Source organism: Plecotus auritus, assembly GCF_963455305.1.
Source record: "Plecotus auritus genome assembly, chromosome: 2".
In the NCBI taxonomy this organism is placed as follows: Eukaryota; Metazoa; Chordata; class Mammalia; order Chiroptera; family Vespertilionidae; genus Plecotus; species Plecotus auritus.
The window spans coordinates 175,618,624-175,762,802 of record NC_137771.1 but is presented as its reverse complement, the minus strand read 5'-3'; the positions used below and the strand labels follow the sequence as shown (position 1 = coordinate 175,762,802).

The 144,179-nt window shown below is 40.9% G+C and overlaps 2 protein-coding genes and 1 pseudogene across 7 annotated transcripts; all 3 read right to left on the bottom strand.

The window, feature by feature from the left end:
* Positions 1-30,454: 30,454 nt before the first annotated feature.
* GP5 (glycoprotein V platelet) lies at positions 30,455-33,510 on the bottom strand. The gene is made up of 2 exons (XM_080655558.1): positions 33,466-33,510; positions 30,455-32,489 (listed from the first exon to the last, which is right to left on the bottom strand). Exons 1-2 carry the CDS (start codon positions 33,490-33,492, stop codon positions 30,858-30,860), a joined length of 1,659 nt encoding a protein of 552 aa, XP_080511684.1. The 5' UTR covers positions 33,493-33,510; the 3' UTR covers positions 30,455-30,857.
* Positions 33,511-37,499: 3,989 nt separating this feature from the next.
* On the bottom strand, positions 37,500-140,825 carry ATP13A3 (ATPase 13A3). 5 transcript variants are annotated; one of them, XM_080652292.1, is made up of 35 exons: positions 140,685-140,825; positions 139,891-139,934; positions 118,185-118,245; positions 111,058-111,156; positions 108,381-108,554; positions 107,112-107,291; positions 106,502-106,572; positions 104,823-104,903; positions 102,367-102,436; positions 97,577-97,711; positions 97,079-97,151; positions 95,082-95,213; positions 93,802-93,981; positions 93,020-93,177; positions 91,699-91,887; positions 89,580-89,641; positions 84,316-84,466; positions 79,550-79,666; positions 78,963-78,980; positions 78,717-78,870; positions 78,502-78,622; positions 71,619-71,743; positions 69,366-69,541; positions 68,711-68,833; positions 68,551-68,630; positions 67,877-67,919; positions 67,468-67,577; positions 67,062-67,158; positions 66,088-66,160; positions 62,849-63,026; positions 60,618-60,805; positions 57,092-57,180; positions 51,773-51,853; positions 50,083-50,172; positions 37,500-40,936 (listed from the first exon to the last, which is right to left on the bottom strand). In XM_080652292.1, the coding sequence occupies exons 4-35, from the start codon at positions 111,106-111,108 to the stop codon at positions 40,739-40,741; spliced, it is 3,768 nt and encodes a 1,255-aa protein (XP_080508418.1). In that variant the 5' UTR covers positions 111,109-111,156; positions 118,185-118,245; positions 139,891-139,934; positions 140,685-140,825; the 3' UTR covers positions 37,500-40,738. The 5 variants fall into 5 exon arrangements, with proteins under 5 accessions (XP_080508418.1, XP_080508421.1, XP_080508417.1 ...); XM_080652295.1 differs by lacking the exon at positions 50,083-50,172; XM_080652291.1 differs by lacking the exon at positions 118,185-118,245.
* On the bottom strand, positions 74,147-74,786 carry LOC308239529 (large ribosomal subunit protein eL13-like; annotated as a pseudogene). The gene has a single exon. The product of its transcript is annotated as a large ribosomal subunit protein eL13-like (transcript).
* Positions 140,826-144,179: the final 3,354 nt, after the last annotated feature.

The following is a 144,179-nucleotide window of genomic DNA, read 5'->3' as shown; positions in this document are numbered from 1 at the left end:
GTTCCTTGGCCCCACCCCTGCCTCTGGATTTGAGCAGAGATGCTGGTAGAGGTACAGCTGTCACCATTTTAAGTGTCTACCACTCTCATCCCAAATCCATCTCCAGCCCTGACTCTCCCTGCTCAAAGCCAGCAGCCTCCGCCAGGGGGACACTGGCTGGCAAGAGGGGAGAGCTGCCAGAATGCGGACGCCTAAGCTGCACACAGACTTAGAACCCCGAGTGATTCCGAGCCCACAGCTGAAGTTCAAACTGGAAAACCTGCACCAGCACATCTGCTGAAGCCGCTTTTGTAGCAGCTGAGAGTAAGAAGAGAGGAGGACCGATCCCGGCCCGGGAACCCCCTGAAGCAGGGTCTCAGTGGTCCCATACAGACCCAAATGTGGGGCAGGCCACGGGTGACCTCCGGGTAAGTGAGGACCTGGGTTCAATAACCTGAGTCTTAAGAAGAGAAACCCTTGGCCAGTGGAGCTAGTATCCAAAGGAGGTAACTCATTGGGTAACTGGTGTGATAATTCGGTCAACTTTCAATGTGTCTCCCGTCCTCAACCGTCCTCTCAGCACCCCGGGTTGACACCATGGGACAGTAAGGGCAAGTGAAGGCTGGTGGTGGGTCCGCAGAGGGGGCTGGCGGCCCCAGGCGCGCTGGGCAAGGGGTGGACCGGCTCCCTCCGGCGCAGGCTCCGTTGGGGGCGCCTTCTGGGAGCATCCCAGGCGCCACGCCAGCCCGGCCCCTTCTGCAGCCTCTCCCCAGGGGAGCGGGGTCGGCAGGAAAAGGGGATGGGGTGTGATCCCGCCTACTTACCAGCAGCTTCGCGCCTGCCCGCCCGCCTTCGACCAGAGTGAGCCCGAGAGGAGGACGTGGGAGGCTCAAGGCTGCAGCATGAGTGAGGCTCGCTGGGCGCTCCCGGTATTTAAACGGTCCCGGCGTGAGTCACCGGAGGGGGCAGTGTCTGCGCGGTGGCGGGGAGGGGCGGCGTGCAGGGACAGCAGCATCCCCAAGGGGGCCTGCGAGCTCAAGGGAAGGGGTTTCCACTTTTTTTTTTTTTAGCAACACATTTTTGTCCTTTCTCTTTTCCTCCAGTTTCTTTTGGACTCACTCGCTGCATTGGCATTGTGGTTCTGCAAAAGGCATTCATTCTTTCCTTTTCCTTTTCAGCTATACTGAGAGTCATTTCAAATGTACAGAAAACGTGCAAGAACAATACAGGAAACGCTCTTATTCACTTAACCCAATTCATCTATGTCAACAATTTGGAAAAATCGTTTAATTCCAAAGAAAAGGTTAGACCTGTGGTGTCCCTCCTCAAGACAGTGTTTCAATTCCCTTCTGTCATCATCCAACGTCCCCTCACCGTCCCCTCCTACACACAGCAGCCAGGGCACATTGGAGATGAGGGGCTCCCTAGGCCCTTCACCTCCGTGTGGGAGCCCACGCCCAGCCACCCCTGGAGGGGACAAGAAACCATTTCTATTGTGTATCACCAAGAGGGCGGGGGAGGAGAAGGAAGTCACAGTCGGAGGCACAGGAGGCTGCCATACCCCTGCTTCTACTCCAAGAAGGAGCCTCCACTAGGTCTGACTGCATTTGACTAAGCACCCGCCCTCCCTCCGGTGGCTCAGTTTACCCTCTCAGCCACGGGGGGAGAGTGATATTTACACACCGTGCCCCATGGAATGCCAAGAGCCTTAATTAATGTTTGCACGGTGCTTTGAGATCTTTGATGAAAGGAAAACATAAAAGTGCATAGTGTTATTACTGAAATAGTCATTTGGGTGGCTTGCCATGGTCAAGCCCTACCGCCTAAATCATGACACATGCCTCCTCACTGTGGCACCATGATTCAGAGCCAGAAACAAAAAGTGCCCTGTCCATGAGCCCAAGTGGCACGTGCCCAAGAGGGGCAAGCACTGCTGCGAGGAGGTTTCCACTCAGCTCCCAGCCCAAGCTCTTTAACCCAGTCTCCCTTCCAAATAATATTCCACTTGGAGAACTCCTTCCCTCTTACTACCCTGGTACCTCCACATCCCCAAATGGGGGTCTTCACCTGCATTTATATAGAACCTGCAAGAATAAGAATGTGCTCTCTTTACCTTCTTTCCTGTCTTTCGAATCCTAACATTCAGCCACTCTATGCCACACCCTGTGCTGGGAGCTGTGGACAACACAGGGATGAATCAGATACATTTCTTGCCCATAAAGAGCTGACTCTCAGTGGGGAGGGAGGAAGAATTTACATTGATGAAGCACCTACTGTGAACCGAGAGCTCACTGGTCCCTTATTTCATCTACACCAAGTTTCTCAATCTCAGCACTATTGACACTTGAGGTCAGAGAAGTTTTTGTTGTGAGGAGCTGTCCTGTGTATTGTAAGATGCTTAGAGTACCCCTGGTCTCTACCCCCCAGATACCAGTAGCATCCCTCCCAAGTTGTAACAACCGAAAATGTCTACACATTGCCAAATGTCCCCTGGGGGATCAACACACACACACACACACACACACACACACACACACACACACACACACAGTTAGGACCACTGGTCTACCAGATAACACTGTGTCCTGTGAGTGGGAGTAATTGCCCCTAATTTACACATAGGAAAACTGAGGCTTAGGGCAGTTAACTGCTATAGATAGAAATGAGGCTGTGCTGATTAAGGATTGTGAGATAACTCCAGGAATGAGGTTACTGGTAGAACCTTCCTTGGGGTCAGGTTGATAAATGTTGATGCATTTGAAGGGATGGGGCTTGAGTTTCATGTACAAGGTGGCCTCAAAAGATGAGTGGGACCTGGAAATGTGGGGGTGTGAGCTAAGAAACATCATCAAATCAGAGCAAGGAGAGAGAGCTCTGGACCAAAGACTGAGTTTGGCTGGAGCCCAGGTGTGTGGCAGGCTTCACTGGGGAGGTCTGAGATATCTCCCTAAGGAGTGCAATATCCCTGTGCAAGCAATAGGGAGCCAGCGAAGGTTTTAGAGGAAGGGACATGCACAATGAGAGCCACACTGCAGGAAGTGTAGTATGGCAGGGTTTCCAGGTCTCCTGGGATGGATCACCCTTGGGCATGCAGTTTTCAAAGCACTCCTATCATCCTCTTTTTTTCTCATGATAGGACATGGGGTTCAATACCATAACCAGGCCTTGCAGGAAGAACCATTTTCCAAGATTGAGAGTGGCTGTAGGGTTCCAGCTATAGGACCTCTGTGTTTTAGTCCACTGAGACCCCCCCTTTCATAAAGAAAGATTTTCTCTCCTACAGAGCAAACAAAATGGCCCCAACCAGCCCCCAGAAGTGTGGGTCTATTATTGGTGAAAGTAAAAGTCTGATTCACCACCCGCAGGCCCTGAAAACCTCAGGGCTCACTTCCCATTCCCCCTGGGAGAACCAGAAGGGCCAGGGTTGCCTCAGGGCTTCAGAGAACTCCAATCCCTCCAACCCACACATGCTTCTCTCATCTAGTTAATAAGCATCGAATCCAGGGAATCGGAGGTCATGTGATCTAGCCTCCCCATGAGGGAGGAAATCCCTCCATGGCACCCTGAAGAGATGGAGTTATGACCCTGCTAGGCCCACTTTAGGGATGAGGTGGACAGTACCACACAATGAGGTCCCCCTGGTATATTGGCAGAATAAAAAAGATGGGGAACACCCAGGGTTGACAAGGATGGGGGTGATCTTATTGATGGAAACATAAATTACTAGAGCCATAGTTGTCAAAATTCAAGATGTGTAAACCCATTCACCTGGGTCAATGCCAATAGCCAGCCAGGATCACATGGTTTACAAAGCTGTATGTTCAAGAAAGCTCAGTACAACATTGTTTGCAATAATAGATGATTGCAAATAATGCAAATGTTCATCCATAAGACGATGAGTCCATACATTGGGAAAATCCATACCTAGTAGCCAATTTGAAAAGAAAGCATACATCTTTATTTGCTGAGGAAGAAAATATATCCACTGTATTAAGCAAGTTAATATACAGAGTGGGGCAAATGTAGGTTTACAGTTGTGAGTGAGTGAAACACAGTTTATGCTTGTATTTAGAATTTATTAATTGCTGTATTATTTTTCATATGAACAACTGTAATCTACTTTTGCCCCACCCTGTATATATAACATAATTGCACTTATTGGTTGGTTTTAGGGGAAAAAAAATTTGTAACTTCTCAGTTATATTTCAACATATGGGAAACACAATGAAGAAAAAAATCTCACTCTTTATTGATCATAATCACATAAAAAGCCAGAAGATGGTACAAAACATCAGTTTTCCCATCAAATGACCCTTCGGTGCCCAAGGAGTTGGCTGCAGATGGGCATCTAGGGCTCTTCTGTCTGCCTGTGCCCCCTCTTCTCTCCTTCCTCAGGTCACCTGCTCTGCTCTCACCTGTTGCTCGCCTCACAGTGGCCGGCCATCCTGGACAGAGAGAAGGCCATGGGGCCCCCAAGCTACCAATGGGTAGCCGTGGTCCCAGCTCACTCCCACTGTCTGGCTGTTCTCTGAAGGAGGAATTGTAGGTTGTTCCTCAGAGCAGTGACTCTCAAGACCAACAGGCATCTCTTGTGCTCAAGTGGACAGCCTCTCATAGCAGAACTGAAGGAGTACACCATCCAGGCCTCTGTCAAAACCTTTCCCAACACAGGTGAGGAGGAACAAAACAGAACTATGCAGGTGGGGGAAATTTTATCCAGCTATACATATTTGTGCAAAGAATGTGTTCACACACACATGACAAACGTATCTTGGTATTCATACACATATGTATGTATATATAAGCATATGTGCATGTGTAGACACATACATATGTATATACACAAAGGTATGTATATATGCATACACATATATACACACATACATATCTTTGTCTATATCTGCATAGTAATATTTAGAAAAGAGTGTGAAAGGATACACTCAAAACTGCTGTAACAGTGGGGGGAGAGAACAGTGATGAATATTTTTTATAACTATGTGTTGTTTATGTTCCATTTAAATAAAAATTAGATGTATTCCTGCATCTAACTGACAATTAGAACAACCATTTCAAAAGACAAAAAACAAAGTTCTACTTTTTTAAATGTTTCCTTTTCTGACACTAAAACTGCCTCCCTGGAGCCTACACCCTCTGCAGGCCCCATGGTACCTCACCCCAGCCCTTCAGACATTTGGGACCCACAAACAGGCTCACCCCATTCCAAAGGCTCCTCCTCTCCCACACCATCAGACACACTAAACTGTCCCTTCCCCCGACCATCCTGGTTGCTCACTATGGAGCCCAGCATCCACTCAGAAAACTGATTGCCCATTAAGTGGCAGGCCCTTAATTCACAGAAGTGAACTCATTCTGAGGGGGATTCAAACCATGAACCGTTGTGTTCAACTGTAAGGCACATATGGAATGGAGCCACACAAGGGAGCCACCAAGCCTGCCTGGGCTGTGAGAAGAAGGGCTTCTCCAAGGAGGTAACCCTCAGACTAAGCCTGGTAAGATGAGCAGGTGTTTGGAAACCTGGAAGAACAAATGACATTTGCAAAGGTTCAAAGGCACAAAAGATCATGGCACATTCAGCATGTGGCAAATAGATCAAGGTAACCAGAGAGCAGAGTGCACGCAAGAACTCGGTAGAAACATTATCCTAGAGAGAAAGCAAGAGGCGATGTAGAAAAGGTAGCACCAATTGGGACCCATTCTGTAAGCTGGGGGGAGTGGGGGGCACCGAAGGATTTAGCTGTGGACAGATGTGGTCAGATTGGTGCAGGGCAGTGGATTTCAAATAGTGATTATTTTGCCTCGCTCCTGGGGAAATTTGACAATGTCTGGAGACATTTTTGGTTGTAACAACTTGGAGAATGCAAGTGGCATCGAGTGAGTATAGGCCAGAGCTGCTGCTGAACACCCTCCAGCATATAGGACAACTGCTCACAGCCAAGAGTCATCAGGGCTGAGATGTCAATAGTGTTGAGGCCGAGAAATGCTGGTATAGAGAAGATGGGTAATGTGGGCAGCACTATAGAGGATGGATTCAGGGCAGGGGGAAGGGGAAGACTGGGAAGGGGAGTGATGGGGACAGGAAGACCTAATAAAAAATTCTAGTGACATCTCAGATGGAGATGCTGAAAACCCGAGCTAAGACAGGGCAGTGAGAATGGAGAGAGGGGACTAATAAAGAGGTAATATAAAAAGTGAAATTTGTAAAACATGGTGATGGATTGGTTATGGTGGTAAGTGGGGTAATACGTAATACAGTAGGGCTGTTATGATATGGATTAGGCCACCTTAACAAAGTGAGCCAAAAATAGCAAGAGCTTAAAGATGTTTGTTCTCATCTAGGGACGGGATGGTGCCCTGACTGTATCAGGGACTAACACCCCATCGCTCTACTCACTCTGACATCCTAAATCCATGGTTGCCATCTCATGGCCAAATGGCTTCTTCAGCTTCTGCCTTTATATTCCTATTCCAGCCCAAGGAAAAGAAGGAAACAGGAACCTCAGTTCTTCCACTGAGAGACATGACCCAGAAGCTATCACATCACTTCTGTGCACATTCCATTGGCCAGGACTTAGTCATGTGGCTGCTCCTACTAGTACCTGCAAAGGAAATGCAGTCTTGAGCTGAGCTCCACGTACAACATTAAAAGTCTTATAACTATGGGAGTAGGGCAAGTAGCCATTGGGGGAGGCGCGGGGTGGGACTATTAAGAGTCCAGTAATGCCCTGATCGGTTTGGCTCAGTGGATAGAGCATCGGACTGCGGGCTGAAGGGTCCCAGGTTCGATTCCAGTCAAGGGCATGTACCTTGGTTGCGGGTACATCCCCAGTGGGGGGTGTGCAGGAGGCAGCTGATCAATGTTTCTCTCTCGTCGATGTTTCTAACTGTCTATTCCTCTCCCTTCCTCTCTGTAAAAAAATCAATAAAATATATTTTTAAAAATATTTTTTAAAAAAAGAGTCCAGTAATGAAAGAGGGAAATAGCCAGTTTTTTGGCATGATTACCAAGTGGATGGTGGATACGATTAAGAGGGCTAGAGAACAAGGTGGCAGACTCGTTTTGAACCGGCTGCAGTTAAGCCAGGTGAAACTACAATGCAGAATTCAGACTGAGTCTGAGATTAGATCTGAGCTCAGGGGAAGGTTCTGGGTGGAGGTAGGGGGTCTAAGCAGCCATAGATAAGAGGAGATCGTCCAGAAATGGGGCTTAATCTGGGGTCGACAAACTGCAGCTGTTAAAGCAGGCTCTCTACACCTAAAGGACTGAGAGAGAGATCAGCCTATGAATGTCCCGAAGTTGCATGTCAAAATGTGCTGAGTGGAAATGTGCTGTGCGTGTGCCCTTGTCTGGGGAGGCAGCTCAAGACTGTTACCAGATTCTCTGGGTGTGTAGTGAAGTAAGAAGAGGGCCCCCCAATGTTACTGAGACAGGCAGAGCAAGAGGAGTCAACTGAAGGAACCAAGAAAGAGCAATGAGGAGGGATAGGAGCAGCAGGATGGGGACTTTGTAGAGGTGGGAGGGCAGAGATTTGAGAAGAATGTGGTGGCCTGTGGATGAGGCTCATAGGGCATTGGAAAACCCATGGCAAAGGCAAGGTCAGTGATGTGACGGGTGATGGTGGGGGGAGTAGAAGGAGCAGGTGCAGAAGGTAACCTGGAACGGCCTGGGGCTTTTAGGGTGATAGGATTAAATATGCTTATAAGTTGAGTGGAATTGTTCAGTGGAGATGGAGGGATTGAGATGAGCAGAGATAGATCAAAAGGGCTTAGGCTTCTGGAGTGGTTTCCAAATCCCAGCTCTGCCTGTCGCTGGCTGAGACTTCAGAAAATTAATCCACCTGTCTGCGCCTCCTTATCCCCATGTGTGAACTCAGATAATAACCTGCCTTGTGTGGATGATGAAAGGCATAGAAGAAAATCATGTGTGACATGCCCACCTCAGGTCCTGACCACCGCAGATGCTCACAGTAAGTGGGAGTGCCCTTCTTCCCCACCACCCCCCTTCCCTTCTTACAGGATGGTTTCTTGCAGGAAAAGAACAGTCTTAGAGGAAATGACTTTATAATCCTCCTACTTATTGAGCAGAATTTGGTCTATTTAAAGTAGTGCATACCATCCTCACATGGTAAGAATGAAGCCAGAAACACTAAAAATATATAAAATAATAATCATGGGACAAACAAGCAGATAGTCACCTTCTTAAAATTCCCAGGGACAGCTCCCAGACTCATGTCCATTCATAGCTGGTTATTAGTGGTGTTTCTCCTAAGACAGGTGTCATGGGATTGCTCTTCGTCCCCAGCGTTCTGTGCCTGATGATGGTGTGTTTAGAGTCAGGAGTGTTCCAAGGAAGCTGTTTGGTCAGAGGTTGTCAAGCCTGGGAGCGGTGGGTGGAGGAGAGAGGATTTCACAGGTGGAAAAGCAATCCTCAAACAAACAACTCTATTAAAACATAGGCAAAAGACTTGAGTAGACATTTCTCCAAGGAAGATATACAAATGGCCAATAAGCATATAAAAAGATGCCTAACATCACTAGTCATCAGATAAATGCAAATAAAAAAACACTATAAGATACCCCTTCATACCCATTAAGATAGCTCCTATTCAAAAAGTAGAAAATAATAAGTGTTGAAAAGAATGTGGGGAAATTGGAGTCCTTTGTGCTGGCGTGAGCATAAAATAGCACGGCTGCTGTAAAAACCAGCATGGTGTTTCCTCCAAAAAATTAAATGCAGAGATCAACCAAAGGACTTGTATGCATGCATATAAGCATAACCAATGGATACAGACACCAGGGGGGGGGGGTGAGAGCAGGAGTGGGGGATGGGGGGATAAAGACACATATGTAATATCTTAATCAATAAAGAAAAAAATAAAAATTAAATGCAGAATTACCATATGATCCAGCAATTCTACTTCTGGATACATACTCAAAAGAATTGGAAGCAAGTTCTCAAAGAGATATCTGTATGCCCATATTCACAGCAGCATTATTCACAATAGCCAAAGCAACCCAAGTTTCTATTGACAGATGAACGGGTAAACAAAATGAGGTACGTACATACAATGGAATGTTATTCAGCCTTAAAAAGAAAGGAAGTTCTGACACATGCTGCAGTGTGGATGAACCTTGAAGACAATATGATAAATAAGCCAGTCACAAAAGGACTAATACTGCATGACTCCACAGCTATGAGATACCGAAAGTATTCAAATGCTGGAGGCTGTGGGGAAGATGAATGGGAGGTTAATTCTTAATGTCTGGGACAATGAAAAAGTTCTGGAGATGGGTCTGGATGATGGTTGCACAACAATAAAAAAATACTTAATACCAGGGAACTTTACATTTTAAAACAGTTAAAATGGTCAATTTTATATTATGTATATTTTCCCACAAAAAAAAGCAATCCTCGCATTATGTTATAATGGAGAATTGAGGACCATTATTTAACTGGTGAAATGTTGTTCTATGAAATTAGAAATTAGGCCTTTCTGAAAAGATTATAAAAAAATAAAGAACACAGGAACCCATTCTGAGTGAGCTGGTCCCAGTCCACCTGGGTGTGGACAGGCCGTTGAGCCCATCGGCACCCCAAACACCACCCCCCTACCCCGTTCTGGGCTGAACTCAGCTCACCCTTGGTCCGCAGGCGTGCCTAAGCTTTGAAGGAAGTCTGGCCTGTCTGGTTGACAGAAATATGAGCCATTTTCCCCTCCTCTATAATTTTGTCTTTTATATAGTTTCCACCTTTTCTGTAATTGACTTGATGAGTTTATAATGAAGAAAACATTTCTTAAGTTCTCTATATTTTAAAGACCTCATCCTCCACTCTGGGCCCTGTGAGCCGGAGCTCAGTTTCTCAAGAGAGACCTCCACTGCCCAGGATTGTCCCCCAGTGAGAACTCTTTCTCAGGTGAGTCATGCTGGTGGATCAGATGGATGGGCTAGGGCAGTGGTCGGCAAACTTATTAGTCAACAGAGCCAAATATCAACAGTACAACGATGGAAATTTATTTTGAGAGCCAAATTTTTTTAACTTAAACTTCTTCTAATGCCACTTCTTCAAAATAGACTCGCCCAGGCCGTGGTATTTTGTGGAAGAGCCACACTCAAGGGGCCAAAGAGCCGCATGTGGCTTGCGAGCCGCAGTTTGCCAACCACGGGGCTAGGGTCACAGTCTACAAACCTCCCAGCACACCCTGGCCATGTGCTGAGCGCCAGGAAGACACTCTGCTGGGAGTCTGCAGAGACAACTTGAGATGACCTTCAGCCCCCACCCTCAGGGTTCAGTCTTAGGGGACTGAGATGAATAAACAACTAACTTAAAGCACCCCACAGTCTTGACCTCATGCAAGCAATGTGTCCTAAAGGGACAGAGGAGGGAAAGGGAGAGATCACAAGAAGCAAGGTGGGATGGATGCAGGGCTTTGGGGGATGAATGGGATTGTGAAAGGTTTTAAAGGGGTGGGTGAGTGCTCCCAGCCAAGGCCATGGGTGAGCAAAGACTCACGGGCAAGAATGGGTGCTGTGTTAGGGGAAGTGAACTATGAAGCTCTTGTCTGCCAGGCTTAGAAATTTGGACTTTTTTTCCATAAGTGACTGGGAACCAAGAATGGCGGTCATTTTTTCCCCCATTTATTTTATCAAGAGACCAGTCTGCCTGGATCTAATGGCTTCAGGTCTACCTTCTTCTTCCACCAGCCTTGAGGACAGCCTGAGACTAATTCAGGTAAGCTTGACCAATGTCTATTTAAAAATCTTTCTTCAAAGACTCCATCCATCTCTTTCCCTCAAAGGGATTTCGTTTTTGCAAATAGACAGTTAACAACTGGGGGTGGGTAAGGAGACAGGGCGGGTTTCAGGAAGAGGAAGGGAAAAGTTCTCTTTGGCCTAAAGCAATTTATTCGAGTTACATTTACTTGTACATTTTAATATGAGACTTCCAAATTTTATGCCGCAATAAAACAGAGCAACCTTTGAAATGATTAAACTAGCAACGTCGTAGTCCTCATGGCCAGAGCAGCTTCCAGAGCGTCACCACACCTAATAAAGGTCAGAGATGGGTGCTGTAAGAGCTGCTGTGTTTTTCTTAATTATTACATGAATGAACAGGTCTGTTTTGAATGCCCTACTTGACTGAAGGTTGCAAAGGACTCTACACAGGGGCACGTGGGCTCCATCCAGGGAGCGCTATGCCTCCCCTGCTCCCCATGTTGAGAAACCTGTCTTGCACATCACTCTGTCTATAAACTCCTCTCAGTCTGCAACCCCAAAAGGAACAGGCAGATGCTGTTATCTAGGTAAATAGGTTCAAGAACACATGGAAGGCTCGGAGCACAGAAAATGGACCTTCGCCAGTCATTTCCTCCTTTGGGTATCAGTTTTTCATCCATAAAGTGGGGACATTACATGAGATAACTTTTCACCTTATGTCATCTGATAAAGGAGAAGAAAGGAAGGCAGGGGTAGAGGGAGGGAGACAGATGGGCAAAACTTGTTCCAGCTTCATATTTGCATCCACCTTGACTAGTTCCAGACTGTCTTCCTTCTTGCATTGCCCAACATACGCGTCAGTGCCCAGACCAAATGGCTGTCTAATAAAGGCTAAATCAGGCCTTCTTTCAAGCCTTCTACCACTGCGCAGAGGCATAAAGTGAACCAAATGGCCGCCCCCCGGGGATTGGGAGTTGGAGAAGGTACAAGGGTCTTGAGCATGCAGAAGCTTCTCTCAGGAAGCAGGGGGACTGTGGACAGAAATTTTGGATGGGGCTGTAGTCCTGTGGAAGAGATGAGACTCCAGGAATGGTCTCCGCCGGCTGGGCTGGGTCCCGGTAAGTGTGCAGCGGTTGCTGGCCTGTCCCCTCCCTCCGACCTCCAGAGCCCTTCTTGTTGTGCTGAGAGCCTTCAGGGACTCAGTTCCATAGTACGACCTGAGAAGTGCGTTTCCCATTGGAGCCCCTTCAGACTGCTTGCCTGAACTGAGGCATCTGTAGTTCTGCCTCCTCACTTGCTTTGAAACACTCCAAGTCCAACCTGTACTTTTAGGCCATTTATTGGAGCTCATGTCTTGAAAAGTCACAGTATGTACAGTTCAGAAAGTCAGACATTCTCATACAATGTTCATTTCTGGTCTTTAGCCCCCACATCCTTTTTGAAGGACATGTCAAAAAAAAAAAAAAGTGCAGTAAAGTTTTTCAAATAAAATCAGTATCAGAAAAAAATTGGGTTTTACCCTTTGTTCAAATAATTGCTTATAAATGTGTTACTACTCAGAAACATTTTTGCCACCTAAAGGTGATTAGCATTCTCATACCACTACCAACCCCAAACCATATGCTAGTGGGGGAGGGGTGTGAGAAGGACAGGAATGGGAAAGGACCCAAGACCTCATCTAGTTTAAATCTATCCTTTTCTTGAAAAGGAAACTGAATTCCAGAAAATTCTCAGTCAGAAGTTGGGACTCGTCTCAGTATTCTCTTAGTTTATGCTCTTCAGAAGAGCAAAGCATTACTTCTTAAGACTGCCTTCTTGTCAACCTTTGCATAAGAAATAAGGCAGATGAAATAGTTGTTGTTCCTAATAAATGAAGCTGTTTGTTATTGCTTTGAGGAGAGGTGAAGGGAGGGGAGGGCTAAATGATAGTAATACACCCAGGTTCCACTGTCACAGCATCTCCTGAATCCTTGGAGGACAGACCAGCCTCTCTGGCATTGTCCATTGCCCTATTGGCATCTTCAGGGAAATGACTGAGCCATGGGACTTTGAAGGCAGGAATGCCATGAAAGTACTTGTTACAACTGGGAACTAGGGTGAAGGTGGGAATGAACAAGTGGTTAACAGTGCGGGTGGAGATCCAGACAATTGATGATGAGGAGAAAGCTGGAGTCAAGGTCCAATAAGGATGAGCTGGGCTCCCTCCCCCCACTCCCCTGCTCTGGTCCACCCACCCCACCCCTTCTGCACCGTGTTTCCTCACTGAGACCATTGTGGCCTCAGAACTGGTGACTCTGGGTAGATCAGCTTCCTGGCATGTCGGAGTGAGACAAGCTGAGCCTCTCTTTGATGGATGGGAATGTCCTTCAGTTACTTTTCGAACCTCTCCTAGGTAATTAAAGTTTCTCTTCAGGCACTCCCCAAACCTATGCGTCTTCGCCTGCACCGGTCAATGCCAGCCCAGGGCAGGAACCTGGAGAATAAAGAAATACAGTCTGCACCTGCACCAATCAAACCTGAAGAATAAAGAAATCGCCTGGTCAGCGTGGCTCAGTGGTTGAGCGTCAACCTATGAACCAAGAGGTCACTGTTTGATTCCCAGTCCGGGCACATGCCTGGGGTGTGGGCTCGATCCCCAGTGTGGAGCGTGTGGGAGGCAGCCTATCGGTTCTCTCTCATCATTGATGTTTCTATCTCTCTCTCCCTCTCCCTTCCTCTCTGAAATCAATTTAAAAAAAGAAAGAAAGACATCTACTCCATGCTGCGTGAAGAAACCCAGTGCTATATAAGCCAGACCCTGGCTGCAGTTCAGGGAACCGTGCTCTGTTAATGTGCTCCCTGGCATCAAGCTCTCTCTCTCTCATTTCCCTTCTTCTTGTTTCAGTAAATGTCCTTTGAATCTGTTTCTCTTCCTCTCTTGGTTTCCATCATGAGTAGGAGCAAGAACCCCCTTGCCAGTGACAAAACTGTGTTTCCATCCATCCACCTCCATCTATCTGTGTATTTATTTTTTAATATATTTTTATTTATTTCAGAGAGGAAGAGAGAAATAGAAACATCAATGATCAGAGAGAATCATTGATGGGCTGCCTCCTTCACACCCCTACTGGGGATCAAGCCCACAACCCATGCATGTGCCCTTGACCGGAATCGAACCCAGGACCCTTCAGTCCACAGTCCACTGCTCTATCCACTGAGCCAAACCAGCTAGGGCTGTGTATTTATTTTTACCACTCCTTGTTCCAGAAAGGATTTGAGGTAGGTCAAATAAAATGTAACAAAATAACGTAAGTTAAAAGTAAGAAGGAAAGAAGAAAGAAAAACAAAAGTAAAAGACGAAGAAATCCAGGAGTGAAACTAAAAGTGAACACCCCAAAATTCATTTTGTGATAATTCATTCAGCTGCACACATAGGATTTGTGTACTTTTCTGTATGGGTATATGGATGGCAATTTAAACCTCCTTTTTGTTGTTGTTGTTGTTAAACAAACAGGGGGTAGACTAGACTGGCATGCAGTTTTACCCTACTCTTCTCCCTTCTCTCCACCTATGGCCATGGGCCCACGGCCACAGGCCACAGGCCGCAGATGATGGAGTGGAAGAGGGGACAGACCAGAGACATTGCTGATGCTATGGAGTCACTGAACGGCCCCTGGATGGTCCGCCCCTGCGCTCACGGGCATGTGAGCTGAGCCATCCCCTATTGGCTAGACCAGGGTTGTCAGTGATTCTGTTACATGTGTCAACTGCAATCCTGATGCAGAAGGCCACTGAAGCCAAGGCCTTCATGAAATCCTAGGCAGCAAGCAGTGACTGAGAAGGGAGAGGCCTTGGTCTTGGGGAGGGCGGTGTCTCTCAGCATGTAATGGCTGAGGAGAGGAGGCTTGGGAAGGTCAGTCACATGACATGGGACAACCAGAGAGGTAGGAAGGGGGGTGGGGAGGGGGCTTGCCAAAGTGGGCCTTACATTTGCCTCGAAACTTTCCTGCAGGCCATGAGAAAAAGGAAACCAAGTCTGCTTATACCACCAGATATGAAGACCAGTGACTGAGGAGGGGTTTAATAACCCTGAGACATGGACCAGACGAGCATGTCTTCCAAGGGTCTTTGCACAGTGGACACTTTGACCCTTGGTCCAAACAAGTATCAAGCATCCTACCAGCAGTGGGAGCCAGGAGCTCTGAGGGCTTGTTTCTCACCACATCCCTCCGTGTGAGGCTACAGGGAGCAGCGCATGCGCCACAGGTCTCTCTGCGGCACCTCTCCCTAGGTGTTGTCCACTCACCTGAGCTTTTCAACAACATCAGTGGCCATGAGGCCAATCCTGCTCTCTCCACCCAGTCTCTCCAGAAAATACAGACCCAGCCATGCTGGAGTTGGCCTCTTATGCAATCAAGTTGCCTAAAAAGGGAGAGTCTCTCGATGCCCAACAAAAGAACCACCTGGTCATCTAAGCAGAAATAGGAATTCCTCAGGGAGAAAGGAAGATGCAGAAATTGGTTTTCAGCTGGGCATTTAAGTGACATCCTATAACTCAATCTATAAACCAAGCCCAAAAGGCTGGGCTCTGATTAAGAAGCTAGCACTGCAGACCTGTCGGGAAGATGACATGCTTGGGAAGCTGTGTCACCCATGATGGAATGGGTCCCTGTGAATCAGCCCCACTTCCACCGCAGGCACCTTCTCAACAAGGGAGGTCCTGGGGAGAGCTAGGCCAAGCAAGGATCTCCATTGCCCCACTGCCTCCCTCATCCAATCACTGAGCTGCCCAAAACTCTGGTCTTCCTGCTGCCTTAGCCTTGGTAACAACTCTAGGGCTGTGTGGTCCAGGAGTCCCAGCAAGGTGGAAAAGATCCTTGAGTTCACAGGATGTCTGTGGCATTGAAAGAAACCTTCAGTTTCCTTCAGACTTGACAGTTGAGGGAACTGAGTCCAGAGAAGAGGAGAACTTGCCCAAGGTCTTGGAGTGAGGGGCACAGCCAAGTCAGGAGTCCACATTCTCCCCCTCCCTCATCGCTTCCTCTTTCTCTGTCTCTTCTCTCCCTCTCTCTCCCCCTCTCTCTCCTTCTCTTGTCATAAAGCACCTGAACTCAACACATCTGACCCCAGGTACAATAGCACCTGCTGACTTGATATGCCTCCGAGATGCTCTGAGGGAGAGACCATTGGTGGACCTTCTGGATATAGTAATTCCTTCTATAAAGCTCTGCAAGTCACAGAGCACTTTCTCGCCCATGTCTCACCATGGTTGTTGCAATAACACTTTTTTGCAGCCATCTGGGGGTTAGAGCAGGGCCAAATAACCCAGGGACTTCTTGCTGTTGCACTAGGAATAGTGAGATTCCATGCTTGGTGCCAGAAGGTGGGCTTTCTCTCTGTGGGCAGGGACTGGGCAACAGGTAGCTGCTGAGGAGCAAGAGGCAGTGTTCCCAGTTAGCCAGGAGCCTTGGACCCAGCCAGAGCATGGACTGAACCAGGGGCTCAGACCTCACCAGGATTCCCTCCAACCAGGAGTCATGAGAACAGCCAACCAAAATGCGTTTCTGCAAAGCATGGTGCAGGCAGTAAGCACACACACTGAAAGCAGCAAGCTGCAAAAGAGCTGTTGTTGGAATGGCTTGTTTTACCGGTGTGTGTGTTTGGGATGTAGACTGACCCAGGGCAGGGTCGATTAATCACAGACTGTGTGAGGGAGGCTGGATCTTAAAGGGTATGTAAAAGCTTCACACCTGTTGCCATCAGACACTGGAATTCCTTCCCTCTTGGGGTTGCTGGCCGCAGCCGGAACACCTGCAGAGACAGCTCATGGCCCCACATGGCTGACCACTCCAACCCTGGATGGCACCAACCAAGTTCTTCCCTGGACTGAACCAAAATCTCCTTCCCTGCTCACCCTGTGTTTCCTACCTGTTGGTCTTCATTCTGTCCTTCAAAAACCACAGGAAACACATCCCTTCCTCTTCACCATATCAACCCTGCTTCAACATAGTGACCAACACCCCCAAATCCCATCTGTTCCTGGCTGAGCACCCCTGACTCTCAGCCAGGTGCATGTGACTTTACCCAGCTCCCCTCCCACCTCCCTTCTAGTTATTTTCTACTACACTCTCTCCACTTGATTAATCATGGCTCCCCAGAATTGAACATAACATTCGAGTTGAAAGCCAACATCTCAAATCCCTTCCTAGAGACCTGAGGACGCGTTTTATCCACATGCCCCTTCTCTCCTGTTAGCCAGTGATTGGACTCATGGATCCAAGCTTCAGATGGGAAGGTCAGTCACATTCATTCAGAGAGAGCAAAGTTATGGGTCCCTGTGCCCATAATTACATATGTGTGGTAAATGCTGACATTCCAAAGCCTTAATAAGGAAGAGCAGTCCAGCCCGCATGGCTCAGTGGTTGAGCGTCAATCCCTATGAACCAGGAGATCAGGATTCGATTCCCAGTCAGGCCCATGCCTGGGTTGCTGGCTTGATCCCCAGTGGGGTGGAGGTGATGGCATGCAAGAGGCAGCCAATCAATGGTTCTCTCTCATCATTGATATTTCTATCTCTCTCCCCCTCTCCCTTCCTCTCTGAAATCAATAAAAATATACTTTAAAAAAATAAGAGCATTTAAGGGCAATGGGGTCACAGGTGAAATTTCCCAATAGTGCAGCATGTGTTGAAGTTGGGTCTCATTCTGAAGGCCCGCTTGTATGTTATATATCCATTCAAGTGAGCACTAACTCTGTCTACTGTGCCCTGCAATGCCATGCTAGAAAAACTACTTAATACATAGCTTTTACCCCAAGAAGCCCGGTACATATAGAATTACAGTACAATGTGCTAGATGCTATAACTGAGGCATGAAAATGGGACAGAGAAAAACAAAAATAAAAACAAAGAACAACAAAATGAACAACAAAAAAGAAATGGGACAGGTTAGTTTCCTACTGCTGCTGTAACAAGTTACCACAAACCGAAATGGGTCTCTCTAACTAAAATCCATGTCAGCAGGGGTGGGTTCCTTCTGGAGGCTCCAGGAGAGGATGCCTTGCCTTGCCTTTCCAGCTTCTAGAGTTAGCCTACATCCCTTGGCCACCATCAACTCTGGTGCATCTTCAGATCTCTCTCATCTCCTGCCTCCTTCTCTCACTTTGGAGGACTCTGGTGATTACATTGGGTTTGCCGGGATAATCCAGGATAATGTTCCCATCTCAAGGTTCTTAACCTAATCGCTTCTGCAAAATTCCTCTTGCCCTGAAAGATAACATATTTACATATTCACAGTTCTGGGGATAAGACAGGAATGGTTTTTGGTGGCCATTATTCTGCCTGCCACAGGGAACAACTAACTGCCTGAGGGAAGAGGCAATCCCATGGGAATCCTTTAAGGCTTTGCACGACTTTTATGCAGCAACATCCTGGCAAGAAAGCAAAGAGATAATTTACCAGAGGAATTTACAAGGCAAGGAGACAAAAAAAGCATGGCTAGTTTTTGTTCTTTATTATTATTTGCTTTCTTTTCTTTTCCAGAAAGAGCCAGTCTCTGCTTGATTGCCCCTAGGGTTGTGAGGCTCACTACCTATGAAGGCTGCTTTCTTTCTGTTGACAGATATGAACAGAGAAGAACCTTCCTTAAATTGAACCCTGATGTTCTCATCATCACTGGAAATGTTCTAGATCTCATAGTGCCCAGGAGTTTCTTTCGTTGAACCAGAAAGGAGTGCTGGGCTGTGGCAGGATTGTGGCCCATAGGGGTCTGATCCATCCAGGAGGTTCTCTGATGCTGGCCCTCAGGTAGACTGTGAATGCCCCTGGGCAGATGTCCAGGCCTATAACTTATTAGAGCAATATACTCAGAAGACTGGACAGTCTGAAGAACTTCATTGATGCCATCCCCTCTACTTCTGTCCTACAAATCAACTGAAAAGGACTTGAATGAGGCTGAATTTGAACTTGAGCTTTGAGGGGCAAAAACTCAGCAATACTGATATTTTCCATTTCTCTTTTGATGTCACTGTGAACATAAATTGCTGGGGGTTTGGAGCCAGGGCACAGGCCCAACTCTCTGCCCCTTGCCCGAGGCGAGCTGGGGCGTAGCAGGCCTCAGCCGGGGTGCCTGCTGTGGCATCGGGGAGAACATGGGGGCTCTGGGCTGTGGGGCGGTGCAGGGAGGACAGTGCCGGGAAAGGCTTGCAGAGAAGACACGCCCTGCATCCCTGTATCCCCTGCATCCTCTGTTGACGCCCTTTGTTCCTGGGTCTCCTCTGTGCCAGGTGGCACTGCTCAAGGTTACACTCTGGGATGTGGAGGCAATGGGGTGGATACCGTCCTGCCCTTGTGGTATGCCAACAAGGGCACCCTCACTGCTGACCAGGGCTTCAGTTCACAGCACACTTTTACAGGCATTATCACCTTGGATTCTTATAATCCAAGTGGTGAAGGTTAGGAAAATTGAATGCATGGTGCCAGCCACAGCCAGATGTGTAGTGAGGGTTGGTTGAATGGAGTAGCAGCTGGAACACAGAACCCTGCCAAGGGTTGGACTCGGAAAGAGCAGTATCGGTGCCGGGGTGATAAAAGCACCTGGAAGCATGGGCGGAGGGGTGGACGGGGTGGAGGAAGGTGTCACTGGGCAGAGGCTGCTCATTGTTCCCCCCGCCCAACCCCCCCAACCTCTCTCCCACCCCCTGCCCAACCCTCCCCCCTCGCCCCCGGGCATCTCAGGCTCCAGGACTCTGAATCCAGCCACTGGAATGAATTAATGCTTGTCTCTTCATGATGTTGATGAGATCACCTTTATAACATCCCAGATGCCTAATGAGGGCGTGTACAGCAACTAGGCACCGAGTCCCAGAATCTCCCTGCCTTCGGCACGCCCTGGTAGTAATAGTGATCTTTAAAGCTGGGAAGCCCAGAGTGACTTGTCCCCAAAACCTCCTTAGTCATTTCCAGTCTCAACTGAAATTCAGAGATTCAGAGCCCAACCTGCAATGGTTTCAGAAAAATAAGCTAATTGCAACCTGAAGTGAGGTGGGGGGTGGGGAGGGTGGAGAAACCCAAAGTGCAGGAGGAACCCAGGACCCAGGACAAGGTAGCCCCAATTTTGCCCGGAGGAAGTCAAAGAGAGAATAGAAAGGAATGGACTTTCAGTTATACATGCAAATCATTTGTACCCAGTCTCTTCCTCCCTGAATCCCACTTAGATGGTAGTAAAGGAATTGAAATGGTATAAACCCAGAACATCACAGGGAGGGGGAAGGAATTAGCAATGGACTGGAGATTTCAGCAAGTCTGTGGAACAGAACAATGGCAGGTAGGTTAAGAGGAGGAAGCCACAGGAGCAGACATCTCATTGTTTTAAATAAAACCCCAAAGAGGCTTGAAAATTCATTACACTAGACACAGTGTAGGACAGGTCTGAGATCCCGGAGTAAAAAACCAGGTATACGGAACAATTGTCTCTGCTTTGTTTCCCTAGGAAAACAAATAAACAAACAAGCAAGTTATTTAAAGAAATTCCAAGGTCCTGGGAAAAACAACCCTCCATACACATTCCGGCACGTGGAGGTTCCCAGGAAATACTCAGCTTGCTGCCCTGGCATCTTAACATGAAACCGGCCAGTCAACAACTACTGCCCATGAGCACAAAGCTCTCAGAGTTGGTTATTTTTACTGCCTCGCTTTTAAAATATGAACCAACAACCAAGGATTTAAGAGAAGCAAGCAAGCAACAATAACAAAATCCCAGAGAAAAACAGATACATAGCTCAGAAAGTCAGAGGGAGCAAAAAATCTTAAACTCTACTATTCTAAGAAAAATCCAAAAGACTGCAACTATAAAACAAGAATAAGAGTCTATAAAAAAAGAACAATCAAAGAACAGGGATCACCGAATTTTAAAATACAATTGCAGAAATTAGACATTTAATTAAATTGTTGGAAGATAGAGTTGAGAAGTCTCCAGGAAGGAGAAAAGAGAGACTAAAAAGACAATAGAAAAGAGAAGATAAAAAGGATTACAGGAGAGGAAAAAAAAATATCAAGGGAATAGTGTAAGAGAATTTCATACAACTTAAGGACACAGATCTCCAGAGGACTCTGGTGTCTCCAGCAGTGTGACTGAAATAGAGCAATACATGGCCTATCACATTGAAACCAGGACACCAAGGACACGGGAGAGATCTGAAACGCTTTTCCCCAAACCCCCAAAAAGAGTCAACTATAAGTAATAACAAATTCTCAACAGCGGTCTTGGTCTGAGAAGATAATCTGAATGTAGAATTTATTCCCAGCTAAACTAGCAATCAAGTTTGGGAGAAAAAAGAATAAAGAAATTTTCAGGCAAAGACTCAGAAATGAGGGTGCCCTCTGTATTCCTTCTTAGAAGATGTAAAATGAGGGTGTAAACTAGGAATTTAGGAAACAATGGAAGCAACTAAGAAAAGCGGTGAAGAGAAGCTTTAGGAAAAAACAGGCCCAGAGTGGTTTCTAGAAATTCTAGAAAAATGGAAGAAGGAAGTGCTTGAAAGGAGTTGTAATCACAGTGTAATCACTTGACACTATAGTAAATAATATTTACAAAGGCACCAACTCCTTTTTATTATTTACAAGATTTTTCAACAATCACCAAAATTTTAATTATGGTAAGAGAATATAAAAGTCATCAATCTTGACAGAAATTGGGAGGTGGAAGGGAAAAGGAGAGATTGAGACAAATAGGAGCTCTGATGTCTACTTACAGAGCAAGGTGTTAATAGAAATCATCAATAGTTAATGGAACAAGGCATAAAGGTGAAATTTAAAGTTACAAATGTAATCATTAGAAGAACTACATATGGCACTAGAACTTTAAGGTTGAATCACATGAAACTGTTGGGTTTTTTTGTGTAAAAAATGGTTGAATATTAGAAATGTCATATGATTCAACCATCTATACTAATAAAAGAAAATATGCTAATTAGACCTGGAGACCTTCCAGACTTCCTTCCAGACAAAGCCATGGTGGCAGGGCCGAGGCAGAAGTGGTTAGGGGCGATCAGGCCAGGAGGGGAGGGCAATTGGGGGTGATCAGGCCAGCAGCGGGGGTTAGTTGGGGGCGAGCAGGCCAGCAGGCAGAGTGGTTAGGGGCAATCAGGCAGGGAGGCAGGTGAGTGGTTAGGAACCAGTGGTACCAGATTGCAAGAGGGATGTCTGACTGCCGGTTTAAACCGGCAATCGGACATCCCCCGAGGGGTCCCAGATTGGAGAGGGTGCAGGCTGAGCTGAGGGACACCCCGTGCATGAATTTCGTGTACCAGGCCGTGTGTGTGAATGGTTGCCAGTTTGATTCCTGGTCAGGGCGCATGCCCAGGTTGTGGGCTCCATCCCCAGTGGAGTGGGGGGGGCTTACAGGAGTCAGCCAATTGATATTGCACTCTTACATTAATATTTCTCTCTCTCCCTCTCCAAGATACAAAGATGGTTGTTTGTGTTCACTGGGCAGTTAAAATAGTGAAATCCATCCCATGTTTAGAAATAGAAAAGAAAGATTGTATACTTAAAAATTGGTTAGAAAAAATTATAATTAAGTATGCATATTTTAAAAAGATAACCACTGAAAGAATATCAACAACAACAATAAAATCCAGCATATATGAGAGAGTAATGCAAACTTATCAATCCACCAGAGGGCATGAAAGAAAGGGGGGCATGGAAGCAAAGAAAGAAAATGAGAAATAGAAAATAAAAAAATGCCCTAGCTGGTTTGGCTCAGTGGATAGACTGTCGGCCTGCAGACTGAAGGGTTCCAAGTTCGATTCTGGTCAAGGGCACATGCCCAGGTTGCAGACTCACTCCCCAATGTGGGGTGTGCAGGAGGCAGTCAATCAATGATTCTCTCTCATCATTGATGTTTCTATCTCTCTCTCTCTCCCTCTCCCTTCCTCTCTGAAATCAATTTAAAAATATCCAAAAAAAAAACTTTGTAGTAACAATACATCAGTAACCACTAAAATAAATATAAGCAGATCAATTTCAGTTATTAATAGAAAGATGCTATCTAAATAAAATTTTGAAAAACCCAATTTCATGCTGCCTGCAAAAGACACACCTAAAATACAACTAAAGAAAAAAAGGTGACAATAAAGAATGGAAAAATATATACTATATAGATACTAACCAAAAGAAAGCTGGTGTGGTTTCAAAATAAACACATAAAATAGACTTGAAAAAGAAAATATTATAGGATTAAAGACATACTTAAAATAAAAAACTTACATAACTACATAAAAAAACTTTTTAAAACTACATAAATAACTTTATAAAAGATCAACCAGAAATTTAAAATTTCTATGTGGCTTATTAGAGATAGATATAGATAGATAGATATAGATATAGATATAGATATAGATATAGATATAGATATATATAAATTGATAGAAACTTAACAAATTCACAATCAAATTTTTTTCTGTAATTAATCAACAAACCAAAAACTTAGTAAGTTTACAGAAGTCTTGAACAGCACAATTAACAAGCTTTATCTGGTGGAGATATAATATCCTGAACCCAATTTAAAAGAATTTTTTTTTCCTCAGGCACATGGAGAACATTTCCCCAAATTGACTATGTACTAGGTCATAAAACAAGTTTTAAAAGTGTTCAAAGAATTGGGATCATACAAACCACAATTGAGTTAGAAATCAATAATAAAAAGATTAAAAACTTGGAATAAAAAGCACACTTCTAAGTACTCAGCTCAAAGAAAAAATCATAATGGAAATGAGAAAATACAGAATTGGGCAATAACAGAGAATTAACATTAACAATAATATCACAATTTAAAACTGGAACTGCTGTTCAAGCAGTACTTAGGGGAGATTTATATTCTGAAAATGAAGAAAGAATGAAAATTAATGGGCTAAGTATCCGACTTAAGGAGTCATGAGGAAATAACAACTAAATAGATTCAAAGAAAATAGAGGAAGGAAATAAAGATAAAAGGTGACAATAAATGAAATCAAGCACAATAGAGAGGTGAAACAAAGCCCAAAGTTTGTTCTTAGTAAACGCTAATAAAATTAAAAATATATATTGCAGGAGTGATCGAGGAAAAAAGAAAATGGACATAAATAATATTAGAGATGAAAAAAAGGGGGACAATTATAGATACAGCAGAGATTTTAAAGCAAAATAGAAATAAAAATATGAGAAATGCTAGGCTAAGAAATTTGAAAACTTAGAGATAAAAGTGAACAACTTCCTAAAATATACATACATAATGGAACAACAGTGAGGAAATAGAAAATTAAATAGATCTACAACCACTGAAACAGTGAAATCAGTAGCTAAAAATAAACCACATGGCTTACACACACTGTGGTAGCCAGGCTCCCCTGTGGCTCCCCGAGATCGGCCTCCTGGGATTCCCCTTCTCCCACAGTGAGTAGGGCTGACCTCAATCAACCAGTAGGAAACTGGAAATGATGAAATATGACTTCCGAGGCTACGTTGTAAAAGGCTCTGTGACTGCTGCCCCGATCTCGCTCTCTCAATCCTGGGGGTGCCAGCTGTCATGTCATGAGGACATTCACGCACCCCTATGAAGAGGTTCATTTGGCAAGGCTCTGAGGCCTCCTACCATTAGCCTGTTAAGAACTGACAACAATGATGTGAGATATTTTGGAAGCATATCCTCCAGCCCCTGTGAAGATTACTATAGTCTCAGCCAACATTTTAATGATAACCCATGAAAGACACTAAGCCAGAACCACCCAATTAAGCTGCTCCCAAATTCCTGACCCTCAGAAACTGTGAGATAATATATGTTATTGTTTTAAGCCACTGAGATTTGTGTCATGTGCTATGCAGCAATAAGTAATACAATAAAACCAAGCCGTGGTGGTTTTAGAAAATAGTTCTATAATACATTCAAGGAACAGATAATCCCATGTTTTACAAACTGTCCAGAGCAATTGTCCCCATCTGCTTTATGAGGCTGCATAATTTGGATGATACAGTCAGAATCAGTCAAATGTATTATTTTTGAAAGATTCACAAGAGAATCTCACCAATGAATGGATAATAAGAGTTCTAAACAAAATATTAGTAAACTGAATCCAACAATGCATTTTTTTTAATGCATAACTAGGCTCAGTTTGCTTCAGGAATGCAATAATGAATTTTTTTTTCAAAATCTATAAGTTTTATTAACCACTTTAACACATTGAAGGAGAAAAACTATATAAGCATCTTAATAGATGAAAAAATATTGATAAAATTTAACATCTACCCATGACTTAAAAAAATACTTAACTAACTAGAGTTAGAAATGTCACATTTGCCTGGCCAGTGTGGCTCAGCGGTTGAGCATCAAACCAAGAACCAAGTTGATCCTTAGTCAGGGCACATGCCTGGGATTGTGGGCTCGATTCCCAGTAGGGGGCGTGCAGGAGGCAGCCAATCTATGATGTTCCTCTCTCATCAATGTTTCTATCTCTCTATTTCTCTCTATGTGCTTCCAATTAAAAAATTACCTGTATATAAAAAAGAAATGTCACATTTATTGATGAAACCTTAGAGGCATTTTATTTGCAATCAGATGCTTTTAAGGACGCTCGTTATCACCATTTCTGTTCAACATTATACTAGAAGTTTTAGCCAGTGCAGATAAGTTTTTTTTTAATATAGAAAGATAAATAAATAAAAGATATAAGCTTTCATTAGGAAGGAACAAATTATTAGAATTATTGTTAGATATAAGATAATTATGTAAAAATAATTCCATTTCCATATACCTCTAATAAGCAATCAGAAAATGTAATTAAAAAAAATGATAACATCTACAATAGCAACAAGAATTCACAATAGGGGAGCAGACCTAGGAATAAACCTAACAACATTTGTGCAAGATTTTATGGAAGAATTCTGAAACCTCACTGAAAAACTAGCAAAGACCTAAAAAATTGGAAAGATGAACCATGTTTACAGTTTGTAGGTCTACAGGCCTTGTGGATGTCTTGGGAAAACTGTTTATCTCTGATGTCAGCGGTTTCTTATCCTCAAGAAGCTTTTGATCTCTGCTGTAGGAGGAGGCAAATGTCACAGACAGGTGCAGGTGTCTATTCGCGGTTATGCACCTGATAAGATCCCTTCCACTGATGTTGAAGAAAGTCTTAAATTTTCCAATGGACAAAATCTCCTGGTTGTAAGCCACGGTCCTCGAAGTCTTATCTGCTGAGAGTGCACTGTGAAATGAATGTCACTAATGTATCCATTTATTAACCAGTCCCAGTAAGCTGGTTAATAAGTTCCTGATAATAATGCAGAATGTCTTCTTTTAGTAAGATTGATTCATAGGTCCTTTCATCCAGATGCATAGGGTGACCAGTGACTATTTAATGAGGAGATAAGCTATGTGTTTACCAAAAGAAGTCGATTTCAGGTTGAGGAGCACATAAGGAGAGCTTTTGGCCAAGGGAAATTAAAAGCTTCTGAAAACTTAACCAGTTGAGCTTTAATTGTACCATTTGCATGTTCTACCAACCCAGAGAACTGGGGTGACAGGCACAATGAAAATACTGTAGAATAGGCCAATACTACGAATGGATTGCATTATTTGCCCAGTGAATGAATCCCTCAGTTACTGTAACTCAGAGGGAATTCCCAATTGGGAGTTAATTTTTCCCAATAATAATTTACCTACTGTTAAGGCTGTTTGCTTTCCTGCAAGGAAATGCCTCCACTCAGTGGAAAAAAACAAACATGCAAATCATAACTAGCACGTATTCGTATCTTTGCGATGGAGGCATTTGGATCAAATCCAATTACTATACCTCAAATGGATCTAAAGCAGTGGTAAACCTTTCTAATGCCGCGACCCTTTAATACAGTTCCTCATGTTGTGGTGACACCCAACCATAAAATTATTTTCGTTGCTACTTCATAACTGTAATTTTGCTACTGTTATGAATAGTAATGTAAATATCTGTGTTTTCCGATGGTCTTAGGCGACCCCGCTAGCGGTTCTCAGTCGCTGCTGTAGAACCTAAGACCATCGGAAAACACAGATATTTACATTAAGATTCATAACAGTAGCAAAATTACAGTTATGAAGTAGCAACGAAAATAATTTTATGGTTGGGGGTCACCACAACATGAGGACCTGTACTAAAGGGTCGCGGCATTAGAAAGGTTGTGAACCACTGAAAAGGAAGTGGGAAATGCCATTGGGACCCATGAAATGAATTTTCAGAGTTACTGGTATATTTGGACAGACAGAACATCTGCTATACACTTTGTGAGCTACAGTAGGAGGTTTCCAGTAAATCATATTTTTAGGACCCCAATGTATTAGCTCATGCACATGATAAAGTATAGGTAATTGAGTCCCTAGATAAGATTGGTTTCTGACTGGATCCAAGCCATATCTGTTTGCCTGGATCAAAAGTTACCCCGTTTTTGTTGCCATATCCCCGTAGTCGGCAAACTGTGGCTTGCGAGCCATATGCGGCTCTTTGGCCCCTTGAGTGTGGCTCTTCCACAAAATACCACGGCCTGGGCGAGTCTATTTTGAAGAAGTGGCGTTAGAAGAAGTTTAAGTTTAAAACATTTGGCTCTCAAAAGAAATTTCAATCGTTGTACTGTTGATATTTGGCTCTGTTGACTAATGAGTTTGCCGACCACTGCCATATCCTCTTTTCTTCTTCCGCAGCTGTCCACTGCAACTTAAAACAGGAGGTCCAGAATTTCGAGAAAAACTTCCCCAAGCTCACCCAGTGCAAAGCAAGGAGGCAGTGGGGCACAATAGGAAGAATTTCTTAAGACTTTTTAAAAGCCCAACTATAAAGTTATATTGCTAAATTTGACTACATTAAAATGAAAGCTTCTGTTCCACAAAAGACAGTATGAGTAAAGTGAAATAAGAAGCTACAAACTGCCCTAACCGGTTTGGCTCAGTGGATAGAGCATCGGCCTGCGGTTCGATTCCAGTCAAGGGCATGTACCTTGGTTGCAGGGACATCCCCAATAAAAGGTGTGCAGGAGGCAGCTGATCGATGTCTCTAACTCTCTATCCTTCTCCCTTCCTCTCTGTAAAAAAGCAATAAAATATATATTTTTTTAAAAAGAAGCTACAAACTGAAACAGGATAGTTGTAAGATATACCATTTACAGAGGATTTGTGTCCAGGATATGTAAAAAGTCCTACAAATCAAAAAAAAAAAAGACCAAATGCCCCATTATAAATTGATCAACGTATATGCACAGATAATTCTTGAAAGAAGAAATCTGAATGTTCAACAAACATTGAAAAAATAAATTTAACTTCACTAGTTATCAGGGGGAAATGAAAGATAAAGCAATAATGAGTTACCATTTCATACCTATCAGATTGACAGAAATTAAAAATTCTGACATTATTAAGAGTTGGGGAGGATGTAGAGTAATGGGGAATAAAAAGAAAAGAAAAACACTGGGAATAATTGTCCATCAACAAGAGAACAGATAAATTATGGTATGTTCATTCAACAGACTATTATGCAGCTATTAAAATGAATGACCTAGTGTCAAATGCTTCATATGGGTAAATCTCAAAGGTGTGTTAGCCCAGAAAAAAAAAAAAAAAAAAAACAGTTGAAGAATGCTATATGCAGAGTAGCATCATTTATATAAAATTTGAAAACAGGCAATCTTACTTCAGCTTGTTCAGAGTTGTAGACACATGTGGTAAGAATATAAAAACATGCTTGAGGATGGGAAACGCCAAATTTATTAAGCAGGTTACTTGTAAGGAGAGAAGGAGAACAATGAGAACAGGGAAGCAATATACAGGAGCCTTCAACTTTACCTGTCATATTTTATTCTGTTAAAAAAATATCTGAAGCAAATAGAGCAAAGAATAAAGATTGTATAAAGTAGGTTCAGGTGTCCAAAGTTATTCTCTTAATTTTTCTGAATGTTTAAAGGTAATGGCCAGGGGAGATGTTTTCATTGGAGGGGACACCAAAATGTAAGCCCAATGGAAGTGTGTACTTTGTTTTAGCCACTGCTCCATCCTCCACTTAGAAGAGGGCCGGGTACAGAGGAGGTATTCAACAAATATTTGCTGAATGAATGAACATCTGCAAAGGCAATAAGATATGTTAAAACACAGCGTGTTCAAAAGAGCTATCATAGTAATAGCCTACTTCTATTGAGTCCACATGCACCAGCCACCAATGACTTAACTATTTGGCCTGAGTTATTTCATTCTGTCCTTGAAACCATGTAAGAACCATTACTATCCTCATTGTACAGGTGAGGAAATGGAGGCTTAGAGAGGGAGGCAGCTTGCCGGAGAGCATAGTGGTTAGGGCTAGAGTCCATAATGCATCAAAGAAGTCTGGGTTTTATGCTATAGGTGGTTGCAAAATTTGGAACAGTAGAAATAAATGATACAAGGAGGCACATGAACATATACACACACCAGAGTGAAGGGTGACCAGGAGCAGACAGGGTGGGGAGGGTGCCTAGTGCCCGACAGCCTGCGAGGGGGGCACACAGCGGGAACACTGCAGTCTGCCTGGGCAGTCCGGAAATGCTTTACCAGGAGGAGACATTTGAACTTGGCCTTGAAGGAGAAGTGCGCCTACAAATGCCAGGAACCCAGCAATCCCTGCCCTGTGTCCCGTGGGTGTTGTTCCGAGGATCCATTGCTCTGGACTGGGAGCACAGAGCCTGACTGCACAGGGCTGAGACCACACACACACACGTGAAGACAAACTGGGGTAAAGGTAACCTTCAGTTTGAGAAAGTTTGCTCTCACCTTTACACACGCAGAGAAGAAAAAGCAACCAGAGCTCTTCTTTAGAGGTCAGGATGGCAGTACCACCGGTAATTGCCTGGCCTTTATAAGAGCTACCATTTGAGCAGTTACTGTTCGCCGGGCACTGAGCTGCTATCACGTGCTTTAATGCCTCTAATTCTCACAACTCTATGAAGCAGGTACTCGTTATCCCTTTCCAGGGACAAGGAAACCCAGGCTTCGACAACTTAAGTTTCTTGCCCGTCGTCCTATGCAGTTAGTACGTGGTGGAGCTGGGATCTGAACCCACGGTTGTCAACGCTCCACCCGTGTTTTAACCACTGCTGCTCACAGGCATCCATTGAAAGCAACAAGGTTTTTACTGCTTTCCATCGGAAGAATAAATGAGAATGTGATCAAGCATAATAAACTAGAAACCAAGCTTGCCATTGCATTCACGAACTCCTGTCACATGTTAGGTGCTCCATAAAGGCTTGTGAAATGAGGTAGCATTTAGTTCAGGAAATGAAAACCAACCCAGTGTCAATGATATACCTCTCTCGTAGCAGTTTCATAAGTCTTTGCAGGCACACACTCAGGGACTCTCTGAATCAATGCCCCACCCTCACCCTGTGGGACACACACACACCCACACACACACACTTAGAGCTCCTGGTGAGCTCCCACTTCTCTCAACTCTCTGCTCTGCCCACCCTCCCCGGGACCCCTCCTCCTGCTCCTTGGCACTCAGGCCTGACTTCTGTCACTGGCGCTGCCACGCCTGGAGGGAAGGCCCTGTGCTCTTTTCTCTCTCAGCCTGTGCTGAGTGAAGGAGTCCCACACTCTCCCAAATAGCCCACAGAGGTACAAACAGTGAGAGGAAAAAAAAAAATAGGACAAGGGAAAGAACCGGAAGAGTTCTGCTTTTCAAACAAAAGTAAATAAAGAGAACAATCCCCCCTTTCCCCAGGAAAAGCCACTACCACTTGGATCGTGTGTGTATTCATTTTATTCATTTATTGCACATTTGCCAGACAGGAGCCAGACCCTGGCCTGGAGGTGGCTGGCTCACCCGCACCCTTCCTCAGTAAACTCTGAAGGTAGCCCTCTCTCCACCGGGCACAGAGGCACAGAGATGAGGTGAACACAACCCACATTCCCAGGACCCCACGGTGAAGGATGAAGCAAAGCAAGCAGTCACAATTTACAAATGTAAAGGCAATTCTAGGAAAGGGGGAGGAGGAGGAGGAGACAGAGAGGTGGGTTTGAGGGCAGAGGGGAGGGCAGTAGGGACAAGAGAAAGGAAGATGGCGGCAACCTGTCTGGATTCTCCCAGAGTCACATCTAACAATACTCTGGTCGCCTTTTCATTCATTACAAGGTTTTCTCGTTGGCTCAAACCAGAGCTCTCTCTCTGATTAATTTTCGGAAGAGCCGACCGAGTTTAATCATAGCAAACACAATGACCCCGGTTATTACGGCCTGAGTGGCTAAAAGCAGAATATAAAGACCCCAGAACAGGCTATGGTCCTGACGCTGGCCCTCGGCCACCGGCTGGGCCCGCGCCCAGGGCTCTGAGCTGGTAGGTACCCAGGCTGGGCGATCGCGGGCCACGGGCAGGGCCAGCCTGGTGGGGGCGAGAGAGTGGGGAGGCGGGCCCCCAGTGCTCGGGCACCCCAGGTCACCGTCCGACAGGGCCTGCAGCAGCAGGCCAGGGGGCTGCCCTTGGCACCGCGGGGACTCCTCCGCGTGGCCCGTGAGGCCGGGGTGCTGTCTCAGCCACGCCAGGAACGGCCGCAGGTCGCAGTCGCAGCGCCAGGGATTGTGCCCCAGCAGGACCTCCGACAGCCAGGGCAGATCTTCAAACACGTCGCCCGGCAGGGTCTGCAGCAGGTTGTGCTCAAGCTGCACCCGCTCCAGGCTGTGGAGGTCGCGGAAGAGGCCGCGGGGCAGGCCCCGCAGCGCGTTGTGGCTCAGCGCCAGCTGGCGCAGCTGGCCAAGGCCCCGGAAGGCGCCCTCGGGGAGCGCTCCCAGGCGCGGGTTCAGGGTCAGCCCCAAGGCTCGCAGGCCGCTCAGGTTTCGGAAGGCCCCGTCGGGCAGGGTGCGCAGCTGGGTGCCGTTCAGCCACAGCCCCTGCAGGCCCGCCATCTCCCCGAAGAGCACGCCTGGGAGCTCCTCCAGCGGGTTCTCATGCAGCGCCAAGAAGGTCAGATTGTGCAAATGGAGAAAGAGTGCAGAGGGCAGGGACCGGAGCTGGTTTCTGGAAAGAGTTAAAATACTCAGGTCGCGGAGCTGGTCGAAGGCCCCGGGCGCGAGGGAGTGGAGGCGGTTTCTGTCCAGCCGCAGCTCGGCCAGGGCGCGCAGGCTGCTCAGTAGCCCCGAGTCCAGAGAGACGAGCTGGTTGGAATGGAGCACAAGTTTCTCCAGTTTAGCCTGTGCTCCGAGCAATCCCTGGGGCAAGTGAGTCAAATTATTTCCCGATAAATCCAACACCCTCAGGTTCCCCAGGTGCGTAAAGAGGCTGGTGGGGAGGGAAACGAGTTGATTATTGTTCAGAAGGAGTAGCTGCAGGTTAACCAGGTTCCGAAACATGTTTTGGTCAATGCGCGTTAGTTCATTGTGGCTCAGAAACAACTGTTCCAGGAGCACCAGCTTGTCGAAGAGTGAGCCTGGAAGATCCGGGATTTGGTTGTGCGACAACCTGAGGGTTTTCAGGTTTATCAGGTCATTGAAGGTGCCGGGGGCGACGGCAGAAATGTGGCTGTTGGCCAGTAAGAGGCGCTGCAGAACCGTCATGCCACTAAAGCTGTCACTCTGCAGGGTGCCGCGGTTCATGCGGTACAGCATGATGACCGTGAGGTTGGTGGGCAGGCGGAGCGCCGCGATGCGCTCCACGTCGACCCCCAAGCACTGCACCGCGTCCCGGACCAAACAGCTGCAGGCGGGCGGGCAGGGGAAGGGCACTGGCTGGGCGCGCAGGAGCGTGAGCGCTGCGCACAGCAGGGCGCCCCTCAGCATGTCGGACGCCTGTGGAGAAGACACAAGGGCAAACATTCGCGTGCGCTCATGTAACCCTGGGCATTTAATTTTGCAGAGGCAGGATTCTTTCGCCAGGATTATCACTGCCTCTGTAATCCATAGACAAGTAAGTCTCCCGCTTTGCTTAGGGGTGCAGATTTTCCTGGGTGGTAAAAAGACATTCATTCGTTCTACACTCCGGACGTCTCGTGCTTTTGTTTTACTGATTTTCCACTCTCGGTACAAAGCATTGAAAGGAAAGTGTTTGCAGCTAGAGAAAAGCCAATACTTTAAATTCTTTACATAGAACTCATTAAATAATTACTCCCACATTCGAGCTCCAGCTATCGCAGAGCAGTGCCCATTGTGAACTAGCTCTGCTCTTGACTTAATACTTACCCAGGGGTGGCTGTAACCAAGTCACGAAGGGAACAGCAAAGTGTTCAAACGACGGCCACCACCTGATTCCTTTGGTCACAACTATGTTATATCTGCAATACCAACTCCTCTGCTAAAACAATGGACACCCCCAAATAGTGAACACCCTCAGCCACACTGGAAAACGCCGGTAATAACACGTACCACTCTATGCCAGGTGTTCTTCCCAGCACTTTATTTGAATCAATTCATTTCCTCTTTGTCTAACCCTATGAGGTACATACCATTATTATCCCCAAAGAATGAAGAAACGAAGGCATGGGAAGATTGAGGAACTTAACTAGGGTCACAGAGCTAGAATTGGAGAGTAGTATATCTGATTGAACCATAAATAAGAAGCTATCATTTCTATGATGTTTAAAAATTAATACTTCTGGCATTGAATCATCTGTGAAATGCACACAGTAATACCAATCTGCCAAAACAATGTTTCCCAAGTATAATTTTACACAAATCGTTTCTTGTAGCTACATTTTATTTCTTATGCACGCATGAACTCACCAAGCCCTCCAGTTGCCCACACTAATTTTAAAATATTTGGCCTTACCTGAAATGGCACTGCACCCCAAAGCATCTGAAAGGCTTAGAGCCTCGCCTGTGATGCAGCACTTTCCAAAGGAAAAGGGCGGTACCCCTGCATCCTCAGGATAAAGACTTCGACAGAATAAAAGTCATGGAAAGGGCCCTATCTCAGAGGCATACTCGGGATTTTTTAATGACAAATATTTTCAAACTGAAAGCAACTATATATAACCTAGATCCTACTGTCAAGGCTGAATTACAGGAGCAGGAGAGAGAGAAGTTTCTCCATAAATGGCACAACATAACTGTGGTGCTAGAAAAGCTCAGTGATGCATTGCAGCAGCCACACCCCTAGATGGGCCAGGCTTCCTCCGGGCTTCCTTTTCATGCCACACTACCCCGGTTCTCTAATCCCGTTCCCCTCCTCCTTGGATGAATAATAAGGCTAAGACTAGCCTCCAATGCTCCACTCAATTTCTTTTTAGAAATAGTAAGGCTGAAAACATTCTCAAAGATTTCAATTATGCATCACTGGGTGAGCTGAAGGGTGTTCACATGTTCAGTTTCACTTAGGACTGTCAAACTGCCTCCCACAGCAGTTGGACCAATAGGTGATGCCACCTGCAGTGTAGGACAGTCCCTGTGCTTCACAGCTGTGCCCATACTTGGAATTGATTTTTTAAATGTACTTTTTGCAATTAATGAGAAATGATTGTCAGCGTGATTTTTAATGGACTAGGGCCTCTTTTCATATTTTAAGGGCCACTTCATCTTCTGAGAAATTCAGTTTTCTTTTGCCTATTTGTCTATATGCAAAATATGTATGCTATGTCTTTAAAAATATGAATTATAGGCATTTTAATATATTCTGGATTTGAATCCTTTGTTGGTTATAGGTGTTATAAATATCTTCAACTAGTTTGTGATTTGCCTTTTCACCTTCTGTATGAGGTCTTTTGACATGAGTCTTGTGGTAGGCAGTTATCAATCTTTTCTAATTTGTGATATTGTGTCTATTAAAATAAACCCCCCCTTTCCTCCAAAATCAGAAAACTATTTCCCTATAATGCCTTAAGTTTATAGCTTTGTCCTTCACTTTTAGGTCTATTTAATCCATCTATTTTTGTGTATGATGTGAGTCGAGCCCAGTTTATTTTTCCCATTAGGATAACCAGCTGTCCTAGCCCTGTTTATGTAAATCCCTTCTTCCCTCATGAACCAGCACCTCATCAATGTCTGGGTCTGTGGGTCTGTTTCTGAGCTGTTTGAAAATCCTGCACCGTACCCCACACTGAAATAACTTTTAATGTTCAAAGCCTGAAAATATACAGTGTTTTATAAAGGGTGAACTAGACATTTTCATACTACATTGGTGGGCATAAAAATTGGGGCAAACTTTTCAGAGAAAAATTTAGTAGTATCAACCAAATTTAAAATACAGTATACATATTCTGTATACATAGCCATTCCACTGATAAAAATACACTTCATGGATATGCTCATTTAGATATGTGCACAAAAACACTTATTGTGGAATTGTAACAGAAAAAGGAACCAAAACCTAAATGACCATCACCAGGGAACAAGTTGTTTAAATTATGGTAGGTCCATGAAGTGGGATGCCTTGCAGACTTTAAAGTGTATAAGGTGGAGCTCCAAGTGTTGACATACTTTCAAAGATACTCTAAATGACAGAAAGCAAGGGCAGCGGAGCATATGAAATGGGATTACACTTGTGTAGCATTTTAAAAAACATATATTTACATGAGGATATATACATATTTTTTTCCTGGAATGATACACCAAGAAACTTTAGTATTCATCTTTTGGGGGAGAAGCCAGGGAATAGGTGGACTTCCTTACATACCTTTCTGTGAGGTTTAAATTTTTACTAAACATGCTTATATCACAATTGTATCTTTTAAATTTTAATGCAAAAATAAAGTGATTTGGAAGGGAAAATGGCATCATTAAGGAAAAAAACACAAGGATAAAGGTATTAAAACATACTAGAAAAAGTCAAGGCTTGAATTGTGAAAGAATAAACATTAATTAACCTCTGGAATCACTGAGTGGAGTGGTACAGAAGTGATCCTTAAATTATTTCATCCTGGTTGAGAAAAATTCCCTGATCCATGACATTTGTAGATGTAGAAAAAGCACTGAAATCCAAGCAGGGTTTGATGGAGCCAAATGTAGTTAAAGCCCAGTAAATGCTGTACTGACTGAAATTACCTCTAAGTCGTGAAGTCCTAAAGCACAACAGGGGAAGCCACTCCCTCTGCCAGGGATCATGGGCCATCTTTCAGCTCCAGTCAAGAAAAGGAACTTAGCCCAGAACACATGCCGTGGTGGCGTAGTGAGTCAGACATGCATAGGCACACCAAGTGAAAGGCCCTTTGCCCAGGAAAATGCCAGGGAGCCAATGTGACAGAGATTGGGAAGAAGTACTGTGGACTAATCAGTGACTTGGAGTCAAATTCCAGGGAAACTTCTTCAGCCTATTTCCCCAGGAATCTCCAAGTTTTGTTCTTTGAAGAGAGCAGGGCATTTTGATTGCCCAAGAAGGGAGAACTGGGTCCAGAAGTTGCAGACAATGGAGCAACACTGTGAGTCGATCCACTGAACAAATAGACACAGTGCTGAGAATCATTGAGTCATGAAGTTGATGGCTCTAGTGTTCAAGTCTTTGGAGCTGGGATCTATGCAACAGGTCAGAAATCTGCTGTCCCAAATAGCTTCTGTATAAGTCACAGAGCCCTGGCCTATGGGGTTTGGCCATTCAAAAGCAGGAGTCTGCCTGGATGAGACATGCTTTTCTGCCCCCATAGGGGACACAGAGGCCGGGGCACAGCAGGAGTAACACCTGCGGAGTAACCACAACCTCAACTATGAACAGGGACAGTCTCATTCAAACTCATACAATTCCTTCTGTCCTCCCCTGCAATATACGCTAAGAATAAAGCAACTGGCAGTAAGGGGGGAAGAGGAAGGAAAGAGGAACTGTGCCCACATCAGCAGGCTGTGGGGACATGATCATTTGCTATACAAACCATAGTGCATGGGAGAACTTGAGCTCAAACTGGTGTTCATACCACCCAAATCCATCACAGCCAGCCACACAGCCCATAGCAGAGGAGGCATGTGTCCTGCAGGACCTGCCATACTAGGAAACACCTTCCCAAGCACAAATCTGCCTTCCTCTGGGATTTCTATGGCCAGCGGTTAGCTCCACAGCTTCTCTCCCCTTGGAGGGCTCTTTTGGCACCCACAAATACCACTTCACTTCAAACGCACCGTGTCTTATTAAACGTGGCATTAGCTTTTGGTTTGATCTTCCCAACTATTTAATAGACTCCCTAATTTTATAGTTCACCATTTCCCTCAGACCTCCTGACACTTAACATTTGGCTCTACATTGTATGTGACTGATAGGTTTCCGCGTATGGTCACAGGCATAAATGTGGAATGCTGTATTTACTTCCTTCAAAAACCCAGTTAGCCCGGCTGGGGCGCTCAGTGGTTGAGCGTCAACCTAGGAACCAAGAGGTCACAGTTTGATTCCCAGTCAGGGCATGTGTCTGAGTTGCAGGCTCAATCCCTGATTGTGTAGGAGGCAGCCAATCAATGATTCTCTCTCATCATTGGTTTTTTTTTTTAATTGTTAAAAATATATTTTTATTTCAGAGAGGAAGGAAGAGGGAGATAGAAATGAGAATCATTAATTGGCTGCCTCCTGCATACCCCTCTCTGGGATCGAGTCTACAATCCAAGCATGTGCCCTGATCGGAAATGAACCATGACCTCCTGGTTCTTGGGTTGATGCTCAACCACTGAGCCACGGTGGCCGGGCGCCATCATTAATGTTTCTCTCTCTCTCTTCCTTCCTCTCTGAAATAAATAAAAACATCTTTTAAAAAACAACAACAAAAAACCCCAATGTTAAAAAAGGAAATGTGAAAGTATTAAGCAGGAAAATAAACCCATTTAACTAAAAAGCAAACATGTATAAAGACACAGAAGAAAAAGTGCTATTTTATTCATTTAGGTTTTTATTTTGAATGCTTCAATCAAAAAAAATTTCATACAGTTATTTACAGTGCTGAATGTACAAGTATGAATGTATGCCTTTTTGACATCAGGGTACCATTCTTGAGCAGCAATATAATTTCAAAAATATAAAGATGCAATATCATTTCTGATATAAAGTTTCTTAAAAAAATTCCAAAGTCTTAGGGAATTAACAAATCATAACAGGAAGTTAACTATTTTATTAATTTAATGTGCACATAATTACCAAATTTTAATACATTAAAAAATATGTGTAAATACCCACAGACTGTACAAAAATTAACGTCCCATATTTTGTTAAAAGTTCCCAACCACCTCCCACCATAAATATACAAAATATGTCAAAATTACATGCAAGAAATCTTAGAACATTTTCTAACGCTTGAATTTTGCTCTTCTCTGAACAGTGTAGGTATAGCTGTTTTGGAAACAGAATATATAAACACTGATATTTTTACCATGCCTTTGAAACTGTGCAGTATTTTCATAAACAGGGGTAACAAAATAAATACAGTAAAAACTGCAACAGTTCTGTTTAAATGCGAGTGCAATTTGGAAAGCTCTCAAATGCAAGGATTATAAAACTAATATAAAAGTATTCATTTTGTTGTTGGCTTAGCCACTTTCATTCAAGCATTATTTGCAGCAATGCCTTACAGCAGTTGGTGCTAGAAGATACAAAACATAGTCACCACTATTTATATTTGAGGGAGAAAAAAAACTTTAAACAACCCTGAGGGAGACACACATTAAAAATCTTGTTATTTATTTAAAAAGTTAAAAAGTTACATATCATTATTTAACAATTATTTTCCCAGACATTTCTGTCCTTAAGTATGTGCATAAATAAAATTTAAAGCGGCAATATTTATTAATCTTAATAAACCAAAATAATATATGTACAGATTTTAAAATTTAGGTCTGTATACACTCAAATAATTTAATGTGAGATTAAGAATCAAAATTACTACGTAATGATGACCTACAGAGAGAGAACTCTATCTATGACACTGAGTAGGACCACACCTATATTCACAAACATTCCTCAAATAATATTCTGGAAGCCATCAATTACAACTTGAACAACCCACTTAGTCTATGTTCAAATCTAACTTCCTACAAATGCTTTTCCACCTACCTAAAAACCTTATTCCTTTGAAAGCAATATAGACAGATGAGATATAAAACCCTTATAATATCTAAATGTTAAAAAAAGGGAGGGTATAAAAAATATAGCTCTTTATGATCATGCTCTTAAAGATGTTAAATACAATCTGATAATTGGGTTTTTTAAGCTGCTACTTAGCAATTACCTTAATTATATGCTTCAGTATTTAAATCAAAGAATAAGATTTACAATTCTGGGAAATCACTGAAGAATAACACTTATACATGTTGAAAATAAATGTGGAAATTATAAAACAATCAAGAGAATAAGTAACTATAGAAAACAGTGCTAATTCACAGCTCAAGAGGTCTAAGATGCATAGCTTCATAGAATCATTCATGGAACAATTGTTCTTATCATCTAATGTGTAGTAATAGCGTATTATGTTTTTTGATGGAAACTTTTTTTGTGTGTGTGAGAATCATCAGTGGCAATAGCAATAACAGTGATCCTGAGTGTAACTTACATTTTTCTATAGTTACCAAACATCATTCATATCTCTGCACCACAAAAAATGAGAATCATTTGATTCTACAGTTCTGGGTAACATTTGGTAAATTGGTAAGTACAGATCAGGAAAATAATGACCAGCTATAAGTGAACAGTACACCCATGCTACTGGTTAAGGAAGAACACAGGATAGTATCACATACTTTTACAAGTTTAGTGTCCATTTTACAGCAGTGTCAGTTTCCTTGTTTATCCATAACTGTGGGCTTTGTCAAACTACTGGATCTTACCTATAAAGGCATTTTTAAAGTTACTTTTATTTTGTTTAGAATTTAAACATTAACTAGGCAAAACAGAAAGGTGAAAAATATTATTCACATTTCTTTTGATTCAATTAATGTCTATTCTTTAACTTTATTTCCATTTTTCTTTTCTCCCAGAAAATGCCACCACCAAAATATGTTCATTTGTAAACATCCAATCCAAAATAGGTAAACTCTGACCTCTGGCGCCACCTAATGTCATAAAACAAACTCTCGCCAAGTTCATACTGCGTTGAACAAATTCAGCAGTTGTTCAAAACCGCTCATTTTTTAAGCCTTATTATTGATAGGATAGACATACATCAAATCTTTAAAACTTTAGAAGGCAAAAATCTAACTCAAAAAAATAAAAAATAGCAAAAAACAAACAAAAAGCTAGCTCACTACTATACAATGTCTTTAGAAAATTAAAAAAGCAGAAAATAAAAGACATTTAAAATAATATAAAACCTGAGAGGGGAAAAAAACAGGTAAGGAGAGATATTAGGAAGATAGAGCCACATCTATTACCAAAAGAAATAATATTTTTCCTAATGAAAAAGGTTTACAACATTTAACTAAAGCAAATTACACTACTGACCCCAGACAGCACAAACACATTAACAGTTTTGAGGGACATCTCCAAAAGATAGTGAAGCACCTTGCTGATTAGAAAAATAAAACCCAGGTAGTTTGTACAGAAAATATAAAATTATAAGTGGAAATTACCTGAGTTATTCTATAAGCAACACCATAAAACTCACTCCTAACTCTAGACTATCAAAGGAATCTGGTGTATGTATATCTAATTCTTTGGAAGAAATGTTGGAATCAAATGAAAACAACAGGCTTTTTAACTATTTTCACTAGAGGCTAATCATAAATTTAGGGCCTTTAAACAAGGCCCTAAATGAGGGCCTTTTCTAAGAGGAGTTGTGAAAATAAATTTAAAGATGTAAACTAAGTCTCAAAGGCTAATGTCTAAAACCCTACCAAATACCAACTTTCTTCTATACCCTATATATTAGTAAAGAGTATTACTGAGGGTAACAATCAAGAAAATTGTGGAAATATAATATTCAGAGTTACTGAAGAAAGAGGACTTCACAGATTGCTTATTAATTTAGCTGGCATGCCAATCTTTTATTTTTGTTTCTTTTGTTTTTTAAAAAAAAAGCTCTGAAATCAGCTACTATATCAGAAGGAACACAGACTGAAATGATGCCATCTGACACACAGGATCAGAAAGTCCTAAATTACATTCTGTTCAATACTGCTACTAACATCCCACTGAGACTGATGCGCTGCTATGTTATGGTGATGATTTGACATGATCCATTTTCTTTAACTAAAGCTTTAGCTTCTGTTGTCGTCTGAGGTTTTGGTGGCCATTCCGGGTCAACCAAGAGCTCCTGAGCCAGATACATGTACTTTGCTTTCGGTATCTTTTTTCTACAGTCCAGGGCACAGGACAAGCAGCATTTCCCCCAATAATCCACTGACTCCTAAGGAAATAAGGAAAAAGAACACCCCAGTAGATTAAATGCTGCTTGTTTTTAATAAGTTTGTTAAAGCAGAGTAAGTCAACACAAAAAAATAAGAGGAAATGACTTTTGAGAATAACAAATGAAAAAAAAAATCCATGTAAAAAAGTACGCTTTCAATTATTTAGGAACATTTTTAAAGGTTAGATGTTTTAGTTATCAATGTAATATACTTTATTTTATTTAGATTTATAGACCTAACAACCTCTTGTGTATATATACATTTTTTCCCATTTCTTTTTGTATAGATACATTTTTAAAATAACTTGCAGATCTGGATAACACAAAACATCTATTGCATCAAGAATTATTTTAAACTATTCAGAAAGACAAAGTATTTTTAATATTCAATATGGAAACTCTCATCTTCTATCCCAAACTATCCTTTGGTACTAAATCATTTTTGGAAGAAAGCAGTGTAAAAAATATCATTGTTACTATTAATATTACCTTTCAAAACATAAAACATTATGAAAATATTGTTAGATCAAAATTAGAACTTAGATCATGTTTGATGTCATTCACTTCTTTTAAAGCCACATTTTCATTCATACAAAAACAATTTTATTTTATAATGATTGTTACCCTTGGTGCTCTACCTTTAAAAAGAGGTACATACAAAGCTATAAAGCAAGTACAATTTCTTAGTATTATTTCAGTATAAAAAGCTCTGCTGTCATTGAAATCCTTCTGATTAATCCTGATGTTTTTAATGACTGTGATCTTAGATAAATAATTCTCAAAGAACAAGAAAGCAGAGTCCCTTGTTATTGCAAAGAAATATAAATGCAGTAAAGGCCCTCAGAATTTATCTTAACTGAAATTTTTGGTAAAGAAATGAAATAAACCCAGTTGGTTGGGTGTTGTCCCATGCACCGAAAGGTTGTGGGTTCCATTCCCAGTCAGAGCACATGCCCAGGTTGTGGTCTCAATCCCCAGTAGGGGGCGTGTAGTAGCCAGCAGATCGATGTTTCTCTGTCACATCGATCTTCTATCTTTTTCTCCTTCTCCCTTCCTCTCTCTCTAAAATCAATACAAAATCTTTTTTAAAAATGAAATAAAAGTAAACTATACCAAGAACTAATTATATTCACCTCTAAAGAATGATCAATTTTTAATTATTTTGGCTTTTGTTTCTCCAAAGCAAAATTAAATCCCAGGTTGTTTTATTCTGCCATTAATACATAACCCAGTCTACAACTAGGTCTAATCTCAATTAAAACAATCTCACCAAATGGAAGCATAACGTAACTGAGAGGAGCATTCTAATGTTAACATCCAAAATATTTTCATGATCAAGAAAGGCAGATTTGTTATAACATATGTGTTCTGAAACATGTTTCTACATTTGCCAAAGGAGAACAGCAAAATACTTTACTATGAAAACTCTTAAACTTTTCTACATTTGGACTTGGTAGGTCCTTTTATTTTACTGAGACAACCACCAGGAACCTACTACTCTTTTCTTCTCCAAAACTGTGGGCATGTGGCAGCACTGAGACCACTATCAATAATAACTGGGTGCTTTTAAAGGTCTGCTTACTTTGTCAACAAAACACAGTAAGCTGCACTGCTATAGAGAATTTATAGGCAAAAACTGTGGTAACAAGTAAGGTATACTTTACAATTCTGGGGGGAGAGAGGAGGTACAGATTTTTGATTAGCCATCTAGCTAAAAAGAGCTATTACCATCACCTTAAAAGAAGCCCACAAGATGATACAGGATTCTTCAGGTGACCCAAAGAACCAACAATTCCTTTCCAGGGTAGGCCCGTACACAACAAACCTTAACATTTAATCTGAGGTGAGGGCTCACTACTTGGATCTTTTTTCCAAGATGTTTAAAGTCTTCAATATAGTTGCAGAAAAGACCATTGTTCCTAAATCAATCTGAAAGCTGTCACTTTTTATTTTATGGCATGTAGCACTTTTAAAGGATCACAGGAAGAGATTAATGGTGAATGGTGATTGTAAGAAAACAGACAAAACAAAACAAAACAAAAAACCAGAAACATATAGGCCTTGTCTGTCCAGATGAGCCTGCAGGGTTGAAGGACAATGCAGAGCAGGCTGAGTTAAGGAAAGGCACAGCCAAGTGTATTCAAATGGAAGACACACACACACATCTCTAAATCCACTGTTCCCTACCTGCAGAAAGGGAGGCAAGCAATAAAATTAAAGCCAATTTCATTGCAAACAGAATCACAATTGAATAGTATTCTTTCTTTTTTAAATCCTCACCAGAGGATATGTTTATTGACTTTTTTTTCTTGAGAGTGAGAGCGAGAGCGAGAGAGTGAGAGCGAGAGAGAGATACAGATGTGAGAGAGAAACATCAATCGGTGCCACCCCAATTGGGGGAGTGAACTTGCAACTGTTTGGTGTACGGGACAACACTTCAACCAACTGAGCCACCCAGCCAGAGCTGAATAGTATTCTTTTTACATTAACATGTTATGTTTTAAAAAATCCTCATGTCCCTATTAAAAGCAAGGCACACTTGTTATAATTCAGAAAAAATAAATGAAGTCACAAGAAACACTAGGGATATCCCCTCCACTGTAATTAGACACGTATTTTGTTCCTGTGTCTTCACCTCCCCCAAACATCATACACAAAAAAATATACTATAAGCAAGAATAAGATTTGTTAGTTTGCAAGCACAAACATACCACACACATTCTCAAAGACAATATAATACACCGGTAGAGAACATAAAAGGTGTTACAGGCATGCTGGAATGAAAAATAAATCCAGAGAGAAGATGGTGGCAAGAGGAGAAAAGCAAGCACTGTGCAACCAGAAAGCGAAGAGGGGGAGCATCACAGGACTCAGAATGAGCACTCGGGTCTCCCTGAACACCTAGGGATAGGTCTCAGAAGCAGGAGAACACATGAGCCATAGCAACTGGAGCTTTTGTTTGGCTCCTGAAAGGAAACCCTGACTAAACAACCATGTGTATCCCTCGGAAGAGGGAAAGAGGATACCACAGACCAACAGAGAAACCACAAAGAATTTCCAAAAAGATCTACAGCTAAAATTCTCCTGCTTCTTAGACCATTGCAAACTGTTCATTCTAGAACCCCAATGCCAGTTTAATCTTTGCAGTGTCTTTTAGGAAATGTTTTCGTGGGTAGCATGTAAAATATAAAGCCAGGCTTGCAGGACATGTTATAATGGTACTATGGTTTTCATAAAAGTCTTCTTCCATACCAATCCTGAATATAAAACAAATAAGGACAATTAGAATTAGCATTACATCTACATAAGCTCGAACAATATTCTAAGTGGCATAAAGACTATAGCTAACACTTGGATTTTCCCCCAAAAAAGGAAAATATAATCAGGCACAAATCCTCAGGCAGGATCAAACTACAACAATTCTAGTTCCACATCTACCACTAAGCAGCCACCAAGGCACCAAGAGGCCATTCAGCACAGATCTTCTCAAACAGGGTAAAGCTGTACAGAGATGATGGGACACTCCACTGAAAATTTTTCTTTCAGTAGATCAAGGATGAAGTTCAAAGGCATTTATTGAAGAACTAGAGGCCTGGTGCACGGATTCGTGCACCAGTGGGGTCCCTCGGCCTGGCCTGTGGGATCCGGCCGAAACCGGCTCTTCGACATCCCCTCAGGAGTCCCGGGTTGTGAGAAGGTGGTTCTCGGGTGACACACCCCGGAATCAGGCTCCCTCCTCTCTGGTCCTGGGTGCATCACCTGAGAACAGCAGCTGCCAAGCCTCCGCAGCTCGGCAGCTCCTGTGTTGAGTGTCTGCCCCCTGGTGGCCAGTGCATGTCATAGCTACCAGTTGGAGTGCCTGCCCCCTAGTGGGCAATGCGCATCATAGCTACCAGTCTGACAGTCTAATGCAGGGGTCCTCAAACTTTTTAAACAGGGGGCCAGTTCATTGTCCCTCAGACCGTTGAGGGCCAGACTATAGTTTAAAAAAAACTATGAACAAATTCCTATGCGCACTGCAGGCCCGGGACAAGTTGGCTGCTAAGCAGGACAGGCAGCGGCACCCGGCGGGCCGGATAAATGTCCTCGGTGGGCTGCATGTGGCCCGCGGGCCATAGTTTGAGGACCCCTGGATGGTTGGATGGTTGCTTAGGCTTTTATATATATAGATATATATATAGATACTTTTGCTTGAAAATCACGATATATCAAGATTTTTGTTTTTTGGTCAGAGAATAAGTCTTAACATCTGAGAAATATTTAGCTACATAAAAGTTTTAACTTTGATTATTTGCATGTGATTTACTTAACCTGTTTTCAATTTCATTCAGGCCACCTAGCATCCAGAAGTAAAACAATCACTATAGGAAATAAATTAGTATTATGTAAAAATCCTTCCTGTATCTAAATTAGGTTAGCTGCAGGAATGTTCAGTAGGCCAAGTAGAACACAGTATCTATTAAATAAAAAGTGATACTTATTTTGTCTTTAAAGAATACATAAGAGCTTTTTGGCCTAAAAATATTATGGGCCTGGGTCCAAATAAATCTGAATCTGAATTCCAGTTCTAACACTGTTTCCTCATCTGTAAGAATTGGGAGAAACTAAAGACATTCCTATATCTCGAGATTGTCATAACAATTAGAGAGAATTTATACAAAATGCCTCATATGGTGTCTACCATAAAAAGTAGGTATTGACAATAGTAGCTATGGTTTGTCTCCATTTTGTCATGTGATTGTTAATATTAATTTACACCTATATAGCCCCATATATGAGGCAATGTGGCATAGTGGGAAAACACTCCTCCTGAAATCAAAAACCATGGCTTCCACTCCCAACTCTGCCATTTCATTAGATGCAAAATCTTGGCAAGTGGACTAAATGCTATTTCTCTATGTATAAAATGAAGTTAGAAATGCCTTAAAATTGGAAGGATCCTATAAGTGTATAGTATCTTGTAGATCACCAGATTTTTTTGACATGATTACTAGAGATTTCCAGGTGAAGTTCTGACTTCGCAATTCAAGTGTCTAAGACCTGAAGCCTAGTTGAGGTACTCTAGCTTTCAGGCCAACTCAATGGTCCCTGGGTACAGATGGTAAGGAAGGAAAAGAAGAAAGAGAAATGTTCTTCCCTTGACATTAGTATAGAAGGTTGGGAGTTGCAGTTTGAGAAGACCTCAAGGGATTCTCGGTAGAAAGTGCACATACAGAATGGGCAAATGTGGAACAAGAGTTTGTGGTGAGGGACAATTATGGCAGCCACAGAAATCCTAGGTGTAGCTGGCACCCTCATCTTTACTTTCTTTTTCACTTATGGCAGGTACTACTGACATCTTGGACTAGACATTCTGGGTTGTCCTGCATACTACTATAGGATGTTTATTTAGCAGCATCCCTGGCGTCCACCCAACTACATGCCAGTAGTAGCACCCCCCAGCCCCAAACCGTGACAACCAAATGTGTCTCTAGGTACTGCCAAATGACCCGGGGGGAAGAAGTGCCCCTGATTGAGAACCACAGCCTTACAGTAATATGACTAACTAGGGGCCCAGTGCATGAATTCGTGCACAGGTGGGGTCCGGCCGGCCTGCCCTGATCGGGGACAGGGCTGGTCAAGGGGAGGGGCCACAGGCGGTTAGCCAGCCAGTCTCACCTCTGGTCAAACTCCCGGTTGAGGGTACAATTTGCATATTAGGCTTTTATTATATAGGATTGGCTCTTGAAGAGTCATAATATGAAGTGACACCACATTACACACACAAATGTCAGAAGACGAAAGTGTATCATTCTGTGTTAAGAGGTTATAAAAACTCTTTTTAGAGCCAATAATTTCTTAATCATAACCATAGAAAATGAAGACTAAAATTCTTGTCTAGTCAATGATTCTCAGAACTGGTAAGCACACAGGACATGCTAGAACTACCTGCTCTTGACCACTCACTCTCTCTATCTTCACTCTTCCCTAAATGCTTCAGAGGTAGGACTGCATGTGAGAGGCACAAACTCTTAAAAATAAGGGCAGATACTTATTAACAAATGTTTAAAAAATAGAGATGTAGCAAATTATAGAATTTTCTACCATTTAATTTTGGGTGAACAATGAAGCGGGATTTCCAATTCAAATGGTTTACAGCTTTATGATACCAAATTTTGACTAAGTCAGGGTATAACTCCTCTTCAGAACCTGCATTTACTTCCTGTCAGTTGTAGATCTCTCTGGAGAAGCTGATAACTCACGGTAAATGTTTTCCTTGTCTTGAGCCTTACCAATACAAGTATCTCATATGAGGACTGATGATATGAGCCAAAGTTAACCTCTGAAATAATGTAGTGAGGTAATCAAAAGGAAAGAAATATAAACACAGGAGATTTAGCTAAAGGAATTGAGTCCCTAATGCCCACTACTAAGGCATTACACTGCTTTGAGAAAAAGAAACTGAAGCTGATTCCAAACTCATCCCATCATTATAAAACTACTAGAGGCCATGTGCATGGGTAGGGTCCTAAGGCTTGGCCGGTGATCAGGACCAATGGGGGCCTTTCTTCGTTCCGTGCCACCCCCTGGTGGTCAGCGTACATCATAACGAGTGATAGAATTCCTGGTCTCCCGGTCGAACTCCCAAGGGGACACTGTGCATATTAGCCTTTTATATATATACTAGAGGCTCGGTGCACGAAATTCGTGCACGGGGGAGGGAGGTGTCCCTCAGCCCAGCCTGCACACTCTCCAATCTGGGACCCCTCGAGGGATGTCCGACTGCCCGTTTAGGCCCGATACCGGTGGGATCGGGCCTAAACGGGCAGTCGGACATCCCTCTCACAATCCAGGACTACTGGCTCCCAACTGCTCACCTGCCTGCCTTCCTGATTGCCCCTAACCGCTTCTGCCTGCCAGCCTGATCACCCCCTAACCACTCCCCTGCTGGCCTGATTGATGCCTAACTGCTCCCCTGCCAGCCTGATTGCCCCTAACTGCCCTTCCCTGCAGGCCTGGTCCCTCCCAACTGCCCTCCCCTGCTGGCCATCTTGTGGTGGCCATCTTGTGTCCACATGGGGGCAGGATCTTTGACCACATGGGGGCAGCCATCTTGTGTGTTGGAGTGATGGTCAATCTGCATATTACTCTTTTATTAGATAGGATAGAGGCCTGGTGTATGGGTGGGGGCCAGCTGGTTTGCCCTGAAGGGTGTCCCAGATCAGGGTGGGGGTTCCCTTGGGGCGTGGGGCGGCCTGGGCGAGGGGCCTATGGTGGTTTGCAGGCCGGCCATGCCCCCCGGCAACCCAAGTGGAGGCCCTGGTATCTGGGGTTTATTTATTTTCTACAATTGAAACTTTGTAGCCTGGAGCAGAGCTAAGCCTTCTGCTTGCTCTGTGGTGGCAGCCATTTTTGGGGGGATTTATGATTCTTCTATAATTGAAACTTTGTAGCCTTAAGCGGAGGCCTGGGCGGGCCAGGGTGTGCGGAAAGCTTGGCTTCCTCCATCACCGGGGGCAACCCTAGCCTCCTGCTCTTTCCAGCTCCGTGGCTGCCGCCATTTCTGTTTGGGTTTATGTATCTTCTGTCATTGAAACTTTGTAGCCTTGAGTGGAGGCCTAGGCCGGCAAGGGCAGGCGGAAAGCTTGGTTTCCTCCATTGCCGGGGAAACCCAAGCCTCCCTCCTGCTCTCTGTGGCTGTAACCATCTTGGTTGTGTTTATTTGCATATTCGTTCCTGATTGGCTGGTGGGCGTGGCTGGTGGGCATGGCTTGTGGGTGTAGCGGAGTGATGGCTGATTTGCATATTACTCTTTTATTAGATAGGATATACATAGATCACTACTCATCATGAAACTTTAGAAAAATAAATAGCACTCTCCAGGACCTCTTATTAAAGGATCATGTGGTATTACACTGGGCATCAAGCCTGCAAAATTACCAAATAAAACTCAGGAAGTTGCTACCTAGGTCAAAAAAAAAAAGCTAAAAATAAGTGAATAGCCCAATTCAGCAATGCCAAGAAATCGTTTTGAACTCTACAAGTTTCCTTGCATGGCTCATGATGAGTAAAAGATTTAGATACAGAAATCTTTAGTAAAATATTTAGAATACCTCATCCACCTACCAACAAAGGGGTAAGATAATGAGGAGGTGAGACATTGCATCATTAAGTTCTCTATACCCAAAAAGCTGTAGAGCCCTGGCCGGTGTTACTCAGAAGTTAGAGCATCAACCCCAGGTCTGAAGGGTCTCACGTACCTGGTCAAAAACATGTACCTGGGTTACAGGTTCCCTCCCTGCCCCCAGTGGGACACGTGCAAGGCAGCCAGTTGATGTGTCTCTCACATCAATGTTTCTTTATCTCCCTCCCTGCCTCCCTTCCACTCTCTCTGAAAAGCAATGGAAAAAATATCCTCAGGAGGAAATTAACCAAATAAACAAACAAACTGCAGAGCTGTATGTAATTCAATGGCATAAGTTTAAAAAATAAGACTAACTTATATTTTCTATGAAAAAACTATAGGTCAAAACCTTAACACCAGGAAATGGGTTTATATCTCATTCTCTTTTTATCACAGTGCTTGCATATCTTTCAAGCAGTAAGTTGTATAATGGGTCCAAAAGAATAAAAAATCCTAAGCCATGGTTTGTATAAAAATGAGCACTGCCTGAAAATTTTCTGAATGATGAGAGACATTTGCTGAGAAAAGCCTAAAAGCCACCCAAAATTAAGATACAGTAACAATAAATCAGAAATAATTGCTGAAAGTTTTGACCTTTGGACTCTGATCCATTTAGAAATAATTCCCATTTCATAACTTTGTTTACATAAATCTCATTCAGCTTCTAATGGGACTCATGAAAACATTTAAGCCAGACAGAAATGGAAAAATTAACTCTCACCACTGAGGACAAGACCTTTACATAAACACAAGATAAGGATTGGAATGGAAAAAAGACTTATGAAATTTCTGAAGTCCTGAGAAGCCTGTAACAAAGGTTTGCCAAGAATTTTCTAAGACTCCTTACAAGAAATGAAATGCCAGGCATAGGGAAAAAGGTTGAAGCAACACACAACAGAACATCAGTCTACAGAATGCAGAGAATACAACTGAAAGAGTCTGGGTATACATGAAGAATTGAGAGCAAGTGCTGAGTCCCAACCTGTGCTGGCTGTGTGGTGGTGAAGCGATACTCTCCTTGTCTGTCTCGATTGAACACAACTTTCCAAAGGACCATGTCAAGGCAGAAGTTCTGAGAGATATTCCAGTGAGTTAAGAATTAAAAATGACTAAGTCATTCTTTATTAATGTGCACATTTAAAAAGGATCACACAATGCTGAATCATTAGTAAAAAACATGATTTGTTATATAGAGAATTTCAGTTAATATTGCAGACAAAAAAAATAACATGGCTTTTATGACAAATGCAAATCATCTTAAAATTCTTGATAAAATGGGACTTCTAAATTTTCCACAAAACATGACTTTTATATGAATAGTCAGACTCCCCATATTAAAATAATGCTTATTATAATCCAGTATTTTTCTTAACAGTGAGTTATTTCCGATAAATATTCACAATTAATTCTATATGTATCTATATCTATAAATGAATATGATTTTCAGAATCCAACACAAATAATTCTTTGATAGTGAGCAAGAGTAAAACATTATGAGGGATTATGAAAGGATTCCCTAAAAAAAAAATCTGTTTTAAAAAAGTATATATATCTTAAACATTTGAGTGAAAAGTTGCTTACCTATAGAAAAAGAAAAGCTTTTAAAATCAATGTCTTGGTTGTGCTTTCTATTGTCCATACAATAGCAAACACACATTCCACTGGGCACTTTAAAAAGATCAGTACCAGTACCATAAAATCCATGCTGCCAGCTATGGTCCAAATTTAAATACCAAGTCATCTTTTAGAAAGATAAATTAAGCATAATTTCCAAGTCTAGAAATATTATCATTAAAGTATATATTTCCAAATTACCTAATTTTAATTCAAAATCATGTCCTATGAAACCCTTAACTTAAAAATCACACCTGTTATCTCTTTCCATTTCATATGTTGCTACTGTAGAAGAGAATAATAATTGTTTGGAGAACAGACAAAATTATATTAATAAACAGCAAATGAGAACTCAGCAGTTTCTTTTATAGAAATGGATCTAAAGGCAATCCTAATAGGAGAATAATTGTACTATGTACAATGAATTAAAGAGTCCTTAAGACCTCTAGAGGGAACTTGAAAGCAAATATCAAAAAGGAAGTTCCACTAATCAATGCTGAGACTGGGTAAATTCATAACGGTCATTATTTTATACTCTCAATAAACTCTCTTATTATTAATATTTATGACTTTTCATGGAGAAAGTCCCCCTTCTTCCTTTTCTTCCTTAAATGGGAAATTTTACCATATATCACAGGACTCAGTGGTACCAGCCCACTCTGATTTCTTGGCCACCAGTTTATGGGCTGCCTGATCACCAATCTCCACCCCCACCCCCACCCCACAACCCCTCCAGTTTGGTGGTTTCCTCTTTATTGATGTGCCTCCTAACTTTCCCCGACAATTCGGAGCACCAATTTTCTCCCCTTTCTATCAATCACTAATTTTTGCTAGCTCACTGCTTATTTTCTATCTGTATGAGTACAGCTAAGTAATATCCCTTAATATGACTACTATCAGTTAATGGAAATGTCAGAAGGCTAAAAAAAAACTTAACTAAAATGAAACTGAAACTTTGTAGGCTTCCATAATGCTACCTGTTCTCTTCCCCCATTACCATTAAATCGCCAAGAATCCCAAAGCAGCAAGGTAGCCATTTGATTATCTGAAGTGCTTACCTCCACCATGATAGATACAAGGGCATTTACAAGAACAATGATGAGCATAGTTATACGCCATTGATATGGTACACACACAATCTGTAAGACAAAAATTTTTAAGTTAAAATTGCAGTATATAGTTTATATTTATGGCATTACATCATAACTTTAAGATTAATTTAATTCCTATTATGTACCAAGCACCTTCACATAGAATAACCTACTCAATCCTCAACAGCGCCACAAGGTAGATATTATATCCACTTTTCAGATGATAAAACTCAGAGTGTAAATAACTTAAGGTTAAAAAAAAATATTAAAGTGGCTGAGCTTAGTCAGATCTTCATCACTCAGATTGAATAGCTTAAGCCTTACTAGACCATAAATTTCTATTAAGTCCCTATTTTTAAAAAATTTTATTGATTTCAGAGAGGAACGGAGAGAGAGATAGAAACATCAATGATGAGAGAGAATCACTGATTGGCTGCCTCTTGCACCTCCCCCCCATTGTGTGTGTGTGGGGGGGGGGACCAAGCCTGCAACCTAGGCATGTGCCCTTGACCGGAATCGAACCTGGGGCCCTTCAGTCCGCAGGCCAACGCTCTATCCACTGAGCCAAACCAGCTAGGGCTAATAAGTCCCTATTTTTTAAATAAAATCTTGTCTTTAAACAATGAAGCAGATATTGATCTAATAATAAAATATAATTTTATACCTATACTGATATAAAGACAAGTGAATAAAAGAACTATACAGATCAATTTAAGAAATACAATCTAAATTTTCACTTTAAAATCTGTAATTAATTTCTAAGGCCTAAAAAAGAAAAGAAAAAACCCATTTACACATTCATCCTTTAGTCAGCAAATACTCATTGAGTGAATATCCAAGATACTGTGCTAGGTGCCAAGGAGTGATATAATCTAATATTTTATAAAAACATTTAAGACTCCAGCAAGAAGGATTTGAGGGGTGAAGACTGCTATAGTGATCCAGACAAAAGGTGACAGTAGCTTGAATTAAAGAAGTGGTGGGCATGATAAGAAATATATATTTGGTCTCTGTCCCTGGTTCATGACACTCAGCTCTTAAAACTCTTATAATTTCCTGAGTGATGGAGGTGATAGGGAGTGTCTTATACAGAACTTCTAAATCCCCTGGAATGCTTTTTGTTCTAATGAGGCTACTCTGGGTGGGCTCCTGAATAGCTTCAGGATGGGAGTGGCCCACCAGAAAGACTAAGCCATGATTAGAAGCTTGGAACTTTCAGCTCCACTTCCTCATCCTCCAGGAAGGAAAGAGGAGCTGGAGATTGAATTAATAACTGATCATGGCTAGTGATGAAGCCTCCTTTAAAAATTAAAAGAAACCTAAACTAGAGGTTTTAGAGACATCCATGTGCTGGAGAGTGGTACATCCCAGCTCCACAGGGACAGCAGCTCTGTACTCTGGGTCCTTCCAGAAGACCTCGGCCTACATAACTCTTCATCTGGCTGATCATTTGTACCTTTATTATATTCTTTATAATAAACTAGTAAACATAAGTGTTCCCTTAAGTTCTTTGAGCTGATAAAGCAAATTATCAAACCTGAAAAAGGGTTTGCAGGAACCAATTTATAGCTGTTTGGTCAGAAGTACAGGTGGACAAGCTGGGACTTACAACTGGTTGAAGTTGTAGTATAGTCTTGTGCGACTGAGCCCTTAACCTGCACTATCTCCAGGTGGTTAGTGTCAGAACTGAAATGCAAGATATCCAGTTGGTGTCCAGAGAGTTGGAGAATTGGTTGGTGTGGAACTATCCCCAAACATTTGGTGTCAAAAGTGTTGTGAATAGAGGAAACAATAGTTTCCTTTTAGGTGACAAATGGGGTTGGAATGAAAAAAGAAAGATTCAGAATAAGAAAACTGAGAGAATCTATCAACAGACTGGCTATAAAAAGAAAAGAAATAGATAAGGATACAAATACACACTTCTGACTTGGGTAAACAGTGGTACCAAGAAACGGAGACAAAGCAGAGCTGAGGAAGAAAATGATGAGCTTAGTTTAAAAATGTTGATGGGTGAACCATGCAGATAATATTCAGTATGTCAATGGAGTAGATTCAGGTCTAAAGCTCAGTTGTGAGCACTATGCTAAGGGTATAAAGTCGGGAATCTTCATTACACAGACAGCAGCTATGGGTGAAGCCATGGCTACAGATGAGATCACCTGAATGTAGGGATAACTACAGAAATGTGTGGAACACAAAACATGTAAAGAGCAGGCAGAGGATTTGGAACCACAATGAAGAATGAGGATGAGGAGTTACAGAAGTAGGGAGGAACCATCACAAGAGAGCAAAACATCACAAAATTCCAGAGGAAATATCTCAAGGATGTTGGCACAGCTAACTTGTCAAGTACTGCTGAGGAATCAAGTAAGAATAAAAATTAAAAAAAAAATAAAAGAAAGAAAAAAAAGAAATTAATGGGACAAGTTCATTGGACTTAAGAAGGTTGTTAACTGCCTTGGCAAGGTAGCTTCAGTAGACTGGCAGGTGTAGAATACAGACTAGTTGATGAGTATGCGGGAAATGAAGTGAATTTTCACAGCACTCTTTCAAGAAATAATTGTTTTTAATCTTTATTGTTGAAAGTACTACATGTGTCCCCCTTTTTCTCAATTTGACTGTGAAGCAGAAGACACATGTGGCAGGAAAGAAATGTGTGTTCTGTTTTGCTTTCTTCTTTTGCTTAAAGTGCTTATCTAAATCCCTCAATGAAGTGGCCGGGAAACAGTCATACTAGTACACTGCTGGTAAGATGATAAACTGTCAATTTCTTCTAAGACAAGTAACACAATATTTATAAAAATTAAAATTCGAGATGCCCTTTGACCAAGCAATTCCATTTCTGCACATTTAACCTCTAAGTATGCATTTGTCCTTCTTAATGAAGTGCGTAAGGATTTGCAATACAGCATTTCTTATAATAGCAAAACACTGGAAACAACCTAAATACCCATTTAAAGGGGATTAGTTAAATTTTGGAAAAGTCCACAAAATGGAATACCATTCCATAAAGCTCATATAACTTTGATGTAAATCTCTCAATAACATACAACAAAGAAAAATTAAGTCTGATCTCACTCATGCAATCAGAAGCAAGAATTCTAAACAAAATCATAGCAAACCAAATCCAGAGAGTATAAAAAAGAATGCATCATGACCAAATTGGGTTTACTGAAGGCAGTGTTAGTTCAACATTTGAATACCAGTCAACTAACTACAATTTACTACATTCTCTACGGAGAAAAACTGTGTGATCATTTCAGTAGCTGTAGAAAAAGCATTAGGTAAAATTAATCATCTATTTATGGTAACAACACTATAGAAGGAAGCTTCTGCAACCTGCTAAGACAGTATATACCAGAAACCCAGCCCACAATATATCCAATGATAAAATACTAAGAGCACTCCTTTTAGAGTCAGGGACATTACAGCATATCAGTACCATTACAAGCAACATTAATAAGGTTAATGGACATGAAAAATACATACAAAGCTAAGTACTGAAATGTCAGAAACAAAACAATTGTCATTATTTATAATGATGACTATCTAAAACAGAAAAGCCCAGAGAATCTAAAAATTTTTAGAATAAACTTTGACAAGGCTGCTGGATATGAGATGAATATATAAGACAATTATACTGTTTATACCAGCATAAAAGAATTAGAAAATGTAATTTTAAACATTTATCAAAGGAACAAAAATGAAAATACCCCAGAAGTAAATCTAACAAAAACTTGTATTAAAACCTTTAGGAAGGCCCTAGCCAGTTTGGCTCAGTGGATAGAGTGTTGGCCTGCAGACTGAAGGGTCCTGGGTTTGATTCCAGTCAAGGGCACATGCCGAAGTTACTTAGCACATATATAGCCAAGCACATTAGGAATTTCTAAAAATAAGAAAAAGACAACATCCTAATAGAAAAAAATGGGTAAAAACGTGAGTAGGCATTTCACAAAGGAAATAAAAAGGGCCAACAAACATATGAAAAATGCTCAACCTCATTAGTAATTTAAAATTAATAATTTGCAAATTAAAACCATCATGATATAACACTTTTACATCCACTAGACAAGTGTTGGTTGGCAATGATGTGTAACAATGGATTCTCATACACTGATGAAAGTATAAACTGGTACAATCACTTTGGAAAACAACTTGGCATAACTGAAAAAGCTAAATAGTAAGTGCTCACAGAAAAAGAAAATTACCCAATTATGTACTGATGAACAATGGATAAATGAATTATAGTATAATCCTATAGTGGAATACTATATAGCAGTGAAAATGAAATGCATGAATCTCAGAAATGATGCTAACGGGAAAAATCAAGTCACAGAAAAATGCAGATAGCAAGATACCATTTTCATAAAGTTCAAAAGCAAGCAAAACTATCTTTTATGACCTCATGCTTATATGACAAGTGTATAATAAAAAGCAACACAATGAAGTAAAAAATTAGAATAGTGGTTCTCTCAGGGTGTTTAGACAAACTTACTGTCTTGATGATGCTACTTTTAGGTTTGATAATGGACTCATGGGTGTTATTTTGTTACATTATGTTTAACAAATTAAATGTGTGCATATTCTTTTGTATAAAACAAAGTATTTCCTCATACATAAAGTTTTTAATAAAAAAAGTATGGAGAGCCCTAGCTGGTTTGACTCAGAGGATAGAGCGTTGGCCTGTGGACTGAAGGGTTCCGGGTTCGATTCCAGTCAAGGGCACATGCCCTAGTAGGGGGCGTGCATGAAGCAGCTGATCAATGATTCTCTCTCACCATTGATATTTCTATCTCTCTTTCCCTCTCCGTTTATCTCTGAAGTCAATAAAAATATATTTTTTTAAAAAGCATGGAGAACTCAATAGTGAAGCAGCAGCAGTGTGCAGACTATTCAATAAGTACGTTGGTAAGGGACATCTGTTTGTAGAAATGGAATGCAAAGTGAAGAAACAGGAAAGAAAAATAAAATAGCAAATAGAGTCAATAAAAGCTGCTGTTTTAATTATGTTTTTATTCTTTATAGGTTATCTTTGGGCTAATAAAACTGTATCTTAGAAAATTCAGAAAAAAGAAGTCCTGGAAAAAAGAAATGTAGACAGTTCAGTCTCTTTCCCCTATAACATAAGAGTAGAGGGATAGATTTTAAGCCATAGCAAACATCCAGAAGTCTCATTTGGCTGTGTAAATTTCATGTAATACTAATATGTCCTTTTCTGATACTGTCCCAGATACTATCACTCCTCAGGCAACCAGTAATAACTGATGTGCTTAAATTAAGCCTTACCTGAAGAGCCTGGTCAATAGGGGCAACTGGATGCAACATGATGAATAATATGAAAACATACAAAATAATCACAGACAAAACAAAAAGATCTGAAAAAGAAAGTAAAACAATTAAATTAGAAAGTTCCTTTATATAAAAAGACATATAATAACTGGTACATTGTCAATCCTGTTAATTCTAAATTTGGTTGTGAATACTGAATGTTGCTATTTAGGTGGATTAAGTATATAAAGTATGCTCTATATTACTTCCTAGAGTATAATACATTATTTAGGACCAAAGTATTCATTTATGTGATGTAAAAATAAACAGCATTTAAAAAACTAAGACACAGACCTTTATGAAAATTTATATTTCTCCCAGATAAACAGCTACTTTGTAAGATAATCAAGCCAGTCATAACTCACAAATAAGAGACTAGACTATTTATGGCAAAACGAGATCATCATTTAAACATGTATGCAATGGCAATTATTGTTGATTGTACTAGTAAAAATGCTGAATAACATTTATTCTCAGTATTAGGTATGTTACAATCCTAAATAGAGGCATTCTAAGTTGAATGTAAGTATATTTCTGCTAGGTGAGTACCATTATTTCATTGACTTCTGTGAAAATATTTTCACAGAAAATGATAGTTAAAACAAAAAAAGTGAGCTGATTTATTATTTTAAATGTGGGTTACCTCTATGGCTTGCTGTGATAGCTAGGAATAGTAAATCCCACCCAGTACTTTGAATCACATTTCCAACTTCAAAAATAAAACTTTCTGCTCATGGCCCTCTTGTTAAGTGTGTGCTTACATAATGAGCCATGAGAGAGGCTCAGAAATTTCCCAACTACATTGATAGCCCTCAACCTTTTATCCCTTTTTTCTTTGGTCTGAATATTTATTTACAAGTTCCTACTTGAGGTCAGCTTCAAACTCAAACTTTACTAGGACCATATATAACCAAAATTTTACCATGAAGCTTTCAAAATATTCTGTTTTATATATACATATATACTCTTTTTTAATACTCTAGAGGCCCAGTGCATGAAATTCGTGCACAGGGGGGTAGGGGGGAAGGCCCTCAGCCCAGCCTTCACCCTCTCCAATCCGGGACCCCTTGGGAGATGTCCAACTACCAGTTTAGGCCTGATCCGCCAGTCAGACATCCATATCACAATCTGGGACTGCTGGCTCCTAACTGCTCACCTGCCTGCCTGCCTGACTGCAAATAACTGCCCCCCTGCCAGCCTGATCACCCCTAACTGCCCCCCCCCCGCCTGCCTGATCACCCCTCACTGCCCCCCCTGCCGGCCTGGTCGCCCTACACTGCCCCCCCCCCCTGCCGGCCTGGTTGCCCCTCACTGCCCCCCCCCCCCCCCCGCCGGCCTGGTTGCCCCACGCAGCCTGCTGTTCAGTCATTGCGTGAGGGCGTCCCAACCAATTTGCATATTGCCCTTTTATTAATATAGATAAGTTATTAGAGTCTGTTAAAGAAAAAGTGCTTAAAAAATGCCAGTTGGAAGTACACAAACACACAAACTAAAAAATAAATAAAAACCCGAAAAAGGACAAAAAGAAATGTGAGACTACAAATGCCAAAGAAAAATGTGGAGACAGAAGTTTTGTTTCAATAAAGTAACAGCCCATATTAAATGTTTTTTTAAATCCTATTGCATTTTCACAAACGATAAGCAAAAATAGATCTGCAATCTAGTTCCTGGCATATTGCAAGATGAAAAAATTTACTCAGGCTCAGAAACTTTTTACATCCACCTCAACACTGCTTCTCAAATTTTCATGTCTTTCTCCTGGAGCAACCCCCTTTGATCACACCTCTACAACTCTGCCAAGATCTCCAAGCAAAGGAGAAGATAAATAATTGAATCTTTCCTCTGCTTAGCCAGGGGAGAAAAAGAGGCACTCATCAAAGGAACTTGACAGGGGAGGTGGGTGGCTGGCAGATTTATATATCCACCCAAATGAAAAGACCAAGATGATTTCAACTAAGAATGGAAAAATCAGGTATTCATTTTAGAGAGGTAAGAGTTTTCAGTGGACTATGCTCTCAGCCCCGGGCTCCTCCTAGTCTTGTAATTTTCTTAGTAATCCTATCAAAGTAATACTCTTCATCAGAAGATAGCTATTAAAACAAATTCTGTGTTGTGTGGTGATTAAGGGCCAGGGGAGAATGTTCCTTAAGTTAAAGATTTAGATTGTTTTACATTCTGCCACAAAGCTATGTAAACACTAGCAAGTCATTCAGCATCAAATTATTTTAACTAGAAAATAGGGATATAATGAGGAACCCATAGGAAAGAGTAGATTTAAGTACTTAAAATGCAATGTAATATGTAAACTCAAGTTATTATTAAATACTAGAGGCCTGTTGCATGAAGAGATTCGTGCAATAGGCCTTCCTTCCCTTGGCTTCCAGCACCCGTTTTCCTCCGGCACCCGGGACCCAGGCCTTTGCTCCGGCCAGAGTCTGCCGCCTTTGCTGCAGACTCCAGCCAGAGTCTGCCGTCTTTGTCTTCGCTGCAGACTCCGGAGTCTGCAGTCTTTGTCTTCGCTGAGGCCAGAGTGCCGCTCCTGTAGACCCTTCACCCCCTGCCCTCCCTCTCATAGCAGGCATCCTGCCCCACCCGGCCACTCTGCACCTGGAGCAGCTGGGCGGCTGCCATCTTTTTCCTTCTAATTTGCATATCCCCTCCTGATTGGCTGGTGGGCGTAGCAGAGTGATAGTCAATTTGCATGTTTCTCTTTTATTAGTGTAGATGTCCCAGTTTATAGCATCACAGATTTGTTAATGACTCCAGATCCTTTTGATAGAATATGACACCAAAGTAAGGCACCATAAAGGATTTCCTTCATAGTCCCTTTTTTTGACTCAAAAACAGAACCTTAAATAGAATAAAAAAGCCCACAAACCTATGGCAGAAAGATGTGACTTTCGATGGAGAGTAGACGATGCAGTATGCAGATGATGTGTTATAGATTTGTACATTTGAAACCTGTATGGTTTTATTCACCCATGTCACCCCAATAAAGCAAATAAAAAATAAACAAAAATTTTTAATGCTATGGAAGAAAAGTCTACAAGGCACAAGTCTCCATTCTACTGGCCCCTTCTGCAGGATGAAAGGTGACAGAAGAAATCCATGTGAACATTGACTATACCCATGTCAAAAAAGAGTAACAGACAACTGTGTTGTGCAGACCACCCAGAAGGAAAGTATAATACCCTCTGTTCCTGCTTCTAATTGAAATTCCCTACAATGGGTTGTAAAAATAAAAGTTTCAGCCAGAAGTAATCGGTTGTGAAAACGAGGAATATTCAGAACTGGTGGCTTTAATTTTAAACTTAGGGTGGCAGCTACCAGGAGAATAAAACAGACAATAAACATCTAGATCACTAGGTTAATTCTATTTATGGATATCTCTTTTACTTTGAAAAGACAATTTTAACTCTACTCTTCTTACATTATTTTTAAAGAAGGTAAGCAGTATGGGAATCACAGTAAATACCAAACTTACAATTCTTGTAGCAAGGTTGCCTGAAAGGTTTTCCTTTTGAAAAGGCAATTGCCACAATGAGGTACTGAAAACTGGAGATAAAAAACACTGTGGTATTTTCATAATTTTGTATATTATGTGGATCATCTTCGGTTTCATTGTACAAATGTGAGAAATTCCCATATAGACTTCCTGTTGTATTACAAGCACTGAAACATACAAAAAAAATTTTAAGTTACTAAACACAATACCAATTGCACAAAAGAAATCAATTCTACCTTACTTGCCTTGACTACCATAAAATAAATAGAAATAAGGTATATAGCAGAAGACCCAACAATATTAAGGTTAAGATATATAAAACAGGTAGAAGAACATTAAGGGTTTTTTCAATTTAGTCACATTCCAATCAGTTAAAAAATTAGAAGAAACTTCATTACTTAATAAACCCCTCTCACTTTTTAAATTTGGGGAGTAATTTTAGCATAGTAAAGGTAAAATGACCTTTGGTTTGACCTTAGCTCTACCATTTTTTAGCTATCACTAAGGAAATATTATTTAATTTCTGAGCCCATGTCCCAACCTGCAAGTGTGGACACCACCTGCTCATTCAAAGGGTTACTGTGAGAAATGAGTATGATAGGGTGTGTACATGTCCAACATAGCACTTGGCACTGAGGTGGCCCTCAATATTCTCCAGCTATGGCTCTCTCATCTCTACTTCCAGGTGAGCAGGACTGGCAAACAAAGATAGAACTAGTATAAGAAGTCCCCAATATCCATCACTAAAACATCAGCTATAATAAGCATTATTAAATAGTAAGAAAATCTGCTACATTTGATGTTTCTCTCTCATCGATGTTTCTAACTCTCTATCCCTCTCCCTTCCTCTCTGTAAGAAATCAGTAAAATATATTTTTAAAAAATCTGCTACAAATCTGGATTCTTGAGAACAACCTCATCTATTCCTTTTCATATGCAGTGTTTATATGTACATACTAGAGGCCCGGTGCACGGATTCCCTCGGCCTGGCCTGAGGAGATTGGGCTGAAACTGGCTCTCCAACATTCCTAGAGGGGTCCTGGATTGCAAGAGGGCGCAGGCCAGGCCGAGGGACCCCACCGGTGCATGATCAGGGCCAGGGGAGGGACCATGGGAGGGCTCCAGGGCATGTCCAGCCCATCTTTCCCAGTCCCAATCGGCCAGACCCCAGCAGCGAGCTAACCTACCAGTCGGGGCGTCTGCCCCCTGATGGTCAGTGCGCGTCATATCGACTGGTTGAACAGCCAGACACTTAGCGTATTAGGCTTTTATATATATAGATAAGCAAACAGTAATATTATGTTTCTAAAACTTTAAAGACAAGTAATCTCCCTTAATCAAGCAAAATAAATATGTGCATCTGAAAATTTAAATCAACAAAATTACCTTAGTGAATAGCTTTTATGTTTAATTAATTAAAATAATGTCATGATTTGTGAACTGTAGAACACTCTACCCATAAACAAATAATACTTAAAAAAAAAAAGAATTTAGCTTTTAAAATGCTATTTCCTAAAATGGGGTTAGAAAAGTTAGAAGCACTACATTCTGAGTATAGAAGAGGCCCAAGTAATTAATTTCAACTTTCTAATTTTACAGATAAGGAAAGCAAAGCTCAGTAGCAAATTAAGAAACTGGTCCAACGTCCCCATCTTGGTAGTGATTATTAAGATCTTGCCAGACTGTCTTCCTACACACAAAAGAAATTAATCATGATATAAAGTATTTAAGTATTTAATTAAGCTTCATGCAAAATCTATATATATAAAAGCCTAAGCGACTGGTCGACTGATTGACCAGTCGCTATGACATGCACTGACCACCAGGGGGCAGACGCTCAACACAGGAGCTGCCCCCTGGTGGTCAGTGTGCTCCCACAGTGGGAGTGCCACTCAGCTCACCAAAGGGCACCAGACATGGGGTTCACAGCTGGCCACTGCAGTCCAGAGACTGCAGCGGAGCCGCAGCGAGCTTACCAAGCAGCGGCAGGTGCAGTGGGCCGGGATGAGCAGGAGCGGTAGGCAGGAGCAGTAGGCGGTGTTGGATGGCCAGTTTTGGCCCAATACCCGCAGACCATGCCAAGGGGCCCCACTGGTGCATGAATCCGTGCACCAGGCCTCTAGTTTTTATATAAAATTTTAGACTTATTTTTACATACATGAATGTTACACACACTTTGCACAGACTTCTAAATGGACTAACCAACTTACTCTGAATGTGGATGCCATATTTCATACCAAGGTTGCTGCTTGACCCAAAAAAAACCCAAAGACTGAAATCCAATGCTGATGATGATCTGAGATAAAACGGAGAAGAGAAGGGCCCCCGATATGAGGCCTGAAGGTGGTCTCTGTGCCACAAGTTCCTTCCAGGCAGGATTTAAACTCACTACATTAGAAGAAAAAGATGAAAGGTTTGTTGCTCAATGAATTTGTCTCTATAAAATGCATAATCAAATTCATTTAGAAACATAAAAAAATTTTTTTTTGTCAACTACAATTAAAATAATACAATTTCTTCCTCATAAGACATTAACTAAGGTTTGAAGCAAAATAAACAAAACAGTAACATAAAAAAAGGCTTTGATTGTTTATTAAGGTGTTATCCACTGAGTTTCTCCACTGTTAAGTCTCTCTTTGCTTTGTTCATAAATGTGTATAATGAGACTATGTAAAACTCCTGTCCCTCATCAAAATTCATTCACTAGTTTTTTTGGGTTATTGAAAGAGAGAGAGAGAGAAAGAGAGAGAGAGAGAGAGAGAGAGAGAGAGAGAGAGAGAGAGAGAGAGAGAGAGAGAGAGAGAGAGACACCTTGATCGGTCACCTCCTGTATGTGTCCTGATTGGGATGGAACCCACAACCTTTTTGTGGTGTACAGGACAACATTCCAATCAACTGAACCACCCTGCCAGGGCTCATTCACTAATTTTTAGCATCCATTAAAGACTATCTATGATGTATTATGATAGATTTGTACACCTGAAACCTATAATTTTATTAACCAATCATCCCAATAAATTTAATAAAAAATTAAAAATGGTCTAAATAAGTCATTCTCAACCAGCATGATTTTGCCCCTCAGGGAACATTTGACAAAGTCTAGAGATATTTTTGGTTGTCACAACTGGAAAAGTGTTATAGGCACCTAGTTGGGTAGAGGCCAGAGACGCTGGTAAGCATCCTACAATGCACAGAATAATCCCCAACAACAAAGAATTATTTGGCCTAAAATGTCAATAAAACTGGGAAGGTTCTTTCCATGATTTAAGTCCATCATTTCATTTATTCCTTTACATATTCATTCATTCATTGCCTGCCAGTGTGAACTACATTTTTATTTGATTAAATGAGTCAAGATCCTATTACCATTACTATTTATTTTTTTTATTATTATTTTTGTTGTTGTTAATCCTCCTCACTCAAGGATATGTTTCCATTGATATATTTTTTTTTTTTTAAGAGAGGGTGGGAGGTGGAGAGACAGAGAGAGAAACATCAATGTGAGACACATCGATTGGTTGCCTCCCGCATGCACCCCAACCATGGCCAGGGATCAAGCCTGCAACCGAGGTACATGACCTTGACCGGAATTGAACCCAGAACCCTTCAGTCCATGGGCCAATGCTCTATCCACTGAGCCAAACTGGCTAGGGACATTATTATTTATTTTGATGTGAACATCACCAATACTGGGACAAACCGACATCTTGTGTCTCTTTATATGATACTAGGGGCCCGGTGCACAAAATTCGTGCACGGGCGGTGTGTCCCTCAGCCCAGCCTGCACCCTTTCCAATCTGGGACCCCGCAGTCGGACATCCCTCTCACAATCCAGGACTGCTTGCTCCCAACTGCTTGCCTGCCTGCCTTCCTTTCTTATTGCCGCTAACCACTTCTGCCTGCCAGCCTGATCACCCCCTAACCACTTCCCTGCCAGACTGATTGATGCCTAACTGCTCCCCTACCAGCCTGTTTGCCCCTAACTGCCCTCCCCTGCAGGCCTGGTCCCTCCCAACTGACCTCCCCTGCTGGCCATCTTGTGTCCACATGGGGGCAGCCATCTTGTGTGCTGGAATGATGGTCAATTTGCATATTACTCTTTTATTACAGAGGATACCTAGAAGGACAGAGCAACCTGTATGTGATATTCCCACCAAGAATTTATAGCCTAGCCCAGGGGTGGGCAAACTTTTTGACTCGAGGGCCACAATGGGTTCTTAAACTGGACCGGAGGGCCGGAACAAAAAGCATGGATGGAGTGTTTGTGTTAACTAATATAAATTCAAAGTAAAGGAGCGGAGGGGAGAGCAAGAGAACCCTCCAATCTTTTGGCTCCGCGGGCCGGATAGAACAGCCGAATGGGCCGGATCCGGCCCGCAGGCCGTAGTTTGCCCACAGCTGGCCTAGCCCTAACTGGTTTGGCTCAGTGGATAGAGCATCGGCCTTCGGACTGAAAGGTCCCAGGTTCGATTCCAGTCAAGGGCATGTACCTTGGTTGCAGGCACATCCCCAGTAGGAGGTATGCAGGAGGCAGCTGATCGAAGTTTCTCTCTCATCGATGTTTCTAACTCTATCGCTCTCCCTTCCTCTCTGTAAAAAAATCAATAAAGTATATTTTTAAAAAAATAATTTATAGCCTGCGTCTAACTAGAATATACTGCACAAAGCCATATAACTAGTATATCTTCTTTCATAAATATCAATATCAAGAGACCCAAAAAAAGGCTGATGTAATATTCCTGATTAAAGAAGACTAAAGAGACATGATAATTACATGAAGTTTGTGAGCCCTGATTAGACCTGGTAGGGGACTAGGAAAAAAGATAGGTATAAAAGGACATTGTTGGGCCATAGCTGGTTGCTCAGTGGATAGAGCGTCAGCCTGCAGACTGAAGGGTCCAGGGTTCGATTCCAGTCAAGGGCACATGCCTGGGTTGTGGGCTCAATCCCAGTGTGGGGTGTTCAGGGGGCAGCCGATCAATGATTCTCTCTCATCACTGATGTTTCTGTCTCTCCTTCTCCCTCCTTCTCTGAAATCAATAAAAATATATTTTAAAAAATATGATTATAAAAGGGCATCGTTGGACATATGACAAAACCTGAACACCTGCTGCAGATTACATACTATTTTATCAATGCTAAATTTCCTGATCTTTACAACTGTGTTTAATTATACAGTATAAGAGAATGGCTTTGTTTTTAGGCAATATATACTAGAATATTCAGAGGCAAAGGGGCATGATAATACTAACTTATTCTCAAATATTTCAAAAAAGAGTAGAGAGAGAATAAAATAAATGGGACAAAACATAAGCAACTGGTAATAAAAGGCAGTATTAACAGGAAATCTGGAGAGGTATGCAGTGTTACAACTGTCGATGTAAATTTACCAAAGTTTAACAAGTCACTAGAATTTCATAGGCTTTGAAATCACTAACAAAATACTCACTTGTAAATACCACTACCAAAATGATTGCCAGATCAATGAAGAGAAACTGGAAGTCTCCTAGGTTACTTAAGACCTACAGAAGTAATTTTTTAAAACATATTTAGTTTTCGGGGACAATTACCACTTTCCTCTGGTTTTAGTCCCCTCCCCCCGCCCCAATGATTACTACTAAATGACACTTGGACCTGCTTGAAAAGTAAAATACATTTGCCTTTCGAATCAGTGAAATACAACATATTTGCAAACATTCAATTTAATATATTAGTATAAAAGGCATCTCCTAACAATTCATTCAATAAAAATCTTTTAAAAGTTTTTTTGGCAAAAAGAAAACACAAACTTTTACTCACAATATTCAATATTCTTGAAAATTAGTATCTTGAAGCTTCCTTAATATCTAACAACATCCCTCCTGATACTTTCTACAAATGATAAAAAAGTATAGTTTCACAAAGACTCCTTGGGATGTCACCAATGTTCACTTAGAGATATATCTAAAGTGAGATCACTTCCAGGATAAAATCTGATAGAGTACTTATGTACACCACTGTTTAAGGTTTTTCTCCGAATTCATAATATCCTACAACTATTGCTGAAACACCTTTCTCATTCCAGCCTTTTCCTGTAAATGTATAGCAAAATTAACTACAATTCTGAAATATGTCACAGCTTACTTAGCATTTAGAAGGATTCTAAAAAAGATGTCCAATCTGTGCTCAAGGCAAAAAAGTATACAATCATCTTTTATTCACAAGGTTCAACCACAGCTGTCAGCCTTAAGGAAAATGCTATTCCAGATTGAGATTTTTCAATCTGCTACACAAAACATAGTAAAACTAAAGAAAAATTTATAACTGCTACTTATGTAAATTCCATAATTAATGCATGCATTCAAAATCAAACAAATACGCTCATATCTTAATTTAAATGTCTTAACACTAAGTGCTAACTCTGTAAGCAATATTAGTACTCACGGAGTACAGTAGAGTAACACTGAAGTATTGTATAATGCTGTACAAAGCCATAAATTTAAACACACAGAAGGAAGTCATTAAAGCAGCACGGCCTTCCCTGTGAAAACAAATGTTGGCATGTGAATAAAGGTATTTCAAACTCCTCCTCCAAACCACAATTATATCTTGAAAGATGAATATTAGCATTCAAACGCTACAATAAAGCACACTTCTACCCAAAGAACTAAGCCAAAGCAGAACTGGAAGAGATGAGGAGTAACCATCAATCTGTTGCTAATAAATAACAGATCAAATATACAAAAAAAACCCATAAAAACAAATTCATATTACTTTCTGTGATAATTTTTTCCCCATATTATTAAAGCAAGCTACAAAGAGACAACAGGAAATTTTCAATTTGTCCTACCTGATGAGGTTTGGCACACAGGAAATACTAGGAGTTTTGGAGGTAAAGGGAGATGCCACTGAAGCCTCAAGCTCTGATAAAGAAATGCCTCCATGTGCCCTCTTTAGAGCCTAAAAGTTAGAAAAAGAAAACTGGTAACATTTTGTCAATGTGACTTAGGCTAGCAGGGATGGGGAGCCTTTTTTCTGTCAAGGGCCATTTTGATATTTATAACATTATTTGAGGGCCATACAAAATTATCAACTTAAAAATTAGCCTGCTATATTTAGTCAAACATTTCATTAACTCACCCCTAATGCTTTGGCAGGGCCAGACCAAATGATTTTGCAGGCCTTATATGACCTGCGTGCCAGACGTTCCCCACCCCTGGGCTAGAGAAAGAATTATAAATTATAAAAATTATACTTACACCACAATCATTTGCACCATCACCACACATCCCAACAAAGTAACTGGGGAACAAAAATTATGTTAAGATTTTGATTAATTTCCTAAAAGACACAATACTTAAGATTTCTCTAATACAATATTACAGAGAGCTAATAAACCAAAATAACCCCAGTGAAACAAAGGAATCTTTTCATTACAATGATCACAGGCATGTTGCTTTGCAACAGCCTGCATGTCAGATAACCTGGGTATTGTCCTACTTCTGTCACAAAATGGACAAATCAGTTTATCATTTTAACATCTCAATTTCCTAATCTTTAGAGTAAAGTACTTGGACTTGTATAGCCTTTAGCACACTTATTTTTAAGGCTATCAGTATAGAGTTCTCCCTTAAAAACTTGAAACATATTTATTTACCTAAACTATAAAGTCATTTCCATCAAACTAAGATGAATGAACTCTACCTCATACATATGACCTGGAAAAGAAACTATAGATATTGTACTTTAGCTGCAAGAGCCTACATGAGCACATAAGCCTCTTTTAAATAGACACTTAAAGTTATCGCCTACCTACCTCATAGGGGATAATATTATATACATGAAATATTAGTTACTTTTCTGGGTTTGAAAATGAACTACAATTCACTAAAAAAAAAACAAAAACACACACACCACACACCCCAATACTTACTCTACATTTTGCAATGCTTCTACTAATTGTGTCTTCTGATCAGGTGCCATACGAGCAAACACAGTGCCATGCAACATCAACTGGAAAAAAATACGAATTTCTTTAAAATACTGTTTACAATGTATTTATGTGAACACATACATAAACCCAAATCACTAACCTTTGGAACAAGGTCTTGAAAATGCTCCAGTATCACTGAAAATGATTTTCCATTCATTGCAAAATGATAACGAGACACCTGAAGATCCTCTAAGCTATCGTGGACTGATTTAATTGGAATTGCCTGTGTGTACAACATTCAAAGTAATATTTAGGAAACCAAACCAAGTAACACTACTCTATTTTAAATATATCTGATCCAAAACTAAATTTTTTCATTTGATATTTTACACAAGACATTGAAAGTTTAGCATTTATTGAAAGTAAAGGGTAAGTCAATTTTAAGGGGATGAACCTATCTATATGTTTATTTAAAAAAAAACCACACACACACACACACAAACATAAGGAAGGCTAAATTATTAGCTTCAATTTGAAATGATCCATGAACTGAATATTTTGGCCTACCTGCACCATTTATCACTACTTTTAAAATAGGATAAATCTTTGGGATTCTTATACTTCAAAAGTGTGCTTCTCAAGTTTGTCTATCAAAATTTAAAGCACTGAGATTCCTCGGTCTAATGAATCAGAAAGAAGCCCTGGCTTCTATTTCTGTTTACTTTTTGTTTTGTTAAATTTTAATGCACATTTTAGTTTTTCAGACTAAATTAAAACACGCAAGCTTCAAAGAGAAAAATTCATCTTGACATTACCTCTGAGTCAATTGCTGATGAATTACTGCACTGTGTTAGAGTGTCTGCATAATGCCAGTTTATTTTGGCAACTTTTCCATCCTTTGGAGGTAATGCTTCAGCAATAATAACTTTATCCTGAGGTAGTATCATTCCACAGTCTCTGGCCACAGAGACAGCAGTCAACATGTTGTCACCTAATTTTCAAAATATTGGAAACACATTAAAATTAAAACATAAATGGATTAACCAACAAGTGCTTATTGAAAATCTACTATAGTCCCTATCATTGGACTGGGCAAAATGAAGATAATGTATGGTCTTTACTCTTAGAGATTAAAAATAATAAAATCAGGACATAATTATCAAAGGAAGCCTTAAATAATGCAAGCACATATATACTAAACAGTCAGAACATTCTCACCCACAATTTTTAAAACCAAATACATTCTCAATCTTTTTTTATTTTAACCCTCACCTGAGGACATGTTTTTATTGTTTTGAGAGGGAGGGGAGGAGGGGAGAGAGATAGAGAGAAAAACATCGATATGAGAAACATCAATCGGTGCCTCTTGTACTTGGCCTGAGGGAGGATAGAACCTGCAATCTAGGTGTATGTCCCGACCTGGAATCAAGCCTACAACCTTTTGGTGCACGGGACAATGTTCCAACCAACTGAACACCAAGCCCCAGGGCCATTCTCAATCTTTGAGTCATTCACTAGTAGCACCACCTGCCACAGTGCTACATACATAGCAGGAGCTCAATAAATATTTTTTGAAACAACCTAGGAGTGACCAGTGATCTGTTTAAGAATACTAGAATAGTATCACAGGAAAGAAAGAATGAATTACAAAAGCAAGATTACACAAAACTAAAAGATAAACAAGGTAGTAAGAATATAATCTTTACAAGATGTAAAGAGAAGCAAGACAGACAACTTCTCAGCCATGAGAAAAAAAGAAGCGCAGCACTGTAAAGGATAGGTTCAAGAGAAGAAAATACTAGCTTACAGGAGAAGCTGACAAAGGTCTTGGGAGCCCACTGCTATCAGAACTGAAGAGCAATATTACTTTTTCCCCAACTCCTACACACTATTTCCAAGGGATCAGACAGACCCCTTAGGACAACAAAGCCATAGTCAGTCATTGTAGAGAAAGAGGGGAAAGAGATACAGAGATGGAAAGTGTCTTGAAGCAGTCATTAAAACCAAGAATTGCTAGGAAGATAATAAATTTAGTTACTTCAGTTGTATAGTAATAACTATGCTATCAGATGAATCTGAGTCTAAAACATAAAAAATGTGCTCAGGCCTTTACCATATAAGTCTTAATGAACACATAAATGCCATAAAGTACCTTAATTTTGATTACTAACAAAAAATACTTAGAGCTGCCACAATTTCACATGGGTAAGAAATGGCAATTATCGAATGTCAAAAGTACAGTAACACCAGGAGAATCATCCAGCTATAGTAGTTAAAAAAAAACCAAAACAAACAACAAAAAACAAAAACAAAAAATGGCTATTTCATTCTTACATTGATTCAAGTGATTATAATAAATGTACTATCTTATACATAAAAATATAATTCTAGCCTGGCTGGTGTGGCTCAATGGTTGAGCATCAACCTATGAACCAGGAGATCACGGTTAGATTACCCAGTGAGGGTACGTGCTGGGTTGCGGGCTAGATCTCTAGTGGGGGGGCGTGCAGGAGGCAACTGATCAACGATTCTCTCTCATCACTGATGCTTCTTCCCTCTCTCCCTCTCCCTTCTGCTCTGAAATCAATAAAAATATATATTTTTTTAAATGTAATTCTAACAATATCTATTAACCATTTTCCATGCATGTGGCACAGTTCTGAAAATTATAGAAAATTCCAAAATAACTAAAAGATACTCTTAACCCTAAAAAAAAAATCTCATATTCTAGTAGAGCAAACAAATGTACAAATATCTAACAAAGCAAGGCACAATAAGTGCTATAAGAAATATATGATTACAGAGAGATAAAAAGGAGCAGAGTTTAAAATTTTAGTGTGCCCTTTATTATCTTACTATACTTTCTATCAACAGAATTTAAAAGACTTCAAAAGAATATTGCCAAGTTAACTTACACCTTAAAAATATTCAGAGCTGAAATAGGACAATGCAGGATGGAGTCACAATATAATATGCTTTTATAACCAATTGGTCATCTGTCAATATAATATATCTTGAACTCTAAGAGTCACACTCAAATTTTTCTGTGTCATTTTATAAAGTCTAACCTGTGACCATGACAGTGCGAATATTGGCTTTATGCAAATCTTCAAGTACTGCAGGGGTTTCTCGCTTTAATTTGTTCTGCATTATAATTAATCCCATAAAATCCATGTTGTTTTCAATGGCATCTCTGCAGAAAAAGAAATTTTAACACGTAATGGTATACTCAAGTGAACGGGCTATTTTCTCTTTATATTGATAAAGCAATTTAAAATATCCAAAAATGATAAATTAAGACATTATATAGGCAGAACAAAGCACATATGTGTATGTTTATGAGTTCAGTATCTTAAAAAAAAAATTAAACCTGGAAAAACAATTCCCAAGAAATACATTGAAATTAAATTTTACCCTTTGAAATGCAGGAATATAAGGATCATTAAGAAATGTATAGTTAGTTGGCTCTCCATATCCCCAGGGGGGTCCTAGAACCAATTCCCACACAGATATCAAGGGACAACTGTATTCCTTTATAAGACACTAAAAATGCATAGTGCTAAGGAATGTTCATCTTGTATCCTACTCACCAAATGAGCAAGCATAAATAAATCTATTTTTTTACTATCCCACATACAACATACCCTAACTTAAATGTTAAGAGAAAGGGGAAAAAACTGTCCCATAAGCACATTTGATACAATTATACTACATTCATTATCAAGTTTTTTATGAATTTTTATAAAACTCTTAATCAAAATCTTGATCCTTGACGTGGATATAAGAAGCATTAGCAATCCAACAATGAGATCTACTTGGAATTCAGAGATAAGTCTTTTAGAATATTCATATTCAATAGTTAAAGATGCTATTTCTTCAAACAGTTATCTATAATGCACCAAGTACTACAGAAATCGTTGGGATGTCAAAGTCAAAAAGGCATGATATATACTCTTCAATATACTTTTGTGTAGAAACAGACATGCAAGCAAAGAGATGTATGCAAAACAAAAATAATATGCGCTTCAGCACTATAATGCACATGAAGTCTGTTCAGCGATAGTTTGTTAAGAAATCTCAAGCTAGCCCTAACCGGTTTGGCTCAGTGGATAGAGCGTCGGCCTGCGAACTGAAGGGTCCCGGGTTCGATTCCAGTCAAGGGCATGTTCCTTGGTTGCAGGCACATCCCCAGTGGGAGGTGTGCGGGAGGCAACTGATCAATGTTTCTCATCAATGTTTCTAACTCTCTATCCTTCTCCCTTCCTCTCTGTAGAAAATCAATAAAATATATTTAAAAAAAAAAAAAAAAAAGAAAAGAAATCTCAAGCTAAATCAGGGAAATTTTTTTTTTTTCTTCAGTAGAGAAAGGGGGCTTGAGATTAGGGACCAAAATTTCACACTTGCAATAACCAAATGGTTTTTCTACACAAAATTCAACAATTATAGGCCTTTTCCATAGCTATAAACCTACATATCTTTGAAATATAATTTAGAACAAGGAGTGTTAAAGGTATTGAAGAATAGTTAGAAAACTTACTACAAATGATATTGCTGGTGATAATAGGAGAAACAAGCCTTGAAACCTGAAAATGCATTTCAAAGCACAAAGCTCTACAAATGCGAAACTACTGGATCAAGAACAATGCAGCCATTTTCCTACAAGATACTAGCCATTTCTGGTTTCAAGTGGTTTCCTAACTTTCCTATGATTCAGGTCATGGAAATTTTGCCTTCTAATTAATGAATATTACAATATTTAATTCAAGATATAAAGATTCAATCTGCCCTGGCCAGTTTGGCTCAGAGCGTCGGTGGACTCAAGGGTCCCAGGTTCGATTCCAGTCAAGGGCATGTACCTTGGTTACGGGCACATACCCAGTGGGGAGTATACAGGAGGCAGCTGATCGATGTTTCTCTCTCATCGATGTTTCTAACTCTCTATCCCTCTCCCTTCCTCTCTGTAAAAAAAAAAAAAAAAAAAAAAGCCGAAACCAGTTTGGCTCAGTGGATAGAGCATCGGCCTGCGGACTGCAGGGTCCCAGGATCGATTCCGGTCAAGGGCATGTTCCTTGGTTGCGGGCACATCACCAGTAGGGGGTGTGCAAGAGGCAGCTGATCGATGTTTCTCTCTCATCGATGCTTCTAACTCTCTGTCCCTCTCCCTTCCTCTCTGTAAAAAATCAATAAAATATATTTTAAAAAAAAAAAAAAAAAGATTCAATCTGTTAGAGAAATGCCAACACCTATTCCCAGAAGGTAGAATGGACACACAGAGAAGGATGAAGGATGAGAATGAAGGGAAGCAGAGAGAGAGAGAAGTTGACAGAGGAGGAATAGGGTATTCTGGGCAGAAGGAATAGCCCATCCAAGGGCATGGAAATGTCTGAAGAGAACAAGCTCAAGAACTATAGGCAATTCAACAGTTAGTCTTTAGGAGAGAACTGGCAAAAGGTGAAGGTGTAGAAAGAAAAAAAGAGCCTAATATGCCCTTCACAGGAATCGATATAATATTTTACATTTTGGCTCCCAATCATATATATACATCATATCATTTGGTTATCACTTTTTTTTTTTATCACAAGTTGCCAACAGCACTTTATTTTTTCTTTCCAACATCCTGTTCTGCAGCTTCATTGGCTCTTTCTGCCTGGATGCCAAAGAGCTGGGAATTGGCACGGGCCATGCGAAGACTGGCAAAAGCCTTGAAGTTCTTCTCCTCCCTCTGTGATGACCCTGGCTTTCTCCTTCTTGTAGATGTTCCGTATGGGCATGACTGGTCTGGTCAGCTGGGTAGCCAATTTGAGTTCTTCAGCAGAACTGTCTCCCTTCTTGGGGGCCAAAGGCTTCCTGGGGAAGAGTATGAGCTTGGAGCGGTACTCCTTCAGTCGCTGCACGTTGGCCTACAGGGACTCAATGGACTTGTTCCACCACCTCAGATCCACTGAGATCCCAATGGTCCATGCCACCTTTTTGTGGATGCCAGCCACCCTTAACTCTTCCAAGATGAAGGCACTGCCGGCTCGGTTCACACTTTGGTGTGGGTACAAAATGGTGGGGCATCTCACTATGGGTCGGATGGGTTCGGACGCAGAGTGAGGGGCAATGGGCACGCTTTGGCTTGCCGGGCTTTGCATCTGCAGATCTTCTGGCCAGCTGGTTAAACCACGTGGCAACGTGCCGCTGCCAGTCCTTGTGGAAGTGGGGCTTTAGATCATGCCATTTCGGCTGGGCACCATGGCTGCTGCCTACAGGCCTTCTCGGAAGAAGACCGGCCAACAGAAAGCCACTTTTTTTTTTTAAACATTCATGCTTAGACCACATCCCTCAAATATTGTTTTATAGTTAGAATTCCTAATATAGTTTTTCCTTTAAGTTAATTTGGCTATCCACTCTACTCCTTTAGTTCTAAGAAAACATAACTGTACTACAAACACTTTTTACTTAATGTGCCTGAAATAATTAGAAGTTCTAATAGTCCATAATTTAACTATGGTCCTATTGGTATTATGTTATTTGTACTATTTTAACATGAACTTAATCACATCAAGTATTTTTTCAGGCTGTATTCCTAGAACTGCACTTGCTAGGTCAAATAAGCAAATTTAAATGTTCTTTAGAACTTAACAATAGTGTACTAGCAATATCCTATATAATAAAAAGCTGATATGCAAATAGACCGACCGGTGGAACAACCAAACAACCGAACAACAGGTCGCTATGATGTGCGCTTACCACCCGGGGGCATGTGCGGAACATAGTGGGAGTCGGCAGCAGGCGGCAGAGCATGGAACATAGCGGGCGTCGGTGGAGCAGGTGTGCCAAACCAAGGTGGGGTGCGGGTCACTGTCATTGGAGCAAGCCTCTGATGGTTACTGAAAATCCTTTGCTCCCGCGTACCACAGTCCCGCCTGGTGCTCGCACCTGCTGCTGGCACCGGCCCCGCTCACCCCTACTGCTGGTGCTGGAGTAGCCGCTCGCACCCGCTGCCAGTGCCCAGCACAAATTGCTTGGTGTCATCAGCGAGTGCAAGCGGTGGCTGCCAGCCCCAATTGCCCCTCAGGGCTTCTCCACCTGCCCCTGCTCCTGAGGGGCAATCAGGGCTGGCAACTGCCACTTGCACCTGCTGCTGACGCCAGCCCCGTTCGCCGCTCGCATCTGCTGCCAGTGCCCGGCACTGGCCCCCATCACTTGGTGCCGTCAGCAGGTGCAAGCAGCAGCTGCCGGCCCCAATCGCCCCTGAGGGCTTCTCTACCTCCACCTGCTCCTGAGGGGCAATTGGAGCAGCAGCTGCCGCTTACACCCACTGACAACACCATTCCCACTTGCACCCGCTACTGGCACCGGCCCCAATCGCTCTGCACCATGAGGGGCTGCAAACAGGGCCGGCGCCGTCAGTGTGTGGGAGCGGCGGTGGCAGGAGCGGGGCTGTGGTGGGAGGGGCCAAGCAGGGATGCGGAGGATGGGCCAAGACCCACCCTTGTACCCACCAAAGCCTCGCGGCCCACAGTTCCTTTCAAGGTGCACGAATTCACACACTGGGCCCTTAGTGTGTGTGTGTGTGTGTGTGTGTGTGTGTGTGTGTACACACACACACACACACACACACACACATATATATACGTATATACACATATATACATATATACATACACACACACACACACTGATAAAAGGGTAATATGCTAATTAGACCAGACACCTTCTGGACAGCCTTCCAGACGTTCTTCCAGACAAAGGCACGATGGCGGTGGCCGAGGCAAAGGCGGTTAAGGACGATCAGGCCAGCAGGGGAGAGCAGTTAGGGGTGATCAGGCAGACAGGCAGGTGAGCGGTTAGGAGCCAGCGATCCCGGATACACACACACACACACACTGAGTGGCCAGAGTATTATGACCACCTGACGTTTGTAGGCAAATTAGCCGTACACTGCATCATATGGGATATGGAAGCCGAAGGCCTGTTCGAACACCTTTGCTGTCTGCAGTTACCAAGATAAAACGTCTCCAGTTTGCACAGGAACACAAGGATTGGACAGTCGAGCATTGGACAAAAGTCATGTGGTCCGATGAATCACGTTTCCAGTTGCATCATGCAGATGGCAGAGTGAGAATTTCGCAGAAACAGCATGAAAGCTTGCACCCCACATGCATGAGCACAACCCTTCAAGCTGGGGGGGGCAGTGCTATGGTTTGGGGCATGTTTTCCTGGCATGATTTGGGCCCTTTAATTCGTGTGGAACAACGTCTGAATAGCACAACATACCTAAGTATTGTTGCTGATCAAGTTCATCCTATCATGTTGATGGCGTATCCCAATGGTGATGGCTTCTTCCAACAAGACAATGCACCATGCCACGGTGCTCGTATTGTGCAGGAATGGTTTCAAGAACATGAGGGAGACTTTACCTTGCTGAGGTGGCCCCCACAATCACCAGATCTCAATCCAATTGAGCATTTGTGGGACGAAGTTAAAAGAGCCATCAGGCAGCTGGTTCCACAACCATCAAATCTCACAGAACTGGACAGTGCTATTCATCAGGCATGGTGTCAGATTCCTCACATCACCTTTCAACATCTCGTGGAGTCAAATCCAAGAAGAATTGCCACAGTATTGAAGGCAAAAGGTGGCCCAATGAAGTACTGATGGGGTGGTCATAATAATCTGGCCACTCAGTGTATATTATATATAAAAGCCTAAGCGACCTTTATGACCGAACAATGGGAATTAATGGTCGACCAGTCGCTATGACACGCATTGACCACCAGGGGGCAGACGCTCAACAAAGGAGCTACCCCCTGATGGTCAGTGCACTCCCACAGTGGGAGCAGTGCTCAGCCAGAAGCCAGGCTTCTCCCTGGCTGCCTGCCACTTGGCGCACTGCTACATTCCCCGAGGGGTCCTGGATTGCGAGAGGGCGGAAGCCAGGCTGAGGGACCCCCTCCCACCCCCATGCACGAATCTGTGCACCAAGCCTCTAGTGTTGTTATAATTTTCTCAAACCTTCACTAACACTTATTATCAATCTTTCCAATTTTGTCGATCTTGGAAGAAAAGTGATGTCATAGTGTGGTTTTATTTTGCAGTTCCCCAAGAACTGAAGTGTCCTATCATTTTCATGTGTTTACTGGCCATTTGTATGTCTTTTTTCTGATATTTATCTGTTTGTATCATTTGCCCATTTAAAAAATTACGTGTTTTGTTTTCCTTCCTGATGTATATCTCTGATTGTGAACTCCTCCAATAGGTGATGGGAAGCCATTTATAAGAACTCGAGGTAGGATTCTGATATTAGATCTGAAAGTTAAAAAGCTCTCTCTGAAGGCAGTGTGGAACACAGACTACAGAAAGGAAAGACTAGGAAAAAGAGCTGAGTCCTTGAATTATGGAGGAAGAGAGGATATTTCACAGGCAAAATTATCAGGACAGCTAATGAATATACGTTTTTGCTTGCTTACAAATGTTATCCTTAAAGAGTAGGTCTATATCAGTTTCAGTTAAAGAGACAATCCTTGAAGATAAAATCAATATCTATACCTGCACGTAAATGTGATGTTGGTAATACCATTTGAACTTTGGGGTAGATGGTAACTGTTTATTGTGACTCATGATACTGACTAAAGAAGTACTTGGTTCCAACCACTAGGCAAAAGCAAACTGAGCATTTGGGAAAAATTAACTTCTGTAGAATTGGGTTTACTAAAACATGATTATGGTCCTAGAACATGCCTGACATAAAGCAGGGACTCAATAAATATTTAACAAATAAATTGAAAATAGTTCCAAAGAGCTGTATCAATCAACTAAAAAGAAAACCATTACATTATGTATATTTGCATACATTTAATAAATACTTAATAAACAACCAACTACATACAAATTATTATATGTGACATATAAACATAAATGATGCATTATTGGAAAAACTGTAGAAAAATTGTTAATCAATCTTACCTGCTAATATTCTGTACTTTATGCCATGTCAGTTTTGACTCCAATTTTCTGTGTGCAAGAGCAATTACACGGAAGCCTTGTTTAGTGTAATCCTCTAAAACATTTTCAAAATCAACAGGAACTTTCAAAGGGAAAAAATAAGTATCCTTGTTAGAATTGCTAACACAAGCCTATATAAATATTAGAATTTTATTCAAATAAAGTTGGCTCCTTACTTGTTTCAGGTTTACAAAGACTGGCAATGACCTCAGGTGCTCCTTTCATGTAGGCATCCATTTTTTTATCCCCTAGCACCCTTGCAACCACACTCATACGTTGCAAAGCAGAAGAAAATGGGAACTGGCGAACAATTCCTATCTCATAAATAGCCTGTATAATTTCAAAAGATGCACGAAGTATTTATTATTCTTTAAGAATTAAAACAAATATACTTAGGTATAAAGTAAACATTCTTCACTCACTGGAAGTTCAAACAGCTCCTAAAAACAAAACAAAACAAACAAAAAAATAAATAGTACAGATTAAGTCCTAAAGATAAAAAACAACTACGTATCCACAAAACAGCAAGAAACTATGATTATTTCAAAGTTATGTTTCAAGATTGCTTCTCCCCTGCCTCCCATATTTAAAAAGTATATTACTGAATATTATCAAATATTCTGCTATCCTAAAAATATTAACATATTAAATACTAAAATAAACTGAGGGGACAAATTTAAAAATTCACTTCTCACATATTCTTTTTATTAAATTCTAGGAATACAGTTGCAATTTAAAGGGATTATTCACCATGTCACCACATTATCTCAATCACAGGGCACTAAGCTATTCAGTAAATAGGAAGGAAAAGTAATGGTACTGAGAAATATATCTCAGTATTTTACAAAGAATACCTGCAATATCCCAACAATAATTTCCAATAAACATAGTTAAAATATTCGTATCTGCATGAGAGTTAAAGGACGTGATTTCATCTTCTACTTATATTTCAAAGTGAGGACTGAATGTGGGCATCAACAGTGTAATCCAGCTTAAAGTGGTTTCGCACCATTTCCTGGTCTCCTGCAGGTGTAGATTCAGGAAGCAGTTGTTTTGGAGGACGAACCACAGTTGGCATAATTCGATTATGAAGTGCTGTTTCCTCTTCAGTTGCTTCTTCCAAAATCTGAAAGGAAAACATTCAACATATTGCTTTATAAAATTGAATCTGCTTTCATCCTATCTAATGAAGAGGGAATATGCTAATTGACACTCACACCGTCGCAAAGATGGCAGCACCCACAGCCAATGAGGAGGGAATATGCTAACTGACTGTCATGCCCTCAAAGATGGCAGCGCCCATAACCAATAAGGAGGGAATATGCTAATTGACTGTCACACCCTCAAAGATGGTGGCACCCACAGCCAATAAGGAGGGAATATGCTAATTGACTGCCATGCCCTCAAAGATGGCATCGCCCACAGCCACAAGATGGCGGCGCCCAGTCCCCTCAGCCCCACCAGGGCAGCAGGCGGGCCTGGCTGCTCCGAGCGCCTGCCTCCAGAGTCCCCCAGTCCTCTCAGCCCCCAGCCGCCCAGAGCCAGCCCAAGGCGTAGACAAACCTCGGATGGCAGCTGCCTAGCCAATGCCCGAGGCGCAGGCAAGCCTCGGATGGTGGCTGCCCAGCTGCCCAGTGCCACCAGAGGCTCAGGTAACCAGGGCTGGCTGAGGCTTGTACTGCCGGCAACGGCAGCAGCAGAGGTGTGATGGGGGTGTCGCCTTCCCCTGATCGCCAGGTCGCCTCCCGCCCCTGAGGGTTCCCACACTGTGAGAGGGGGCAGGCAGGGCTGAGGTACCCACCCCCCCATCCTGTGCATGAATTTTCATGCACCGGGCCTCTAGTTTTTAAATAAAACACTATGTCTATTTTTAGTAAAGTTAAAAAAATTTGTGTCCAAAAAATAAATGAGCACTACTAGATTATTAACATAAATAAAACAAAATATAAACAAAGCTGGTTCAAGTCACAGCAACTCATGGGAGAGAGGAGGAAGAGGTGAAAAGCAGAATAAAATAGGGAAAAAGTTCTCTAATTTTGCTTCTATTATCCAGGGATTCCTTTCTGCTAACAGGAATGTGTTCAAAACTATATGGAGCTCAGATATGGTTAGTGGAATGAATGGATCAAGAACTCACTGAGGTCCAAAGATATGAGTTTATTGTTTGTTTGAACTCTTCTAGTTTGGTAGGATACCACTAACCTAATCCCTTAACATTTATTTTAAAAACACTTTCTTTTGGTAAAAAAATTTAAATAAGAATTTGTATTAAAAATACACATACATGCCGAAACCGGTTTGGCTCAGTGGATAGAGCGTCAGCCTGCAGACTGAAGGGTCCCGGGTTCGATTCCGGTCAAGGGCATGTACCTTGGTTGCGGGCACATCTCCAGTGGGAGGTGTGCAGGAGGCAGCTGATCGATGTTTCTCTCTCATCGATGTTTCTAGCTCTCTATCCCTCTCCCTTCCTCTCTGTAAAAAATCAATAAAATATATTTTAAATAAATAAATAAATAAATAAATAAATAAATAAATAAATAAATAAAAGTACACATACAGGCCTGGCCAGCATGGCTCAGTGGTTGAACATCAACCTATGAACCAGGAAGTCAAGGTTCTATTTCTGGTGAGGGCACATGCCCAGGTTGTGGGCTCGATCTCCACTGTGGTGCATGCAGGAGGCAGCCAATCAATAATTCTCTCTCATCATTGATGTTTCTATCTCTCTCTCCCTCTCCGTCCCTCTCCGAAATCAATAAAAATATATTTTAAAAAACACACATATGTGACAAACTAATTTGACTACAACTGGAAGAATCAATCAACTGGAAAAAGATAGGGAAGGGAACTATGCCTAATTGTATAAAGCCAACTTTATACAATTCTAAGACACACTTTAACATCTCCAAAATTGGGAGGCATCTTATAGGGAGTCAATCACACCAACAAATAGCAGTAGTACCAAGTTATGCAAAACATTCCACTGATCCTTTCTTGTAAGACCAAGCATCAAAGCATCTAAGTCAACAAAACACACTATTACACAAAGTTATTTAACCCATTTATTAAAATTCTACAAAGCACTAAAATCTACTGAAAATCTATTCAGTTGGAGAGAAATTTTAGAGAACATAAAAATGAATCAGTCCTGTTTTGCTTTACAAATGAAGTGGGCCTCCTTAAGGAAATTAAATTTGATGAGTATTGCCCGGCCAGCATGGCTCAGAGGTTGAGCATCGACCTATGAACCAGGAGGTCATGGTTCAATTCCTGGTCAGGGCATATGCCCGGGTTGCGGGGTCCATCCCAGTGTGGGGTGTGCAGGAGGCAACCAATAGATGATTCTCTCTCATCATTGATGTCTCTATCTTTCTCTCCCTCTCCCTTCTCTGAAGTCAATAAAAATATTTAAATAAATAAATTAAATAAATAAATTTGACAAGTATTTACTGTGAGCTTTCAGGAGATGGCAAAACATGTATCTACTCATTCACCTCCTTCCCTTTTGATCAACAAAACACACACACACACACACACACACACACACACAGTCTGTAAAAGTAAATGAAAAGTAAAGCAGGGAGAGGAGATTTCCAATGAGGATACAAAAGGCAAAACTTAAACACATTGATGAATATAGCAATAAAGGAAACAGGACCCCAGAATAAACACAAGAGGACATGCAGGAGAGGTGCAAACATTTCTTATCACCCAGAATAGCTGAATTAAATTAAACAAACAAACAAACAAAAACAAAAAAACAAACACAAAATCAAGGAGTCATTCCCTAGAGATATGGACTTCTTTCTCAGAAGAAGGGCTCTAATGTGAGGGTTAACATTCTAGAATAAAATACCGCTTATGCAAACACTTGGAGTGTGTGAGGAATCCAACCTGAAGACTATTCTGCTCCTCTGAAACTGAAGAATGCCTACTGATTGAGAACCCACCTTGACAGGACACACAAGTTCCCTCTAGTCAGCCTTCCTATTCAGGGAGATGCTTTTCAATAAAATAGTTTTATATACCAATGGGCAAGGATAATAACCTTACTATAACTATCCAGAGCTATCAAATGGGACCTTTATTCTTAAACTAGAGGCCCGGTGCACGAAATTCGTGCATGGCGGCGGGGGGGGTCCCTCAACCCAGCCTGCACCCTCTCCAATCTGGGACCCCAGTGGGATCGGGCCTAAACGGGCAGTCGGACATCCCTCTCACAATCCAGGACTGCTGGCTCCCAACTGCTCACCTGCCTCTGCCTGATTGCCCCTAACCGCTTCTGCCTGCCAGCTTGATCACCCCCTAACCACTCCCCTGCCAGCCTGATCGACGCCTAACTGCTTCCTGGCCAGCCCAATTGCCCCTAACTACCCTCCCCTGTCGGCCTGGTCACCCCTAACTGCCCTCCCCTGCCAGTCTGGTTGCCCCTAACTGTCCTCTCCTGCAGGTCTGGTTGCCTCCAACTGCCCTCCCCTGCTGGCTGGGTCACCCCTAACTGCCCTCCCCTGCTGGCCAGGTCACCCCTAACTGCCCTCCCATGCAGGCCTGGGTCCCCCCCAACTGCCCTCCCTTGCTGGCCTGGTCTCCCCCAACTGCCCTCCTCTGCTGGCCCAGTCACCCTTAACTGCCCTCCCTGCTGGCCTGATCGCCCACAACTGCCCTCCCCCTACAGGCCTGGTCCCCCCCAACTGCCCTCCCCTGCAGGCCTAGTCCCCCCCAACTGCCCTCCTCTGCTGGCCTGGTCACCCCTAACTGCCCACAACTGCCCTCCGCTGCAGGCCATCTTGTGACGGCCATCTTGTGTCCACATGGGGGCAGCCATCTTGTGTCTTGGAGTGACGGTCAATTTGCATATTACCTCTTTATTATATAGGATATGCAAGTACTATCAAGATGTATAATGCAAACTGAATGCATGAAGAAAGAATAAGGGTAGGGAAGAAAAACAAAAAATAATACTGACCCACAGAAAATAAATCATCCAGAAGCCAGAAGGAAACTTTAAAAACAAAACTATTATTGTATCTATAAAAGAAATGAATGCTGTGAAATGGTTAACAACCAAAGAACGTAAGCAAGCACATAGAAATTAAAAATATCAATGGCTGCCCTGGCTGGTGTGGCATATGGTTGAGCGTCATCCCATGCACCAAGAGGTTGCCTGTTTAATTCCCAGTCAGGGCACATGCCCAGACTGCAGGCTCAATCCCCAGCAGGGGGCATGCCAGAGGCAGCCAATCGATGTTTCTCTCTCCCTCTCCCTTTCCCTCTCTCTAAAATCAGTAAGAACATATTTTAAAAGTAAAAAAATAAAATTATCAATAGCAAAACATTTAGAAGGAACAAACGCAAACCTTTGTGTGTATGTAAGGACACAGAAAGGAGAACATGGGTAAAAAGAACACCAAAAACACATCACTACTCTATCCTTTTTATCTGACCAACAAATTGTGATGCTGAAGATCATCTTATTGACTCAGGCTTACAGCCCCACGTTACTGATAGCAAATATCCATTAAACACATAAAGCAGGAGTCTGAGCAGGTCGTCTCTATTAAAGGTGTTTAAGTGAGTCAATATAACTAAAACAGACTTTTTTTTTTACACAATTACAATGATCTCTCTCCTGTGATACACCTTTAGAAATTACATCGTTTCTTTCATGGTACAAGATAGACTATCATCAAAACAACCTGCAGAAACAATCCTTCTGCAAGGTAATTTTTACTCTATTTTTCTGAAGTTACTTGTGCTTTAAAATATTAAACTTACCCATCCGATGGCTTCAAACATTTTCAAATCAAGTGGATCACCAGAAAGCACTCCTTCAATTTTTGTGAGTGAATGGCAAGTAGCCATACAAGCAACAAACTGAGACTTTACCAACATCTCATTGCAAACATTTTCTTCTGGCAAAAGAAAACTAAATAGATAATGTACTGAATTAGATTCATAAATTCCAAGACTCGAGACAATATTCTACAATATTCAGGTTTTGTCATTTTAAAAATTGGAAATAAAATGTTTGCATTTCTGCATATTTTTAACTATAGTTTAGGAATTCAAAAACATTTCCTTCCATGAAAATTATACATGACTAAAATATGGTATTATCTTAGATTCTGAATAACTAGGCCAGACATAACACTGTAGAAAACACTAGACACTAAATAATAATTAAAACTCCTGCCTATGGACATATGGCAGATTAGAATACATAAAAATTCTCTTACAAAAACATGAAATGAATGTGTAAAAGATAATCCTTTAAATGCAAAACTGAGCTCATAAAAAAAAAAAAAAAAAAGTGAAAATTTTAAGTGCCAGAAATAGGAGAAAAGGAAAACAGGATATGAACTTGAGCAGATGTTGTGACTACCTGGGAAAGAAGGAAGAAGAAAGGGGAGCCCTCTTAGGGAGCCATCTAACGACTTGAGCTTTAATACCCACACAGGAATAGGAGACAAAGTCTGGGCCACAAAGTAGGGACTTGAAACTAAGATAGCCAACGCTCTTCAACAGCTACATCCCTGGAAAACAGTATGCTAGAAAAAAATTTACGCACAGACCCAAAGGCATAACTAAGAATAAGCTTATCTCTCCCTACCTCCTAACCCCTGCCTGAAGTTCAAGACAATACCTAATATCTATACTAGAGGGCCAGTGTTCGAAATATTTAGGGGACAGAAGGGGGTGCTAAGGATTATCCTATACTAGAGGCCCGGTGCACAAAATTTGTGCATGGGGGGAGCGGCAGGGGGTGTCCCTCAGCCCAGCCTGCACCCTCTCCAATCTGGGACCCCTTGAGGGATGTCTGACCGCCCGTTTAGGCGCAATCCCATTGGGATCAGGCCTAAATGGGCAGTTGGACATCCCTCTCACAATCCAGGATGGCTGGCTCCCAACCGCTTCTGCCTGCCAGCCTGATCACCCCCTAACCACTCCACTGCCAGCCTGATTGACGCCTAACTGCTCCCCGGCCAGCCTGATTGCCCCTAACTGCCCTCCCCAGTAGGCCTGGCCCCCCCAACTGCCCTCCCATGCAGGCCCTGTCCCCCCCAACTGCCCTCCCCGGTAGGCCTGGTCCCCCCCAACTGCCCTCCCCTGCTGGCCTGGGTCCCCCCCAACTGCCCTCCCCTGCTGGCCTGGGTCCCCCCCAACTGTCCTCCCCTGCAGGCCTGGTCTCCCCCAACTGCCCTCCTCTGCTGGCCCGGTCACCTCTAACTGCCCTCCCCTGCAGGCCTGTCCCCCCCAACTGCCCTCCCCTGCAGGCCTGGTCTCCCCAAACTGCCCTACTCTGCTGGCCCGGTCACCCCTAACTGCCCTCCCTGCTGGCCTGATCACCCCCAACTGCCCTCCCCTGCAGGCCTGATTGCCCACAACTGCCATCCCCTGCAGGCCTGGTCCCCCCCCCCCCAACTGCCCTCCCCTGCAGGACTGGTCCCCCCCAACTGTTCTCCCTTGCATGCCTTCCCCTCCAACTGCCCTTGCCTGCAGTCCTGTTCCCCCCCAACTGCCCTCCCCTGCTGACCTGGTCACCTCCAACTTCCCTCCCCTACAGGCCTGGGTGCCCCCCAACTGCCCTCCCTTGCTGGCCTGGTCTCCCCCAACTGCCCTCCTCTGCCAACCTGGTCACCTCCAACTGCCCACAACTGCCCTCCCCTGCCAGCCATCTTGTGTCCACATGGGGGCAACCATCTTTGACCTCATGGGGGTGGCCATCTTGTTTCTTGGAGTGACAGTCAATTTGCATATTACTCGTTTATTAAATAGGACTAGAGGCCCAGTGCACAAAATTCGTGCACGGGGGTGTGTGTCCCTCAGCCCAGCCTGCACCCTCTCCAATCTGGGACCCCTCGAGGGATGTCCGACTGCCCAACTGGATATGAACATCCCTCTCACAATCCAGAACTGCCGGCTCCCAACTGCTCGCCTGCCTGCCTTTCTGATTGCCCCTACCCGCTTCTGCCTGCCAGCCTGATCACCCCCTAACCACTCCCAGCCTGATTGATGCCTAACTGCTCCCCTACCAGCCTGTTTGCCCCTAACTGACCTCCCCTGCAGGCCTGGTCACCCCTAATTGCCCTCCCCTGCAGGCCTGGTACCCCCTCCCCAACTGCTCTCCCCTGCAGGCCCAGTCGCCCCCAACTTCCCTCCTCTGCCATCCTGGTCACCCCTAACTGCCCTCCCCTGCAGGCTTGATTGCCCCCAACTGCCCTCCCTTGCAGGTCTGGTCCCTCCCAACTGCTCTCCCCTGCTGGCCATCTTGTGGCGGCCATCTTGTGTGTTGGAGTGATGGTCAATTTGCATATTACTCTTCTATTAGACAGGATAGAGGCCTGGTGCATGGGTGGGGGCCAGCTGGTTTGCCCTGAAGGGTGTCCCGGATCAGGGTGGGGGTTCCCTTGGGGCGTGGGGTGGCCTGGGCGAGGGGCCTGTGGTGGTTTGCAGGCCGGTCACACCCCCTGGCAACCCCAGCGGAAGATAAAAATTTATCTTCTATAATTAAAACTTTGTAGCCTTGAGCAGAGCCAAGCCTCCTGCTTGCTCCATGGCTGCAGCCATTTTTGTTAGGATTTATTTATCTTCTATAATTGAAACTCTGTAGCCTTGAGTGGAGGCCTGGGCCTGCCAGGGTATGGGGAAAGCTTGGCTTCCTCCATTACCAGGGAAACCCAAGCCTCCTGCTAGCTCCGTGGCCGCAGCCATCTTGGTTTGGTTAATTTGCATACTTGCTCCTGATTGGCTGATGGATGTTGCTTGTGGGTGTAGTGGAATGATGGTTAATTTGCATATTACTCTTTTATTAGACAGGCTATTTACTGTACACTAGGCACTGTTCTAAATACTTTGAATATATTTGACTCATCTCATCCTCACACCTTAAGAAGGTGTTTCATTATCCCCATTTTAGAGATGAAAAAACTGAAGCAGAATGCTTAAGTAACTTGCCAAGGTTACCCAGCACATAGATGATAACAAGGATTCAACCACAGGTTTCAGGGCCTAAACTCTGAACCACTGCACTACTCACGATGGGATTTGGATTTGAATATATGCCACTGCCTACTCCGAAAATTCCCCAAGTTATGAAAATAACATTAAAGTTTGTCTGGTACCACTGATACCACTCTTAGCCATGCTCTTGGCCAAGCAAGGTCAAAGCTCTCTAGAAAAAGAGCTTCCACAACACAGACACAAAGGAAGGAGTCTCACAGGAAAATCCTGCTAAAGTTGAATTCATAATTTAAAAATGCACCAGGAAACAATTCTCACTAGTCAACAGACACAAAAAAAGACAGAATTAGAATCCCACAAATTTCAGATAATAGAATGGCAATCTAAAAAATGCAAAAAGGCATTTTAAATTAAAGACTTGGAAAAAAGAACAAGACACCATGTGGGGAGAAGAGGAGAAGCAGATATAGAAAGAACCAAATGAAATTTCTTGTCTAACATATGGTTACAATTTTCATGTGAAGAGAAAGTAAGAATGTGGGAAAGGCCATAATGGAACAGAAGGAAGTTGAAAAACTTCCATAATTTATGAAAAACCTAAGTCCTTAGCATCAAGAAGCAAAATGAGGCCTGCACAAATAAAAAGATGATAGTGAAACTATAGAAATCAAACATAAAACAACAAAAGAAGAAAAAATATTATTAAAGAGACCTGGTAAGACTTCTCAACAGCAATAACAAAAGGAGTCAGGAGAAATGGAATAACACCTTCAAAGTGTAGGGGGGTAAAAAGATTGAAAAGTAAAGATATGCAAAATTAGGCAAAAGAAAACTTATGTGTAACTATATAAAAACATTATATGAAATAAAATTTAAGGCAAGATGCATTATTGGGGATAAGTAAGTTCCCAAAGTGAGGACAACTTATTTACCAAGGGGATGTAACAACTCTGAAATTACATGAACCAAACAATAGTCAAACTACTGCAGGCTTTTGAGAGGAAAAAAAATAACATAAACACAACAGTAGCAGTAAAACTTCTAAGCATCAAAAAGACAGTAAAACAAAGTAAAATAATGATAGAATGGTGTAATATTTTTGCAATGCATAGTACTGAAAAAATTACCATCCAGAAAATACAAAGGACTTCAAACAAAATGAATAAGATATAGATTAACAATACAAAAGAAAAATTAGGCTATAAACTTGCAATACACAAATGGATGTGAAAATATGCTCAGCTTTCTAAGTAATAAAGAAACAAGAAAAACAATAAAATGTAATTTCATATCTATCCATTTGGCAAAAATTAGCAGTCTGACAATATCAAGTTTGACAAGGATGTGGAGCGACAGGATCTCTTTACGCACTGAGGGAGAGTGAGTTAGCACCACCATCACTTAGAGAGCAATTAGGCAATACCTACTAAGGCTGTAGCACTGTCTCTGCTACATCCAAAACCCAGCACTGACCTTTTTAGGAAGAAAGTGTACTGAAACTCAACTATGTGCTCACTAAGAGTTGTGTATAAGAATGTTAATTGCAACACTGTTTGTGAAAGTGGAAGGTAAAAGGGGGGTGGGGGGAATGAAACTATCTTTAGAAGAAGAAGTTATTATGGTTTAATCATATAATGGTATACTAAAAGACAGCTAAGATTAATAAATTAGATCTATACATATCAACATTGAGAAATCTTCAAAACAATGTTAAGCAACAAAACAGCAGCAAAAACATGTACAAGGGTATCAATTGTGTACATTTTTTTATAGATATATCTTGTAAATAGACAGGTACATATGTAGTGAAAATATAAAAACATGCAAAGGTAATAATAGAACACAACTTCAGAATGATGACAGCAGTTAGGAAAGGGGTAGATTAAGCTTTAGCAATACCTGCAATATTTTAAATCTTTTAAAAGATCTGAAGCAAAAACTACAAAATGTCAACTGTTTAACTTCATGGTGGGTCCGTTACATTACTGTTTTTCTTTATGTTTGAATGTTTCATATTTTAAAATATTTATTAAAAATTAACTAATAAATAATCAAGTTTATTAGTAGCTAATATTTACCGTGTATTTTCCACTCGTTGAATTCCCCAAAGATCTAAACCATCTTCAGTAAGAGTTCCAGTCTAAAAAAAGTATACATACAAAGTATGAATAATGCCTCCAAAAACAAAAATCATGATAAGCTCTACTACATATAAACCATGGAGAACTATATACAGATGTAAACAAACAAATGAACGAAACAGTAAGAGTTCCATATACTGGTAGAGAATAACTTGCAGGATAAATAGTTAAAGTGGGGGAAAGGGTGCATATCCTTGGTATGGATCCTCTCTTTATAAGAAGACATATGCGTACATCTGTATATTTATAGACTTATATTATTAAAAACAAAATAGTGGAACAATGCACCAATTAACCTATAAATCAATAAAGGATGTCTACATAGGAGAACAAGATTAAAGCCTAAAAAGGAAGGGAACAAAGTTAAATTACATCAGGGGAAGTAATCAACCAAATCCAGGAAATAAATGACCTGGTTTCAACCAGATGACTGGGAAGAAAAGCAACTGTTACAGATTAATTGTAGCTAATGCAATCATTTGGATTCTGACTTAAAAACAAACTGTAAAATTTTAGGAATTTTTTTTTTTTTTTAGAAAAGCAGGGAAATGTGAATATTGAACTGGATATTAGATAATACTAAGGAATTGCTAATTTTGTGAAGTGTAGACAGTTTTAACGGTATTGTAATTTTTTTAAAAACAACTAGAGATACATACTGAGGCATATGGGTGAAATAATGTCTGATGCTGCCACCTTCAAAATGAGGAACTAGACAAAGATTGACAAAATTGCTAATAACTGTCAAAGCTGGGTATTGGGTATGTGAGGGTTTATTATACTTGATCTTTTCTCCACTTTTATGTCTGCTTCTGCTTAAAAATTTTACTGGTAATGTTTCCAAAGAAGAAAAGCATAATTGAAATTTTCTAAACAGATAATTATGAAATTTAGTCTTGGAATGTGATCTCTTTTTTTAACACAATATTTGTTAAAAAAACATTTTGTCTCCTTTGGGTGGTGAGCACATGATGCAATATACAGATGACGTATTATAGAATTGTACATATTAACCAATGTCACCCCAATAAATTTATTTATTTATTTATTTTTAAATATATTTTTTATTGATATTTCACAGAGAGGAAAGGAGAGGGATAGAGAGCTAGAAACATCGATGAGAGAGAAACATCGATCAGCTGCCTCCTGCACACCTCCCACTGAGGATGTGCCCGCAACCAAGGTACATGCCCTTGACCAGAATCGAACCCGGGACCTTTCAGTCCGCAGGCCGACGCTCTATCCACTGAGCCAAACCGGTCTCGGCTCACCCCAATAAATTTAACAAAAAGTAAAATGAATGCAAAAAAATATTTTGTCTCCCGTTTTTTTCTTTAATAATGAAGATGCACAAAAATCAAATTCTTATATCAGTTACCCAAGTTTAATTCTCAAAATAAAACTTTTAGGCAAACTAATTTCAGTTGAGAAAAGGAGAACCCTTTGTAAGAGACGAGGTATATTTCACACAGGTACAATTTTCACATAAAATAGAAAAATCAGTGACCTTCATTATTTTTAAATATATTCAATAAATCAGAGCAAACACTAAACATATATACTTAATAGCAATAAAATTCCAGTAAATATATCTGTATATTCTGTTAAAAACATGAAAGAGTATATTCTGTTAAAAACATGAAAGATTAGAAAGTCTTTATTACTTCTACTACTACTACTACTATTACTACTACTACTACTACTACTACTACTACAAGACATAACTTTGGATATGAATGATTTGACAACTGCAGATTTGGGCAAGTAAGCAATATCCAAAATATTAAAAACTGAAAAATGAGAAATATACAAAAATGATACATATGCCAAGTAAGTTGAAAAATAGGACCATTAAAAAATGTGTGCAAATCAGTTGATAAAGAATATAGAAAACATTAATCTAAGTATTTAAAATCTACAGAGTAACCTTTGATAATAATTATGAGGTCCTGGCTGGTAGCTCAGTTGGTTAAAGCATCGTCCCAATACATCAAAGTTGTGGATTCAATTCCCCATCAGCACACATACATGAGAATGATTATTAAACTGAACTAACCTTGTCAAAGCAAACAAGATTCAGCTGTCCACATATATTTATCCTTTGGGGACTGATGCAGAAAATACCAATTTTTTTCAGTCTTCTTTGAGCATACACAATACCAGCAGTCATTGCAGCAGGAAGTGCAGGTGGCACAGTGATTGTAATGATATCAAGAGACTCAATAATTATTACTCCAATCTCCACCTATAATTCACAGAAAAATAAGTGTCAGACCCCCCCCCCACCAATATTTACTCATCTAGTAAGGGTATTTCTTTAGTGAAAAACCTAGAAACCATTTTCAATTTTATATATAACAAGTGTGTATATATAAACACTTCTATTAGCCCTTTATAATCTTTTCCCTTAGAAATTCTGCAAAATAGAAAGTTCAATATATTGTCAATGGACTGTGGAATGACAGCTATTTTTAAAGAAAATTCTCCTTTAATATAGTAGCTCTACATACTTCACACACTACACACTTTGCAGTTCAACAAACATTTGTCAGATACTGACTCTTACTACAAGCACTGCACTGTACCAGTCTTTACAGGAAATAGAAAAGAAATATTTGACAAGGTCCCTCAGCTGTATCTTCAATTAATAACAAATAATTTTAATGCTATATATCCCAGAAGTTAAAAAAAGAGAAAATAAAGCTTTTGGTATGTGGTTACCCCTCCTTTTTTTTAAGTCATAAAAGAGCAAGACCATCTAAACCAGTGGTTCTCAGCCTTTCTAATGCCGCAACCCTTTAATACAGTTCCTCATGTTGTGGTGACCCCCAACCATAAAATCATTTTCGTTGCTACTTCATAACTGTAATTTTGCTACTGTTAATGAATCGTAATGTAAATATCTGTGTTTTCCGATGGTCTTAGGTTCTATAGCAGCGGTTCTCAACCTGTGGGTCGCGACCCACAGGTTGAGAACCGCTAGCAGGGTCACCTAAGACCATCGGAAAACACAGAAATTTACATTACAATTCATAACAGTAGCAAAATTACAGTTATGAAGTAGCAACGAAAATGATTTTATGGTTGGGGGTCACCACAACATGAGGAACTGTATTAAAGGGTCGGGGCATTAGAAAGGTTGAGAACCACTGATCTAAACCAAAGCCATTCAAAAGAACTTCCTGCTATGATGGAAATGTTCTATATCTGTACTTCCAAACATAGTAGCTACTAGTGTCATATGGCTTTCAAAAGTTAAATTAATTTAAATTACATTAAAATTTTAGTTCTTCAGCCTCACTAGCCACTTTTCAAATCCTCAGTAGTCACATGCGATAATTAAAACTCAAACCCTACTAAGAGTTCCATGTACATACCTCATTTAAAATGCTATTGATAATAGTGTAGATAAACCCAATGGCAGCCACCGCCACAAGACACAGAAGAAACAAGTAGGCATCTCTGTAGAGTTTAAAATCTGTTGGTTTGGGATACAATATGGAACGAACAAGCTGTCCTTTGGAAGTACTAAATCCTTTTAAAAAATTTAAAGAAGAAAATGACATATTTTTATTAAAAAAATCAGAATTCTCTCTCAAAAGAGAATATTTATTTATTCATTCATTCATTCATTCATTCATTCATTCATTCATTCATATGTATTACTAGAGGCCTGGTGCATGGATTCATATACCCTCTCGCAATCCAGGACCCCTCAGGGGATGTCAGACTGCTGATTTTGGCCTGATCTCTGCAGGGCAGGCCAAAGGACCCCACTGGTGCATGAATCTGTGCACTGGGCCTGTAGTATACATATAAGATATTTGGTTAATCTCCTCCCTCCCTCCCCCCATCCCCCTTCCCTCTGAGTTTCATCAGTGTTCTATGTTTCCATGCCTGTGCTTTGAGCATCTGCCCCCTGGTGGTCAGTGCACGTCACAGCTACCAGTCAAACAGTCGCTTAGGCTTTTTTATATATAGATGTATTGGCTTCGGGTGTACAGCTTAGTGGTTAAACAATCATATAATTTACATAGTGTTCTCTCGATATTTCCAGTACCCCAAGTGGCACCATACATAGTTATCACAATATTCAAAACAGAATCTCTTTTTAAACATTCAGTAGGTGTCAAATATGCAAGAAGAGATATGTTTTTACCTGTTCTAACTACTATGGCCTTGACAAGTTCTCCAGTGTAGAAACGAGTTTGAATAACAGTAGTCCCACAAAACAAAGTGTGTCGTTTATGTATTTCTGGACTATATAATTCATCTCCCATTCCTTTTACGTCCACTGAAGGATTTGGCAAATTTGTCTTTGTCACTGGAACACTTTCTCCTTAAAAACAAAAATCATAAGTTAGAGCATAGAAATCAGCGGCAAACACATACAACTTGAAGTGTTAAATAACCTAAATGTTATCATACTGTTTACAATAGCTACTAAAGTAGAGTTCTCATAATGGATAACATAACTTACTAAATTAGTTTTTTGTCTACCCATTTCCTTAGCCAATATATCAAATCTTGTCTCCCACAATAATTCCTGAAAGTGATCTGTGATTCAAAGATAATCATTTTTAAAGGATTGTGTCAAGTTTCAAATAAGGAGACCAGGTAAGAGTTGCCTTAGCCCCAGCACCTGTTCTTTTATCTCTAAGAACTGAACTAGAAAGCACTGTGCAGTCTCCAGCACACAGAGATGTGAAGACCTATTCCTAACCCCCAGAAACAAACACACCTAGAAGGGAGAGAATAATAAGTAGTATGGTAGTTCTCTGACAATAACAAAAAAATTCTTTTTAACACTGAAATTTAATTCTGTGTAGCATCCACAATTCTCGCTTCAAAGCCAACAAGTGTGTGGGGATACTTATGTGTGAGTATGTTTTAAGAAAAATTCTTAAGTTTGAAAACATTATATAGGAATCACTTTCTTGCCAGACTGACTATGACAATAAAAAAATTCATATGATAAAAAAGATATAAAGTTCTATCTTCAGATTGTGAATTTCCAAAAAAAATATTATCATTTTGAAGTCTACTTCTCCCCACTTTAAGAAAAATACAACATTTAGTCCCACTGTTTACACATCAAATAAGGAAGCAAATATACTGCATTCTCTGTAAGCAAGGGCCTCTTTCTTCTTCCCTTACTATAAAGCATTTCCTCATATCAAAAAGAGTAAACAGGAGCATGCCAAGAAATGCAGTGATGACCAGCATGGTGACTTAGTATCACAGCTGAGTATAATGCAGAATTTGGTCCCCTCAGAATAAAAATAAAAAACAAAAAAAACACTTCAATATCCATGACATTTATAACATTCATAAAGAAAAGATAAACAGCACAACTAATTTTGAAATAGATTCATCAGCAACCACTTAATCTACTCTCATTATAAACAACTAATCTGATTTTCATTTCATTTAGTTTACCTGTTAACATGCTTTCATTTACAATGCAAGTGCCATTAATAAGTACTGCATCACAAGGCATGATAGTCCCATTTAATGGAATGACCATAACATCTCCCGGCACAAGGTCTGTAGAAAAGATCTCTTCTCTTTCTGGATTTAAAGAAAGAAAAAGGAAAAAAGTCGGAAAAGAATATTCTTTAACTTAGAATAAACATAAGCAAACAAAAGATCATCTGATCTCAATGAAATGTTAAATATAATGGAGTTAACAGAAAAATTCCAATAAACAAAATGTTTCAACAAAGAAAATGATTATTCCTTAGGCTAACAAAGCATGGTGTTTAATGTCGGCTAGTTTGTCCCAACAGGAAGCTGACTGACTGTGCATAGGTAATGCCAAGTCCTCTCTGACCAAACAGGTGGGTGGGCTCCAACATTCATTACAACACTCAAGGATCAATTTTAGCTAATAGCCCTTTTAGAAAACAGTAAGTCCTCATGAGATCCCCTGCAATGGGTAAACATACTCGGATTTCTATAATCCCTTGAAAACAGAAGCAAGCATTGAAAATTTTAGCTACTTTCTCTTTTAACACCATTTTTTACAGCATTTTACTTCTTGCTGCCACTATTTATAATCTAGGAAGTCTCACTGTGTTCTCAATATTCCTAAAATAGTCCTAATATTTTAGACATTATTTAAATAAATTTTTAAAATAAATATTATGATATATTATCCATTTCATTATTTCCTTAAAAATGTGTATATTATATTCAAGTTAGCTAAAGACTTTTTAAAAGATCTTCCCAAGTAAAAGGTTTTTCTTTAGGATTGCCTTATATAAGGTTTCCCCCCAAAATGTATAAACACTTAGCAGCTGATAGCTGTAGATTCTATTTCATTTTGAAAATGAAATGTATTTTAATAAACACTGCCTTTATAGTGTGTATACATTTTTTTGAGACACCCTGTATTTGGACATTCTCTCTCCCTCCCTCTTTTTCCCACCTAGGTTTAATACTATCCTCAGAAGACAGTTACATTAGTTTGTAAACAAAAATGGGTAAGAAAACTATTGTTTGTGACAGTGTGTAGGACAAACACTCTTTCCTTTGTAAAACACACACACACACAAACAATAAAAAAAACAACGAAGAACTAGTTTACTAAGCTATGAGAAAAAAACTTTTAAAGGATTCTAATGATATTTAGTACATAGATACAATAATCTTCATTTTTAAATAAGATACCTATTTTTAAAACTTTTAAAGCTGTTAACACCACCTGAAATTCAACTCCTCTTAGGTCTACCAGCAAATAAAATATCAATGATCTGATAGACTATACAAAGGGGATAGGACGATACAAGTTGAATGGTACGTATGTCCTAGCATTCCCAATTATCTCCAGCAGCAGCAGAGCAGGAAGAGGAGCACCAATAATCTGACACATCTAACATTGCAGGCAAGGGAGACAGATGCTCCCAGCTAAAATAGCAAGTGACCAGGAAGCACAGGGAAGGAGTAACCTGCTAGGCCAAACTGTTTACACTTGAATGAGGTATACTGAGCCAAGGAAATGGAGACTGATTTGGTGTTCCTCACAAATCTAAGCAGCTATGGCCCCCAAGGCCCATGATGCTCTGCTACCTTTCCTGTAATTCCTTTACCTCTTTAATATCTCACCAAACTAACATGACCAAAACATTATCCATCCCTACAATTCTGCTTCTCCTTCTATTTAATTAAACTATGTTAATTAAACATCCATCCCCCAGCCTGACAGACATCACTCTACCACCTTGCATCCAATGAATCGTAAAATCCTGTTCCATGGCCCTACAAATAGCTTTCAAACCCACATCATTTCTCTCCATTTCCACAACCTTCACCTTAATCCATTTCATGCCTTCAGTATTACTTCCCTCTAAACTAGTGTGAACTTGGTAGCCAGAATAATTTTTTTCAAAATCTTTTTTGGTTTGTTTTTGTCAAGAGTCACCTCAAGTACTTACCTTCATTTACTCTGCAAACTGAAACTCTCACAGTACTGTGAGCTGCCACCATGTCATGCAACATAATATATTGCTGAAATAAGAAAAATAAATTAAAAATAAAAACTAGCTAATATAAACCACTCTTCAATATTTTAAAAAGGGTACTATAAAATAAAGTTAATACAATAAATGCTTATAACTCTGCCCTTAAAAATGTCAAGACTAAAAGATTTAAAAAATTATTCGATGTTTTAGCTAGACAAAATAAGAAGCACTTTATCCCTGAAACCATTAGAACCAGTCTATGATAAACAACTATAGACCCCTACTATGGCCTCTAAGTAGTCAAGTAATAAACTGACTCTAAAAAACATCTGCCTTCCCCACCTCAAAAAAAAGGGACATATTCATAACTAAAAGAAAATCTGTATTGAGTATTACTTTGTATCAAGCACTATTCTATGCGCCTTACAAAATATAAATATAGTTGTGAAATCCATAATAAATTGAACTTACCTTTTTAATGGAATATAGAGAACTTAGAATTGATACTACAGACATAATCACAATGGCTAGAGCATAGTAATAGTATTCATCAGTGCACCACAGTATAACACTGAATAGCTGGAAAATGTAAAATGGGTTGAGAACCTAAAAAAAAAAACACACAAGATTTTTAAGTCAAAGTGAATGTTTACAACCATACAGATTTTCCATCTTTTTATTTAAGGCTAGAGGCCCGGTGCATGAAAATTCATGCACTGGAGGGGGGGGAGGGGTCCCTCAGCCCAGCCTGCCCCCTCTCACAGTCTGGGAGCCCTCAGGGGCGGGAAGCGTCCTGGCAATCAGGGGAAGGCGACGCCCCATCACACCTCTGCTGCTGCCACTGCCAGCAGTGCAAGCCTCAGCTGGCCCTGGTTACCTGAGCCTCTGGTGGCCTTGGGCAGCTGGGCAGCCGCCATCTGAGGCTTGCCTGCGCCTCAGGCTGGCCCTGGGCAGCTGGGGGGCTGAGAGAACTGGGGAACTCCGGAGGCAAGCGTGCAGAGCTCCTGCTGCCCCAGCAGGGCTGAGGGAACTGGGCACCTCCATGTTGTGGCTGTGGGCGCCGCCATCTTTGAGGGCAGGGCAGTCAATTAGCATATTCCCTCCTTATTGGCTGTGGGTGCTGCCATCTTTGAGGGGGGGCAGTCAATTAGCATATTCCCTCCTTATTAGCTGTGGGTGCCGCCATCTTTGAGGGCGGGGCAGTCAATTAGCATATTCCCTCCTATTAGCTGTAGGCGCCACCATCTTTGCGACAGTGTGAGGGTCAATTTGCATATTCCCTCTTTATTAGATAGGATACTATAGGATAAGCTCTATGGTACCCTTGGACAACATGTATTACCCCAATGTCATAAAACTGATGCTTCTGTACTTTTCAAGGCACTTTACATACATAGTCCCAATTGACTTCCAAATTATAAAGAGCCACGATTTAAGTAATAAGAATGCATTCTTAGTTTTCTGTTTTCTAACTTTTATTTAGATAATCAGAATGAGATCATCAGAAAGGACTTGCTCCACTTTTATAAGTAAAGGAGCAGCAAAGAGAAAGATTTTCTGATTATCAAAGCTAGTTACTGATGGAACCATATTACAAACAAGGCTTTCTAATTCCCAATCATTATATTTTGTTATATTCTAAAGCAACATCATATAGTCACTCTCAGCAACTGATGAAAACAGTCTTTTATTTCTACTAAAAGTATTCACTGAATACAGCTAACTTGATCTTTAGCAAAAACTTAAAAGACAGATTGGAAAGTCTAACTGCTAAGCAGTATCTTATTCCCTTCCTTTATATGCACAACCTTTTTTCATGCCTCTTCTATAGCAACTAGAGGCCCGGTGCACGAACTCTAGGTGGCCTGCAGGGATCCAGCCGAAACCCTCAGTCCAACACTGCCTGCAGCTCCTGCTCATCCCACCAGCCATGAGCCCTGCATCTGGCACCCTCCCAAGGGGAGTGGCCTGCTGGATCGGCCTGAAACCAGCCCTCCAACATCCCCCAAGGGGTCCCGGATTGCGAGACCGTGCAGGACAGGCTGAGGGACCCCACTGGTGCACGATCGGGCCGGGGATTGGGCCGGGAAGGGACCGCAGGAGGGCTCCAGGGCGTGTCCGGCCCATCTCGCTCAGTTCCGATTGGCCGGACCCCAGCAGCAAGCTAACCTATCAGTCAGAGCATCTGCTCCCTGGTGGTCAGTGCACATCATAGCAACTGGTCAACCAGGTGACTGACTGTCCCCTGGTGGTCAGTGCATGTCATAGCGAGCGGTTGAGCAGCCTTAGCATATCATTAGCATATTACGCTCTGAATGGTTGATTGTTCTGCCGTTCAGTCTATTTGCATATTATATCCTTTTATTATATAGGATTACAACTGAACAGTCACTACAGTAAGTACTGACATGTTTTCTTCCCAGGTTAAAGTGCAAATTCCTCGATATGAACATCAGGTCATGTTTTGTATTCCAAACTTCTGGTACAATGTCTAGTTTCTAACAATGTACCACAAAATGCCACATGAATAAACTCAACATGATAAATTGTTTAAAAATCAGAAAAAAAAAAAAGCAGGAGTATACATCTGTAAGATAGGGCAAGATTTATATGTGTAATTTCCTAGGAACAAAAAAAAAATAATCTACAGAACAAAATAAAACAAAAAAAAATTAGACAAATGAAAAAGGAAAGTCATACACTAAATTATTTGAGTTATTACGTTTACCTTCCAAGTGGAAAGAAAAACAACAATAAAAATAAATAAATCCTATATAATGAAGAGCTAATATGCAAATGGTCATCACAGCCTCACGTCGTCACACTCTCATGCCATCATGCCATAACTGCTCAGACACTCAACACTGGGGCGAGAGAAATAGGAACCAGCCAGGCACAAATGAGCTCGTGAGAGAGGAATGGGGACCAGCCAGGATGCAGCCTGGGAGAGGGACAAGCCGCCTGCCCCACGGTCCCAGGTGCCAGCAGCTGCACCTGTGCCTGTGCCTGCGGTCCAGGAGAGGGACAAGCCACATGCCCCACGGTCCCGGGCGAGGGACAAGCCACCCGCACTGTAGTCCCGGGCGCCAGCAGCTGTGCCTGCACCTGTGGCCCAGGAGAAGGACAAGCCGCACACCCCGTGGTCCCAGGTGCCAGCGGCTGTGCCTGTGCCTGCAGCCCAGGAGAGGGACAATCCGCATGCCCCATGGTCCCCGCAGTCCCAGGCACCAGGGACAAGCCGCCTGCCCCATGGTCCCAGGCGCCAGCGGCTGGGGCTGCGGCCCAGGAGAGGGACAAGCCGCCCACCTTGTGGTCCCAGGCACCAGCAGCTGTGCCTGCGCCTGCACCTGTGGCCTGGGAGAGGGACAAACCACACGCCCCGTAGTCCTGGGCGCCAGCGCCTGCGGTACTCCTTCAGTCGCTGCACGTTGGCCTGCAGGGACTCAATGGACTTGTTCCACCACCTCAGATCCACTGAGATCCCAATGGTCCAGGCCCCACAGTCCCGTGCGCCTGCGGCCCAAGTGAAGCTGGCCCGGGTCTTGGGTGCCTGCAGCCAGTCAGAGGGAGGGAAGCCCAGGTCCTGGGTGCCTGCGACTGGCCAGAGGAGGGAATCCTGGGTCCCGGGCATGGGATGAGGCAGAGGCAGTTAGGGGTGATCAGGCCAGCAGGGGAGCAGTTAGGAGTGATCAGGTTGGTAGGGGAGCAGATAGGGGCAATCAGGCAGGCAGGCAGGCAGGCGGGCGGGCGGTAAGGAGCCAGTGGTCCCGGATTGCAAGAGGCAGTCGGACATCCCCCGAGGGGTTGTGGATTGGAGAGGGTGCAGGCTGGGTTGAGAGACTCCCCCTCCCATGCACATATTTCGTGCACCGGTTCTCTATAGTCTATATAAATAAAAGGCTAAGTGAATGACCACATGTCCGTCCGACCAGTACATATGACGCGCACTGGCAATCTATCTATATATATAAAAGGCTAAGTGACCGACCATATGCACATACATACATCCAACCGACCAACTGGCCGGTATATATGATGTGCACTGGCAACTTAAAAATAAACAATGACTCACACATGCACAAAATATATAAAGCTCTTACTGGCGCCAATTGCACACATGTGTTTCCATCTGTCATTGTCGATCGTGAATTCGGTTGTTTTTGTTGAAATGATTTGTAACGGATCTATTATTGAAGCTATCTTTGGAAATAGTATATCTATAGATAATATTAAAAATATATCTAAACGTGATTCTTTGTCCAAAAAATGAGCACTTTCATAAATTAAATGAAGAAATTTTGGATGTACTTGATGGAGATTTTCATACTTGAGTAATGATTCCGTCGATTCGACAGATGATGCTGAAAAGGAAAATTTTCCCACCAAATTCCTTTAATAGTATTACTCCTTCAGGAATGCTGTGTCATAAATTAAAATTGAAAGTAGGTGCAATCATCATGCTACGGAGAAATCTTAATAGCAAATGGGGTCTTTGTATCGGTACTAGATTTATTATCAAAAGGTTGCGAACTAACATAATCAAAGCTGAAGTATTAACAGGATCCGCAGAAGGAGAGGTTGTTCTGATTCCAAGAATTGATTTGTCCCCGTCTGACACTGGCCTCCTATTTAAATTAATTCAAAGACAGTTTCCCGTGATGCCAGCATTTGCGGTGACTATTAATAAATCATAAGGACAAACTCTAGACAAAGTAGGAATAGTCCTACCTGAACCCATTTTCGGACATAGTCAGTTCGAAGAGCATGTAACGTTAAAGTTGTAAATACTTCATCACAAGGGAAATTAGTCAAGCACTCTGAAAGTGTTTTTACTCTTAATGTGGTATAAAGGGAGATATCAGAATAAGTTTAATCAATTTATCAGTCATTGTTTTTATCACTGTTGTTTTTATATCATGTTTTTGTTTTTATATCTTTTTTTGTTTTTATATCATGTCTTTGTTGTTGTTGTTATATCATGTTGTTATTGTTTATTAATCAATTTATATAATATTTTCATGTACATTTTACTAATTTTCTTTCATCTCTGACACTTCTATTATAGACAAAGGGCAAATAGTGCTATTACAATATCTCTTCTAATTAATTTCCTTTCAATGTGCATGAATCTGTGCACCAGGCCACTAGTAAAAGATGGAAAACAGAAAATTAAGAGTGTCTTATTACTTAAATCATGGCTCTTTTCAAATTGACAAATCTATTGATTACAAATATTGAGACATGTACAATAATAGTCTTACCTCCTTAATTAGAAGCTTAAAAACAGAAGGCACTTTCACAGAAATTTCATTTATTCCATAAAGCAATTTTCTATGACAAGAAAATATAATAATAGTATTACATTACATTACATAACATAATAATAGTGTAATTTTGGGAAGTTACTTCATTACATAAAGCTCAAACCACAGACTGCTCCTAAATCTAGAACTTAAACATTCATGTTTCTATATGCTTGTCTTCTACAATTCAAATTCTCTACCTTTAGTATTTAAATTAAGTAGTCAATACTGGATAACTATCCAGCTATCATTTTGATTCATTCTAACTCATATCTTTTTGTGTGACAAATATCTTTCTAACTAGTCTATAATAATGTCAGCAAAGATTTTCTTTTCCATTCTCGAACATAATAGGTCTGAACAATTTTGAATTGCAATTAATTTTTGCAAAAGACTAAATAAATAAATTTAAGGGACTTGGTACTATTTTTCTAATAAGAATATTGTACTTTGCCCTAGTTGGTTTGGCTCAGTGGATAGAGCACTGGCCTGTGGACTGAAGAGTTCTGGGTTCGATTCTAGCCAAGGGCACATGCCTGGGATGCAGGCTCAACCCCCAGTGGGGGGCAGGCAGGAGGCTGCCGATCAATGATTCTCTCTCATCATTGATGTTTCTATCTCTCTCTCCCTCTCCCTTCTTCTCTGAAATCAATAAAAATATATTTTTTAAAAAAAGAACCCTAACCGGTTTGGCTCAGTGGATAGAGTGTAAGCCTGTGGACTGAAGGGTCCCAGGTTCAATTCCAGTCAAGGGCATGTACCTTGGTTGCAGGCTTATCCCTGATACGGGGTGTGTAGGAGGCAGCTGATTGATGTTTCTAACTCTCTATCCCTCTCCCTTGCTCTGTAAAAAAATCAGTAAAATATATCAAAAAAAAAAATATTAAAAAAAAAAAAAGAATATTGTACTAAGCCCTAACCAATTTTGCTCAGTGGTTAGAGCATCGGCCTGACCACTGAAGGGTCTCAGGTTCAATTCCAGTCAAGGGCACGTACCTCAGTTGCAGGCTTGATCTCCAGCCCTCGTTGGGGTGCGTGCAGGAGACAACCAATCGATGTGTCTCTCACATCAATGTTTCTCTCTCTCTATCTCTCCCCCTTCCTTGCATTCACCCTTAAAAAAAAAAAATCAATGAGAAAAATATCCTCGGGTGAGGATTAACAAAACAAAATAAATAAAAGAATACTGTAGCCCAGCTGGCGTGGCTCAGTGGTTGAGCATCGACTTATGAACCAGGAGGTCATGGTTCCATTCCCAGTCAGGGCACATGCCTAGATTCCGGGCTCAATCCCCAGTGTGAGGCATGCAGGAGGCAGCCAATCAATGATTCCCTTTCATCATTGATGTTTCTAACTCGCTCTCCCTCTCCCTTCCTCTCTGAAATCTATCTATAATGTTCATTTCAAAGCACTATACACTTGACATTTTTAAAGAAATACTTTTAAAAAGTTGCTTAGCCCTGGCTGGTATTACTCAGTGGTTAAAGCGTCATTGTCCCAGTCAAGGTCTTACACCTGGGTTGCAGGTTCAATCCCCAGCCCATCCAGGCCGATGTGTCTCTCTTACATCTCTCTCTCTCTCTCCTCTTCTTCCTCTTCCTCCTCCTCCTCCTCCTCTCTCCTTTCTCTCTCCCTCTCTTTGCCCCCTCCTAAAAAAAAAAAATCAATGGAAAAAATATCCTCGCATGAGGATTAATAAAAAAAAAAAGCTGTTTAAATCCTTCTGCTTAAAGTCCTTATAATAGTACTTTATATATGATAGAGTAATTCTTGCCTTTTAAGAAGCATAAGTCTAAACGAAAAGACTCTTACTAGTATATTCTAACACTTTGAAAAGATATGCTACAGGAATATAAGAAAATTTCTAACTTAATTTGAAAATGGCACTTATCTTTAAATATGCAATACACCAATATATTTTAATACTTTAGCAGACAATAACATGATAAAAAAAAGATTATGTCTCCCAATTTATAAATTTTCACTGTAGTAAATTTGAGCTCATGCTTATAATTCCCAATATATAGCAGTAAAGTCCAAGATGTTATCAATTATAAGATATACCCATTATTGTATATACAATTAAGAAAGATAAAGGATGACTCTCCATCCAATGTATAACACATTCCCCTTTTAGAAATGTTAGAATGTGGGGAAATGTACACCTTAGAATTGATGAAATATGATATATTTTCAGGGATATCAACTTCATAATATCAGCTCCAATATTTTTATAATTCTTAAACTGAGAGATAGCCTTACCCAAATAAAACATCAATAAGTTGTCAAGTACTATGTCTATAATATTTAAATATCTGTTAATATGTACAACTATATGGTAAAGGGTGAACTATACATACTACTGTATTTAGGAATTTTGATAATAGATCTGACTTTAGTTGGATAAAAATTACCTGTAGGCATGCATCCCCTTTGTCAGTCCTGCACTATGCTTTTCATAAATTGACGTACAAGAAACACCTTCATCCAGTCCCCTAAATAAATCCAAAGTTTTTACTTTAAACAAAGTTTAAAATATCCAAATGTTTTAATGCCTCATTTTTCTATATTCTGATTTTAAAGTGTGACTTCCTTACAAACAGAAATCCTTAACAAAAAATGAGATAATGAATGGGAATTTTAAAATCTAAACATTCCTAAGATAAACAGTAGTGAAAGTTCTAAGTCTCAAAAGTGGCAACTTCTAAGTTATACAATATATCTATCACAAGATAAAATGGCTTTAAATATTTGTGTTTGTATAATAATATAATTATCCTTTAAGGCTGTGCTCCAAAGCTGTAAGAGCTAATAACTAAACTAATAAAATTGGAGTATGATAGTTTGAGAATTGCAAACTAATAATAAAAAAATGTTTACTTTTTAGTTAGTTCCCCCTCTTTAATTCTTTAAGCTTCAAAGTAAGAAATCCTATTTACTTATTTTCTTTCTATAAAAGCATTCACCGAAATCCTTCCCTGATCTAATACATAGAGAGTACAGAATTTATGAGTCATGTGCAATGTCTAAAATCTGTAACAATTCTAACTGGGACTCAATTAACCTATCTACTTTTCTCTCCAAAAATGTCTTAATTATACTGAGATTCTAGAATTAACTGAGATACTAGTAATAGAATTCTGATGAGAATCTTATACATCATTTCACTCCAATCCTTTCCCACTTTTGTCAGATAGGAAAATTAAGCTCAGTAAGTAACTGTTATCATAAATTCTACGAGTTTTTATGGCTGGCAAATGCTGCACAGCAATTTGATGCTTTTTTCCCACTGAAGTTGATGACTTCTCCAAAGGCAGCGTCAATCAGCTCCAAGTCCATTTTTTCAAAACAAAAACACCAGCTCATTGTCAGTATTCTGTAAGGCAATGGTTCTTAACTAGGAATGGTCTTCACAACTAGGAATGTGGAAATGCCCTGGTCCATTCCAGAATATTCTAACTCTTTAGTGTTGGGAGGGAAAAATTGCTAATATTAAGAATTCCTTTAGCACTCTCAAGCAATGATACTTGAATGTTTATAATAATCACTTTAACAAAAGCAATAAAAATAGAATCCTAATTAATTAGTACTTATATAACTTGAAGCCTCCACAAAAATTTATCCAGTGATAAATTTTAAGAGATTACGCCAATTTGTCCTACCCAAGGTTTAACACATTTGACAATGTCCCATCTTTATTCACATAGTGAAGTTAAATTTCTATCTCTTCCTCCCTCAAGTACAAGTGGTGGAACTGTGAGCATATTGGGAGGTAACAGTTCAGATAGGTATTCTCAAAGTTCACTTTGAGATGAACCCTCAAAAAGAAAAGAACTCAGATGCAGTGGATTTTAGGATCTACTACTTTTTAATTTTTATGTAAATTTTGCCAAGATATAAGTTGCAAGTGACATTTCATTCTAAAATGGTTAATCAGTATTCAAATAACGCTGGAAGTTGCTAATGAATAAGTGAATGAAAGTTCTTCAATAAAAACCTATTCAATTTTATGTAACATTACAATGAATTCTTTTCTATCTAGAACATTTTCAATATACTCATAATATAATCCAAACAAAAGAAAATCACTTACTTTAAGAAATCAAAATTGTGAAGGGTATCATTCCAGAAATATTTTACACTATGGTGGGTGAAATAACGAATCTGTAAAACACATAAATGTTACATCAAAAAGCGTTATCATCACCTATTTTCAATTACGTTTACTAACACAAATCTATCAACTAACAACATATTAAATTTAAAGTGATTACATATGACATGTAAATGTAATCTGTTTCTTTTAGTAATACATGAACTGTTATAATACAGTGATAAACAGGTATTTTATATGCATATAAGTTTATCTCAAAAAGAACTGCAGTCCTAGCTGGTTTGGCTCAGTGGATAGAGCGTCGGCCTGTGGACTGAAGGGTCCCAGGTTCGATTCCGGTCAAGGACATGTACCTTGGTTGCGGGCACATCCCCAGTAGGGGGTGTGCAGGAGGCACCTGATCGATGTTTCTCTCTCATCGATGTTTCTAACTCTCTCTCCCTCTCCCTTCCTCTCTGTAAAAAAATCAATAAAATATATTTAAAAAAAAAAAAAAGAACTGCAAACACAAAATTACAGACTACCCATGATAGCATAAAATGTAACAATTATGATTTTTAAAGAAACCTTGAAACTAAGATTACAATACCTGTTCTGATTGTGTCTGTGAATATTTACTTATCTCATGCCTGTTCTCTTCGGCCAGATTTTCAGTTAAAACAGCATGGCCATTCGAAACCTTATTAGCCATAGATTTTGGACTCGAAAATGGATGAGTTTTCAGAGAAAGCAAGCGAATTTTTGCACAAAACCACATTCTGAATTCATCCTTACAAGAGAGAAAGGTAAAGAGTCAATTATGTATATTATACAATTGCCTACATTTTTATTTGATTTCCATTCTTTATGATATTTACTCATCTCTAATCGAGAAAGCATCACTTCCTACTGACTGTTAAACCATTTCATAAAGATGCATAAATTCAAATGTGAAGTGCTTACCATTTTAAATGGCATACTTCATCTACACAATATCCCATAAAAGTTCATGAGTACTTTCTTAATTTACCCAACATACTTAGTCTAGATATTAACACATCTTATAAAATACTTGCAGGTAGGATCATTAAAAAACAAACACAACACCCTGGGATGTAACAGCATCACATAGTAGAAGCAACTGGTTTGGTGAATGAGAGATCCTATAGTCCTAACTGTCCAGTGACCTTGAAGAACAGCATCTAATCTCTCAGAGCATCAAGAGCTTAAAAGGAAGTGTTGGATTTGATCATCTTTAAGATTCCTTATACTCTAATTGCTCTGATAATATTCACTTCAAACACAGGTGATTTAGAAATACTAGGATTAGTATTCCTCATTATATCTTACAGTGGTGTTCTCTTCATATATTACTAGAGGCCTGGTGCACAAAATTTGGGCACTGGAGGGGAGGTCCCTCAGCCCGGCCTGCGCTCTCACCCAGTGCAGGACCCCTCGGGGGATGTCTGCCTGCTGGGGGGATCAGGCCTAAGCCAGTAGTCAGACATCCCTCTCGCAGTTCGGGACTCTGGGCTCTCACAGTCCAGGACTCCTCGCTCCTTATCGCCCGTCTGCAGCTGAGATGGGAGAGGCTCCCGCCACCTCCTCTGAGCTTGCCAGCCCTGAGCCCGGCTTCTGGATGAGTGGTGCTCCCCCTGTGGGAGCACAATGACCACCAGGGGGCAGCTCCTGCATTGAGCATCTGACCCCTGGTGGTCACTGCGCATCATAGCGACTGTTTATTCCACCAGTGGTCCAACCATTCGGTAGATTTGCATATTAGGGTTTTACTATATAGGATTTTGAACAAAGTACACACAAAGACATTCTTTTACTCCTCAAATAATCAGCTAGAGTACAAGTAAATCCACAGACTTACAGTAGTCCTCAGCAGCACCACTTCACAGTCTTTAATTGCAGCTCTAATACAGGTTGCCTTCACCCGCCACTCAGGCATCCAATAGAGGAGGAGGAGGAGAAAGCCACCAGTGCAAACCACTCCTAGAGAAACTATGGCAAGCTTCCAGCGACACAAATTATAGCCATAAATTTCCTGCATGGATATAGTAATCATGATTAATCATCAAATGATATGAAAGATAAATTCCAAAGTTCTTTGTTTTCCAAATGGTTGTTATTGTCTTGTCAGATAAACTACAAATATTTTCCCAACCCATATTTATCTTTAAATTTTGTTTCTGATAAGCTCATTGTCAAAAGTATACTTTTAAGTGGCAAAATCTGTTGATATTTACACATTACTTTCTACATTTGATGTTATCATTAGTAACATAATGCTTTTCCACTGATATAGTACATTCACATTTAATATACTTTCCTAGAATTTTTATAATTCCACTAGAGGCCCGATGAACGAAGATTCGTGCAAAAATGGGCCTTCCTTCCTCTGGCTGTCAGCACCGCCTTCGTTCCGGCCAGAGCCACCTTTTTGCTCTGGCCTGGAGCTGCCTTTCCGCCTTCCCACACTGCCCAGAGGCCCAGAGCAGCCAGGGGCAGTGCGGAACACCTGCCTATGCAAATCAACCCACCATCTTTGTTGGGTTAATTTGCAAACTCACCCCTGATTGGCTGGTGGGCGTTGCAAAGGTACAGTCAATTTGCATCTTACTCTTTTATTAGATTTTTACATTTACCTTTTGAATTCTTCTAGAACTTTTCTTGTTATAAGATAGGTTTTTTAAAATAAACTTCTATATTGGAAATAATTTCCAATTTGCTGAAAAGCTACAAAAATATTAAGAGTTTCTGTATACCCTTCATCCAGTTTCCCCTAATATTAACATCTTGGTACATCTGTCAAAATCAAAAAGATTAGCCCAGCCAGTGTAGCTCAGTGGTTGAGCATCGACCTATGAACCGAGGTCCTGTAATTCTCGGTCAGGGCACACGTGCAGGCTTGATCCCCAGTAGGGGGGGCATGCAAGAGGCAGCCTATCGATGATTCTCTCTCATCACTGATGTTTCTATCTCTCTCTCCTTCTCCCTTCCTCTCTGAAATCAATAAAAATGCATATTAAAAGAATAAAAAATATTAACACTGTACATTATATTAAGTAAATCTTGTCTTTATTAGGATTTCACCATTTTTTTCAACATCTTATTTTTGTTTCAGGATATAATTTAGAATATCATGTTGCATTTAGTTAAGTTTTAACTTTTTTTCCCCAAATCTTTAACTAATTGTCTCAATACTACGGTTACTGATCAATCTGACCTTTTGACCCAAATTATTCAAATTGTTTCAGTTACCTTAACAAGGGCTGCCAAATTTAGCAAATGAAAATGCAAAGGGCCTATTTAAATTCGAATTTCAGATTAAAAAAAAAAAAACTAGTTAATTTTTTGTTGCCCTCTGCAATATTAGGGACATGATTCTACTAAAAATGTATTCCTTGATTATCTGAAATCCACATTTAACATTTAACAGGGAGTCTTACATAGGGTAGAGCAAAAGTAAATTTACAGTTAAAAGTACTCAAAACACTTTATTCTTGTATGATTTATTAATTAACTAGAGGTCCAGTGCACGAAATTCGTGCAGGGGGGGGTCCCTCAGGACAGCCTGAACCCTCTCCAATCTGGGACCCCTCGGGGGATGTCCGACTGCTGGTTTAAATTGGCAGTCAGACATCCCTCTCACAATCTGGGACTGCTGGCTCCCAACTGCTCACCTGCCTGCCTGATTGCCCCTAACCGCTTCTGCCTGCCAGCCTGATTGTCCCCTAACCACTTCCCTGCCAGCCTGATCGATGCCTAACTGCTCCCCTGCTGGCCCAATTGCCTCCAACTGCCCTCCCCTGATGGCCCGGTCACCCCCAACTGCCCTCCCCTGCAGGCCTGGTCACCCCCAACTGCCCTCCCCTACAGGCCCAGTCGCCCCCAACTGCCCTCCCCTGCTGGCCTGGTCACCCCCAACTGCCCTCCCCTGCTGGCCTGATTGCCCACAACTGCCCTGACCCTGCCAGCCATCTTGTGGCGGCCATTTTGTGACCACATGGGGGCAACCATCTGGAAACCACATGGGGCGGCCATCTTGTGTGAGGGCATGACGGTCAATTTTCATATTACCTCTTTATTATATAGGATGTATTATTTTCAATTATAAACAATTGTAAACCTACTTTTTCCCCACCTTGTATTTTATGTGACAACTATCTTCTTCCATCCGCCACGCACAGAAAAGAGTTGAAAAGTGTGCTTTTTAAATTAAGCTGATTTTAAACATTTTATAAATCAAAATTAGAAATCTTGGATTTGGAATTATATTTTAAGCATTGGCTAACATAACTTCTCAAATTACCAAATGAAAAAACATATTTCTTTCCTTTAGGTGTTAACAGTTCAGAAGTGAAACAGGAATTATTCTAAAACAAATAGAAATGTTACATAATCCCAATTAAAAAACACAGGATGAGGAAAACACATTGACTTAGCTGTGTTTTGTTTTTGTTTTTTAATTTACTTTTCTACTTCCCTAGAATAATAAATTGCAGAGATAAATTCTTCATACTTTATAAGTAAGTAATACTGGTTACCATTTCATCTTCTTGACCCTGGTTGATAGTCTTCCTTTCTTCTTTGTCCATATCTACAGTGATTTAAAAGGTCTTGTACTTCAGAACAGTTGAAGACAACTGAGAGATGAGGGGAACAAATGTTAGGAAATTATTATTTCTCCTAGTATACTATATAACTTCAAATTATTACATTTCTTGTTGTGACACATGTATCAATGTTTAACTGGTACTTAAATAATCACTAAGTGCTAGCTGGTTCTAATGACATTTTCAATGGTGTGCCAGTTCTTGCACCTGCATTACTTGCAATCACAAAACGTGGCATATTCCATTCATAAATTTGTACTAGCAACAGTCTTGCTACAAAACAATTTAAATTCTGGGAGAAAATACTACAGAATCTTCCCTTTCATTCCCCAGACTCAGAGACGTAACCTAGTTGTGCCATAAAAGTGCTTCACACAACTCAATTTATTGCTTGAAGTATAGTGAAGAGGTAAAGCACCAGCAGTGAAACCACCCCAAAACCTCTTAGGGTTTAAAGTATCATCCAACAAATGTTTACTAAGCAAGCTATTACATGAATGACATTCCCTGGCCATTAGTCAATCCCTACGGCATGTGTACCACTATTGGAGGTCACTCAACTGATTCCCCCATTCTCATTCCCAAGTCCGCTAAGCAATCTTATGACTGTTTCTGACTACTCATGATGCTTGTCTAGGACAGTGGTCGGCAAACTCATTAGTCAACAGAGCCAAATATAAACAGTACAACTGAAATTTCTTTTGAGAGCCAAATTTTTTAAACTTAAACTTCTTCTAACACCACTTCTTCAAAATAGACTCGCCCAGGCCGTGGTATTTTGTGGAAGAGCCACACTCAATGGGCCAAAGAGCCACATGTGGCTCGCGAGCCGCAGTTTGCCGACCACGGGTCTAGGAGAAAATTCATTGAGCTCATCAACAAAGTTTTTTTCCCCTGTATTAAAAAAAAAAAATGAGATTAATTATAAACAGACATTCGGCCACACATTAAAGAGATTTGCAAATTGTAGAACAATGCCTATTTTCTCATGAAATTTTTTGGTTATGGCAAATAAGTATTTTTCAGAAAAAATGTTACTTAATATGTAATAAATGTATTATTGTCACATCTTATTAAACTAATATTCTCAAATCTATATCAATTTTAACTAACATGGTATCAACAGATATAATGCACATAAACAAAAGCTTTTTAGAGTTCACAATAAACATTAAAGGTTACCAGTCTGAGCCCAAAGACTTGGAGAGCCACTGCTTTAGACTAGGCTGATCTCTGCAGTAGAGTGGTAAGTAATAAAACCTCTCTCATTCCTAATGCCATGTTTCTAACTCATCTAGCCAGTGTGTAGTACAGGCCTGATACATGGTAGACACTCAAAAATTACTTGTTGAGTGAATTAACACTTGTGCTAAGATAGCATTAGCTGTTTAATGTTTACAAATGTTAGAAAATTATTTATCCTAGTAGACTATATAACTTCATATTATCACATTTCTTGTGAAACATGTATCGGTGTTTAACTGGTACTTAAATAATCAAGTAAAGCAGCCAAGTAAAACCAACTGTAGCATTTTAAACTAATCCCATATATAAGACTACTGAAATCTCAACAAAATGACCAATGAAAATATTGATGCCTCCTAGACCAGCACCCAGCACTTGTCTACCTACTGGTAGCCCTGGAGATGGGGTCAGGGCTAAGTAGAGCCAGGACTTTCTATAGAAATAAAACGCAGAATTTTAAGATGATAGATAGATAGATAGATAGATAGATAGATAGATAGATAGATAGATGACTTAGTGCAATCTTGGAAAAGAAACTTCAGAAATATCTGGTCCAACTTCTCCAAAAGAAGCCATATTATTTAAAAAAAAAAAAAAAAAAACCTTTGGGAAATTTAGTAACAAATTATTTTTAGTCTAGGGCAGTGTTACAGCCATGAAGCATGTTACTACCATGTTAAGAATGATCCATCAAATCAATATGATATAAGGAAGCAGTTGTCCTCAGGGACCATAACCTGCTGCTATGGACTATGGAGAGAATGAACTACTATCCCAACCTGTTCCCTATATAAAAGATCAGCAGCTGTTACCTCAACATGTAAGAGATAGACCAATCCTGCAAGATTTAAATGTGCACAAGCCCACTTTCAAAGGTTAAGACAAAGGCATCTGCCCTGATGCTGTTCCCACAAAAAAATATCAGTCTCAGGTTCTTAACTATAGTCCATGGTTCTTCCATAAGTTCTGGACTGAATCTCAGGATCATCATTCAGGATTCATCAAACTCATTTTTTATAATTAATTACATATAATTCTGATCCCCATTTTCCACCACCACCACCTAAAATATGTTTCCTAACCAAAAAACCCCCCACAATAATAATAATAAAATATGTTTCTTGAGGGGAGAAACTATGTTGAGACTTCTGCTTCCAACCAAGATGGAAAAACAGAGGCCAGATTTGCCTTCCCATCTAAAACAACAACAAAATGGACAAAATATATAAAACAAGTTTTCAAGAAAATGGACACCAGGCAGTGAAAAAAACTGATAGAGAGATAGAAAGGAAACTAGATGAGCTTTACAATTATCCCAGTTTACAAACTGAAGAGTCTACAGCAGACACGTCAAACTCGTGCCAGCGGGCCGGGAGTTTGACATGCTTGGTCTACAGTCTGCAAAGAAGGGAAGGCAGGGAACCCAGGTGGAGTAGAGCAGTCTCTCTGATTTGGGGAGATGAAGCTGGGTGTCTGGGGAGGCACCAAGTGACCAGGTTTGCAGGGCAGATCTGCACAGAGAAAGGACACTGAAAATCTGCAAGATGAATCCTATCGCTCTCAAGTCTTCCACCAAGTACTGATCAGCACTTATGTGTGAGGCAAAAATACCAGAAGCTAGGGAAAGAACCACCCAAAAGCATTAAGGGGAAGAAAACCATCAGGGCTCATACAGAGCTGGGAAGAGTGCCTATTCCCACCAACTATAATGAAAAACCTCATTAGTCACAAAGAATCAGGGAGAGTATTCAGAAGGGTTTTGCTTCAGTAATAGTATCCAATTAGCCCCAAACTAAAAGCTACTCTGGTGGTCCTAACAAAGCTTTTAAGACTTGAAAGAATAAAATTGTTTCTAAGTAACTTAACTGCTTCACATAATAAAGTTCAAGGAGATTTTTAGAAATACAAAATATCTAGTCCCAATAAGTCACAATGTCTGACATCCAAATTAAACTTAACAGGCATGAAAGAAGAAAATAAATACAACCCATAATGAGAAAAAAATCAATAGAAAAGGACCCAGAACTGATAATAGAATAGAAACGGTTGACAAGGACATTAAAACAACTGCTGTAACTGTATTCTAAATGTTTAAAAACCAAGAGGAAAGACTGAACATATTAAGCAGAGATATATGAAGAAAAAAAATCAAATTGAACATAATATAGAAAGTACATCTCAGATAAAAAAATATGAAGATGAAATTAACAGCAGATTTGACAGTGCAGAAGAAAAATCAATGAGCTTGAAGACACAATAATAGAATATTCAAAATGAAAAATGGAGAAAAAAATTAGAAACACACACACCACCACCACCACAGCTACCACCACCACCACCAGTAAGCTGTGAGACAACATTAAGTGACCTAATATATATGCATCATGAGAGAGACCAAAAAAATATGTAATGATATCATAGCCAAAAATTTTCCAAATTAGATGAAAAAATTATAAGCCCATAAAGAAACATTAAGAAGTTATACCAAGGCATGTCATCATCAAACTATTTAAAAGAAATGATAAAAAATATTGTGAAAGGAGCCAGCAAAAAAGATATGTTACATACAAGGATAAGAATGACATCAGAGCCTGGCTGGTGTGGCTCCATGGTTGCGCATGGACTCATGAATCAGGAGGTCACAGTTCGATTCCCGGTCAGGGTACATTCCTGGGTTGCAGGCTCGATCCTCCGCGGGGGTGTGCAGGAGGCAGCCAATCGATGATTCTCTCGCCTCATCGATGTTTCTATCTCTCTCTCCTCTCCCTTCCTCTCTCAAAAATCAATAAAAACATTTTTAAGTTAAAAAAAAAAGAATGGCATCAGATTTCTTGTTAAAAATAGATAAGACAGCAAAGCACATCTTTGAAACATTGAGAAAAAAACTATTCAGAGAATTCTATACCCAACGAGAATATCTTCCAAAATCAAAGGTGAGATAAAGCTGAAAAAAAAATTCACTAAACTATAAAAAAAAAGTTTTTAAAAAGTCCTTAAGACAGAAAAAAAAAAAAAAAACTGATGGAAATATGGGTCTCCACAAAGGAATGAAGAACACCAGAAATAGTAACTATGTGGATAAATATACATTAACAACAGCACAAAGAACAAGAAGAAATAGAAGTATACTTTAGTAAGGTTCTTATACTATACATGAAGTAGTGTAATATCACTTAAAGGTAAACTGTAATAAGTTAGAGAAGTATAAAGTAAACTCTACAGTAACCACTAAAATAAAAGAGTGATAGTTAAAAAATCAACAAAGGATTTAAACTGAACCATAAAAAATACTCATGTGATTTAACAGGAAAAAAGAAAACAGAAACAAAAGGTGAGATAAGTTAACAAGAAATAGAAAGATGACTGATTGAAGCCTAACCGTATTAATAATCACATTAAATATAAATGGTCTAAACATCAATTAAAAGGCAAAGATTGTGGTTTTATTTTTTAAAAGCAAGACTATAGGCAACTACATGCATTTTAAATATAAAGGCACAATAAGTAGGTTAAAGTAAAAGGAAGTATACCATGTAAGAGCTATTCAAAATAAAGCTGGAGTGAATGTATTAATATCAGACATAGCAGATTTCAAAGTCAAGAACATTACAAAGGATAAAGCAATTTCATGACAAAGGAGTCAATTCATAAGCATATTACAATAATCCTAAACATGTATACATTTAACAGGCCTTCAAAATACACAAATCAGAAACTAATAAAACTGGAAGGAAATAGAGAAATTCATAATTACTACTGGAGATTTCATTTCAATACTACTCTCTCAATAAGAGATAGAACAAGTAAATTAAAAATACTAGTTTGGACATAGAAGATATAAACAATAGTATCTATCAAGTGGTCCTAATTGGTATTTACAGAACATTCTACTCAACCACAGCAAAATATATTTTTAAACTTGTACACAGAACATTTACCAAGAAAGACCACATTCAGGGACATAAAAAGATTCAAGTTATATAAAGTATGTTGTAAATAAAATGTCATTAAATTAGAAAATAGTAACAGAAGCATAAGTAGAAAAGCCTTAATATTTGGAAACAAAATAATACACTTCTGAAAATCTATGAGTCAAAAAAATCAATGGGGGAAACTACAGTATTCCAAGCTGAACAAAAATGAAGATTAGCATATTAAAGTTTGTGGAATGCCACTAATATAGTAGTTAGAAAATTTATAGCACTACTTCCCAGTATCTGAAAAGAAAGGTCTGAAATCATGACATCAGCTTCTACCTTAAGAAAGTAGAAAACAGCAAAGTATACCTAGAGTAAGCACTAAAGGGAAATAATAAAATTCAGAGTAGAAATCAATGCAGTAAGAAACAGAAAAATGGAGAAAAAAATCAATGAAATAAAAAGCTGGTTCTTAGAGATCAATAAAATTGATCATTTCTAATTTCTAGTTAGACTCAAAAGAGAAGGGTGTTCGGGAGAGACACAAATTAATATCAGGAATAAGACAGGAAACATTACTACAGATTCTACACATATCAGAAGGATAATTAAGGAATGTAATGAACAGCTTTACACTTATACATCAACTTTTCTGCAGGTTTGAATTTACTTCCAAATAAAAAAAATGTTTTTAACTTATCTTTATTGGTCAGGGGATGGCCATGAATACTGTTAAAGCCAAGTTAAAAGCTGAGTAATAGGTACATGAGAATTCATTATACTAACCTACTTTACAGTATGTAGAAATTATCCATAATATAAAGTTTTTTAATCAATAAAAGCAACCTTCTGACACTTTTAAATAGAAGAAAATTTTCATTCCTAGCACCAAAGGCCATAAATCTTGAGAACTCTGCCTCTATAAATCTAAAATAACTGCTCAACCTATTATGTACCAGGCATTATCTATAAACTCACACTGCTGGGTTTTGAATCTAACTAGTCTTTGGTCTTGTTTTTTTTTATCCAATGCCTAGAAATATAGATGTGCTTCCCAACTTTTGTAAACCTCAATTTTTCACTGTAGAATCTATTAGAAAATAAATACTCATGCTTTTTATGATTTTAGAAAAAAACTTGCCATTAAAATTCAGTGTTTTCATTTAGTCCATGTACTTATAACTATTTGTAACCTTTTCCTCAAATATCTGACAAGAGTTCACCTTTATCTAACATAACTGTATTTTCATCTTCTACAGTCTGACCAAAACAAAAAAAATATTCCAATTATTTTAAATGTGCACTGCCTATAACAATCTATTTTCATACTTTTAAAAACACAATTCTTGACCAAATTATCTCCTTACTCTTTTTATAAGTGTTATTTCTCTGAAACTTAGCTTCCTTTTAAAGGTAAAATTCTTTAACTCTTACCCAATTTTACCAAAATTGAAATATTAAAAATAATTCTCTAAAAACCACCAATTATTATTCTCTTTAAACATATTATACCTCATAGGAAATTACTAAGAACTCACCTTTTACATAAACTTTTAGTAAAATCTAATGAGACAATTCCAAGTTTACATTTAAAACATATACATATTATAAATGTATATTTAAATTTTAAAAACGTACCTAGAGATTCCTTAACATTTCTATGACTCTATAAAAACAAAAATCTATATAAACACATTTTAAAACATACTGATTTATCAAGATGAAAATACATTTTAAATACTATCCTACCATATATCTAATTAGGACATCTGAAGTATTAATATCAAACTTCTAAAATCCATTTAACTTACAGAAATATAACTTTGGTGGTTTGCTGGAATGCATTTTTAATCAAGTTACTTTCTAGATCATAGGAAACAAAGAAATTTTTCTTACCAATTGCACTATAATCATTCCTTCCAATTGCTGATGTTAGCAGAGCTTTCAAAAGCTGGCTCTTAATAAAAATAAAATAAAACTAAGCATAAAAATCTGTTCAAATGAGAATTTTCTGTCAAATATTTGTTTTGGCTCTTTTTTAACTACTTCTAAAATAAGACATTAAAATTTAGGATTTTTTAATTCATTAAGTTTAAATGGGTTTTCAGAAGATATACCCTCTGCCATCTGACTACCACTGGTAGAGCTCCTATTACTTGAAGTCCCAACTCCACAGTGCATGCCTGAGCCTTGATGTTATCTAATAGCAAAGAGCTTATAGGCTATTGTGCTTTAACCAAACCCTTCCTTGCATTTACAATGAACTTGATTTTTTTGTGGGTGAAAACAGCAGCACCGAAAAAAAGTGAAGCTATCAGAAATAAATATCACTAAATCTAATACTAATTTTTCAAGTTTACTTATTATTCCCATTATATAGTTACTAGGAACCATTTAAATAGTTTAACCATTTAAGTACATCTTTAACCTAAGATAAGAGTTAGTCATATTTCATTTCCTAAAACAAGATGAGTTGGTCTCAATAGGCATAGAAATCCCCAAACCTCTAAGTCATCTTTACTTCAAAACCTGAATTCCTTATTAACTGTACCAAGAGCATTATAATAATATGTATGTGGAGGGTTTTCTTTAGGGATATTCAATGTATTTTCCAAGAATTCCAAAATAAATAATTTCACAAGGTGACGAGAACAATCTATAACTCAGGTAAAACTTCAAGCAAAGCAGTTTTGAATAATGTATTTTTAATTTAATTTACTTCAGTTAATATTTGCCAACTTCAGCAAGACTGAAGTAAAATAAAAATGTATTCATTCAAAAATCACAAAGCTAAATAAGTTAGTATAAAAGAAATTCTCAAATGACATTTTTTTAGAGTTTTTAACATATACCTTCAGAGTTTTAAAAATTGAAACTGAACTAAGACTTTTGGGCCACTATGTATTGTTGAAAGAGAATGAATCCTCCCACTTTGTTTTGTAGTTCTACATTTTTTCCCCTGAGCATTAAACATACCTACCCATGTTAAATAAAAATTTGATAAATCCATCTTTTACAGACCACTCAGCAAAATACATTTTTAAAGATCCTGAATAAACAGCACAGCTAGCATTCTCAATATTTCATTGTCAAAAAAAGAGGTTCTGCCTTCACAATTGGAATAAAAGTACCCTAATACATATACAATCCCTACTCTGCTCATTAAACCACTCCAATTTTAGTATCTATACAAATGTATGTATAAAAGTGGGGGGGGGGAGACCCAATCTCCCTATTACAGTTACTAAATTATGATAACTCTTTATGAGGACAAGACTTACTACTTCAGCCAAAACCGGTTTGGCTCAGTGGATAGAGCGTCAGCCTGCGGACTGAAAGGTCCCAGGTTCGATTCCGGTCAAGGGCATGTAACTTGGTTGGGGGCACATCCCCAGTAGGAGGTGTGCAAGAGGCAACTGATCAATGTTTCTCTCTCATCGATGTTTCTGACTATCTATCCCTCTTCCTTCCTCTCTGTAAAAAATCAATAAAATATATTTAAAAAAAAAAAAACAAAAAAAAACAAAAAAAAGAAGACTTACTACTTCAAGTCAGCTCCTAACAATAAGAATGACATAATATAATTTAATGAATACATGGAAATTTTACAGGGATACCAGCTAAATTTTAACAAAGCTCCACTCAATACCCATTTTATCACTTCCCATCTTGGACTTTCTCTTATAATACATGCTTTTGTTTCTGTGTTTAGACTTAAGGAAGACCATTGTATCCAACATACACCAAAGCAAGACTGTATTTACATTTGTAAGGTGTAGTCTTTGTATACTTACACTTTTTTGTATGTTACAAAACAATGTGATAGTTATAACAAAATAAGTTCTAATTAGGAAAGATAATGCAATCATCTGTCACAGAAATCAATACTAAGAACATTAAGAGTTATAAACTTGGCTACCAGTGGGAACAATGTATTTGGATAGAAGTGAGGGAGAAGCTTTAGTGCTTTTTGAGTACTTTAACCATGTACATGTAATGATTTTTTATTGATTTCAGAGAGGAAGGAAGAGGGAGAGGGAGAAAGAGAAACATCAATGATGAGAGAGAATCATATATCAGCTGCCTCCTGCACGCCCCCCACTGGGGATCAAGCCCACAACCTGGGCATGTACCCTGACCGGGAATCAAACCATGACCTCCTGGTTCACAGGTCAACCAATGAGCCATGCCTAGCAGGGATGTAATAATATTTTTAAATAATTAACTTCTAATTCTACAATGCATGGTCAACCTTGGGTCTGGACTTGTAGAATCTCCAAAGCACTTCATGGTGCTCTACCAGACTATTCTCCAGATTCTCTGGATCTCACTCTTAATTAAGTTACTTTAGCCCAGGCAAGTGTGTTTAAATATTTTTTTTATTTTTCAATTATAGTTGATATACAATATTACATTAGTTTCAGGTGTACAATATAGTGATTAGACATTTATATAACTTACACAGTGACCACTCTGGGCAAGTAGTCATTTTGAAGATTCCTTTAACAAGTATATTTCTAGTAAGCTACAGCTAGCTGTTTATATTTCTTTTTATATTCCTAATACATTTTGGCTCCACTGAGAAGTACTAGCCAGTGACACAGCATAAGTACAGTAGCAGCAAATCCAAAATTATTTTATCAAATTAATTAATCTATAAGCATTAAGTGAACATATATGCCATATTCATTACCATATTAGGAACAGGAGATATACAACTTTACCCCAAAATACATAATACAAAACAAAAACAAACGTAAAAAGTAGAGAACTCTAGAATCAGCTTTAACTTGTCTTTAAATGACAATTTGCAAGTTCCTTCAAATGTCTTGGTTTCCAACTTCTTCATTAAAAAGAGGCAGTTGTAATAATTCATATGATGCAATCCAACCATGAAAGTTTTTACCTAGGCAAGTATTGCTTTGTATATAACCTGCTGTTACACTCTCCCACCAGTAGGTGACATTCCAACACTGGTAAGGAGAGAGGCAGACAGTTTTCTCCAGTCTTCACAGAGCAACTGCTGATCAAGTGTTGTTAAGGATAAGTTATAGAAGGTTTTTTTAGTACCACTGGAGGTACTAATACGGAAAAGTATGAATTTTCTATATAATAGAGCCTGTTTCATGTGTCTGCAATGAACACAAAACAAATGACAATGGGGAGGGGAAGGAAAACAGGTACATTATTATTCCCTTTATACTATAGATTACTCCCAAATTCACAATTGTCTGACACTAGAATTTAGGGATCTTGCAATATTGTGGAGCAAGGAAGAACAGTAACAATTAAAAAGCTCATAAACCTATAAGAAAACAAGATGAAGTTTAAAATTACATGGTAAAACATTACCTCCCCTTAGCTGGCAAAAAAAAGCACCCTTAAATGTTGCTGTCAGGAGTGCACCTTTTTGTAAAACCAAGTGATATTAATTAAAATTTAAGATCCCCATAAACTTTGATCCAACAAACCTAATTAGAAATTCATGTCACTTGTACCTATACATACATGCTACCATTAACCATTTCTTCAAATTCCTCTGCATTATTAGACTTATAAGTAAAAGTTTTGTGCTTTTTTTTTTCCTTTGGGGGCAAGAGTAAAATAACCTAGTTGAAACAAACAAGGGTATTTTCAAACAAGCACAAAAGAATTTGTGTGGCATGGGCATCTAATAGAATAGGAACTCTCAAATCAAGAGTTCTAATAATAGCTTGAATAAACAAACCAAATTCATAAGTGAGCATAACTCCCCTAACTAAAAATTACACTTTTAAATTCAGGTGTAAAATGAGGTGTTGTTTTGTTGTTGTTGTTGTTAATATATAAGGCAATGTTTATCCCATTCTAATGCAAATTAGTGACACTTCTAAACTATAATGCTATTAATCCAAATCCCTAGTAACTATACATTTCTATTAGCAATTTAAAAGACAGTATTTGAAATTTAAACATTCATTATTCTAAGATTCATACTTTTCACTTGGCTTTCAAATGTATTTTTGGAAAACAGACCCTTGAAAGATGCTGCTATCTACATTTCATTCCTTAATTTGTTGGTAAAACTTTCTGATATAAAGTCCCTCCATGCTTGACTTTCTAGCAAATATGAAAAATGCTAATTTTGATTAAGTGAACATTTTTTCCCCTGTTTTGAAAAGGCAATACTGATTGGAAATAATAAGTAGATAATGCCTGTAGAAATATTTTGTAAACTAAACGTCCTTGTATAAATGTCAGTTATTATTATTATGGTTGGCACATTACCCAAATATATTGATTTGTTAAAAAATCCTTATTACAGAATGACCACAGAAAATGAGAAAGTTCAGATTTCTATAATGGTTGTACCATAAGACCATTATCCTCTTCAACAGCAATTTAAAGTACTATATTTTTAAAACATTTGTTAAAGGCAGATGCTAAGGCCTTTCTTTGTACTTTCTTCCTATGCTGAGTCAACATGAGTGGGTTTCAAACTGGGAAAAAGGAGTAAAGTTGAAAAAGGCTAATTAACATAATTGCATTTTATTTTTGTCATTATTGTTAATCTTCACTCAAGGACATTTTCCCATTGATTTTTAGATAGTGGAAAGGAGGGGGAAAGACAGAGAAACATCGATGTGAGAGAGACACATTTAATTGGTTGCCTTCCGCATGCGCCCTGTGCCCTGACTGGTCAGGAATTGAGCCTGCAACCAAGGTGCATGTCCTTGACCAGAATTGAACCTGGTGGTATCCTGCAGTCCATGGGCTGACGCTCTATCCAAGAGCCAAACTGGCTAGGGAACATCTTAGTGCCTATCATTTATAATTGTAAATTTATAGGATTGTACTTTTTGTGCAGAATAGTTTGCTAGTGATTTTGTGCTTTTTTGTGTTTGGGTCTTCATAAGGTCTGAAAAAATGCAATGTGAAGCATACTGTAATATAAATCATGAATAAAATTGATTTTTCTTTCTTGCAAACATAATAATCCTGAAGTAAACCATGCTGAGTAATGAAAAAAAACTATTTTGGGGTTTGCTATTAAGAAAAAAACTGAACATCTCTGGGATCTATGTGTAACTCCTAAACATACTAAAGACTTAGAAGTATAATGCTCCTGAAAGTTTTCTTCTGTTCTCTTTTTTTCCTTCTCTCCTCTTTCCTTTACCCTACCCCCACCCCTCCTCTCATCCTGGCCCTTCTCCACTTTGCTGCTCTATTTTTTTTACATATCTGAGTAAGAATGCACTTTATTCAACTGAAATAGACAATACTATGAACAGTTGAGACCAACTTTGAGCATGTGCATGCAGTGACCACTGCATCAGGATGGTCACCCGCCAATAGCAAAAACAGTTTCATCTAAGCTGCATCCTGCTTTTAGCTACTTCATAAGAAAGTAGTGACTAGGCTCCCAGGATAACCCATGAATGACCTTTATACTCTCACAATAAAGCTGAATTACACGCTACATTAAGCTAGCCTGGGTTGTGCAGCAGGTAGTCAGGTAGGAAGCTTCTACTTCCTCTGCCCGCTTCTTAATTTTTAATATTCCCCAAGCCTCCACTTCCTCTGCCCACTTCTTAACTATTAATTTTCTCCAGGCTTCTCTCTTTGTAACATCACCAGGGCCCAAAGATGGCACTATTAACCTACCTATGCCTCTTCTCCCTAACCAGAGAATACATGGCATAAATCACCATGGAACTGCCAAGGCAGCAGGAGGAGAGAGAGAAGGAGAGAAGGGAGAGTTTATCTCACCCACTAAACCAGGAGGGAAAGAAGAGGGAGTTTTCATCTCACTGTTTAAACAGAGAAGCCAGAGTCTTAGGGCTTGTCAAGATAAAGTTGTTAAATGCTTCTCATAAATTCTGGGAGAGCCATAAATAAAGTAAAAGGGAGACCTTGAGATCTAGTCTGTACCTAGATATTCAACCTATCTTGGAATTTTAAACCTATAGACGACAAAAGAGTATAAAAAGCCAAACCTCTACCAGGCAGCACTCCTCAGACTAGCTAGGAAGCCCATCTGTACTTCTTAAGCCAAAAATCTATACTAATAAAAGGGTAATATGATAATTAGGGCGGATGTCCATCTGGACAAAGCCACAGCAGCTGCGAGGCCTGAGGCTCAGGCAGCCGTGGGCTTAGGCAGCCGTGAGTGGGGTGATGAAGGCAGTGCCTCCCCCTGATCAGCCCAGCTGCCTCCCGCAAAGGGAGGCCAGACAGTGGCTCCGTGAAGAGCAGGCCTACACCATCAGTAGGACATTACCTGAGGGCTCCTGGACTGTGAGAGTGGGCAGGCTGGGCTGAGGGACCCCCCCCTCCCCAGTGCACGAATTTTCGTGCACCGGGCCCCTAGTATTTTGATAAAATTTGTTTGCCTTGCTTCTTCAATACATTTATTTGCTTTATTTCTTTAATAAATTTGCTTTACTACACCACCACCATCTTGGATCACTCATTTGAATTCTTTCTCAGGAGACTAATAAGAACCGAAGGGGGGACAGCCCTCTCTCTTCAACTCAGGGGGTTGTCAGATAACACCTTTTCTAGTGTTTCTGGTGCCTATAACATTTAGAGATTTACCTTAGGTATTAGCCATTTGTTCTCAAGATAAGGCTCTGCTGCAAACTGGCTGCAAGCTGCCTAAACTGTTTGGCTTTATTTAATTTCCTTGTCTGTTTCCCTATTCCTCCTGCCCTGGAATTTTCCTAGCTTCTCACTATTCTGTAACATAAGTAACAAAATAAAATACAGTATGGAGCAGATGTGGGGAGTGGAAATAGCTCCACTTACAGGATGACCCGTAAGAGTCTGGAAGTCTTCCTGACTTAGTTCCCTGAAGTGTTCCACTTTTTAGCTTCATCCACTCCTGCACAGTAGCAGCAGTCAGAGGCAGAAACAGAGATGGAACTGGTGCTACAGCGATCTTACAGATCACCTGTTCTTCTTGGATTGAAAAGTTATGTTTAATTTTTTTAAAAAGTTACGTTATAGTCAATTTTTCATTACTATAGACAAAGTTTCACCAACATGTTCACCAATGAACTTAAAACAGTGCCTTTATCCTCACTAAGTAGTATCTTGAAATCTAACTCCAGATTATTGCTTGATTTAGGAAAAGGGAAATTAATTGAGAAAACCAAAATGTTGACCAAGTATCCTAATATTACAAAATAAGTCTGTAAATAATCAATTAGCATTCTAGCAAAAATCACCACTTGTGATTTCATAGAAAGTCATTTGTTAGAATGTCACTGTCTTCATAAGCCAAGTACTGTGCTAAATGCTGGCGATTACACAGATTAAATTTCTAACCTCAAGGAGCCAATTCTAAAACACAAGTCAGGCAAGTGAGCAAACATACTAGTATATCACACAAAATGGATGAGTGCTGCAATAAAGTAGGTATCATGGGAGGAGGAGAGAGGACAGAAAAGACTGGAGAACGTGAAGGTGTGAAGCACATCAAGCAAAAAAGCAGCCAAAAGAGGGGAAATAACAGAGGGATGTAATCCAAGCAAAGGAATTATCATATGCAGAAGTACTGAGTGAGAAATTCTAGAAAATGTCAGGAATACAAGTTACTTAAACGGTCTAGAACACAGGGTGGCCTCTGGGGAAAGCCCAGAAATGGAGCTAAAAAAAAGATTATGCTAAGAGAAATAAAGTCAGAGAAAGACAAATACCATATGATCTCACTTATATGTGGAATCTAATGAACAAAATAAACTGACAAACAAAATAGAAACAGAGGCATGGATACATGGAACAGACTGACAGCTGTCAGAGAAGAGGGGGCTTGGGGGATTGGATGAAAGAAGATGAAGGGATTAACCAAAAATATATATACGTAACACATAGACTCAGACAGTGTGATGACAGCCAGAGGGAAAGGGGGTGAGGGTAGGTGGAGATGGGCAAAGGGTCCACGGGGGGTAAATGGGAATGGAAAGAGACTTTGATTGGAGTGGTGGACCCATAATGCAGTGTACAGATGATGTTTTACTGAGTTGTACACTTGAAACCCACATGCTTTTGTGAATCAATGTCACTCCAATAAATTCAATTAAAAAGTAAATAAATAAGAAATAAAATAGCCCGGCCAGCGTGGCTCAGTGGTTGGGCGTCAACCTATGAACCAGGAAGTCACAGTTTGATTACGGGTCAGGGCACATACCCGGATTGTGGGCTCGATCCCCAGTGGAGGGTGTGCAGGAGGCAGTCACTCAGAGATTCTCTCTCATCATTGATGTTTCTTTTTTTTTTTTTTTTTTTTTTAATATATTTTATTGATATTTCACAGAGAGGAAGGGAGAGGGATAGAGAGCTAGAAACATCGATGAGAGAGAAACATCGATCAGCTGCCTCCTGCACACCTCCCACTGGGGATGTGCCCGCAACCAAGGTACATGCCCTTTACCGGAATCGAACCCGGGACCTTTCAGTCCGCAGGCCGACGCTCTATCCACTGAGCCAAACCGGTTTTGGCTCATCATTGATGTTTCTATCTCTCCCTCTCCCTTATTCTCTGAAATCAATAAAGGCATATAAAAATAAAACAGCACCTATAACACACACAAAAATATGGGACAGGACCAGATTATGATGAGGGCCTTATTTGACATGATAAAGATATAGATTAACTTGTACTCAATGGAGATTCTAAACATTTTCCAACTGAAAGAGACCCAAGGGCAGGCCAAAGGGCCACATTCCAAAGAATATAATGTAAATGATGTCCTCTAGACTTGTGCAATGCAGCAGCACATTTTCTAGGATGGCAGAACTCACTCATCAATACATACCCAGAGTCTAGCCCAGTGCTTGGCACATACAGCAACTAAAAAAGTATTGAACAGTTAGATGGGCCAACACAATTCTAAGGGCATAACCTAGAGGCTCTAACCACACCTCCTTCCTTATGACTAATAGGATCACAACTCTTATGCATTACAATAATTATAACTGCCACAACTTTTAGTGGAACATCAGGGTCATTCACAATGGGCTGCACCAGAGACAAAAAAGCATTCAAGGAAAACATCACATTAAGACACTTTTGAACCTGACTAAATGAAGCAGGTTATTATATTCTTCTTCTTACCAAAAAATGAACAGAAAACAACCATGGGTTAGCTCAAAATTATTCATTAACTGACTATAAGGCAGTGATAATTATAAAAAGCCTATTTCAATATCAAAAGGATCCATGAAATAAAATTTTATTTTAACTAAGAATATGGTAGGTTATTCTAGTCTTTCAAATAATTAAGTACTCCAGACACCAGCAGGCTACTTATCTGTAGTACTTTACATTTTACTTAGCAAATTAAATTATATTATTATAATTGGCATGTAAATAAGAATCCCATCTCTTCTGCTTGAGAAAATACAAGGAAGCCCTGACTGGTTTGGCTGAGTGGATAGAGTGTCGGCCTGCGGGCTCAAGGGTCCCAGGTTCGATTCCAGTCAAGGGCATGTACCTTGGTTGTGGGCACATCTGCAGTAGGAGGTGTGCAGGAGGCAGCTGATCAATGTTTCTCTCTCATTGATGTTTCTAACTATCTCTCTCCCTTCCTCTCTGTAAAAAATCAATAAAATATATTTTTAAAAAAAGAAAATACAAGGAAGAAGAATTTTTAAAGAGAAACTTCAGGAAATTATGGACAAAAGTTAATCTACCTAATAAAAGAGTAACATGCTAATTGACCATACCTTCGCGACACCCACCAGCCAATCAGGAGTGAGTATGCAAATTAACCCAACAAAGATGGCGGTTAATTTGCATATGTGGGCGCTGAGCGGCCAGGGGTGGGGCGGGACACTTGCATTGTCACCATGGCAACGACACAGGCATCCCGCACCACCCCAGCCGCTCCGAGCCTCTGGGCAGTGTGGGAAGGTGGAAAGGCAGCTCCGAACTGGAGCAGAAAGGCGGGTCTGGCCAGAGCGAATGCAGTGCCAGCAGCCAGGAAAAGGAAGGCCCATTCTTGCATGAATCTTCATGCATCGGGCCTCTGGTTATAAATAACCTTTAAAAACTGATGCCTTGCCGAAACCGGTTTGGCTCGGTGGATGGAGTGTCGGCTTGTGGACTGAAGGTCCCAGGTTCGATTCCGGTCAGTGGCATGTGCCTTGGTTGCGGGCACATCCCCGGTGGGAGGTGTGCAGGAGGCAGCTGATCGATGTTTCTCTCTCATCGATGTTTCTGACTCTCTATCCCTCTTCCTTCCTCTCTGTAAAAAAATCAATAAAATATATTAAAAAAAAAAAAAAAAAAAACTGATGCCTTAAGAAGCTCAAGCATAATCTAGAGATGAATAAAAATCTTGGATCTATGAAGAACCAGTAACCCATGTTTTAAAGAAATCAACACAGCCCTGGCAAGTGTTGCTAAGTGGTTAGAGCATCAGCATGCACATCAAAGGGTTGTGGATTCAATTCCTGGTCAAGGGCAAGAATGTGGGTCTGGCTCCTGTGGGAGGCAATCAAGCAATGTGTCTCTCTCCCTCCCTCTTTCCCTTCCTTCCACTCTCTCTAAAAAGCAATGGGAAAAATATCTTCTGGTGGGAGGGAGGGAAAGAGGAAGGGAGGGAGGGAGGGCGGGGGAAGGGAAGGAGGAAGGCAAATTAACCCAAAGACCACAGAAGTAAATATTTCAATTCTTCTTTTTAAAGATTAATTTCACTAATCAGTATTAATGAAAATGAGGTACATATAGTCCTACTGAATACATACAATTAAAAATGCTTTTTAATTTTATAATGTGGTCAGGGAGAGACAATGGGTAACAGTAACTCATAGAAGGGGGAGGGGAATGTAACACACACACCCAGAAACACAAAAACACAAATGTACACCAGAGATACATGAGATTAACATTTTGAATTTTTCAGGATGTTGTTAAAACAATGCAAAATCATGGTATTTTTGCTATGAAAAGCCTGAATAAAACACCATGTCATTATTGCCTGCTGCTCCACTAAAAAAGCGATCCTTGCCCTGGCCAGTTTGGCTCAGTGGTTGGAGTGTCAGCCCGTGGACTGAAGGGTCTCAGGTTCAATTGGATGGGGCACGTACCTCAGCTGCAGGCTCGATCCCCAGCCCCCGGCCGGGATGCCTATGGGAGGCAACAAATCCATGTGTCTGCCTCCCTCACATCAATGTTTCTCTCTGTCTCTCCCCCTCCCTTCCACTCTCTCTGAAAATCAATGGAAAAAAATATCCTCAGGTAAGGATTAACAACAAAACAAACCAAAAAGATCAATCCTCACACATACTCCTCTCTCTTTCACACACACACAACTTGTTTTGAATATGTTAAATATCTACTCCATATATATATAAAAGGCTAAGTGATCATTATGACCAGATGACTGGCCAGTAGCTATGACGAGCACTGACCACCAGGGGGCAGCTCAACACAGGAGCTGCCCCCTGGTGGTAAGTGCACTCCCACAGCCAACCTCCTACAACCGGCCAACCTCCTGCAGTCCCTCCCCCAGCCCAGCCAACCTCCCGTGGTCTCTCCCCCAGGTCAGCCGGCCCCAATCGGATGGGACACCACCTATGCACGAATTCGTGCACTGGGCCTCTAGTCTATACTAATAAAAGGGTAATATGCTAATTAGACCGGGCGTCTGACTTCCTTCCGGACAAAGCCATGGTGGTGGGGGTTAAGGCAGAAGCAGTTAGAAGCGATCAGGCTGACAGGGGAGGGCAGTTGGGGGCGAGATCAGGCTGGCAGGGGAGGACAGTTGGGGGCAAGATCAGGTCAGCAGGGGAGGGCAGTTGGGGGCGAGATCAGGCTGGCAGGGGAGGGCAGTTGGGGGCAAGATCAGGTCAGCAGGGGAGGGCAGTTGAGAGCGAGATCAGGCCGGCAAGGGAGGGCAGTTGGGGGTGAGATCAGGCCAGCAGGGGAGGGCAGTTGGGGGTGAGATCAGGCCGGTAGGGGAGGGCAGTTAGGGGTGATCAGGCAGGCAGAGGCAGTTAGGGGCAATCAGGCAGAGAGAGAGGTTAGGGGCAATCAGGCAGGCGGGCAGAGGGGTTAGGGGTAATCAGGCAGGCAGGCAAAGGCAGTTAGGGGTTATCAGGCAGGTGAGCGGTTAGGAGCCAGCAGTCCCAGATTGCGAGAGGGATGTCCGTCTACCTGTGTGGGATCAGGCCTAAACCAGCAGTCCGACATCCCCCAAGAGGTCCCCAATTGGAGAGGGTGCAAGCTGGGCTGAGGGAAACCCGCCCCTCCGCACGAATTCCGTGCACCGGGCTACTAGTATATATATAAAAGCCTAATGTGCTAAGTGTCTGACCAATAGGTCGACCATTCAGTCGACCGCTCAACCAATAGCTATGACACGCACTGACCACCAGGGGCCAGATGCTCCAATCGGTAGGTTAGCTTGCTGCTGGGGTCCAGCTGATCAGGACTACGCAAGACAGGCTGGACATGCCCTGGAGTGCTCCCATGGTCCCTCCCCAGCCGGCTGGCCCCCATCGGCCCGGATCAGGACTGGGCAAGACAGCCCCAATTGACCCTGATCGCTGGCCAGGCCAAGGGACCCCACCCGTGCACAAATTCATGCACCGGGCCTCTAGTGACTAATAAAACAAATACTAAATTACCATTTACTGAGCCTCTTATCCTCAATACTCTGGTAGGTTTTATTACTTCCATTCAGCAAATGAAAAAATTTAAAAAAAAAAAAAAAAGGTAATGACTTGACCCATACTGCAGAGCCAGTAAGTGATGAGGCTGGAATACAAATGGCTTGTAGATGGCTCTGAAACCTACATTTTAACCAATATACCATGCACTTTCCCAGTGCATCTTTAGCCACCATGTCTTTTAAAAAGACTGTGTTTTCACAATTGCTTTTTATTTTTGGTTCTCTGATTGAGTGATATTTTCAACTCTTGTCTTCTAATTCACTGATTCAATTCTCAACTTCCCCTAATCTGCTGTGTATTCCTTCCAATGTGTTCTTTATTTGTGTTATGTCATTCTTTATCTCAGATTGTTCTTTTTTCATACTTACTTTCTTTTTTCATGCTGTTGAGCATTTTTACCATCATTACTTTGAACTCTGATTCAGATAAATTTCTTATCTCTGCTTCATTTATCTCTTCTTCTGGAGCAGTGGTCCGCAAACTGTGGCTCGCGAGCCACAGTTTGCCGCTCTGTTGACTAATGAGTTTGCCAACCTCTGTTCTAGAGAATGCTCTAGTTCTTTCATTTGGGGGTTGTTTCTTTGTTTCCTCATTATGATTTCTGTTTGGGTTTGTGACTACGTATTAGGTAGATCCTCTACACCTCTCAATCTCTAGTGCAGAGCAGTGTTATCAGGTGTACCAGTTAATAATGCGGATTTTTTTCAATAAATGGAGTTACACATATGTTGATATACTAGTATATGCGATTTGATATGTATGCTATTTTGTTGTATTGACAACAAGCTTCAAAACTTCGTATGTCAAATTTTCTGAAGGTGTTAACATCATAGATATTTTTACACTTAAAAATATCGAATTTCACCGAAACCGGTTTGGCTCAGTGGTAGAGCGTCAGCCTGCGGACTGAAAGGCCCCAGGTTCGATTCCGGTCAAGGGCATGTACCTTGGTTGCAGGCATGTCCCCAGTAGGGGGTGTGCAGGAGGCAGCTGATCGATGTTTCTCTCTCATCGATGTTTCTAACTCTCTATCCCTCTCCCTTCCTCTCTGTAAAAAAATCAATAAAATATTTATAAAAAAATAATAATAATAAAAATAAATAAATAAAAATATCGAATTTCATGCCCCAAAAAAGGGCATTTATGGGAAGTTTTAATTCATTACTTTATTTTGAAGAAAAGTGCTGCTGAAAGTTAACGTATACTTCGGGAAGCTTATGGTGAACATGCTCCATCTCAAAATACTTGTGAACGCTGGTTTAAACGCTTTAAATTGATGATTTCGATGTGAAAGACAAAGAATGTCCAGGTCAACCAAAAAAGTTTAGACAAAGATGTGTGTCAAACTCAAAAACAACCTGCAGAAAGATTAAACGTTGCTCAGCAAACAATTTCCGATCGTTTACAAGCAATGGGAAAGATTTTAAAGGAAGGAAAATGGGTGCCACATCAACTGAACGAAAGACAAATGGAAAACCGAAAAGTCATCAATAAAATGTGGCTTCAACGGCACGAAAGAAAGTCTTTTGGGCATCGAATTGTGACTGGTGATGAAAAGTGGATATATTCTGAGAATCCCAAATGCACAAAATCATGGGTTGATCCAGGTCAACTATCAACATAGACTGCAAGGCCAAATCACTTTGGAAAGAAGACAATGCTCTGCTTTTGGCGGGATCAGGACAGTGTGGTGTGTATTATGAGCTTCTAAAACAAGGTGAAACCATTAATACTGATTGCTACTGACAAGAAATAATCAATTTGAGCCACGCTTTGATAGTAAAACGACCAGAATGGGCCAGAAGACATAGCAAAGTAATTTTGCTTCATGATAACACACCATCACACACTTCAAAACCAGTTAAAGACATGCTAAAAGATCTTGCTTAGGAAGTATTAACCCACCCACCGTATTCACCAGACCTTGCTCCTTTCAGATTACCACTTGTTCTGATCGATGGCACACAAGCTTTCTGAGCAGCACTTCAAAACGTATGTAGAAGTAGAAAATTGGGTCTAAATGGTTTGCCTCAAAACAAGAAAAGTTCTATTGGGACGGTATCCACAAATTACCTGAAAGATAGGGGAAATGTGTAGCTAGCAATGGACATCACTTTGAATAAAGCACTTTTGATGTTTCTCTTGAAATTATCGTGTTTTCTTTGATTACAAGATCCGAATTATTAACCGGTACACCTGGTAAAGGCTGTTTCTGACTAATTAGATCAGACAAAGACTCAAAGCCTCCAGAAACCACCTCTGCCTACAGACTGATAGGATTCTGACCTGAATTGCCCCCCAGGCAATCGTCCTAGGGTGTGATGAGTTTTTTTTCAACAGGGTGGGCAAGTTGCTTCTGCCTAGAGGCTGTTATTTTTAATCTCTTAAGTGGCCTCAGGAAAAGGTGTTTTCCAATAGGGTGTGTCAACTGTCTTCTCCCGGGGCAAGGCAAACGTCTATGTGGGAAAGATGTCCTCCACTGCATGAGGGAATGACTCAGCCCAGGACTTGGGATGTCTGCCTTCTGAGCTCTATCCCCCAAGTCCCCTGTCCTGGCTTCTGCTCTCACAGCTCCAATCCTTTTCACCCTCCCTCTGCCAGAGCACAAGGTGGGTGGCTCCACAGGGAGTTTAGTGCATTGGCCTTTTAAGAGGGTGTCTGAATTTTCAGCTGTTACTCCCTGGCAGATAGCACCCCACTGCTTTTCACAGACAGATGTTATATGGGTACCCTCCTCAGTTGTGGTGTGTCAGCTGGGGAGCCCAGCTTGGAGGTTAGATCCCAGAGTTCCCAGTGGCAACCCCTCAAAGCTGAGTTATATCTCTGAGACTTCAGTTGCTGTCTGTGGGTGCCCGGCCAGCCCCTCCTACCAGTCTCTATGCGGTCTCCACTTTTGGTCTTCGGGTATCAGGGTTCTCTCCTGCAAGTTTTCCGTTGATTATTCAGGAAGTTTTTCTGTATTTTAGTTGTAATTCCAGTTTGTTCCCGGGAGCACATCTGTGCAGAATCCACTTACTCTGCCGCCATTTTTAATCTCTCTAAGACTGTTTTCTTACTGTGCTATCCCAAGAATGATTAGGTTCAGACACTTTAAATTCCATGGAAAACATTAACAACTTATGTAGGTCTTTCAAAATAATGAAGATTTTGTTAGCAGTAAGGAAGACAATTTTTTTAAATTGATTTTGGAGAGGAAGGGAGAGGGAGACAGAAATAGAAGCATCAATGACGAGAGAGAATTATCAACTGGCTGCCTCCTGCACACTCCCTACTGGGGATTGAGCTGGCAATCCAGGCATGTGCCTGACCTAGAATTGAACCATAACCTCCTCCTGGTTCATGGGTTTATGTTCAACCACTAAACCACACCAGGCAGGAAGACAACTCTTAAAAACACTAAAAGTAGCTGAGTATCAACCCAGAATTATACAAAGTACCAATAGTTCCCCAATATTCCCAATTTTATTACTTAGCTTTTTAATTATGCTAGGTTCTTTATGTGATATAACCCTGGGGGGATAGCTGATTTTCATAAATATCTAGTTTCTTTTTCCATTATTCACAGTGTGGAGTCACATTATATATGCATTTAATTATACCCATTCAACTATCTGTGCTGCAGGAAAGAAAAAAAAACAAAGCAAGGGAGCCCTAGCCGGTTTGGCTCAGTGGATAGAGTGTTGGGCCTGCGAACTGAAAGGTCCCAGGTTTGATTCAGATCAAGGGCACATGCCCAGGTTGTGGGCTCAATCCCCAGTGGGGGACTTGCAGGAGGTAGCCGATCCATGATTCTTCTCTCATCATGGATGTTTCTATCTCTCTCTCCCTCCCTCTTCCTTCCTCTCTGAAACCAATAAAAATATATTAAAAAAAAAAAAAAAAAAGCAAGAGAGAAAAATACTTTAAATAATGGTGGCAGGATGCCTGCCCTACATCCTTGCACCAGAATAAGCATGCAATGTAGAGTAAATGTGCTGTTTCTCAACCCATCTAAAGACATATTCACCTGTCAAATGGTATCTCACATAGCCGATTATGATCCAACTCACCAAAAAGGTAGCCTGTTCTAAAAGCTGGAGGAAAAACTGGCTGTGATAATTGAAAAACAATATATCAGTTAACCATTTTTCAAACTGGTGCCTTCCTAAAGAATTATTTCAATGGTCATTTTGACAAGATTTTTAATATAAGTGAGAATTTAGGCCCAAAGCCCCCACAGAAAAGGTGATATCACTTTACTCAGTTCTTTAGATCAGAAAAAATTAGAAACCAAATCACTTATTTATATCAAACTAAACTAATAACTAATGTATTTTTCAACCTATTTCACAAATATAAGAAAATTAAAACAGGAATATATATGTGGGAGTTATTCCATGACTTGTTTTTAAATAACTAAAAATGTAATATAAGTCCATCGAGTAATCAAAAGCAACCCTTAAAAGTTGGTTCTCAGTAGAAATAAATAAAACACACACACACTGAGTTTTGAGATATGCCATTACTAGTGTACAAAATAAAGGCAAGGGTGAAAAGAACACCCAACTAAGAGGAAGCTTCTAACCCCAGATACTTTAGTAGCATCACTCACCTCTCCAGATATCAGTTACCTTTTCTGTAAAAAGGGAATAGTCTATGACCTATCTATGAAAATTCAGCATTATTATTTTCCAACCCCATACCTCTTTAATTCAATGTCCAACTCACAAATTACTTTGTGAAAAACTAAATAAAATAGGAGTCAATTAATGTAACTTGCTATCATTAAGGTAGAACTGTCTTTCATATAACACAACCGTTATAATTATTTTTACTTAAAATTTCTGAGAAAGATTCTACAGACATCAGCAAGTTCCATATTATGTAATCAGGAAATTCTACTTTACACCGTTAACTCACTTTACCCAGAAATTTAATTTCTTACCTAACTAGTATCTGAGTGTCAATAGATCACTTAAAAGCAAGATCCACAGGGAATAAGTGAGAGTCAACAAAAGAGAGAAATTTTAAGGGATTATAACTCAATCTATCCCATCTCACAGATATAAACAGACTTCAAACATAGGGTGCTTCTTACATTCTTAGTTCATACTAGTATTAGTGACCTTTGGTGATAGGAAGAGGCAAAAGATACAGTTTCACCCGCACCTTGAAAGGAACATGCCTCACAGGAGTTGTTTCCATAGGTCTACTATGGCCTCTTTCCTTGGGGAGACAGCTTGTGATACATAAGTCCTTTTTTTAATTTGGCAGTCTTAAAGTTTGCTATTTGAGTTAATGTTTTACCATCTCAGACCTAGGAAAGGCCCCAATATGAGCCTTTGGGTCAAAGATGTTACTAGATCTGGTGCTGGGATAGTTCTCTCTGGAGAACTTCACCAATCCCTATCCTCAACTTTCCTCATTCTCAGACATCTGATTATTTGAACAGCTCTCCCTTTCTTTCATTCCATTTTTTCCCCTTCTTACTGACTACCATAAAGTAATTTTTAACTCACTATTATAACAAGGATCATTTTGTCCAATTACCATTTTTCTTGACACTTCACATTACATCGATTTTTAATCTTACTAATACAAATGTTTCTAACTCATAACTTTTATAATTACTTATTACCGTTAACTTCAGGACATTCTACCTTATAAATACCACCAGTTTTTCTCCAGGTTAAATATGCCCAGAATCTTTTACTTTTTTACCTAAATCTCAAAAAATGCGCCCCAATTCTGATCCTCCTTTATTTCTTTACTCTCAAAATATGAAGATCAACAAAACTCAAGTAAGACTCTAATAATTATTTCCTTGCCTCTTGTATGTTTCCTTCACAAGCCAGGTTAGTTCATTAGAACATGGTTTTTTGATGACTACAGATTTACTTTCTCAGTAGGCCAGTTAGTTTCATTTCAAACAGACAAACTATGTTCTAAAACCAAAAACTAAATCCTATCAGCCATCTTTTTTTGTCCATTGCTTTTCAGGGAAGAGTGGAGGGAGGGAGGGGGGAGAGAGGGGGAGAGAGAGGGAGTAAGAGAAAGAGAGGGGGGAGAGAATAAGAGAGAGAGAGACAGAGACACACACACACACACACACACACACACACACACACACACACACACACACACACGTTGCCTCCTGCACAAGCCCTGACCAAGGGGCAGGGAAGTGAACACACAACCCAGGTATGTACCTTTGACCAGGGTGGGAATCAAACCCAAGACCCTTCAGTGTGGTCCAGGGGGGATGCTCTAATCACTAAACCACACTAGTCAGGGCCCATCAGCTGTCTCTTATCTGGATTTAACCAGAGGAGCTAACTGGCACTCAGAATATGTTCGAATCCCTCGAACAAACATTCTAATGATGTATCACATAGACATCAGACAATGCATATCCTCCTTTTAGCTCACCACTGTATATCCTCTTTTAGCTTACCACTGTGAATTGTTTTAAAAATTTTATGAGTGTTGCCCTGACCGGTTTGGCTCAGTGGATAGAGCGTCGGCCTGCGGACTGAAGGGTCCCAGGTTCGATTCCGGTCAAGGGCATGTACCTTGGTTGCGGGCACATCCCCAGTAGGGGGTGTGCAGGAGGCAGCTGATCGATGTTTCTCTCTCATCGATGTTTCTAACTTTCTATCCCTCTCCCTTCCATTCTTTGAAAAACCAATAAAATATATTTTTTAAAAAAAATTTTATGAGTGTTGTCTTTAATAATTGGTAAGTTGCCAACTCCAATTTATGGTCCCTTCACAAAATCTCCCACTGAGTACTTATATAGTTAGTTTAGGTTACCAATTATACCCATGAACAGAATCCAGCTTTAGATAAACCAAGCAATCAAGATAATTTTGAAATTCTATTTGTCTTCCAAGATTTTAGAAATTACAATCACTTTGTCATTTCCAGCTTAAAGTTCTTATTTCCACCATCACCCAGACCACTGGGGAAAAAATACAGAATAAAGACAAACTTGCACAGGATGCCCCCATATCTGACCATAGCCCGTCTCCTAGGACGGCTATAAATCTTAGGAATAAAGTATATTCACATTTTAAGACCTTATATTCACAGTGGTTGCAAAATCACTATGGTATACAAGCACAGCTTGATTAAGTAAACGGAATGGAAGAGTGAAAGGAACTACTATATATTATGTGACAAGAGTGTTACTTTCTTCACATTATGTCCTCAGCTAATCCTCAAAACTCTCTGAGGTATTAAGTATTATTTGTTAGCTAAAAAAAAAAGGAATAAGAAAAACAGAGAAGTTAAGCAACTAAGAGTATAAGGGACTTTGAAGACAGCCAGAATCCTAGCTCTCTGTTACTGTAGGTGACCAGGGGTTTCTAGTACTAGGTTTACCAGGTTAACTGTATGTGACTCTGGGCAACCTAACATCTCTGAACATCATTTTCCTCTTCTGTAAAATGGGGTTTAAGTGAGACACTTCATGTCAAGTGTATAATTCAAAACATAGAATACAGTTAAGCTTACTCAATAACTGGTAGCACTGGTCAGTCAAACAACTAGCTAAGAAAGTCAGAAATAAAATTCAGGTCTTATTCCTAAGTCCATGCTTTCTCTACTACAAAATGCCATAGCTGCCAACACTTATTATCCACATAAGAATTCATTCTTGAAACATGACATAGATGGGAAACTGATGCTACCTATATGAGGTAACTATTAATGGCTAACTGAACCAACAGAAGTATTTTAGCTTTAATATCTAATAAGCCAGAACCAAGTAGAAAACTCATCAGAAGATACTGTTTAGACATTCAGGCTTTGCTCTAACTACTGTAAAATTATTTTGCTCTGTAGAAACTTATCAAACCAACTAGAGGCCCGATGCATGAAATTCGTGCAAGGGGCTAGGCCCCTGCTGCCTCGGCAGCTGCCTCGGCACCATGGCTTAGACCTTGGCAGCTGCCTGGGCACCATGGCTTAGTCCGGAAGGTCGTCTGGTCTAATTAGCATATTATGCTTTTATTATTATAGACTGCAAATTAAATTTTTAATTACCAGAGATATCCCAAATAAGTCTTCCTGGTTGTCTTGGACAAAGAAATCAGCCCTCCTACTACATTATTTGAACACTGCATCAAATTGAAAACTCTCAACTTTATTTTCAGAATAAACTACTACTTAATATTGTTATTTATTTATAACTGTACTACTTATAAATTGAGACAACCAAACAGTATCATCACTTTTCCTCCCAATCCCTGGACCCAAAACAAGCTTTGTTGTTGTAACAATGTTTAAAAAAAATATCACTTAACAATCTAATGGTGGGGGGTGGGATCTAATGGCAGATAATGCAAAACCAAGGACAGTAGCAAAAGTAAATTTCCATAACAATTATTAATAGGCTTACTATTTCAACCAACTGAGCCACACTGGCCAGGGCTCAATAGGCTTACTATTTCAACAACTTCCAGGAACAGATCTGCCTTTAAAAAGGGTTGCTAAACCAGAATGGGATGCCCCCATACATTTATTTTGGCAACTGTAGCCTATTCTGCCAAGCAACAAGCCTCTTGAGAAAAGAATGCCACTTATATTCCAGCGAAACACATGCCTTAGTAAAGAGTCTAACCAAAGGTAGAACATTTTTACTGTGTAATCACCCTTCAAAAGACAATCATATCAGAAAACCTTCACTTTAGCAACAAAGCTTTTAGAAAATAGTGTTCCTTTTGCAATAATATTTAACGTTTCTGCATTTTAAAATTCTAACTTCTGACTCATAGATCTAAAACAGTCATTACATACACAAATGTTCTACTCATTTAGTTCAGAATCATGTGTAGGAAACACTGGTTTCTGTTTCTAGGTTTACGACTCCATACCCATTCATTTTGCACTAATATAACCACTAAATATAGCTCTAAGACACTGATGATTAGAAGTAGTTAATTATGTGAGTAATTCATACCTCCTATGTCCAGACACCAAGAGTCAAAGATGTTTCTGTCAGATCTGTGGGAAGAGGAAACAATAAACACCTGTCACAAAAGCTTTACAAACTGGGAAGCCACTGTCAATTCCCAATCCGATTCATTGGCCAGCACCTCCCACCCCCAAAAAAGAGGCTGAGAACCTAATTTATGAACCTAATGGGGAGAAGGAAAAGTATTGGAGGAAAGGGCCCTGGTTTTTCTAGTCCTCACTTCTAGAATCAAAGCGAGAGGCCTTAGGCAAGTCAAAAGTCATTTTTTCCTCTCGGGGCCTCACTCACTTTATCTGGAAAATACAGTGATTAGCAAGGAGCTTCACTGCTCCGTGGCTAAGGGCGAACTCAAGATCCCTTTAGTCAGCATCCGCAGAAACCCATCGAGCGCCGTGCCAATGCCCCTACCTTCGACCGGACTTTCTAAAAGGGCTGGGGCACCATCCTACTCCCAAGCCCCAGCACACACTCGCCCTCCCCAAGCAGCGCGTCCACACCAGGCCTTCACACCCACAACGTGGATTCCTCCTCCGCACCTCACCTGTCCCAGACCGACATTACGCGGTCGCAGCGATCCCCTCCCGGTTCCACACACACCTTCCCCGAGATGTGATGTCCAATTTTGGCCCGAGGAGGTTGACCATAAGCTCACCGGGTACCCGCCACCCCCGACAATACCATTCGCCTCCTCCAACCTCCCCCCCATCACCGCCATCCACCCGCTCCAAGCCCCGCTTGCCCAGCCCTTCGGCGCCAACAGAAAGCCCCGGGCCACTCACCGGCCGCCGCAGCGCCGTCTCCTCGGCGGCCTCCCGGCTGGAGCAGCCCAGTGGCCACCGGGGGCCGGGGCCGCGGCCCGCCGCTGTCGCCGCCGCCGCACCGCCTCGCCTCAGCCCAGCCCCATCGCCCTCGGCCGGCGCCGGCGGCCGCGGGTCGCTCGGGCTCGAGGCGCCGCAGCCGCCGCCGCCACGCGCTGCGGCTCGGGGTGAGGGGAAGGAGGCGCCGCGGAGGGGGCCGAGCCGGGCTCAGGGACGTCCGCGCTGTCCTCCTCGGCGCCCGCGGCGCCGGCGGCGTGCAGCCGGGACTGAGCGAGAACAAGGGAGGGTGGCAGGGGGAGACGGGCAGGGGAGGGGGGCGGTCAGCTCTTGAAAACGGCCTCCCGCCGCCAGCGACGTAGCGATCCCCCCTCCCCTCAGCGGCGGCGCTCGGATCACGCTGCGGGGAAGCCGGCGGGCGGGCGGGGGAGAGCGCGCGGCGAGCTCGGGACTCCCGCGCCGGATGTGAGGTCACGTGGTTGCCTCAACCCAGCGCCGAGGGCGGAGGGGCGCAGAGGGGACGACGGGAGGGGCGGAGCCAACGGCGGTGGGAGGGGCGGTGTGGCAGGCCCCGCCCATCCCTCGCCTTTTTAGAGCCCCCCAAGCGGGCGAGGAAAAGAAAGCGTAGAGCTGGGTGTTGGGGGGTTACTAATAAAGGATGGATTGGGGGGGGCCGGCGTTAGGGGCGAGAGGAGGTGGAATTTGCCTCCTGGCCGTGCAAAGAGATCATAGTCCAACTCCTCGTTTTATGAACAGGGAAACTGAGGCCCAGTGAGGGGCCTAACTTGACTTCTCCGGAGCCAAGGTCACGGAGGAAGCATGTGCTACATTGATGGAGGGGAAACCAGATCCTGGCTCCCAACCCAGGTATCTTTTATTCCTTAACAGCACCCCATACCCTCCAGAAACAAACAAAAAACTATAATTCGCATGTGACAACCGGCTGGGCACGCCCTGCCTGCCTCGGGCGGAGAACTGGGAGGCGTACCAAGTGAAAGCTCCCACGCGCCCACTAAACCGTCTCCGGCGGGAAGGAGTTTCTTCCGACAGTGCTGGACGCATATTAAATACTTCCCTCCGCAGAAGATTTATCTCCGGGCAGGGCCCCGGCCGGATATACAAATCTCAAGGTTGGTTTTCTCGGCGGCCCTTCTGCGACGCGAGCGCCTGCTCAGCCACCTGCTGCCCCGGCTCTGGCCATCTTTCTGCTCTGAATCTACCTCGCCCGCACCCTTGATGCCCGTTAACAGGGTTATTGTTATTCCACCTTGCGGTTAAATAATTCTTAGCTGCTTTAGCATAAGGAAGAGAAGGGACCCATGGAGAAGCCCCTGGTCCACCCACCTGGAACATTTTCCCGGAGGCAGGGAGCATTCAGGCTCTGATTCACAGCACATGGCAATATCCTGAGGTCTGCCACGCCTGGTCCGCGACACCTGGGGATACCTTACCTGGGGCAGCACACCGCCCCCAGAGTCCAACAGCACGGATATCACCACACCAGGAGCCAGGAAAACGCTGCTCCTGGCCCCCTGGATTGTGAAGAGCTGAACAGCGTTCTTTTTTTTTTTTTTTTAAATATATTTTATTGATATTTTACAGAGAGGAAGAGAGAGGGATAGAGAGCTAGAAACATCGATGAGAGAGAAACATCGATCAGCTGCCTCCTGCACACCTCCCACTGGGGATGTGCCCGCAACCAAGGTACATGCCCTTGACCGGAATCGAACCCTGGACCCTTCAGTCCGCAGGCCGACGCTCTACCCACTGAGCCAAACCGGTTTGGGCTGAACAGCGTTCTTGCACAAGGCGTGGTGGCATGGACAGAGAGCACTGGACTGGGATAGATTCACATCTCTCTTCCCAACACCGGGTCTCAGTCTCACCGTTTGTTTCTTTGTTTCAAATCTCACAGGTGTTCAGATGATTGAATAAGATAAAGATGTGGAAGTGTTGGGCAAACTGGAAGAAGTTGAGCCCTTAAAGCCTACTCCTCCACCTCTTCCCCCTCCTTGGCTCATGGCTTTTTCCCCTCAGCCTATAAACAAGCTCAAATCTCTCCCGTCCTAAACACAAAACGATCAAGCCAACCTTCCAATCGAAGTGCCTCTCCAGTTAACTTCCAAGTGTTTCTCTCGTTCTTGCAGACCTCTGAATTAGTGGTCTACCCTGGCTGTCCCCATTTCCTCATTTCTCAGCACTTGTCGATCTGGCCTCCTCTCAGTAAATAAGGCCTCTTCCTCCTTTGGTGGCACCCTTAAGTGACACCAGTTGTGAATCTGCACTTTAAAGGCAAGACTACACTTTATGCCCACAGCTCCTCTCACTCCAATCTCAGGGAATAACTTCCACCCTCATGGTTTCAACTACCAAATCAATGATCCTCCATGCCAGACCTCTCCCACAAAAGTTAGTATCCAAGTACCTCCCAGGCAGTTCTCTCTAGATATCACAGGGACACTCCACACTCAGCATTATCCAAAACTGAACTCATCCTCTACCTCCATAGCTGCCCCTCCCTCAGCTGTCCGCATTACAGTCTGCTGGTACCACCATCTACAGTCATCAGAATTAGAAAGCTGGAAACGAGTGAGTCATTCATGAATCAGCCCTTTGACTTATCCAATCACCCAGTCCTATCTATCCTACCTCCTTAATAAGCATGGAATCCCTACCTCCATTCTCGCTGTTATGTGTTCCAGGCATCCTTTCCATCCTGAACTGTTGCAGCAGCCTCCTAACAGTCTCTTTCAGACAAACTCATTCTCCAATCAGCCTCCAGAGTGAACTGTCTAAAATGCACTCCTATTCAAAATCCAGCAGAGATTCCCCTGGCTTCTGGCTACATGCATATGTCCAAGACATCCAGCATCAATCTGTCAATGCACTCAGGATTCTAAAGGACCATGGAGAGCCCCAAACTTCAAGAGGCAGCCAAAATCCCCAGAGTAAGGCAACACACCCTGGCAAGGAAAAACTATAGGGAGAAAAAGAGCAAGTGAATATTTTCAAAAATTCCCTGCTACAGATGTTTTGATTATGGAAAGAAGAGAATTTGGACACAGATGGGAGGACATACTGAGTCACTGGGAAAGGCTTGAGCATGTTTATAGGCTGCTAGAAAAGACTGAGCCAGAAAAGGAGGAGGAGCCAGAAAAGGAGGAGAAGCCAGAAATGAGAAAAGGAGAGAGGGAGTAGAGCAAGCCCTGAGAAGTTCTGGAAGGCTTATTGATTCTCCGCAAATGATGATTCTGGGCTGGGCTGCTGTGCATGCTGGGTCCAGCCTTTTCCTCCTCTGATTCTACTCACTCTGTAAGACCCAACCCATGATCACAACCCTCCCAGTAATAGATAACAAATAGGTAACAGCTTCCCCAGTACGTTGTAACTCTACTTTCCACAAAAACTATTTTTAACCTCCTCCATCCTCAAAACCCCCATCCTTGCATGACTTCCTCT

Excerpts from the sequence above, each read along its gene's own strand:
- GP5 (XM_080655558.1), bottom strand. The coding sequence starts at position 33,492 with ATGCTTTGGGGTGCAGTGCCATTTCAG. Across the intron at positions 32,490-33,465 it reads GGGGTGCAGTGCCATTTCAG|GCGTCCGACATGCTGAGGGG; the intron begins GTAAGGCCAAAT and ends TCTTCTCCACAG.
- ATP13A3 (XM_080652292.1), bottom strand. The coding sequence starts at position 111,108 with ATGGACAAAGAAGAAAGGAAGACTATCAACCAGGGTCAAGAAGATGAA. Across the intron at positions 104,904-106,501 it reads CACAATTTTGATTTCTTAAA|GGGACTGGATGAAGGTGTTT; the intron begins GTAAGTGATTTT and ends GGATTTATTTAG. Across the intron at positions 68,834-69,365 it reads CATCAGCAATTGACTCAGAG|GCAATTCCAATTAAATCAGT; the intron begins GTAATGTCAAGA and ends TTGTACACACAG.